Source organism: Gymnogyps californianus, chromosome 2 (genome assembly GCF_018139145.2).
Source record: "Gymnogyps californianus isolate 813 chromosome 2, ASM1813914v2, whole genome shotgun sequence".
NCBI lineage: Eukaryota > Metazoa > Chordata > Aves > Accipitriformes > Cathartidae > Gymnogyps > Gymnogyps californianus.
The window spans coordinates 164468188-164612366 of NC_059472.1; the positions used below are offsets into that span (position 1 = coordinate 164468188).

The 144179-nt window shown below is 43.5% G+C and overlaps 1 protein-coding gene across 1 annotated transcript; it reads left to right on the forward strand.

The window, feature by feature from the left end:
• The first annotated feature begins 4300 nt into the window (after positions 1–4300).
• Positions 4301–103100, forward strand: LOC127012711 (vasoactive intestinal polypeptide receptor-like). Its single transcript, XM_050890945.1, has 14 exons — positions 4301–4366; positions 5655–5810; positions 26996–27092; positions 45755–45862; positions 62586–62689; positions 67160–67260; positions 69193–69325; positions 86996–87149; positions 89239–89299; positions 91720–91789; positions 94755–94846; positions 99812–99941; positions 101331–101372; positions 102909–103100. The coding sequence occupies exons 1-14, from the start codon at positions 4301–4303 to the stop codon at positions 103098–103100; spliced, it is 1506 nt and encodes a 501-aa protein (XP_050746902.1).
• Positions 103101–144179: the final 41079 nt, after the last annotated feature.

Genomic DNA, 144179 nt, shown 5'->3' on the forward strand with positions numbered 1-144179 from the left:
TGGTCTTGCAGCTGAATGCCTAAAACCCAATCTGGAAATGAGAAAAATATACTTCCTTTACTTGCCCTTCACTTATTTCTTTTCGCTGTTGTTTGCCTACATCATAAAGACTTCATAGTTAGTGTTTGGCTAGATTAGCCTTGCAAATCGATGTCATGAGGATGAAGCGGTTACACCCACATGTGCAGTCGTGATAACGTCGGGGAATGGAAGCATCTTCTGAAGTAAAGGGCTAGTGCTGGTGCAGGAGTGTTTGTACGCTCGATGGGATTGAATTTGGCTGGGTGTAGGAAGGTTTGTAGCAGTGAGGGGAGTGAGATGTGAGAACAGCCTGCCAAGAGCAGCACTGAGAGCCAGAAAGCCAACTTCTTTTGTGGTGGAGGTTGGCCCATTTCTGAAAGGTATGTGTCGTCTCTCACAGGGACTGCCTCAGAGGGAGCCTTCCTATATGATGTGTATGTTATTCAGCTGCTACGCAGGGAGAACAATTGGTGTGATACTGTTCACAGTGCAGCGCTCGCCCTCCTGCTTAAGGAAAAACTTAGCAAGGCAAAGCCACCTTTAGCAGGAGCAAGGCGTTATTGCAGTGTGGATCTACCTGTCAATGCAGGAACAGGAGGTTGGCCAGGCTTGGAGGCACATCTATGTTTGACTTTGAGACTGGTGAGAGTAGGAGATGGAAACAGATCATCTTGGAAAGCTACTGGTTTGTTGAGAGATGGGCAGGATCTCTCTAGGGTTTCATAGAGTCTCCCCAGTATTGTAGCTTTGCCAGTTCTCCAGTGGGAAGGTCTCACCGATGATGCCTCCTTTGGCAATCTTCGCCTTTGTCTCTTTTTTTTTTTTAAGGTATGTGTGAATGCATTTGGGCACACTGCAGGACGTATTCCTGTTGCAGGAAACTCAAAGCCAACTGGAGGACTTTGCTCTGTGTGTGACAGGGGTCACTGCTCTCTCCCACCGTTACCCCTTGTTTCGAGGGATCCATCCACAGTGGACTTGGGCCTTCCTCTGCCAGCCAACAGTGTCGTCATTCAGGCTGTCATGGAGATCATGGCCATGAAGGGAAAGAAGTGTTTTGTTAGGGAGCAGAGGCAGGGAAAGGTTTTCATCAGGATGACCCTGGCCATGTGCTCAGTGTTGAGCCAGGGGCTGGGTTGACAGTCCCAGCACAGAGCAGACGCGGCCTGTTTCTTGTAAATCTTTTGTTTCGGAGGGGAGGGAGAGGGGGATTAATATTTTTGATTGCTCTGGTACGAGCAATAGGGAGTTCCCAGATCTTTCACACCGTACTAAAATAACAACAGCAGGTTTAAAAAAGGTTCTTCTCTCCAGAAAAGGTGTGGTCAGCCATCTCCAACTGCACATGCACAGGGACGTGAGCTGCTTACAAGGGGTGAGCAATTGAGTGAGAGGGAGAGAAATTTAAAATCAATATTGGACACCGACAGTGAGGTCTACAGTGGGGAAACCATTATACTTCTGCACAGCTCGCCCAATTAGTGGCTGCAGCTGACCTCTGAGTGTGGGGTGCATGGTTACTGTGAAATGAGATTGAATTAATCTTAAGGCCAAGATATAAAGAACCTTGACTCATCTCTTCACATTAGAGCTTGCTGACCATTTGTCTTCCAAATGTTTTTTCCTTAACAAAAAACCTAACCTTTTACTTGAGGAATATTTTCAGGAAGGTGGGGTTTTTTGCTTGTAAAGTTGCGGGGGTGAGAGAGAGATTTATCCTTGGGGATTTTAATTCTTGGTTGATGTGGAAGAAAAAATAGAGTAGCTTTTCCCTTTTTTTCTTCTCATCAAGAAGCTAGAAAATTTCACAAGTTCCAAGTTATTTTTCTTGACAGAAGAGTGAATAAAGAAAAAAACCTTGCTTTTTATGGATTGTTTTTAAACTTTCTTTTTCAGGCCAGAAAATGGCCAGAATGTCCCACACCTTTAAATGATGGCACAGCCATTTCTGGGAAGGAGGGAAATATCACTTTCCTGATTTGCATGTTGGAAGACTGACACAGTCGGAGAAGGGATAATGACCTATATTTAATATCCTAGATCAGATACTGTTAGTGGAAGAGTTTCAGTTTTGAAAGCTGTTTGGTCACAACTATTAGTTTGAAGCATATTCAGTCTTAGAGTCTGGGGATCTCCAACTCACAGATTTAACTGGGGAAGAAAATTTCCAGGCCTGGAAATAGAATATTGGACTAAGTTTAAAGTTTAAAGGTATTTAAGAATCTAAGAAAGTTCTGACCAATGAGATCAGGGTTTTAGTGTCTCCTGTGGAGTATATCGGGGTACCGCCAAGTTGCGTTTTCCTGCAAAAGGCTGGCATTTAAATGGTGTGAATGAAAGCAGCACATCTGGGTGTCAGGATGGAGAGGGCGGGAGGAGCTGCAAGGGTAAAACTGCATTTTTTTCATTATGTGGGAGACATTTGCAGAACAACGTGTCTGTTCTTGGGTTTGTCCGGGAAATGGTTATTTCAGCCTCTACAATCCAGCACCTTGTGGCTGCCATGGTTTTACTGGAGCTAAAAATAGAGTAACTTTCCCAATTGAAGTAGCATCTGATCTCCTTTCTGTCTGTAAGAAAAATGCCGCTGAGTTCTTGTGACAGTGCTATTCTGATGGAAAGTCCCATAGGATCATTGCAAACAGCATGGGTTCAAGACCTCAGTTCTAGCATCTGCCTCAACATCCCTTTCCCTAGCAGGAGCTGGCACTGAGAACAGAAAGATAAAAGCATGCAGGCACTCGGTCACATATTCATTCGGCCCTAGGAATTTAACTAATAGTTGTGCTTGGGAAAATCCTACCATGCAGTTACCATCCTCAGCCAGAATAAATCAGTTCAGCTTTGCTGACGTTAATATTGCTGTGCCGTGCTGTCTGAGGATCTGGCTGTGAGATTAATGCTCATGAAAATTGGTACGGGAGCAACCCTGGAAGGCTGAAACCCAAATGTAGCACAGGCAACAGCAGTCCTCCCCGTGGCCCAGAGGCTGTGGCACACGAGATGTTCCTCAGGGAGCACCTCAAGGTGGGTGGGTGGCACAGCTTGTGTGACCCACCCTTGCCCATGTCATGTCCTGTGAATTTTGTGGTCACCATATGGAGAGGCTTCTGGCAAAATAAGAGGACTCCGGCAAGAAGCCTGGGTGATAGCGCTTGGGGAAAAAAGAGGTCCTTAACCACTGGAGTGGGATGGTGGGGTATGTCTGCTAGGAATGGGTCAGGTGTATGGTTTCAGCCTTTGGCCTGAGGGCACTTTCGAGACAGTGGGAAACCTTTCAATTGTCTATGAAGATAAATAACAGCACAGCCAAGGAGTTCAAATTAAATGTATAGAGATTCTTTGCTTCCATAGGGAATCTCTGGGAGTCAGCAAATTAAAACAAGAGTGAACTCCAGCAGGTTCAGCCAGAGAGAGCTTTTGTATATACCTTTTTATAGAGACTCTATATGTCCTATATGACTTCTTCTGGTCCATAAATGGAGTGAGGAGAGCTCATGTGGGCAGCTCAGGGTTACACATGGTTTAGCAGAGTGAGTTTGCTGCACAGCCTGGCTGGACAATGGGGAACAGGATGCCAGAGGTTTCCACATTTCTTTTGTAATCAGTTAAGTGGTCTCTGATAAGCGAAGTATGAGTATAATTAAAAAGCCATTCCAGCTGGATTTAATTTTTATGCCATTGAAGAGGCAAATTACTGTGGATATAAAGAGATAAAAAAATATGATGGTCTTCTCGTTCCAAAGAGTTTTAATCCACAGTGGCTTGGATCCCAGGTCAGGAGTAATTTCCCTACTCCTTGGAAGAAGTGTTGGGATTTTTTTTCTCACATCTCCTCAGCAGAAGGACCAGTAAGATATCCCTGCTTTGACTCCAGATATTAAGGAGTGAAGTTAATTGTGCCATCCCAGGGGGCTGCTGCACTCGGGGAGCCAACCTTGACCTTTGTCACCTTTTAAACAATGGCTGTTCAGAGAAGAGCTGTACGTTTTGATGTACTCTGATGCTGAGGAAAGCAGTTCCCTCTATTTTCTAGCCCTTTCATATGCTGCATTTAATTTTGTGGAGCAAAGCCTGGAGCTGGTGCTGGGCTAAATCTAGGGCACACTTAGCCATGTTTATAGAAAATGAGTGTACACTTAGAAGAAAATAAAGGTGTTCTTCTGTTCACTTACATTGTTTGGTCTTATCTGGTCATGCTGTTTAGCTGTGGCATGAGATGCTGCTGTCAAATAACTCTAGTATCAGCTGTTTGATAGCAAGTTGTATCACTGAGGATATGAATGACACATCTTTCCCAAAGGCTGATCTACAAAAAGAGCAGCTGGACCAGAAATACAGCAAGGTGATAAACACCATCCAGAACGCTCAAAGGTCTTACAGATTTATTTTTTTAAGTGTTTTTTTAATTTCATTTATTCACCCACAAGAGTATTTCCAGTCCATATAATCACAGTTATAGTCTGGCGTGTTGCTATAAATAAATGGGGCAGGATCGTTGAGTTTCATTTCCCTAAAGCACTCTGCAAGGCTCAGTTTTGGATGTGTAGCTGGACAGGCGTGCTGGGAGCGCGCAGCAGTGGATGGCTCCTTGCCCAGGTTGGGAAAGGTTGAGCGCTCCCTCCTCGCCTGCAGTCTTGTGAGCCTATAAAGCACATCAGTTACAAGTGACGGTAAATGCAGCTATGATTATTGAAATAATAGGCTTTATATTAAACTACATGCCTCGTAATAAGGTACTAAGATTTGATTTTAGGCTTTGTTGCTTCTTCTCTTTCCTCACCCTGTGCCACTGCTGTGTCTTCTGTGTGATTCCCTTGATCCTGAGCCTGAGAATTTAGGAATGAAATGAAGAGACAAAGCAACGCTTCCACGCTTAGAGAAGCCACTTTCTCTGAGAAATACTCATAGCTTGATAAACCTATGAGGGATGCACAGCACAGCTGTATCCCGGTGCCAGTTTCGGTGTGATTTGAAAGTATTCCAGCTGTGTGCTATGTCAAAGTGCCATAAATTCTCATCCACAAATAGCAGTCCTCGGTAATGTGTGCAGGGCTGGGAATGGGATGTTCTGGGCAGGAAGCAACCCCTTGAGGCAGGAAACCCAGTTAAGGGAAGTTAATGGCAAGAACCAGATGATGGTGAACACAATTTTTCATTGCGGTGGGCAGGCACGGGCTGCTGAACAGAATATCCTCATTTTTCACTTGTCTAGCTGGTAGGCTGTGGAGCTGGGAAGACCTTCTTAGGCTCCTGTCCTCAAACATGATGCCTGTTGGCAATAGCCTGCACTGCCTTGTCTGGAAGATCTTCCGCAGCTGGAGCAACCTCTGCCATAGCAGTATGAGGTTGTGCCACTGAGATGCATTTTCAGCTCTGACCACAGATGAGCCTCAGGGAGAAGGTTAAACTCTTCACAGGAAAAGTAAAGCAATTGGGTTGTGAAATCCCAGCGCTGCAGATGTGTTCTGGGTCTGTGTTCCCAGATTAACACCCAGATAAATCTGATAAGCCATGTACAGTGCAACCCGCCTTTATACAGATGGGGCACCTAAGCCAGCAAGTGGGTTGAAACACAGTCCCACGGCACATCTACAGTCACACGAATTGCACAATCCGTTTGTTTTCATTAGGTGAAGTACGTCCAAATAGTTCGTAATTGGCAGATGCAGCCAGAGTTCGCTGTGTCCCTGGCTGAGTATTCCAAGCCTGGGCTTGGAGGGTCCAGCAAACCCAGAACTGATGACATGGATGTCCCTGCTTTGAAGACCAGAAGACAGCAAAGAAAAGTAAGAACGGTGTCTCCTCCCTGGAACAGCAGGACAGCTCCTTCATTCAAGATGGATTTCTTTCTCCTGTGCACTAGAACAGAGGAAGATGTTATGCAAAGGACAGGTAGACTCCCAGCATCCTTCATCCGTTAGTAAGAACTGGATGCAGACCCTCCTTTCGTGCTGTAAAAATGTCCCCAAGGTGGAACTGGTTTGCAGATTAAGGCGTCTTAATTCTAGTCATTTCATTATGGTCACTGGAGCTTTGGGGTTTGATTTAGCTGCTCGTGGGTAGGGCCTGGCGCCATTTCAGATAGCTTGGGGCTCCCAGGTGCCTGTGCAGAGGGCACAGGTCTCCCATATGCCCTTTCTCATACCAGCCAGCCCACGTGCTCTCCCAGCTCTGCTTGAGTATTTCATGTGGGACTGGGCAGCAAACTTCAGACAAATGAGTTCTGCCTTGAGTTGCGATATATCTGTGTCTATTCGTGTGTGTACAGAGACCAGCTTGACGTCACCAGTCTGCGCTGGTGAAATACCAATAGCTGCTAGTCACTTTTGGCAACCCCAAAAGCTAAAGAAGCAAAACCAGCAGCAAAAATCATGAAACAATTCTGAAAAAGTTGAATTTCTCATTTATTTGCCTCCTGGATTACAGATGTTTGGTATCTTTCTTTTCTGTGCAATCAAGATGACTAGAAGCCTGCTGCTGCTACTCGTCTGTTGGCTGGAATTTACTAACCATGCCAGGACAAAGGGAAAATACTGCAAGTTTCCTGATGAAACCTTGGGAATTGGCAGCACCCAGTGGCTCCAGCAGTATCAATATGATTTTGCATTGTCTCTTCTTGCTTCATGATGTGGATATTTAGACCTTGATCAGGCTTTTTCTAACAAAAAGAGGTTAATCAAACAGGAGTGCCCCTGAAGTGGAGTTTGTAAGGACTTCTGTGCAGCATTTCCTCCTCTTGAAGTTCAGAATGTTATTGAAACTGCATTATTTCAATGTGTTTTTTTCTAAACATACAGCAGCAAGAGCAAGTGGGCTTCCATGATTAGAGGCCAGCAGCTATTTGAGAAAATCCAAGTGGAATGTAACGTCTCAGTGCCTGGGCCAAGATCTGACATCAGAAACCCAGAAAGTCTGTGCAGTTGTAGCTATATTAAGATTAGAGTAATCCCTGATGGAAAGGGTAGATTATTTTATTTGGCTAGTTATTGAAAGCAACTGATTTTCACCGGTTACCTCCATTAAGTTGAGTCCAACAACATGTTTCTGATAAAGCATAACTCACATTTTGTTGAACTCTTCAGGATCTGAGATGGAGAGAGTTATGAATTTGCATAGGTTTCCACTTTGCATCCCATTGTGGCTTTCTTTGCTAGATTGAATTGCCTTATAGTAGAGTACCTCTGAAGACCTTCAACCTCTGATTGAGTTGCCTAAACATAGGTGCCCAGTGTCTACTGAGATTAAGGTTATAGTGAGGACATCCGGTCTTGCTCTAGAAGGATGCAAAGCTCCTCTAATTGCTTTTATGCTTCCTTTCCACACCCTCCCTTGGTCTTTATTGCCCTTTTAAAATGCCTGACATGAGTGTCACAGCACAGGTCTTCCCAATACCATGTAGAAAAGGAGTATTATCTTCTTGTTCTTCCTTGCTGTTCAGTTTATACAGCAAACGGTTGTGTTAGCCTTTTCTCAGCAGCACGTACTGGGCGTTCATGCTGAATTATTTACCTCTTTTAATCCCCAAATCCTCCGCCACATTACTACTTTTCCAGAATTCAGGCTGCCATACTGGAGGTCTTTGCTGAATCTGTTCCTTCTTGAGTGCAGCTTTTGCATTTGGCTGTATTCAAATCGACCTTCTCAGCCAGCTATTGTAAGTGCTCGTAGGTGCAAGTTATCCAGGCCTGCTGATTTTAAATGTTTATCTCTCATAGATGTTGTTTAACATCTGGCTGTGTTACTAATGAACTGGAAGAAGCTTCCTCTTCATCATCAGAGACATGCACATTGCCCTGCTGCTTTCCAAATACGGATCAAAATCACATGATGAACTTTACTGGGCTGTACCATCTGTAAGATTTTGTTTGTTGTAATGCTTTTGTTTAAAAAAAAAAAACAACAAAAAACAAAACACCAAAAAAACCCACCAAAACAAAAACCAAACAACTGAAGAAACAAAAAACCCCTTGAAAATAGTAACTTCTCATTAATCTCTTATTCTTACCAGCTGCAGATTTTTCCTGATGTCTTGAGCTTCCCATATAATGCTTCTAAGCTTCATGATACATCATTTATATTTATTCATCTGTATTTCTCTTCCATTTAGTAAATATTGCTGGGTTTGGGTTGTTGGTTTACTTATTCATTTTCACTTCTGATTCCCCCTTTTAATTCATAGTTGAACTGAGATTAGGTTTTACTCAAAGTTAATCATTTGGATTGGGAAATCATGCTTGGCTTGGATCGTTATCTCTTTGGCTGCCTGACCTGTCCTTCCAGAAGAACCATGACCTGCCTCACAGCACTGCGTGCAAATAGGATAACCAGGGGCAGGTGGTGAAGGAGGAGGTACCCCATCATCGAGCTGGTGCCCAGCCATTAAGAGGAGAAGGTTATGTGACGGGTAGGATGCACAGATCACAAGAGGAATGAAGACAGGTTTTATTACAGAAGCATAATTTGGGGGACAACGGGGATATTTTAATAGGGTACCACAACATGCTGGAGTTGCTTTCTGGAAGACATCGATCAGAAGTTGGAGGTGGGAAAAAGATAACATCATCTTAATGACATCATGCTGAAAGTGTAGGCATACGTTCCCTGAAAAGGTGTGAAGGATCAACGGAGAAGAGCCCATAAGTGCAGCAATCAGTTTGCTACAACAATTGTTTACTCAAAAATCAACTTTTAATAAACATTATAATCAGTGCAGTGAAATTTCCCGCAGTTCACAGAGAGGATCTGAGAGGGGAACTTCATTCATTTTGCAGGGAGATAGTTTTAACGTCGTTAGGAACAATTTAAATGCTGTTTCATTAACAATTTTATGGTTAGTACAATTAATAATATCAGAGAAGAAAAAGAAACGTACCGTATATTAAACTCAGCTTTCAGTAAGTAGAATACATGCAAATGGGGATCTCCTGTTTGGTATCATTGTTTCTAGAGATACGTCTGTGTTTATAGAATATGTTCCTATTCATGTGACTTGGATGGCAAGCTTAAAAACTTGGCTGGGTTTTGTCAGTTAATGTTTTTAGAAAATTCTTGGAATACATTTGTTGTGTGTCCATGCTTGAATTGTTACTGTGGTGAATGACTTCTGTGGGAAACCTGCGACTTCCAGGAGTTTGTAAGGTGGCCAAGAAACCTCTGCTCAAGATAAAACTTGAGGAGGGAAGAGGAACTGGATTTTTTTAATTGTTATTATTTTTATTTTTCAATGATGCACCTTAATTGCTTTAGGATGGCTTGGGTTTTGTGGTTATTACCCCTAAGGCATTTTGTGCCTAGAAACTTTGACAGCAGCTTGAGCTATTGCAGAGGGACTTTTAATGGCATCTGCTTGTACAGTTTCATCTCTACATACATCCAGAGCTTCTTGAGGCTGTGAGATTTATCCTCCTTGGATGGATACACTTGGCTGGACTCGTCGTTAGTCATCCATTGTGCATATGGATGGCTTAGGAGGTGACATCTTATTTCCAGTTGCATCCTGAATTAATACCCTAACAAGACAGTGGTGTCGGCTGGGGATTGCAGGCGAAGGTCTTACACCTTGCTGTTAAAGTACCAGGCAAGACATCGCTCACGTGAAGTTGTTGTAGGCAAAGGGTGAAGGAATATCATGGATCACAAATGAACTAAAAGGGCCCAGGCAGCTGGGCAGGAGGGGCACAGCGTGAGGAGCTACAGCCATCTCAGATGGAGTCAGATGCTTGGAGAAGCTATCAGCAACCTGGGAAGAAGAGCAAGCGTTGCAGCTGCGCGAGTGTTGGCCAGAGCTAATGCCTACCTGGTGAGCGCCTGTGTTGGAACAAGGAGTGCAATGTCTTGGGTGGTAGGTGCACCACGTCTGCTCCAGGGAGATCTCGTACAGCTTTGTCCACAGCTCCCTAGAGACCTGCACTGCTCACATCGATGCTTAGTGATATTGAAATCTCAGAGACAGGTCTGGGTGGAAAAGAGCATTTTCAAGAGCAGTAATGTAGTGCGTTAACAGTGTCCCCCTCAGACAGATGCAGCGTTCAGGGACAGAAAGGTTCAGATGTCAAGGGTGATTGTGTTTAAGGGATGATGTCAAGGTCTGTTGGCTGACTGGTTCCTGGTCAGCTGTACAAACCCTGGGAAAACAGTAAAACCACAGCAGACGGAGATGCCTCCTCTGCCGAATCATTTCCCTGGTTACCTCCATTCCTTCAGTGTTCAAGCTTCGTGATGTTTGAAGGCAATACAATCCTTATTTATAATAAGGAAAGTCCCAGGTATGCTGTGAAGCCCGCCTGTCTGGGGAGCTCTCTGTGAGGTTCATGTGTGTGCACGTGAGCTGCTGGGCTGTATAAATGGAGAGGAACTAAAATGAGGAAATGCTGGGTTTCTTTAAGAAGCCTTTTTTTATCAATTGCTGTTGATTTTGCAGGGCAAAGCTGTATTTTTACCCTTCTATTTCAACAAGAATGTATATATCCAAGAGATACTGGAACCTCTTGTGGCACTTAGGGAGTTCTGATAGCTTTTCTGCTTCTCTTCCTGGATGATGTTATTGCTTGCAGTTTATTTTTCCTGTTCAGCTGTGACTGCAACACAAAGTTCATTGGAATGCGGCATTCCCCGGCTGCACTGATATTACTGGAATTTGTTGAAAGGTGATTTTGTTACTAAGACTTAGATAAGGGATTTGGAAGAGTTACTCTTGGTTCTTGCTCCTGATGAAACGTTTTGTCCTCCTCAACTTTGTGGGCTTCTCTTCTCCACTTGCAAAATCAGAATTTCTCAGTCTTTTTTGCCTGTTTTAGTCTGTTTTCCATGTCAAGGGTTCAGAGGAGGGGCTGAACACGTAGACAACCTCTCTTACGTTTGGCTGCTGATTGTGTTAGGCTGCAAGTAACATCAACAATAAACTGAAACCAAACTTTTGTTTTGGTTAAAGGAAAAAAGGCAAGTGATCCCTGATAGACTTTTAACTGCAGCAGATGTATCCAGTTTGGGGTAAAAGCCCTTCAAGAAGCTGGAGTCCAGGCAGGGCCAGAGGAATGATAAAAGGTCTGAAAAATGCTGTGGAGGGGGAAACTGAAAGAACTGGGGATGTTTATTCTGGAAAACAAAACACTGAAGGGAGAAATCACAACTTGTCTTTAAGTATGTGAAAAAACTACTGCAAATAAGAAGAGGGAGACAAAAATCTGTTCTCCATAACCAGTCTGAGTAGAACGAGGAATTTGGGCCTGAAATTGCAGCCACAGAAATTTAGTGTTTCACAAAATAGACAAAATCTTTCTGATGGTCAGCAGAGAGAAGCCTAGGAATTGATTAGGGTCTACAAGGACACTGTGGAGTTTCTGTCACTGGGGACACTTGACAAAGGACGGGACAAAAGCTTGTCAGAAACCATTACTGGGGCTTCTTACATATCACACGGGAATAAAATAGTCGGTCCCTTATGGACCCTCCTAATCTTTGTTGGTTTTTCTTTGCCCTCGATCTGTGAACATGATATCTAGATTGTTAAAAGAAGAATCCCAAGAATTGCACCTGCTCCCTTTTCTCTTGGCCAACTTGAAATCATTTTCACGCAAAATCAGAGGCTGGTTGAGGTTGCAAGGGACCCCTGGAGCTCATCTGTTTGGCTGTGTGAAATTTGGTTTGACCATCTGCATAGCCCCAACCATTAGTTTCTGCTTGGGACCTGCGGTACAAACAGACCCGAATGATTTGAAGAGACAGTCCTGAAAGACTCTTCTGGTAAGTCATGCCAGTCAGTGTTAAACCATTCCCAAGCAATGCTTTACTTCTAATCCTAATTTGTCTCATTAGAGAACTCAGTCACAGGCATTTGTTAAGCCTTTTTTTCCCCACATTAAATAGATATCCTTGGTAGGAAATCTTCTTATGGTTTAGGCACTTGCTGGTTGCAATTGATTAGAATTTTTTTCTTCCTCTCTCTCTAAAAGTTCGGCTGGGATGTTTTGTTTTGGCACTAGCAGGTTTTCCAGACCTTTAATCATTCTTATAATGCCATTCTCAATGTTTGCCGAGTTGGTTAGCCAGGATGTATATTGTGTCAGCTATCTGGAAACTAGGTGAAATCCTGGCTGTTTCAGTCAAAGAGATTTCTATCAACTTGGAAGTTTGTGTCTTACAATTTTCCCTGCAAAAAGGCTACCGCCTCCCAATGCAAATTTCTTGGTTATTATTTTTAAAGGTGGAAAGTGGACACCTAACAGTGTAGATGACCTTTTGCTGTATAAAATGTGGTGGTATGGCTCTTATTTGAGCTCAAGTTATGTTGTCCCCAAGGTTGTATTCAAAAGGTATTTGAAGAACACTTACAAATAAGACAGATTTCTACACTACAAGGGTTGTGCAGCAACGAAACAGTCACCCAGAAGGGTTGTGCAATCTCCATGCTTGGAGGTTTTTAAGACTTGGCTAGAGAAATTTGTGGCTGAGCAAGAGTAGCGTTGGTGCTGGTCCAGCTTCAAGCTGAACGCTGGACCAGCGCGCTCCACAGATCCCTTCCAGCCAACATTTCTGTAATTTGATGATTAGGTAACACTAGGCACTACCTGATCTCCTGCAGTCACCAGGATGCCTCTGCTGACTCCTTGCATTGAGCAATATTGGGATATACCTTTACTATACATTTACTACTGAACAGGTTGTTAAAACAATAATTATAAGGGATAACTCACACCTATGTTACTCTGCTGTTATGTTGGATGAACTTCCACCAACTTACAAGTGGAGAGAATTAGTTAATCAGGCCATGATTGTGTTATTAGCCGGAGGCATGATACCAGTGTCACTAATACAGGATTGAGCTTTTTCTGGGGCTCAGGCTCTTGCATTCAGTTTGCCAGAGCATCTGACTGTCTCACGTTTGTATTGTCAACACCCGAAATCATTGCTCAGCACCACTGAGAGAGTATCAGTAGATTCCTAGGCTATATTAGCAAAAATGACCACTCTCGTTATTGGCTTCGTGCAGAGCCGTGTTTCTTTATGTATGCACAGAAGAGCTGAGTGTCACTCTGAAATCACCCCACTTCATAAGGTCTTTTGAGAACTGAAATCCCAGTGAAATCAAAGGGACACCTGAAAGCCTCCACTTCTGTTATCCCATATTATATTCAGTGTTTGAAAGGCACACAAGACAAAGGATGAATAAGCAACAGGTAGAGCTGACTTCTTCACAGCAGTTTTCCTTTTCTCCTCTCTTTCACCCTTCTAGAGGTGAATGCTGTGGAAGTAGATGTTCCCTGTGCTTCTCGCTGATACTCTTGCTGCTCAGCATGCTGCTGCGTGTCTCTCAACTAATTCAGTTTACATACTTGAAGGAGTTTTGGGGAATCAGCAAAATGTTTTTTGCCTTGGTTTCATACTCTCTTCCCCACAACCAAAGTTGGGTTTAGTTGCTTTTTTCCTCTCTCTCTCTCTCTTTTATTTTTTTTCCTTTCCTTTTCTTTTTTTTTCCTCCTCCTGGCTTTCCAGCATTATTGTAGCTAACCTGCAGGACTGCAGTTTCTGCGGCAACCATCTGGTATCATTGGTGTCTCTTGATTTGATGTGACCAAGCACACAGCATCAAGGGATGCTGGAGAGGAGCCAGGAAAGATCACGCTCTGGATGAGAAGTTGCCGGGCAGGTAGGGGCTGCTAAGGCATGGAGGAGGTGGCTGTAAAGGGCTGATTAATCCTGATTAATCCAGAGGCACCATCATCATCCTTTAAATTATCCCTCTCTCTTGCTTTTTAAGGGTTCTTGCCCCCATCTCTAGTTGTAGGCAGATCTGCATTGGCCATTTGCAGGCGTGTGTGCACACGTGTGACGGATTCTGCACCACCCTGCTCACTGAGGCCACCAAGGAGCATTGCCCTCTATGAGGATGTTCAGAAAATGCCCTAAGAGGTGTTTGCTGGAGACAGAGACCATGTGGAGAAAAGTATGTTGCCTATAATATTTTAGTCGGGTAGCTTTGGTTTGTGTGGTCCAGCATCCCTCAAGTTCAGTCAGCTAACAGGTCCTTCTGCTCTGTCATTTCCAGCAGAGGTTTCAGATTCTCATGGAGCTTTTTGTTGGTCGCTCCCTCTTTCCTATTCTCTTTTTATCACTACATTTCATTCCATCTTTAATAAAGCCAATGGGTCCTTAACTAATACCACTGCAGACTTTGCTGTGGCTCTGTATTTCTGCCTTCATCCTAACCTGCAGTCTTCACACTAGCCACTTCCTTAGTTTCCTTCCAGTTGTATTAATCCCTGTATCTGTTTACTGAAGTTAGGAAAGATTAGATCCACTGATTTTCCTCTCTCCAAAAAAACCCTCCAGGAACCTTATAAAAAAAAAAGCTATCGGTTACATTGCCACGATTTACTTTTGATAAACCACACTTTGTATTTTATCCAAATCTCTGTTTGCTGCTGTGCTTTCAATTACTCTTTCCTTCAAGTGGTATTCAAGTCTTGTGTACTTTTGTGCTGAGATTAACTTGCTGATAGCTGTCTGGATCTTTTTTCCTCTCCTTCCTACATGTAAAAAAGCATTACATTTGTTGACTTTCAGCCAGATGGTACCACTCCCACCATACAATCTGAGCATGTTGTTCTCTTTTGAGTGGCTTTCACCTCATATATAACAGTTTCCATACCCTTGTTTGCCTTCACAGTCAGCCCTGTTCTTCTCAATTATTCAAGCTAAATCATTTTCACCACGTGTAACTATTCCACTTTGTATTAGTAAAATTATATTTTTACCTCCAATTCTTTGGAGAAGCCAGTGACCAGAAGTGGGGGATGGGGCTGCATGTGACTTCTCCTTTCTTTGGGGCTATGTTTAGTTTTGGCTTGAATTTCAGCATTTTGCATAGCAATCTCACTTTTTTTCCTGTTGTTGTTCTCTTTTTATTCATATTGCTGAAAGACTTTTTCTGCTTAGCTGAGTTGGTCTTTACAGCAAAGGCTAGACTTCTAGCAGTGCTCAGAGGTTTGCTCCTCCTTGTACTGCTCTAAACATCGTTTTCTTTCCAGAGCCATCAGCCGCTGTGCCCAGGTATTCTGATCACTCCTAATGTCCATTTCAGGTTTTATCTTCCTAATTATCTAATCTGTTATTTTCCTCATATCCAATATTCCTAAAGTGAGATTTGAAGTCTTTCTCTTGTTCCCATGGAACAAGGGCCGACTCCTTTCCCACTCTTTTTTCCATCCGAATTCTGTTTTTTTCTGTTGGCTCTTTGCTGGCTGACCAGGATATTTTGAGGAGAACATTTAAATATTTCATAGAAAGCAGGACATGTCTGACAGAGGTGGACATCAGCATACACTGACATATGGAAATGTCTTTTAGAGACATGCAAATGCTGGTAACACAGAGTGTGAAGTATTTAGGGTTTTTCGTGACTGCTTTTGTCTATCTTTGGTATAAGGAAGGAGGTTTGGGAGGCAGCCAGACCAACCTGACATTTTTGTTGTGGTTTTTTTTTTTGTGGGTTGGGGTTTTTGGGGGTTGTTTTTGTTTTGGTTTGGTTTGGTTTGGTTTTTTTAGTTACTAACTTGCTGGATGATCTTGGGCTTTCTGCCTTGGTTTCTCCATCTGTCAAAAGAGGCTAGGGATACTACCTTTGTAAAACATTTTGAGATCTACAGCCAGTGGCATCACCTGAGAGAGGTCTGGTGATACTGTACCGCTAAGATTTGGTTTTGCCATCTAAGCATTCATTTTCTCTGTCATTTGTGCCCTTGCATATTTCCCTTTTAAATAGACTAAGCAGAAACATCTTCCCTCTAAGCTTTTTCCCCCATCTGTGTTGTTAGCCGGTAAGGAATGACAAAAGAAAATGCCCAGCGCAATAAAGTAGAATTAATTATCTGCCTGAATAGCCGGTTCATCACAATCTAGTTGCACAGTGGAAGGCAGCTGCGAGTTGACTTTGCTTCAGGGACCGACGGGAAGCAAAGCTGTAGCTAACAGCCAAGCTGGGACGGCCGGGTCCTGCAGAAAGCGAGAGGGTGAGATCCTTGCTTCCTTAAAGCCATTGGTAAACTCTTTCCTGGCCAAGCCTCGCTGTGTTCAATACACGGAAATTGCTAGCGGGTTGCTTTGATTTGTAATGCAGATATTTCTAGCATCTGACACTTCACTTTGATCATCTGTTTCACTTGACACTCAGCTGTGTACTCAGCAGAAGTGAAGATAGTTGAGATGCAGCCCTGTCACAGCATCCTTGCATTCTGGGATCTTGAGTCTTTTCCGAGTGTTGTTAAGAGGAAGGTGGTTGGGGCTGTCAGAGAAATTAGATGTGACCCTCAGGCTCCTGGGAAGACATCAATGGTCTCTTCAGGTGGAAGTGTTGCATGCATGCCTGGTTTAGACAGCATGTGTGAGTGTGTGTCATGTTGTATTTGTTAAATTTTTGTGTGTGCCTAAGGCTTTTAGGCTCATGTTACAACCTGTTTAACCTGTAGCTTTAAGTCCCTTTCAGCCAGGAAGAGTGGAACCACGTTTTGAATTATTCCCATGTTTTCGTACTGATCCTTCACACAGACCACTCAAAACTGTGCAGGGTGAATGCTGATAGTTTCAGCTCTTGTTTACTGGCTCCTCCAGGAATGTAAGTCCCTCCTAAAATCTCCATCTTCAGTCAGTCCACTAAGTCCTGATGAGAATATGTTCCTCTTTATCAATTGCTCAGATATACTATGTTCTCTACGTAGACTAGCCATCGGGCACAGTGAGGGTTATCAAAAACAACATCTGAAGCCAAAGCTCCCAGACATAAATGTAATTAGCAGCTTTCCTCTAGGAGAGCTCTGGACAACCAGACAGTGATCTCCAGCATGTTCTGTTCTTCTAAATCAAGGCTGTGTCCATGTGTCCATCCTGCCCTCTCTTAGGTAAGGATCTCTTCAGTTGCTCTCTGCATGGTTTTCCCCATTCTTGTGAATCTTTGTTCTTCATGGCAGCAGTGCTCCCTGTGGTTGTCCTAACCTTGCTCTCCTTCATGCGTTTTAGCAAGTGACCTGCCCTTTTGCTTCCTTCCATCCTCATCCAAAGAAGGGAAGGATGGCCCTGTCCTGATTTGTCGAAGATGGCAGCTCTTGTGCTTGCAGTGGCTCCAAATCACTGGGGTACTCTTGACTCCCTCGTTATTGAGAACAATGACTTGATCCTTTGTTCTGCAACACAGCCTAGGTAGGGAGCTCGTCCCAGTAGGCTCTTCTTCCTGGAAGACACACCTGGATGTTTCAGACTGTCTGTGAAGAATCTTTCTATAGAGAGCTCTGATGCTTTATAAAGGATGCTTTATAAAGCTCCTTACCCAGAGCCTTGACTGAATCACTTCTGCTTCATTTGAAAGAGGGAAGATTCATTTCTTCCTGATCTCTGAATGAACCAAACTCATCTTTTGCCAACAACTTTGTATTTTTTGTACTCTCCCTTGTAGGTAATCAGTCTTTTGAAGTGAACTCTTTGAAATGAGATGCATTTATAGATTGTTCCAGGCATGTACCTGGATTTCAATAGAAAGATTTGAATAGTGGCACAAACAAGCCCTGTTAGAGGCACTTTTTCAGGATGGGAAGTGATGTATGAATAGTAAAATCATCCTGGAATTGGTCCTAATGTTGGTTGAATAAAAGATATTGAAGCCAAGAAGGTTAAAACCTTATCACCAGCTGTATTATAGAAAGGCGCTGTGGTGACTGCTGGAAGATGTACACCATAGGAAGGATTCTTATATGCAGGTCTTTTTTCTTAGGATTTCTATGTTTCTTGTTCCTTTATCTCCTCCTGGTTGCTCTTGGGGAAGTGGTACTGACCTTGACAAACCTGCGCTCTGACCCCATTTGCTTTTTCTTATGATTGCTGGATCACAAGATTGGAAGATCCATGTCCTAAAGTAATTTACTGTTCGGTGAGCTCAGGAAAGTTTCAGGCACCGAGTGCTCCAAATGCTGAATGTGTTCAGTTTTGACTGTTCATCTAGAGATGCTAAGGCTGCTATGCTAGAGCAAGGAGAGGGGACCCAGTAAATGCCAAACGCCCTCTTTCATCCACGTTGCTAGCTGCCACTGAGCTTCCAAGTGCCTGCTCTGCCTAGGAAAAGCCATGCCAGGGACACTGGCTGCTAGACTGCTCTGTAACATTGCCACTTTGCTGTTCACAGTCCTGCCCTGAGTGCAAGAAAAAAAAGAAAAAGACCTGAGTTTGCAGTGAGAAGCTGTGCACGGGAAACGCACTCTCTCCAGACAGCCCCAGAGCTCCAGGTGAAGTTGCTGCTTATTGCAGCTGTGAGGGTTTCCAGCCTGAATGGTGGGCAAGCCTGGTGTCAGCCACTCCAGCCCTTTACTGATGGTGGAATAACACTGGATTTCTAGACATTCTCAGAGCTTTCAGTTCCCCTAAAAGTTAAAAGGAGCTGCCCATGTTGCTAACCAAAACTATTGTTCCTCAAACCAGACCACTGCAGTATTTCTGAGAACTAGAGAACATCCAGCTTGCTTTATCCAGCTCCCTGGTTATAAATAATATCCAATAGCCAGCCTTGCAGGAGGTTTGTGGGGTCCTGTTTGCCAAAGGTTTTGTGTACATGACATGTGTACACAGCTCCCAGGCAGTGGGAGAGGTCTAGGGGATGACTGAGAACGTGCAGGGCAGCAAAGAAACCACAGGGACTTCACTGTGATTTCGATCAAACTCTTATTTTGTCACAGCCTCTGCACTGAACTGCCCACTTACGTGCCCATGGACTCTCCAGGACGTTGCTCAAACTGCCAGTCTCCGTTGCTCCGGATTTGGGAACCCCTTCTGCTCTGCACCCCACCCAAAGCCGTACAACTTTCTGGGGCCATCTGAGCAGATCTGAGTTCAGTCCAAATCTTCAGTGTTGTGGCAGGTGGACCTGGTGGATGGTAACATCTGGGTTGGTTTCAGGAGGAAAACAAGACTCTGGTGCCACAGTTGGAGTGAACTGGAGATGCAGTGGAGAGCAGGCAGGACTGGATGGGGGCCCTCTGTGGTTGCCCAGCGCAAGAATCAGAGCTGGATGGATGGAGGCTTTGTCAGGAGTTAGGATCTGGCCCAGGACAGAGGAGACAGGAATGAGCACAAGCAACTCACAGGTTTTGCTGAGACATCCACTCAGGGTTTTTTACTCCCTTCTGAGCCTGCAGTTGAATTAGGGGCCATTTCTTCTGTGCCCAGCAGTCAAGAGGTGGCTACTCAGGAGATGACTCGGTGCTGGATGAGCAGCAATTCAGGACAGTATTAACAGGTTACCTGCACATTCTCCGGAAGCCAAGTACCTTTTTTGAATAGCAGCATTTCAAAGTTGATATGTCTTGAAAACAACACAACCTGTAAACAAATTAGAGCACTTACTAGTCTTTCACTCAACTTCTCTATAGGGATCCTGCGTATAGAGAAGGCTTGGATCTTGGAGTACGCTGGGGAAGGATGGGGCTGTCTGGAGGGGAATCATTCAGTTTAGACATGAGCCCAGGTCTGTGGGTTTTATCTCATTTAACTTTAGATATTTGCAGTGTAGACATCCACCCCTCAGCCAGTTGCCCAAGGCTCCCGGATGAAGCAGTATAGGGTAAGCTTCCTCTAACCTATTTCAGACAGTTCCTTTAGTTTGAAGTGACTCATGCCCTAAAAGTGCCTGCTTCTCTCCTCAGGTGAGGAAGGATGATCAATGTGAAGTAGACATTTACATTATAGACACGTGCTTTTTGTGCATGGATCCCCAAATCATGTTTCTGTGTCCTGGGGGTCAAGCAGTTCTGGATCTGCATTTCCTTTGTATTTCTGCTGTTCCTGTAATTGGCTGAGCAGAAGCTTTGGAGGTGAATTTCCTCCAGAAGGTTTGATCAGTTTAGTAGTTAAGTTTCTGAACAATCTTTAAGAAAAGGAGCAGCTTTTTCCTCAACCAGGCTCTACTCCTTAGACCCGAAGGAAAAAGGAAATTAAAAGCAGTCAGCAACCAGTAGTTCAGGGAAAACTGCAAGTTACTTTGCTGCCCTCCAATTTCTACAGAAGTCAGGTAGTGGAGTCCACTTCTTTCCTTACTTTCCTGCCCCTGTGTACTCTTGGGATAATCACTATTGTTCCTTGCTTAATTTTTTCTCCACCATAAGAGAGATATTATAACACTTTGCTCTTTACTCTGAATTGTAGATCTAAACACCACTGATCTCAGTGTTGCACCGTCCCTCTATTTCTGCAGTAGCCTGAATTCCAATCCTTCGTCTGAGCTTCCTGGAAAGGAAATTCATGCTTACCTACTCTAGACGATAATTTAAAGTAAGGAGCTAAATGTGCTTACCCAGCCATCACAGCACTCTCCTACTCAGTTGTGAGAGTTTACTCAAGTGCTGCCTCTCTTTTAATTGCTGTGTGTCATTACTCCAGTGCCAGGGGGTCACTTCTTCCTTAAGACCCTAATTCAGCTCTGCTTTCCAAGAGAGGCATATACAAGCTTGTCACTAAGGAGTTAAACAACCCAGCTGCTCAGCTTCCCTTTCCTTCTGGTTCTCCAAGCTCTTTGCAAAACACTCTGCACATGTTTCCTTGATCTTCCAACCCCTCACACAGAAAGGGGACAATCAGACTAAATGAAGTCTCCGTGCCTCCAAGCTGCTGGATTGATTTGGCCAAGTTGCCTTTGTTTAACAGGGCCTGCTTAGATGAGCCAGAAAAAAAATCTGCTTTCCTTGTCAAATGATAGATCTGTTATTGGCATGATTATATTTGGCAGAAGCATAAAATGGAGTGGTTTGAACAGCGAAGTGAGAGTCAGGATACTTGGGTATTTGCCTGGACCTCTTTTATTTATAAGTCTCCTAGGGACACATGCTGCTACCCGTGCTCTGAGAGTCCCTTACTGATGGCTGGTTGCAGAGTTGTGTATTTACAACATGAGTAGAGGTCATAGCAGAATATAGCTTGCCTCTGCTTAAAAAACATTGGTTTTGCAAGTCCTTCTTTATTGATCCTACAAAGGCCACACAGGGTGTTTAGTATGTTTTGAACTTCGTCTCAGTTTACGTCTATATTACTGGTATCTAACATTTACTTCCCCATGCTGTCATGACATATTTGTAACATGGTTTTGGATTCTTAGACAAAGGTCCTTTAGAAGAGCAAATAATTATGATACTCTATAAATACTTTTTTTTTTTTTCCTCAAGACCACCAGAGCTTTTGCAGCTTTTAAGTTTGACAGTGTTATTGTTGGAAATTGTGTTACCCATCAATATAGATAAAAATCCTGTGTCGGTGTCTTCCTTTGGTCTGCTCTCTTTGCTTATTCTTCAACTTGTACACAGTATTTTTTTGGCTCACTCAGAGGGGTTTTAGGAATAAAACTGCATTTTCCTGAGGATGTTCAAAAGGAAGAAACTAAAAAGAATCTGAAAATCTGGTTTTAAGACAAAGCTGAATGAAGTTATGGAAGAAATCAAAGCCAAGATTGTTGCATGAGAAGTTCCTTCAGTCCTGTGTTCCTACAACTAATGAGCATAAATGAAAGCCCCTGGACTGAAATTAATGGTGAGCTCTTCTGGCAACTAGCCAGAAGTAGCTCCTTCAGGTTATGCTACTGAGGCTTGAAATAAGACTTGCCTGCTAAAATCTTTCGTTTCCTTTGCTGTCCACATGAAAAAGGGTTAAGAAACTCCATCTCCACCTAGAGCAGTGACTGAAGTCCAGTTATAGAAACTGATGCTCTTGTCTTATGCCATTACTACCTTCCCATAGCTTCTGTGAAGGTAGTAATGGTATAAGAAATTTTCATTCAGATAACTAGCAGTGTACCCATGTGTCACTACTGTGTAGGCTCTGGGAGGGGGTGAGGGATGTGATTTCATAATCTGTAGGCTTTTCAATTCTATTCCTTCCTTGTTTGACTCCAAATCCTATTATCACTGTGGTCACCCTAGTCCCCATCTCTGCTGGAGTCTCCATATGGTGAGCCCAGGAACACTCTGGGATCAGGAGAAAGGGAGGTACTGAGGTTCACATCACTTCTTGTGGGCCCGTACTCCTGCTTACCTGCAGCTGGGGCTTCTCTGTGAATCCCACCTGCCTTTGAGGAGCTGCCATGTGAGCAAAGGAGTTGGCCTGTGGTTAGCCTAGCCCTGCTAATGGCAGACAGCGTAGATGAGACTAAACATTTCTGCGGCTCCTTCAGTCTGTGACAATCCTTTGAATTGTATTTAATTAAAGAGTGTACACAATGACTTTCTTGCAGTAGCAGACTGTGCGGTAATCCTCTAACAATTGTTGGGATCCGGCGGGAAGGAAAACTCTCATTAATAAAGACTTTGGGGATAATTCCACGTGAGAGTTGCTGCAGGAAATCACATCCAGAAAAACATTCCCTTCGTCTTTCTACTCAGGGCTTCAGAGTGTGTGCAGGAAAAACAACCCCTAACAAACCCACCACAATTTTTACGTGGTATCTTGGGCATGCCAGGAGGGCTTAGCGAAGGAAGGTTTACTGAGTTCCAGCTTCACCCACAATGGATATGCCCAGGAAGCTGGATTACTGTTCACTAGCTGATGTTAATGTTAGCTAACCAAAGCTGGTCGTGCTTTTCCTTTATCTCCACTTTTTGGATGGGAAGAGTGAATTAGTGTAGTCCTCAGCCCCATGTCTGCGTGGCCAGTTGCCCGCTACAGTGAAAGATGCCAAAGCCCAAAATCTCTGCTTTTTCCACAGGGAAAAACAAACAAAACAACACAGCAAAAAAACAGAGCTGGGGGAGAAGTAAATTGAGTTTGTACCAAGCTGTCTATAAAGTCTACTTCAAGTTTTTCTAGGAGGAATACACCAAGGAAGGAGAATTACTTAGCCTCTCATCCCAGGGAAGATCCCCCTTGGCAGGCAAGACTCACAGCTCTTGAGGGGTCTTTTCAGCCATGAGCATTTTATCAGCTGGGAGGTGAATTAAGGCAGCTGAACTTGTTGCCCTGCTCACCATCATGGCAGCTGAACTGATGACCTACCAACAAAAAAAGACACACTTTTCTGTTTCCTAATGATGCCCAAAACTGTGGTTTTTTTGTGGTTTTTTTGTTTTTTTTTTTTTTATTCTGGCTGCCTTTGTTACCCTATAGCAATGACGGCTGTGATATGTGAGGGTTATTAGTGTTATCACTAGGGAGGTAGAAGCAGGGTTGCTGTGATTGTTTGGGTTATTTATTTACTTGTTTAGTTAATGTGGAAAATGAGCCATAAACTAGGCGGCCTCCAATGTGAGTCTGTTTGTTGACCTTGATGATTCAGTTAAAGGTCTTTAGACATTAAATTCACACATCACTGACCTTCTCCAGCTAAATAGTAGGTATTTTAGTTTGAACTGGTCCAACTACAGTCAGTGAAGTGGGATGAAAGCCTTCAAGGCTGATGCTCGCTAGCTCTCTGTGGACTAGAAGGAATGGTAAAAATCAGTTCAGACTAAACGTACAGCTTTTACCTAGCTAAAATGAAGATGTGTCCCACTGAGTGAGATGAGATACATCCCACTCTTCGTTTGTTTGTTTATAGAATCATAGAATCATTTAGGTTGGAAAAGACCTTTAAGATCATCGAGTCCAACTGTTAACCTAACACTGCCAAGTCCACCACTAAACCAAGTCCCTAAGTGCCATGTCTACACATCTTCTAAATACCTCCAGGGATGGTGACTCAACCACTTCCCTGGGCAGCCTGTTCCAATGCTTGACAACCCTTTAAGTGAAGAAATTTTTCCTAATATCCAATCTAAACCTCCCCTGGTGCAGCTTGAGGCCATTTCCTCTTGTCCTGTCGCTTGTTACTTGGGAGAAGAGACCAACACCCACCTCGCTACAACCTCCTTTCAGGCAGTTGTAGAGAGTGATAAGGTCTCCCCTGAGTCTGCTTTTCTCCAGGCTAAACAACCCCAGTTCCCTCAGCTGCTCCTCATAAGACTTGTTCTCTAGACCCTTCACCAGCTTCATTGCCCTTCTTTGGATGCATTCCAGCACCTCAATGTCTTTCTTGTAGTGAGGGGCCCAAAACTGAACACAGTATTTGAGGTATGGCCTCACCAGTGCCGAGTACAAGGGGGACAATCGCTTCCCTAGTCCTGCTGGCCACACTATTTCTAATACAAGCCAGGATGCTGTTGGCCTTCTTGGCCACCTGGGCACACTGCTGGCTCATATTCAGACGGCTGTCATCCAACACCCCCAGGTCCTTTTCTGCCAGGCAGCTTTCCAGCCACTCTTCCCCAAGCCTGTAGCGTTGCATGGGGTTGTTGTGACCCAAGTACAGGACCCAGCACCGAGCCTTGTTGAACCTCATACAATTGGCCTTGGCCCATCGATCCAGCCTGTCCCAGATCCCTCTGTAGGGCCTTTCTACCCTCAACCAGATCAACACTCCCACCCAACTTGGTGTTGTCAGCAAACTTACTGTTTGTTTGCTTTTAAGTATCTAGTACTGTTTTAGAGAGCTTAATATATATGAGGTAGCTGGTTTGGGGTTGGCAGATCCAACACACGATTTACACAGGCCCGTGTCCCCTGGAGTGAAAGCTGTTGGCTGAGAGGGATACCCTAGGACATCCCAACTGAGGCTGGATACCTCTGTTCGGGAGACTAAATCCCAGTGTCTGACTCTGCTTGAAATCAGTGGGGACTGGGCACCTAAATACTCCTTCAGTCAATGGAGCTGCCCACCTTGCTTAAAAACTCACAGCAAGTCAGCACCAGCGTTACAAAAGCCAAGATCACCTGTGTTTCGGTGGTTCAGCTATTGGACACTCTTTTTCCAGTGGTTTGCCTAACATAGATGTTTTTCCTCTTGGATTGGATGAAAAACAGGTGAGATTTTTAAAACTACATCTATAATCAAGTTTACCTGAATCACGACCTCACTTTTCAAAATACTAACGACAAATCGGCCTCATTTTTTTTTTTTTGAAAGGTGATAAAACATTGACTCAAAAGTAAATATTGGGCCGTTGAGGTAAATATGCAGTCAACCAATTTAGGCATGCATTTTTAGTGAAGGGAAGGAGCGGCAGTGAAATACTTGCTAATGGGCTTGGTAGAAAATTTACTGCATAAAAAAATTTTTAAAATATGTTATAAAAGTACACAGCGCTTTGTCAACCCTGATCAAAGTTAGAGCTGTATGAATTAATTTATAAAGTGAAAACTTGAGTTATTTATAGATGTGAGATGAATTTGGCAACAGTTTAAGTCCAGAGAGTTAAAACTTTCCTTCGAAAAAGTCAGAATGTTTTGAAAACATTTCAATCTTTATTTTTACAGCAAGTGTTCTGCAAACCTCTCACGCTTCCCTCACGCTTATTTAAGGTTAAAGTAAAAAGGCAAGAAGCACAGTAAATCAAAACAAAATGAATCTATGGTATTTTAGATGAGCCAAGATAAAATTCCCTAAGATCTGTTTCCCTTTGGGAAAAAGAAATATTTGAGTATCAAGGCAACTCCAAATAACTCCCCCCTTCTCATGTTTGTTTTTTTTATTTTTGATGTGACTAGAAAACCACATAATTAATTGTTTATACACTACTAATCAAGGCCCATTCCCATTCCCAAACTAAAGGAAATTACAGTTTGAACAAGACATGAGGTGAAACAGGGAAGAGAGCAGGCTGGGTTAATAAGAAATGGTGAGAATAAATTTAATGTGCTAAATTATTTCATAATTTTAATCCAAAGGGCAATTTACATCAAACAATTGTTCCTTCAAAGGATTTCTGAGCCTTCTGTCTTACAAACGTGTCTGGCAAATATATGGATAGAGAAATAGCTCACACATTGTGAAACGAGACATGAAAAGATCTTTTCTTTATTTCCTTTCTCTGCCTATTTCTGATGAAAATACATGCTTTTTCCAAAATCCAGCAAAAGTGAACACCGAATCAATGACTTTTTACAGGCAAAGGCTCATCCCCTGTCCTCAAAATCTGTCCCTGAAGCTCACCCGACTCATGGTTTTTCCTGCATCGCATTTAACAGTGACGGTATAAACGGAAGCCGAGACTTCTGCTCTCTTCATGTCATTCCCCTCTCACCATCTCTTTGCAGCTGAGTTTCTGAACAGGTTTCTCCCTGCTGAATGCCGTTTCCAATCTCTTTGAAAGAGATGGGGTTTTGTGCAGCGCCGTGCATAATGGGACCTCAATTTCTGCTTGCAATTGCCATAGCAATGAAGCAAGGTGTTCCCTCCAAGTTGAGAGCGTGTTGGTGACAAGGGGACACTGTGTTACGTGACCTGTTGTCCAGCTCCTGGTTCCTTTTTTGGAGTGCAAATTGTGATTTGCACATTTTATGATTGAGGCAGTTCATGAATTACATGTTGTAGGGAGTCCACGATTAATTACCTGAACATTTATAGCCACTGTTGTATTACAAACACAATATAATTAGGTCTGACTGAGGAGAAACCACTTGGGGGAAAAAGTCTTGTCATTGGGAATTTCCTGCTTTTTAGCTCCTTGATCTCCTAATCTGCATCAGAGATTTCGTTCTTATTTGATTTGGTTTTTGTTTTGCTTTGAATTAGCATGAGCCAGGAGGCAGGCCATGTGAGAACGGAGGGAATAAATCATGTAAGCACAGATCCCACTGCTCTTGGCATGAATATTAAAATTACCATTTTCCTGCCCTAGATAGCTGTTGGTGTTAGGTTAGTCAGGCAGGGTTCCTGGAGCAGAAAGAAGCAGAATTGCTCCTGATCATCAGAAAAAAATAGGTTGGTTTTTTTTTTTAAGGAAGGCATGGAGGGAAATGCTATTTTTTCAGCAGGCTCTGCGTTACACTCCCTTCTCTCAAGCAAATATAAAATAAGGCTGGATGTATATCCCCGTTGTGCAGTGGCCCAGGAGAGCTTAGATGGCCATGAATCCCCGGGAACGCGTCTCTGAAGATAGATGGGTTTTGCTCACTCTTTTCTTCTCTGCCCTTTCTGCAGGCATCCAGCACACGTCCGGAGTGCAGCATCATGCAGGAGATTGAAGAGGAGCGCAGCCAGTGCTTGGCAGACCTTGTTGGGGATAACCAGACTTCAGGTATGGGGATGCTCTCTTCCCTCCCTGGCCTGCAAGCCAACATCACCCAGCCTCACATTTGCCTTGCCCGTGCCATTTCTCACCCCTTCTGCTGCTGGAGCAGGGCAGTCACTCCAGCTGATGTTGAGCTCCTACATTAGGAGGGAGAGAAATAGGTACTTCCAAAGTACGATTCAATCAACCAAGAGTTTGAATAGCTCACTGGGGATGACTCAATGCCTCCCAGCTGGATAAGCCTAGCTTAGGTGTCTCAGTGTGTTTAATCACAGTCAGTCATCCATCCCTCTGAACTGGAAGTGCCTTAACCAATTTTCCCTGGGATCTGAAAGCTTGAAGTTCTCATAGGCCTTGGTTTGCTTCAGGGGAAGTCATGGCGACCTGCTCCTTCTGTTGAACTGCCCTCCCTGCCCCATGCCAAAATTGCTCCTGTCCTGGTGGCAAAGCAGAGGAAGGAAGGGTGTGCTCCAGGGCTGCAAGGTATCTACGAAGTTGGGCCAGACGGCTGAGAGCCTCTCCTTGTTCACGTGACGTGGAGCACACACCACACTGGGCAGTCCTCCTGGAAGGCTTTCTGGTCCCCTTAACCCACTCCCTGCTTCAGTGATCAAGAGAGGAGAGCCAGGTCAATGATGCCACCTTTGCTCTCCAGCCTCCCAAGGTTTCTCCATCCCGGCCTCACGCAGCAGCCATGGAGCTGTGCCTCCCTTGAGGCGCAGGCACGGCACACCTCACCTCAGGTACGTGGGGTTTCAGAGCAGGAGAGAGGCTGCGGGATGTTGCTGTCAGCAGAGGAGCAACAGACCAACCTGCGAGACAGGACACGGGTGGGTGATGTTGAAAGGGTCTACGCTAACACGATTCCCCAGTGGGCAGCCTGCAGAGAGCTTGGGAAATTTTGACACAGTCACCCATGCGCAGTGTTAAATTGTAGAGATCAGTGTGGCAGAGAAGGAAAGCTTTTGGGTTTGGTGTTGTCCCATCCCATCCCGTCCCATCCCATCCCGCAGCAGTGCTGTCAGAGCCCCAAGTTGAGGCATCAAGTTGGACCTCTCCCCCTCCAAGTGCCTCTCTCAAGTTACAGGTCCTGGTTTTGTGAGTAAAGGAGGTTTAGGGACTAGTGGTAGGCTGTCAGGCTCCAAAAACAAGGGATCACATTGCTGGGGGAAGGAGTGGGAAGGTGCGTATCCTGCTTGATAGTTGCATCCCACCTCCTGAAAGAGGAAAAAATGGAAGAGGATGTCTTCTCATCCTCTCGCCCTTGGCATTGCTTGCAGTTAGGCTACAGACTGAAGGACTGTTCTGCACAATGCTGCTTAATGATAGAATAGCATCCTAGGGACAAGCTGATCCCTGGGGGAGCTCTGCTGAATGCAAGGATGGCTTTTGGCCCTTGCTTTTATTTACTAAGATATGGTTTTCTTTGGTTCGGAAACTATTTCAAGTGTCCCTGTACAGTTAAATGGAGCTGTTTGAAGAAATGTTCTCCTGGAATCCAGTAAAGGGAAAAGTCAGGGTAGTTAAAAACATTCATGTGAAAGCCAACTAAATGCTTCATTTCATTTTCATGGACATTTAAAGAAATTCAATTAAATACAGTACATTCAAAATAGAAGAATAAATATTTGAAGCATTAATATTTTTTTCTGCTTTTTCAAAATGATTTTTCTCATTGGAAAGTTTCATCCAAACCAGCTTTTTTTTTTCTCTCCACTGAATTAAACCACTGAAAACTTTTTTCCCGATTCTGATGTAAAAACACACTCAGTCACGTTGCAAGCCCTTAATGCCCAAGCACTAGCAAGTATATAAAAATCCTTTGGAGTTTGTTTTTCATAATGGCATGCTGAAATATTGGACTGGGATAATTCTGCATTTCCACCAGTCACTACCCATAGTAGTTAAACTCGACGGATTCAGAAGTTGCAGTTGTGAGCACTATAAAATGTTTTTTTGTCCATGGAGACAGTACCTGCTACTCCTGAGTTAATATCAGATGTCATTTGTGTATGTCTGCATGTCCTGGGTAGAAATGGTCATTGATGACATCAGTGTGGAACAAGTGTGTGTAGGGACACAGCACGTGTCCAACCAGATTTTACAATGCAAACTGTGTGGAAAGCAGTTGGCATCCATTTGTCCCAAAACATCAGCAGGTATTTAAGAGCTCAATACCTGACTCTTGTCTAGACACTCATGGCTGGCCTTGCAATCAACAGAAAGAAACGAGCATCTCTAAAGTGTGGGCTCTCAAATGGGTGACTATGGCTGAATCATCTTATGGAGAAGTCTGTTTTGAAAGTGATGTGGACAGGTAACTTCAGAGAGCCTAATGGGATGTGTTTCCCCCTTGGAGTGTTCAAGGTGCAGCGTGTGAGCACAAGTAGGTCGTAAAAGATGTTTTTCTGGAGTGGGGCTCCATAACTCAATAAATGTAGCTGAGCATAGCTGCAAAATAAAACTTTGAACTTTGACGGTTGGGCGTGAGTTTGTTGGGGAGAATCTTATGAAGGTGATGATATGAGATCGAATGAAGGCGATGACTGTTTAATCTGAGTGTTGCTGGAAAGAAAAAATCCTGGTAAAACTCCCAGGAAAAATGTAATTTTAACACAGTTCAGTCCCCCAGAGAAGGAGAATGGAAAGCAATTGAGATTCCCTGCCATCCATAATGTAATACCTTGATTTATGGCCAGGTAGGTGTGTTGCCTTCTGCACATTCCACATCCTTTCAACAAAAAGAAAATCACTTGAGGTTTAACAACCGATTTGTTATCCTTTCTAATTAAATGAGTGGAAATAAGGAAACGTACTGTTTCGGTACAGTCTGGAAATAAAGCTTTGTTTAGAAGCCATTATCAATTGTATCGATCAGAGGGGCTTAATCACAGATGTAATTTGATGTGTCAGATAGATTAGTCACTTATTAAGAACACATGATGGTAGTGCTGAGATTGATCACCGCCTCAGGGTAAGCAGGTAGATTTCCATTGATAAACAATAACGTCTGTCTTAATGCTATTTTGTCTTCAAACACCCATTCCTTGTAGTGGATGTATATGCATGGGTGAAATCGATGCTTTCTTTTCAAATTAAACCTCTGTGTTTTCAGTGCTGGTAGTAGGTGCCAGCTGCTGTTCCTGGTGTCAGCAGTCCTGGACCACAGGACCGCTGTTTATTATTAGCAGGATGGGAGTCTCTCTATTCCCTGTTAGGAGTGTGATTCGGTATCCGTGAAGTTACCCGCATTTGAGGAGGCTTTAGCAGGGACACAGGAGAGACACAGGGGTCACAAAAGCGTGACCACCTCTGATGAGAAGAGGTTAGCTTTTCAGCACGGGAAGGGCTGCAGAAGATGCAGCTAGGGAGAAAACAGCAGGGGAGAGCAGTTTAAGCTGGCAGTGTGTACACAGGAGAATAAAACGGCTGTGAGATCAAAGTCTGGACTTTAAAGGAAGTTTGTGACCATCAAAGGATACTGAACAGCCTTTCTGGAGGTCTGCAGGAAGGAGTGTTTTATTGACTTCATGGCAGAGCTTGCCCAGTTTATGAAAGGGTGTGTAGGATACAGTTGTGTCTTGCAGCACAGGATTGGATTTCACGAGCAGGACTGCCCTTGCAGTCCTCTGCCCTGTTATCCTTTTACCTCCATGCTGAAATAACTAGTAAAGATGTAAAGTGACAATTGTGATTCAATACAGAAGTGGATTCTTTACCATTAAAATCCAGACTGAGTAGACTGAGACCGGTTTGTTTCACACGGGCAAATAGCCATTGCATGGGAATGACTTTTGGTGAGGGATTTCTTTCACTTGATTTTAGGTAGCTCTAGTGTATTCTGGCCAAGTGTAGGCATCTCTTTTAGGATGTGATGAATCACGTTTAGATTGTCTTGCCTGTTGACGAGATCTTCATTTACTATGAGGGGATTCTTAGTGAGCAGCTCAGCTGTGGAATAACACTCTTCACAGATGATTCCTGTCCTGGTGTTCGCTGGCTTGGAGGGGATTTGGCCAAATGAGGTGAAGTCCCAATTCCATCATTAGGAGTGATGAATCTGTTCGTTCACATACGGAATTGCATTTCAGGAAGCTAAGCTTTCACTTGGGTATTTGTTAGATGATCTTTCCAGCCCTTCGGCCCCCAAAGAGTGCTCACAATATAATTTGAGGCATCATTAAAAAAACCTTTTGGAAAACCTGTTCCTGTGCAAGTGGCAGGATTCTTCCCTGCTCAATGCAGGAGGTGATGTACAAAATGCCTTGTCTCAATCTCAGTACAGACTGTGTTCCTAGAGGATCTAAAACTCAACTCAGTGAGACTGCCTGCACCATTTCTATGAAGTGATATAGAAGACTTTTTTGCTGGGTTTTGACATGTTGGAAAATGAGTTTTGGTTATTCCTGCCCTTATCACACAGCCAAGGAGAACGTGCTGCTGGATTGCATCACACGCAGATGTACCTGGGTGTTGGACTAGTGAAATCTGTAGTTTTGTTATGTGTGAGGTGTCTGGCTTTCCTTGCCAGAAATGGGCCATTCTCATGGCAGGCATGGCTGGAATGCACTAGGTGAAATACCGTGAATGACACAGATCCTGTCTGCTTGTAATGATGTCATGCAAATGTCAATCATTAGCTGTGGATGCCTTAATTTCCCACCCTAAGCATCTTTTAATCCCACTCCATGCTGGTCTCACAGTTGGTCTCCCTGCAAACTTTGCCTTACTTGATATCCCTAGATTATTGCAACTACAGCAGCACTGTTGCTGCAGTTAAGGTGACTCCTGGGTCTCTTGACCTTAGTTTTCCTCCTTTAAAATAGAAATATTAATATTTTCATATCTAGGAGGGGTAAGGTAAGGACAAACAAATTGAAAAATGTCCAGTTATTTTATGATTGGGACTTATAAAAGTACTGTGGGTAGACAGAGGAATAGGAAATGCAGTATTTTGACAGCACCCACAATTGAAATTCACAGGAAGCTACTATGTATCTGGGGAGAAATAACATCCCAAAAGAGAAAATTCATGTCATCCAGGTTAGGTTGCCTCTTCTCTTTCTCCACCTCTCTTCTCCCAGATAAATCTGTACATAGTATGGTACATCAATCTGCAATGGCTGCGGGTGCAGGTTTTTGTGAGTGATGCTTTCCCAGCAGCTGCTGAGGGTGTTCCTGGGGAATGCTCAAGTTATATCTAACATATACCAAGCCACATTGCCCTGTATGCCGGTGCCAAGCAATGCAGTGCTGTAACGGGTATGCAGAGGCAGGAGCTAAACTCCTGACAGTGCTCCAGCATCCAGAACAGCTGGACATTTAGCTCCGCAGCATCTCGGTGCAGTTACACCACCAGTGACCCTGCAGCGCTGCTTTCTGCAAGATCGGCATGCTGTAAGCAGCTGGTGGCAGGTCAGGTTTGGGGGTTCAGCTGCATCGTTCAAAGGGTTCCAAGGTCATCCCAAATTTTCAACAGCCGGTGCCTGTGGAAGTCCTGCCTGGGCAACTGCAGTATCAGTTCAGCCAAGTCAGTCCCAGGATTTGAATGTGTTCAGTGCGAGCTCTCTCTGCCACCCGGCTGGACAAGTGTGATGAGAAGTTTTTGAGAAATGCTTTGCAGAAAGCAGTTTGCACGCTGCCAGCAGCTGCTGCGATAGCAGGCTGCGAGCTGCCCAGTAGCTGCTTGGGCTGTCTTCTTTGCCTTTCTCTTTGCTCTCTGGCTGTACGGGGCTGCTTCTCTGGTGGCATCTCCCACCACTGCAATGTAAAACAAATAAATAAGGCAATTCCACAGCCTGGGGTTCTCCAAGGCACTTAGTAGTTTTAGGAGCCTATAATAAATTGAGTTCCTCAGTCCTCTGCGTTATTTTGAAAATGCTTACAAACGTATTTCAAAAGTGAAGAATGCAATCCCAGCCCCACTGAAAACCAGGCTTTTACTCCAGATACTTTTTCAGCCAGGACATCTGTATGCAATACAGTGACTGCTTAGCTGATAATACAGTTAGCAGCAGTTGGGAAGCTCTCCCAAGGGTTAGGAGGAGAGGATGGCTGAAGGGGGTTTTGCTTTCCAGACTCACAGATGGTGGCAAATCTGAAGTGTGGCTGAGCTTCTAAAGGCTTGCTGCAAGGCAGGTCTCACCACTGCATTGCTTCTTGCTGACTTCCACTTGCTTTTTTTTTTATGTAATGATCCCAGAGCACAGAAGGGTTTTTTTGTTTTTGTTTTTAAGAAAGCTTCACCTCTCCATGGCTGTAGTTTACAAACAGTTCAGCTTAACCTAAAGCACCCAAATAAAATAAAATAAAATAAAGTAACTCTCTTTTTTGTTAAAAAGCCAAGAGAAGCGACCAGGTGTAGGTCAGTTGGCTCAGCTCATTATCTGTTTATCCCATTATCACTAATCAATTCGCTCTGCAATCAGATATTCTTTCAGAAGCAGGAGAGTCATTTAGGGGTGGCCGTTGAACAAGGTACTGTGACTTGTGTTTGGGTGGGATAAGCAGCTCTGGAGACCATGCCGCTGTGCAGGAAGCATGACATCGTACGGTAAACAGCCTTCGTGGAGAGTGGTGGGAATATGAGGCAGCACGTGGGCACAGGAATCCTGGCCCAGTTTTGGAGTTCACTTTAATGGCATGGAAGTTTGAGTATGAGGGAAAATATTCAAGAACAGCGAGGGGAGACCTTTAAACCACGGAAGACTCCTGACACCAGAACCTGATGATCTGAGCAGGTGGGATGCGGTTTTCTGCATTAACATAGTTCCTTGGCTTAGTATCACAAAATCGCTGAGGTTGGCAGGGACCTCTTGGTATCATCTAGTCCAAACCCCTGATTAAAGCACAGTCAGCCACATCAGGTTGCTCAGAGCCATGTCCAGTTGGTTTTGAATATCTCCAGGGACAGAGACTCCACAACCTCTGTAGACAACCTGTTCCAGTGTTTAAGTATGTTAACAGGGGAAAGAAATCTTATGTTTAAATGGAATTTCCTGTTTTTCAGTTTGTGCCCATTGCTTCTCTGTTTTCTTTGCTTTCCCCTGAATGCCATTGGGTATTTATACACATTGATAAGATCCCCCCTGAGCCTTCTCTTCTCTAGGCCGAACAGTCCCAGCTCTCAGCCTTTCCTCGTATGTGAGATGCTCCAGTCCCTTAATCTTCTTTGCAGCCCTTTGCTGGACTCTCTCCAGTATGTCCATGTCTCTCGTGTACTGGGGAGCCCAGACCTGGACCCAGCATCCCAGGTGAGCCTCACCAGCCCTGAGCAGAGGGGAAGGATCACTTCCCTTACCTGCTGGCAACACTTCTAATTCAGCCCAGGGTAGCATCCACCTTCTTTGTGGCAAGGGCACATTGCTGGCTTTTGTTCAACTTGGTGTCCACCAGGACCCCCAGGTCCTTCTCTGCAGAGCTGCTCTCCAGCCCATACGGGTGCATGGCATTATTGCTTCCCAAGTGCAGGACTTTGCATTTCCTTTGTTGAACTTCCATCACTTTATGGTTTTTCAGGACTTTTTTTTTTTCTCCAAAAGGGAAGACCTTTGGCTTGATTTGGACCCTCATTTCTTAAAGTTAAGTGCAAGTGAAACAAGCTCAGAACTTCACAGCTGGAGGCCGTCAGCATCTCACAGAGTCAGACCAGCATTTTGTCTGTCTGTTTCCAACAGTTCAGTAGGGTGGAGATAGCTGAGATGATTTTCTAAGTGTCAGTGAAAATTGCCGATAGCCTTCAAGGAGCTGCTACAGTTGAGCTGCTTCTGATACCTTGAGCACTTCAGCACTGCACTTTATCTTTGCAATCTAGACCTGCCTGTCTTGCAAGCAGGATTTGAAACCCAATCAAAAAGTCAGAAAAGTGGAAAACATGAAAGAAAATAGTGCCAATCCCCCTCCCAGTGCCTGGTCACATCTGCTTAACTTATACATGCTTCACACTTGTTGTGGGCAATAGAGCTGAGTCCTGCAAGCTCATCATCACCATTGTCACATGCAAAGAAATCCAGGTGGGAAATGGCCCATGTTGTTTAAGCTCCGAATAGTGCTTTTGCTGTTCCAAAGGCCTAGAGCGGAGGCTGGCTTGAAAAGCCAAATTTGGAGCTTGGGGTTCTTTGTCAGTCTCCCTTGAAGAAGTCAAGGCGTGTTTGATGGGAGAAGAAGCAGTGAACATATGGAAATTAAAAGTCAAGCTGGAAAAACGTTAATGAAGTTTAAATTAGGAGTCTGTTTATTCATCACCATCTGTTTATAGTGCAGTAAGATAAGAAATAATTAATAGTTCCTTGTTTGCAAAAGTTCAAGTGAATTCTCACCTTCCAGTTGCATAAGACCTCCTGGGATGGATGATGTGTCAGTTGGATTTATGTGACAGTCCGGTTATCAGCAGCTCTCCAGGCGCTCCATCGCTAGAGCAGGCACTACGTGGCTGATGGCAGCTCAAGCGCTCAAAGTAGTGCGCACAGCAGGGTGGAGAAGGGGGTTGATGGACTACTCACCCCGGGCTGGGGAGATGCTGTGTTTTCTGGCTTTGTCAGGGTGGTGGTACATCCCTGAGACTTGCCAAGTGCTCATGTGGGTGCTCCTTACACCCTCACATACGTGAGGATGGATAGTTTTGTTAGCAAAAAGCCACCGTTTTAAACTCAATAGCCGAGGGAGCATTCAGATGAGCCACTGGACTGGCAGATTTGAAGGGCGGTAGCTTCCAGGGGAAATATATATCTTGGCAGGCATCCGGGGGGGACTCTGGGTAATAATGTAAAGTGGCACTGGTGCAGCCAGAGGAGAGACCTGTCCCCAGGCTGAAAAGATCTGCAGAGAGGCTTTGCTTGCAGGGGAAGCAGGCAGGTTTGTCTCTGTGGTTCAGAGCAGTCAAAGAAAAAAGTCAAGAAAAACAGTCAGACCCTTGGACAGGGGTTGACTCTTGTGAGCCCTAAGCCACACGTCAAAGTTCTTAACAGATGGTCTTGGATAATCAGTGTGGCCTCCAGTTGTCATTTCAGAATTGTGTAGGGCTCTCATAAGTCTTGTACCATATCCACCAGCCCCTCCAAAAGTCTCATATATCCTGGGACATCAGGAATGGCATGAAATGACTACTGCTCGTCAGCTAAATCAAACCCTGAGGATCTAGTCAACATATTCAGTGAAGCCTGGAGAACAATTTAGTTCAGTCTAAAATAGATACCTACATTTGATCTTAATGAACTCTTTCAAGGCAAAGGGACCTGCAGGACTTCTTTCCGTGTTGTCTTTCCTTAGTTTTTCGTTTACTGTTCTACGTTACTCTGGTCCAGGTGTTACAAAGGGCATCTTGGTTTCAGTCTTGCTCTGACCAGCAGCATCGGGCAACTTCCAGATATGACATCAGTCCTCTCCGTTCCTGGACAATGAGGCCTCTCCTACAACACCAGAAAATTCAGCCATGTGACATCAAGATCTTAAACCCCAGACTCTCATTTATCTCTCTTAGAGGATCACTACCAGAGTCAAGGTGCCTTTTATTTCACAGAAATTTTTCTTCCAGTTATCGGACAGTGGCCATGATACTCAGTTGGGACAGGCCACTGCATGGGGTCTTCCTTCATTAATGCTTTTCTCATCTGCTCTGGGACTCTTCCCAGCCACCAACACTTCATGCTGCAGCTCTTAGAGAGGTGGAGCCTGCTCTCTGGAAGTTCAAAAGAAAGAAATCTGCCCTGTATTTTTCAGAGGATAACCTTCCCTTGACCACACTAGGAAAGCTGGCATCTGAAACATGAGAAGGAAGCACATGTTGCTAGGGTGGTAAACCCAGCTTCAACCCTTAGATGTGAGCAGCCCTCAGACTTTTGTGTTGGCTGCTTTGATCCAGTCCAAAGCTGATGGCCATTCTTCCAGGCCATGAGTCTTTTTCTGAGGAAATAGTACCCGAAGGGGTTTTCCCTACAAAGCTGTTATTTGGCTGTCCGTCCTTGCTTGGTAACCCACTGCTCAAGGAGGGTGCACCTCTCCACTGAGGACTGCTAATTCCCAGTTGAATAGCGGTACCTCCTCAGTTGCTTGTCACTGTCTGAGCCTACCCTGTCACCTGAAGTCCAGACACCTACCAGCGACAGGATGAAATTCAAACACAGATCTACACAGCACCTCATCATTCTTCCCTGTCGAGCTAAGAGCTGATTTCTGCCTTGACCTCACCTTTCTACAGACACAATCACGAGAGAACGCGTTACAACATCTGTTTTCTGCCTTAATACGCTACAGAGATGGAGGCTTTGCTTTTGTTTTGCCTGTTGCTGACATGTCCTGGCTGCAAGCTTTCTAACAGACAGCAGTGTTTATTTGACTTGGGAACAGCTGACTTGTGGCTTGTCGGGATTAACAGCCATTTAGTGGACATAAGTCTTGGACTGAAAAAGGCATTTTAGTTCGGAGAATATGTAACATTTTTAAATGCCATCAGACTTTTTGGTTACTTTTTTTAGCATGGGATAATACATAAATGCACACATCCTTAGTTAAGCAAAGATTATAAAAATAAGGAGAAAATGCCATTGCTACATACCAATGGAAAGTAAATTCAAAGCATTTTCAAAGCTCTGGATAATTGCTCAGATGAAATCCATCTATGCAGAGCTTTTGTTTCTGACAACAGCTTGTATTTGTCCCCCTCGCATCCTGTCAGATTTCTGGTTAAGAAATCTCTCCTTCCTCGTCTTTTTTATTTTTCTTTTCCTGCTGACTGTATCAGAGCACTTTCATGATGGTATCTACCCTGTTTACATCGGATAAGTACATTGGAAAATGTTGCATATGCCGTAAGTTGTGTCGAACTCCTGTTACAATGTATGGCCAAGATCCAAAACCTGCTGCAGCAGGTGGAGATTTTTCCACTGATTTTACTATGCACTGGACTTTCTGTAATCTAGGTGCCTTTATTTCTTGATATCCAGACCTTTTAACACAGGAAGGTGAAATTGTGGAGAACATGAGAAGCTGAGGTCAGAGGTACCACACTTTACATCCACCAGGCCTAAGTAGGGTTTCTTTTATGGAAAGCTTTTAAACTATCAGTGTCACAAATTTAGCTTTTCTTTTTTCCTTGCCTTCTAACCATTAAATATGCCTCCATGTGAAACCAAAGCTTTCTGGTCCCTCTTGTCCCTTCCTACAGAGCTAAGTACAGGGCTTCCACACAACCTTTCCTGCTTCTGCAGATGCCCCTCTATATTTATGGGTGACAAGCACATTTCCAGTGCAAACTCCAGCACATTTAATAAGCAAGAGCCAGATCATGAAGATTTTACATGGTGAAGCTCTCTCCAGCTTTGCGTAAGGACTGCAGCGTCTTTCTAGTAGCAGGACAGGCAGTCTGTGGCTTACAGTTTGTAGAGGAAACTTCCATTTTACCCTTCCTTTTTTCAGTGGGGTGTCATATCTTAGCCCAATATTTACCGCGAAGAAGAGCAGCACAGCATTGGCTGAAAATCTCGTCCATTGCAAAGCACCTCATTTGGTCTTGAAGGTACAGGATGATCCTTTAAAGTAGCAACAGGGTAAAATTCCTCTTAATCATGCCATGATTGCTATAGGAGAGACCTCTCCACAGCTTATTCCAGATTGGTAAGCCGTGAGCACATTGCCAAGGGGGGCTGTCACTTGCCTGACCTGAGCAAGTCAAGCTGAGTTGGTCAGTGGGAGGGTTTGCACTTCATTAGAGTGGCCAGGAGCTCTCATCTTGATGCTACCGTTCAAGTTGCCATATACATTTAAGCAAGTCAAGGAGTTCATGCAGATTGGACTAAATGTTGGGAAGTTGAGGAAAAGTCTCCTGACTCTCACAGCACTTGAACCATCAAGTGAGAGCTGCTGCACTCATGTCCTGTCCTTGCTTGGCCTGTTTTATTAGGAAGACCCACAAAATCTCTAATGCTTTCCTCCTCGCAACATCCCTGTCTCCTTCTGGTAGGCAAGACAGTGAGGTACGGAGGAGCTACAGCCTGGGTGAGTCCCGTTTTAGATCTTACATTATCAGGGTAGTCACTCTGGCCTCCCCAACAGTCAAAAAAGCATTGCTGGAGGTTGAGCCTAGTCATCTTCACTATGAATTGCTGTCAGGAGGTGCCAACATATGGGAAAAGCCGTATAGGAAGGGTAGGTACCTAAATTCAAAGTCTGATTCTCTATAAATCCAGTTCTCTACAACTTCTGGAAGAGCCAGGGGATTTGAGCAAGGAATGAGGAAGCCCTGGAATAATCCTTTAAGCATGCTCCATGTCAGAGCACTAGAGATCTATCTCCTCTTTAGATGCTGGTGAGGAGATAAGTTATGTTTTTGGCAACCCACTTTGTAAATCTTTGTCTTAAATCTTGGATCTTTGTTTCAGTTTACATGTTCTGGAATTAGGCAGAAGGGCTCAGCTCACAAATTTTATTTATAAAAAGAGTGATCTAGAAGGATGAAAAAAGTCAAGTGTTTATTTAGTTTGTTGGTTAAAGAAAGGCTGAAAGATTAGAAACTTTTTTTTTTTTTAACTTGTTTCCTAGTAGATGTTGATGATGGAAAAACTCATAGGATTTTCGTGCTTAAAAATCATCCTCCAGAAATAGTCTGTGGTGATTTCTTTCACGCTGTTTAGAATGACTTAGTGTGGGGGCTTAAGGTGAGGTTTCCTTCATATGTCTTTGAGTCAAATTTCTGCAAACATTTAGGAAGAAAGACATCTTTTAACATTTCCTGTTGAGTGCTTGGACAGCTTCTGCTGGAAGCCACTGCAGAAGTGCAAACCAGTTTTTGTAGCAAGTAACGATGTTCTCGTTACTCTCCAGCTTGTACACAGAGTGGAAAAAATGAAATCAATATCTCTGTCTTGCCACAGATATTGAGGCAAAGTCCAAGGTAAACTCTTTTCACTCACCCTCAATCTGGGGATGTTTTTTGCTTTCTGTGATTGCCCAAGTCCATTTTCTGCTGCACTGGGACTGCAAATCCCTCACGGAGGGATGAATAAAGGAGCATCAGTGCGCCACAAAGAGCACATCAGTGGTGGGAAGAAAATGCTACAGTGTCAGGGTTTTGCATGCCCTGGCAGGATTGTGGTTTTCCTTCAGCTAAGTGGTTTCTCTGTCACATCCTGCCTACAGTGCTGGAGTGATAACAGGCAGTATGACAGGCAAAAAATACCCAGATTAAATGCAAAGCCATGGAAAGTTGAAAGGGGAGTTCTGAGGGGATGGCTTTGCTTCAGAGCAGACTGTCAGTGTGATAAAGATAAAAAGGTGATGAGATGGAGCTGGGGGAGCAGAGATGCCCGCAGGATGCTTGAGTGTATGAGTGGGGCTGGGGGGGAGAAGGGCACAGCAGTGAATACGGGAGGGAAAGGGTTGAATTTTGCAGGGAAGGGTGGAGGATTCATGTAGTGAAACCTTGGAGCCAAGCTAGCCCCGGTCAAACCCAGTCTGTCACAGAAAAATAAGGTAAAACCCTATTCTGCAAGTCCAGGGCAGGGCAGGATGGGGTAGAATTAAAACCACAAAAGATGTGAGGGAGAAATGGTAGGGAACTGCTTCCATGCTAGAAGGAACTAAATAGGCTAGGACACTTCAGCTTGAAAAAGAGATGCCTGAGGAGGGATATGAAAGAGGATTTTATGTTTTTTCTCCCCAGAGAAAGGGATATTGTGGTTAGGTTATGAATATTTCTGTCTTTGTAAAAGAACTAGGCAATTCGTAATGAAACCAGCAATGAGCAGGTTCAAAGTGAATTCAGAAAGGATGTATTTTTTCTTTCAGTGGACACTTAAACTTTGGCCCAGGAGGTTGTGAATGTTAAAAATTTCCATGAGTTCAGAAGCAAAGTCAAACTGCATTTAATTTAAAAGATTTATGGAAGAAAAAGAATCTATCTAAGGTATTTTTTATTATTACACACAACTTTTAAGATTTAAATAGATTAAGATTTGAATAGATTAAGATTTTAAGATTTAAAGAGATTATCCCTGATTCAGGAAGTCTCTACTCAGTGGAGTCTGGGGCAGTAGTCGTAACCCAAGGCTCATGATGGGTTTTCCTAGCCTCTACTGTGACTGAATTCAAGCTGCCTGTCTGGAACCGAGTTAGTAGATTGTTGTAGGGACCATCTTTTGGAGTCTGTTTTCTTCAGTAAGGCAAAAGCTTAGTGCTCAACTGGGACAAGAAGGTTGATGCAATGGTAGTTGGTTGTAATGAGACCAAACTGGGCAAACTATGGGTGAGCACCTGGGCTGCGCTTCTGCATGAGCTTGTCAGTGGGAGAATAGATGTACCCAATAGCTATTTACAGTCCTAACTCCGGAGAGGTTGGAAACTGCCTGCTGATACCAAATTGGAGTGAAAATGAATTTCCATTGCAAGCACACCAGCCTATGATGGTACCCAGTGATATCTCAGCTTGGGTTAATCAAGCTGCGCCTTTGCCTTGCTGTTATCTACCTGTGGGTAGTGAGAGGCATGCAGAGATCCCAAGATACCCCAGGCATCAAATGGGTATCTTTGCATCTGAACATGGATTCAAAGAGCAAAAGTCTTGTGTGTGAGTGTCCTTCAGAAGAGACCAGGAGTGACCCCATTCATTAGGGAGAATTTGGTGCGAATGAGAGATGTGCTGAAAGGTTTTTTGTCTGAATTGGGAGTTCACCTGGGTTAAGAGAGTGCCTGGCACCAGCCTACTGCCATTCATTTCTTTCCTCAGCCAAACCTAGTCAGATCTCAGAGCCGTGCCAGAGCGCTGGAAGTCATGCTTATTCATGAAGGAAAGTTATTCTCTGCTGCTTCCTAGATAAGCTTTGACCGTATATTTGCTGTAAGTGTAGATATGACTCAAATAAATGTTTTTTGCACTCTAGTCTGCCAGTTCTGCAAACCACTGTATACCTGTGCCCCATGACAAATGACCTGTTTTCTGTTTATTAACCTTTGAAAGGGAGAGGAAATGAGGGCCTGAGCTTTGGTTCACATTTAGCAGGGACAGTGGAAAAGGTTACCACCTTCTGCAGCTGTGGTGGGGTTTCCTAACCCACTGCAGCCAGGACTGTGTCGGTGGTCTGCCGTCGCTTCTTCTGAGTCAGAACCTTTTAGGGGAGGGTCCTCCAAAGCCCAGCTGAGGCTGATGCAGCCCTTGGCTTGCACTTGGGGCATTTGGCTTGCAAAGAGGGAGGCTGAGCTGCTGGATGTAAAGATCTGAGCTCCAGCGTGTGGCCGACAGCCTCCAGCCCATTCCTTGAGCAAGACTTCAGGAGCCCGCTTCAAGAGGGAGAAAGGTGGCTGCTAGTAATTACACTAATTGCACGGCTTACAGTGCAACGGTGAGCAGTTTGATCTCCTTATCTGAATGAAGGTTAAAAGGCAGCTTCGTTAGAGTCGTGAGGGATTTCTCCCTGCAGCCCTCCAGAAGAAGATATTTGGCTCCAGAGAGCACTTCACGATATACCAGGCAACAGCAGGACAAAGCTGAGTGTCTGGAAGTCATAGTTAAAATAATTGAAAAGGAAAACACTCTCTTTTATATATATATATATAACACACACACACACGTATTTATAATGACAAGAGTTTAAAGAGTGTACCTGATTACCCAGGGGTGTGGTAAATGCTTCTGTCTTGAAAAAGTCGCACGCTTATTTTGACACTGCCTTTCCAGACTCACTTGTGATCCTTTCGAAGCAAAGCGCAGCCCTTGGCAGCATGTATTCCTTGGCGTTCAGTAACAAGCAAATGAGCAGAGCAGTTCTTTTGATTGAAATGGAGTTGAAGGGTCGGTGTATTCATGGCTCATTTGTACCTGCTGCCTTGGGTAAGGATTGATAAATACCTTTGCATCCTTCCTGCAGATGCTGAGTGCAAGGGAGAAGACAACATTTATAATTAATTAATGGAGAAGCACTTAGCAATCACCAAACATGATTTGATCAGGCAAAACAAATTGTCATCTTTATTACATCCATGAAGGCCAAGTGATGCCACAGGGAAGAGAGGGATTTCCTTTTTCCAAGGTACATTGCAGCTGTTTCTGCCCTCAAATGGTTTTCTTAGGTATTAATCTGTCAAGCTGACATGACTGAATATTGCCTGCCAACCCCCTGATCCCAGCAGTTTGCCAGGGTAAGGTCTATCAGTTTTGGAGAAAGAAAACCATCTTCTGGAAGGCTATTTGATAAAGGTCGTCTGTGTCCTGGTTTGGATGGACAGGCACAAACTTTTGCCCGATGTTGTAATGGGATGACTACAGGGCGAGCAACAAGTGTTGGCCTACAAATGCAAAGCATCTTGCAGGTATCAATCTTTGTATTGTTCCAATTTATTAAACTCGAGTTACTCATGCAGGCCCTCTTCTAGTCATTGGAGAGTCATCCAAAGAATGATTCATTTTCTGAACTTTAGATAACCATCCTACGGTGACATGAACTGCCAGCCAGAGCTCTGGTTTCCATTGGCTTCTTTAGGTTTACACGTCTGACTTTTAGATGCATAAATTTAGGGATATGAATCCCACCTTTAAAGCCTGGACCCTTCCAGGCAGCTGCATAAATATTGTCAGCTCGTCTGGGGTGGCAATGAGGAAGAATGGTGTCAGAAGAGCTAATAGGCAGATATGAGAGGTCTTGACAGAGGCAATAATTTTTAAAGATCCACTTTGTGTGTCTTGCAAGGCCAGTCTTGTGTGTCTTCACTTTATTTTAATCAAAGAGAGCTTTTGTTACAGAAGTGAACACCTAAAAGCTTTTGTCATGCATCACGGTGGTGGTGAAAAATGCTAACACAGAGAAAGATACAGATCACAAAAATTCTCAAAGTGCGTAATTCAGGACATTTAAGAAGCCATCTGATACTATCACCTTGTATTTTATTTTGCATTATAACCTGTCCTGAGGTAATGGGTGCACTATAATTTATTGAGGTTGATGGAGGAAAAGATTGTAGAACATGAAAGATCCTGTCATGAAGTCATCTATTTTCCATGGGCAGAATATCTAATATCTTAATACTTTTGGAGCTGCTGGCTGTTTGGTGGCAGATAAGTATGACGCTGTGGAAACTGAGCTTTGCACCTGATATTAGAAACCTGAAAACTGAATTTTAATGAACGCTACAGAAGAGCATGCACAAAGAAGATACCATCAGTTATTCCATTTTTCAGGCTCTGATAAACTCACCTCAGGACTTCATCTGAAAAGTTCTGTTTGCTCATGAAAGAAGGAAGGAAAAACCTGTAAAATAACTTTGAAAGAGAGCTGAGGGTTCTTTTTCAGCTTCAAAGCATTTTTGTGTGCTCTCTTTATTGATCTGAGACAGCACGCTGCCTCTGAACAGACTGATGATGACACCAGCCTTTTTCTTAGCTCAAGTAGTAAAAGATGATTTAAAGGAGGAATTTCAGATTAGGATATAATTACCAAGAAATGCAGCTTGACAGTGGTTTTCATAGTTCCCTTTGCTTGCACGTGAAAAGTATTTTCTCAAAGCTTTCTTCTTCATATTCTAGTTTCTCTTGTTAGGCTGTTGACCTTAACAGCAACATGTTAGTCACATTTGGGGAAGTGTTGCAATCTAATGGGGCATGACAAATAACCGAGAGCAGAGGTGCTATAAAAAAGTGAGGTCTGTTGGTAACCCATCTGTCTGACCCAGGCAGCAACTGAAGTGCCTGTCTGTTGGAAATTTAAAGGGAAAAAAAAAATGCTTTCAAAATTCTAGTAAGAACCCTAAAATATGTAACATGTTGAGGCAAAAACACGTCTGATTTTTTTTTAATTCAGGTCTGCCAACTCCTTTGGACTTCAGTGCTAATGTTACATTATTCAACATTCAGCATGTATGTGATATCATTAATGCCTTTTGAGAAAGCAGAAATAAAAGGGCAAAATCAGAACAACGTATTATAACTCTGTAGGAGAGACATGCAATTTTTTTCTCCCAGAAAGTTTTTATTCTATCCAGAAAATCTTCAGAAATGCTTAATTTTAACATTTTGGATAGCTAGGAGTGTACCACCTTGCACCACCCTTCCACAGAGAGCATCTCCTGGCGACAGCACTGTCCCTCCTCAGCCTCCAGAAGCGTTTCGTGCCTTCTCCCTCCTTAAGGAGAAAAACCGCTACTGGGGAAGGGATTTGGCTCCTGATCCCTTGATTGTCATCAGTGTCCCCTTCCTGCTGAGCGCATCCCCTGCACAATCATCTCATTTCAAGGGGAAGAAAAAGCTGGTGACAGAAGTTTGAGGGAAGCGGAGAAGGAAGGGGAGCATGTCTCACATGTTCAGACCAGGTGCTTTAATGCAACAGGAAGAGATAAGGGCAAAGAAGAGAGATATTTAATTAGGCATTTCTGCCTTTTAAATCTAAAAAAAGGCACTGTTCTCTATTAACTCTGATTTGCCCGGTTCTTGCACCGATCTGCTGTTCTTTCTGTACCGATTTCTGGAAAATTACAGACGCCACCAGTGCTGAATTTCAGGGACTGGGGTAGCTGAAAGCTACATGCTTAAAGAAAATATTTCTGTGCCTTTCCTTCCAAAAGATGCCTGCACCGAGGTGATAGGCTCCACACACCTTTGCACAGCTGCTCTGCTCTGCCCCGGTTCCTCTGCTCCACCCAGCAGATACCACTTGTACTGGTTCTACCATCTGCTTTTCTGTTTTCCCCAGGTTGCAGAAGGCAGTGGGACAACATCACGTGCTGGCCTGAAGCGGAGGTGGGAGAAGTTGTGGTACGGCCATGCCCGAAGTATTTCAGATTCCTCACCACTTTTCTCGGTAAGCAAAACCAGACAGCTCATCTCACTGAAATGGTTTTATGGCTTCACTGCCTGTGGGGTTTCACATCATATCACTTGGTATACCAAGCTTCTTGGTATAATCACAGGGAGAAACAAGCTCTTTGCACAAGGTAAAGGAGGTTTCCAAGCCATACATGAACGCCCAAACCATTAGAGCATCCTTCTTGCAGGACCACGTACTACTGTGGATCATAGGGATGCAAAAATGGCTCCTGGTGAAATCCAATAATATGGATGTTGTGCAGTGAAAATTGAATCAACCTGTGTAATAGTATGTTTGTTGTACAAAATGAACAGTTTAGCACTATAATTAATTGAGTCTCTGACATAAAATAAACAAGCTGAAACTGTATGTAATAAAGTATTTTTCTGCTGAAATGACAGATTTGGCCACAGGCCAAGAAATTACCGTGACAAATAATGGGCAGGGAAGGTTAATGGAGAAAGTAGCTTAACTCACTGTTCGGGGTGTTCTGGGAAGCTTTAATGTAAAACTCAGGTCTCAAGGGCCGTGCAGCAACAGGACTCTGTCTCCCGGTAGTTTATAGTCATTATTTACCATTTTTATTATAGTAGCCCTGCAGACCTCCACAGACAATTAAGCTCTTTTGCACTGGAGATTATGCACCAAGCTGATAAGTCTCCACTTTTACAGCCTTACACTCCAAACAGATACGATAGATTATGAATGGGAGTAAGGATACAATATCGTCCCTGTTTAACAGGCCAGGGCACTACACTGATTAACCAGCACACGCTGATTACATGACTTGCCCAAGGCCACACCAAAAGTCTTTGCAGACCCAGAAGGGATATTCAAAATCCCTGGAGTCCTATCCTAGTGCCGTAACCTCCCTTTTTCCAAAACTCCCCAGTAGTTCATGACTGCTGCATCAACACCCAGGGGAAGCAGGCAGAAGCTGCTGTAATATCGCATCTTGCAGGACAAGACCCCTGCGCATTGGTTCAGCCATGTGGAATAACTGCCTGCTGTTGATGCTTTGTGCCCTCCTCTCCTGAGCACAACATTTGCTCACTGGGTTTGAGAGTCCCAGCAGAGTTAGTTCAACAGGAACAAAAATACTCTGGAAGAAGTTTTTCTAATACTTCATCCCACCAGAGCAGAGCAATGAGGAAAGTATTATATATATTTGATCATCTCTCTCTCTCTCTCTCTCATTGTGGCTGTGTTGAACTTAAGCTGATGAAGGTGGGATGCCTTTAATTGTGCGATAGGATGGGCTTATGAGACTCAATAAAGTTGCCCATTCAGGGGCAACTACTGCTCTCCGAGATGTCCTAGGACATCCTGGTCTCCAGGTTCCCCTGCAGAAAGGTGCAGTTCTCCCGTAGTTCATGTGTCATTGGATCTCTCAGGTACTTAAGGGTCTCTCAAAAAAACTATGCTTAGGCAAGTGAATGGTTCCTATTCTGGGAGAAGTCCAGGCTTCACTGAGAGCAGTCAGGGCATTGCTTGGGCTCTCTGTGCACTTATCTCAGTGTGTCAGGCCAAGAAAGAGCCTCAAACCCAAGCCAACCCATGACCCTTCCCTGCATACCCATGTTGTAGCGTGGCTGCTGGCATTTGTGCTGTTCTGTGAGCAGTGAGCTCGGCAAATGTCATCTAGCCTTGCAGCTGGCAAGGTCAGCAGCCTTCTAGGGGGATTTCATATTGCTTTGGATGAGTTTCCTCCAGTTAAATGTAGTTTTCTGCATCTGACTGTCATCCAGGGATTCCAGTCACTGGAGAGCTGGCTTGTTTGGTCAGTGATGGCTAGGGCATGATTCATCTCATCATAAATTAGCCACTTAAAGAGCTCAGATGAACAGCACCGTGAAAATACCTATTTCCCCTCACTTAGTATGGTAAAGCACAGAGTGACTTGCTTTGTTGGAGAAAGCGGATTCAGCACTTAATTTCTGCTGTTTCTAATGCAGGTGTGTCTGTATGAGATAGGTGTCTAGGAACTCATTAATGTCAACAGTAATCTAGTCAGTGCAGTCAACAGGTAACTGTATGTAGGAACCTGAACAGCTCTTTAGATGTCATTTGCTGTATCGATAAATTTTCTGTGGAGTGTAGTAGAAATGCAGGCACTAAGCTCGCACGTAGGCACCTACACTGTGGACACTGAGGGCTCCACTCAGTTTCCTAAACATAAGCATCTGGTGCCATTTGAGATACTCTGGGGATCTAAGAAATCCATGAGGATGCTTCAACTGGTGCTAAGATACCTGTATTTAGGAAACCAATTTCTAACCTGCAATGGCATTCGTATCAACTGATTTCAGAGTTTTCCGTATATAAACCTATCTCTGAGCTTGTTTTACAGTCAGTGGTGAGAAATAGGCTCCTTAGAGGTGTGGTTCAGCTGACTTTAGACTTCGACTTCAGGATGAGTTGGATAATGTCTATAAACCACATATTTCTCTCCATTTACAATCAAATGATTGTAGAGTGGCTCTGGCAGATGTGAATGTCTTACAATACAGGTGAATCCCACTTCTGCAGAGCATACGTGCTAGCATCTCCTGTAAACAGAGAAATTGATGCCATTTCCAAAGCAGAAACAACAGCTTTGATTTTCTCTGAGCTATGCACTTTGTACAACCATATACAAATGTGGAAAGCAGATACGGTCTTAAATAAAGGGAGAGTAAGATTGCCTCTTGTTTTATAGGATTTGTTGCAAAATTAATGCCATTAAAGTTTGTGAAGCAGTTCTTCCTTTGTGTAGTGAGTATCATTGAATAGCTTTCAAGGAATTCAATCATCTGGTTAATGTTTATGTCTTACTCTTTGATCCCTTTGCAGGAACATGAAAGCTTATACCAAGTTGTGAGCAAGAGAAAATCTTTTTTATGTTTATAGCAGGAAAAGGGTGAAATACTGGGAAACAAAGAGTTAATGTGATTTTCCTGCTTAATGGAGAATATGCTCTTCAAATGACTAATGTCCTATCTCATGGTAAATAAAAGATAAAATGTCTCGTGGCATTTAGAAACCTTAAAATGCCTAGCATAGTACTGATGTCATTTGACATTAAATTTTTATGCCATTCACAAATCCAGAAGATTTTCATTATTTGATGACATTCGTCAGTACCATGTGAAGGAGATAGATGAAAATATTTTTGGCACCTTTCATTATTAAAGTGCATTACTTGCTATCCCTAGACCAGAGTGTTCCAGCTTTCTTTCAATACATGGAAGATGACATTTGTAATAGGGATTTGTTTCCCGCAGTTTCTCCAAAAGCAAATTGTCCATTGTGCACAAGTTAAACAGTAAAAATTAGCACTGACAGTTTTTAAGCTTCAGCTATGAGAATAATTGCCTTAAGGGGTAGGGGATGGGAATAACCAGGCTCTGGAATACCACTCAATGAGGTGAGATCCTTTTGAGTTTCAGGCTTGCCAAACTCCTTTTTTCCTCTAGTGCTCTAAATTTACTTCTGCTCTCCTTTCCCCTCTGTCGTGGTTTAACCCCAGCCGGCAGCTAAGCACCACGCAGCCGCTCGCTCACTCCCCCCCCACCCCTGGGATGGGGGAGAGAATCAGGAAAAAAAACCCCAAACCTCGTGAGTTGAGATAAAGACAGTTTAATAGGACAGAAAGGAATGAAAAACAATGATAATGATAACAATAATATGACAATAGTAATACTAAAAGAATTCAACTATACAAAGCAAGTGGTGCACAATGCAATTGCTCACCACTCATTGACCGATGCCCAGTTACTTCCCAAGCCGCGATCCGCCCCTCCCAGCCAGCTCCCCCAGTTTATATACTGGGCATGATGTCATATGGTATGGAATAGGTCTTTGGCCAGTTTGGGTCAGCTGTCCTGGCGGTGTCCCCTCCCAGCTTCTTGTGCCCCTCCAGCCTTCTTGCTGGCTGGGCCTGAGAAGCTGAAAAATCCTTGACTTAGTATAAACACTACTTAGCTACAACTAAAAACATCAGTGTGTTATCAACATTATTTTCCTACTAAATCCAAAACACAGCACTATACCAGCTACTAGGAAGAAAATTAACTCTGTCCTAGCTGAAACCAGGACACCCTCCCTCATGAACACGTTTTACTTCTCTTTCCTGCTCCACTTCCCTTCCTTGTGCTTAGTGGGCCTACTGACTGCAAGGACTGCAATTCATCATTAATTCTGGTATATTCCTATTTTCAAGCCATCTAGAACAGAGCTATGCGGATTCTGCCTCTTTGCAGGTGGGTAATGCCGCTTCTAGAGTCATTCAGGCATGGCAATTTCCCTGTGCGGAGCTAAGCACACCAATACGTGCATGCATTTGCATAGTTCAACTCAGAATCCTTCAATGTTGGTCAAGTGTGTTGATACAACACTAGCACTGTTATCAGATAACACTGCAGCTTCAGCCGTTATCTTCCCTCCCCTGCTCCACGAATTCCTGATTTCCCCCCATTCTCTACTACATGATGTCTTCATCCCCTTAGTTGTTTTCTTCATCTTCATGATTTTCGCATCAAACACCAACTCTTTCCTGGTGTTAGAAGTACACTGCCAAACACCAGGCATGAGTGATCCAAGGAACTAGAACTTGTCAGTGTTGATGGATCCCTCACCATGAATCTATACTTTTGCCGCCGGACTAGTGGAGAGTGCACAACTTCACAGGTGTAGCCAAACTGTGACAGTGCTGTCTGGAACAGGCGTTGTCATCAGTGCATTTTCATGTGGGTAGGAAGCCATCAGAGAGTCTAACTGGCATTGCCATCCAGTACTGGTTCATGCCCTGCCATACCCCTATTGCATTTAGACATAACCTGCTCCAACGGTTGAAATTCTAAAACCATATCACAAGAAGACAACAGAAATTCTCAGAGCTATTGTGACATTCATGCACAAATAAAGGAAAAGAGATAATGCAAGGAAGCAGTCAGGAAACTTATATGGAAATGTGCGCGATATATCATAGATCACAGATTGTGACAATGCCACTTTGATTGCCCACCTGAAAGATTTATTAAGTTTCCACGTGTCCTCTTGAATACTGGACATCATCATTCCTCAATCATGCCTTGTACCAGTCAGATCCTTGGGCCAGGGTTAGTACTTGGAAGGTTCATACTTGGAAGTAAAGGCTAACTTTGGAGATTGATAGCTTTGATGAGCTTTTAAAGTGATTAGATGATGTTAAGCATCCAGGACATCTCCCGGGCTGCTTCTGTGTGTTCTTCTGATGGACCCACTGCATTTCATATGCAGTGAGCCAAAGATACAGGGAGGGAAAGAAACCGGACCGTGTCAGTCACTGACTGCCAGGAGGGTGAGGGACTCCGTTCTGCACCTATTCACTGAATATTCACATACGATTTGTGCATTATGAGCTATAAAGGCAAGCCAAGACTTTAAATATTGGTCTCAGGTGAATCTTAAGTTGTCTCAGCAAAATTGTGTCCCCTCCTTTGAATGTCATTGCTAAGAATGCTGGCTGGCTGGCTCAGGACATTTCCTGGCTTCAAGCTGCTGCTCTTTGTCCTCTTTAGCAGTCCCAAATCCTACGTGCTGAGAAGCAAATCCACCAAGTCATATCTGGCTTTGGATATCCATGGAAGCAATGCTTTCGCTGGCTACCTGGAGTCTTAGAACGAGCTTGAAGCTGTCTGTGCTTATTGTTGACAGCTTTTACGTGCACTCACAGTTTGTTAAACTGATTTCCATGGGGCTCATTCAGAAGGTTTTGTGCAGTTCTTCAGGCAAGAATTAGGGTGGGATGAGAGTCACGTAACCAGACTCCCGTGGCTAACACCAGCTACAAAAATTGGCAGTTGTATTGTGTGTCACCTCTAAGGTACACATTTGTGCAGAACAACACTAAGTGTTTAGGTTTGCAATCTTTTCTCTTAAATAGGAATTTTGAAATGACAGGGATATTTATCAGCATTGATTCATGAAAACAGCAAGCTTTTCTTCTTCTACATGGTGTTTGGGATCTAAAAGGTCTAGGCTGCATGAGAAAGATGATTCGATCCAGTCAAGGGATTTATAAACTCCTGAATTTAAACAAGCTCATATGTTAATCAAGATGGGTTTTCTACTGATTTCAGCCTTGCTCCTTTCTGTCTACATGGTGCAGGTAATCAGGGTCAGTATCATCTAATGTTAGCCGTATGAAAGCTCAGCATTAAATCTAGCCAGATATATGGGTTTTCTCCTGCAGTAAACAGAGAGGCACATCCACTATGTCCTGGAGGTGTTTCTCTGGGGTTTGAATCAGCCTGTGATTTCCCCACTCTTCACGGAGGGAAGTCTGTGGAGTAATTCAGAACAGACACTCAGGATCTCAGCTATAGGTGGACCAAATCTGCTCATCCACAGACACATAGATAAAATTTTCAGTTGTATCTAAATGACTTGTGTGTTTAGTATCATTGCAAGTTGTATGCAAATATTGTCTTATATCTAAAGAACTTGGAGACAAATTCTTCTCTGGGTTTACAGTCTTTTAAACCTGGAGTAACTGAAGTTTATACCAGCATTAGCATTCAAAATCTGACCTAAAGTCATTAAACAAGCCCTTTTCTGCGTAAGCAGAGCCCCAAGACTTACCTGAGAAATCATAGATCTTATTATGTTATTGTGGATATTTTAAATCATAATCTATCATGAAGTTTACATACATTTATTTATTTATTTATTTAATGTCTTCTTATCATTTTAAACTTGCACATTCATACTCTTCTCTCAGATAGCTTTTTCATTTGAATTTAAAAGGTATCTTTTTCTCTGTGGTACATTTCAATTCAACAAATACAAATCAAGAGCTTTTTTGTTGTCTTTTGTCATTCTCTTTTTTTAATATTTTGCCCGAAGTTATTTTAACTACCGTTTGATCCCATGTACAGCTCAGTTGTTGTGAGCACTTACACACAAAATGTGGTTCATATCCTTCGTGGCCTCTTACTGGTGGCCTTTTGGCAAATTCAGTATGATGGACAGCAAAGGTCTAATTCTGTCATCTGATTTTTTTTTTCAATGATGACACCCTCTCTCCATACCTTCCCTTTGAAACACATTGACTAATCCTTTGTAGCATTATCCAACTTCATTAGGACAGAGGTAGTCAAGTCAAATTCATTGGATGTATGTCATTTATTGTTAACATCCAAGTCCTAGCAGTTCAGGCTGAAGCAATACCCAACTATTACCACTCCCCACCCCTTCCCGTTCTGGCACACACGCACAACTCTACACAACTTCACGGAGCAAATGGAAGAGCTCCCCATGAAATAACAGGAGAATGAGGCCCTCATTGAAGCAAGTGGTTAAATAGACTACTGCAGGTAGCTCCACTGATGCCACCTGCAAGCTTGCAGGGTCCTCACGTGCTCTGTGTGGAGCCCTCCAAACACATGTGAGTCCCTGTTGGCTCAGCGTGAGTCTTGGAGCAGAGTATAGCCATGTTCTGGGACAGTCCAATGAAATCTGTAAGTAGGACATGGATAGGGACTCCAGGGAGCTGGTATTCTGCTGCCTTTCTTTTTGGTTAGTTAAACATACGGATGAGACTGATTCCGCTGAACCATGGGCACCTAACATTAAGCATCTAAGCTAAACTGCTTGTCTAATTTCTCCCTCTGGCACTTTCAGGACATGGGTTATCCCATGACATTTCTTAGGAAGGGATGAGATGACCTTTGGATGTCTGATATGGCCTCTACAGGGAACTTGATAGTCTACTTTAGACTAGACTCCCTACATTTCCATGGCAAAAGTTAGGTGAGAAGAATCCCAACCTTTTGCTCATGCAAAAGAGATCTATAATGAGTAGATGAAAACAAAGAAAAATGCAGAATCACGTTTATTTCCCCCCTCCAAAAATGATTCTCATTTACTTGAAAAACAGCTTAATCTCTCTCTCTTGAGCTGGCATTCTTTTCCTCAATTTTTTTTCTCCTTTATTCTATATTGCTTTTGAAACTGGAATGAAAACTGAATAAAATGAGGAGAGGGATGAGCAGATAAGCAGAAGACATTATCAGTACCATCGAGAACCCAAAAATGAACCAGACCCGCTATTTATTTACTACAATGCTCATTTAAAAGGAACCAAGCAGTTGAGTGCATCTGTTTTGGAGGTTTGTTCACTGAGAGCCCTCAACCTGCTCAGGTGCTCTGCTGTCCATATCACAAAGGCAGAATTGCCAGGAGACCTCCTCATTTACGTGGAATTGTGCTAATCATTTCCACAGCCCACCCTGAAGTCACAGAAAAGGGGACAAGTCAGCCAACGCCTCTGCTCACTGTGCCCATCAGGGCAGCCTCCAGCCCTGTTTGATGTTCGTTTTTCTCATTTGTCATGGACAACAGAAGGTCCAAGGCAGACAACAGTGCTGGATGACCCCGTTTCCACAGATCGGTGTTGATTTTACATTCGCGTTTATGAGTGCACCTTTCGTGTTAGCCAGCTCCAGCAATGTGCATGGGTGTAAGTAAAGAAACAGGTGGCTTTCTGGATATACGGCATATTTAAAGCTTGGTTTTGCTTTAGACCTTTGAGATTTGTTTGCAACTGAGGTGTCACAATGCATGTGCCCCAGTCCTCTGAAGGACTGGTGCCGAGAAGGTTTTGTCAGCAGTAGCTGAACCTCTCCACCATCCTACAGAGCACACCAGGTGATGTACGTCCAGTGATGCCAGTGCACACTGTGTTGAGGTCCTTAGGTTGAAAGCCCACTACCAGCCCATGGCTTGTGGGGTTGCCATACCTCCACTTATCCAGAAATGTGCATCTTTTTCTTGTAAATATTTCCTGGTATACTATGATTGCAATATCAAGAGTTCTAATGAGAAACTTGTCCTAGAGTTTGACAGTTCTGCTTTTAGTGTGAGAAAACAGAGTTTACAAAAAGTGCCTAATTAAGGGGAACATGTGATGTTAAGAAGGGAAGAATTATCTGTATTTATTAAGGATCGAGATCTTCACACTTAGAAATGTAATGTGCAGGAAGGGGAAAGGAAGATAAGGGAAAATGGAGGATTTCCCAAAATCCAGGGTGCAGTAAGCTTCAGAGCACCGGAGATGTGGCAGTAATAACTGCAGGCCAAGTGATGTGAAAAAGAACAAATGAAGAAACCGAAGGCTGTGCCTGTTGTCTGACATGCTGACACCATGCCACAGGTTGTACTACGGCATTAAGTTAAGAAATACTGAAAATATGAAATAGCATGAAACACTAAGCAGAAATTGTACTGAAAGAATGATCTTGTGAGATCATGACTGAGGCAGATAAAGCAAGTTTGGAAAATATCTTGTCATGACTTACCCCACAAGTTTCTCCCAGATCTAACCACTTCAGCATCCAGTTTAGTGCAAGCTATAGTTGTCTGAAAGTCTCAGGTGTTCCCCAGTAACAGCAGGACAGATCAATAATAAAAATGGAACTAGAGATGTTCCAGTGGGCTCAGCAGCATCTCAAGAAGAGTAAATGATAAGAACTGCTATTGCTTTAGTAGCTTCTGCTTGAAAAAATCAATTTCTGACCATGGAATATGATGACAGAGAAGCAGGACAGATTCATACTCAGAGCAGACCTTCCCCTCTCCTTTAGAAGCTATTACAGAAAAGGGCAAGAGAAGCAAGAGGGAGACAAAAGCGAACATCCCTTAGCAATGACTGACCTTATATCTCTTTGTATGAATTCAGGCTGCCATTAAAAGCCAATAAGAGGGTTTTTTCCACTAAGATCAAAGAGCTAAAACCTCACCTATGACAGAAACTTTCAGACATGTTTCTGAGTCTGAAGTATGTATTTGAAACAGATGAGAAGCAAAAAGAAATTAAGAAAGAGAAAAACTTTAAGATCTAGACATAGGCAACAAATTGCTTGGTATGCAGTTATCTCTCTGCAGTTATGTCTCTGCATTTATTCAGTTCACCTGTTCAGTGTTTAACTCCTACCCAGATCAAACACCTTTTATAAAGAAAATGTTCTGGTTTTATCTTGGTTCCACTAACTCCTCACTTCTCTTCTGGTATGTCATGAACAACATGTCATTCCTCTACCAGGCCCTTTACTGGTTGGTATAACCCAATCCGCAAAGACATTTTGATTCATATCTCTTCCACATCATTCCCAAATACATTTATAAATCAGGAAATTGAATTAGAAGTTTTGCATGTGTTTGCTCCTGTTCCAGAAAGTCTGTCGCAATTAATAAATTATGTGTGCAGTGTTTTGCTTTAGAACAACGTCTCTCCATTTTTCCCAAGGAACAGTGATGAAAATAAATATTCACTGCAGAGCAGAGTTTGACCGGTTGTATAGGGCTATGAGGATTCTGGAGGCAGATGAAGATGACTTAGAGTCAGCCCTCTGGGCTGTTTGTGTGGACAGCAGAGGGACCAAGATCAAGGCCAGAAGACCTCATGAAAGGTGCAGCTGAGCAGGTCCGTTAGGTGACAGTGGGAGGTTCACGTCCAAAGGAGAATAGGGCCGCTATCATTGGAACGATGTATGAATAAAGGTATGGACAGACACTGTACAAGTAGAGTAGCTAGATTAATGCTCTTCCATTTAGAAAAATGTGGACTGAAAGGGTGTAAGTCAGAGGTAAATACAGTCATGAATGTTGTAGAGAAAGTAGGTGGGGAATGATTGTTTCGTGGTGAATGAGAGAAGGGGTACTAAACGGAATTGTCCATCAGCAGGTCTAAAATAAGCATATGGAGGTATGTTTTCACACAACATAAAAAGAAATGGTAGGGCTGATAGACCTGGAAGGTACAAGTGAAAGCCAAAAGTATAAAGTGCTATCAGAATTATTAGAAACAGGTAAGAAAAATTCAGAGTATAGGAATAAGATAAATTCAGTGGTTAGGCGTGTGGAACACTAGCTCATATGCAACCTCCCTTTGAGGGAGTGGAGAAGATGTTTCCACCATCACCAGGATACGCAAGATGCAAAGCCAAAAAGTTGTTTAGCTGCTTAACCTGCTCTGCTTCCTAGGGAAATTCAATAGTTCTTCACCCAATTGGGGAAAAAAAAAGGCAGGGGATAAAGACAAAAAAATGCTCCTTGTCTCCTGATCAGTATCAGTACTGTCAATTCATTGTTATTTATCAATCCAACTTAAAACAATAAGAGTGGGGTGGGATAGGAAGAGGAGAATGCTTCTTTCCTCAGAAGAAATTGAATTAAAGCAATTAGTAAAATCTGAAGATCCAAACACTGTATTAAAACCAGGAATACTCAGACATTTCCATCATGAGTTTACAAGTGCTGGTTTTTTTTATTTTACTGGGGTTTTTTAATGCTAAAAAGAAAAGTGGGGGGTTTTAACCAAAACTTGTCCCAGAATTTAGCTAGTCCTGCTTGTTGTCATTGAGAAGAATTCCCTTCCCTCTGTCTTTGCTACCCAGAGCAGAGAGTTTCTGAATCACCCTGCAAGTGAGAAAAAGCCGCTTAGGATAGGTGCGAGCCATGTACCAGATTTTGTACAACCGCACGAGCTAATCAGAAGGAAAGATGGGAGCATTCGGATAATTGCTTACAACCATCAATTCCATTTCCTTAATAGGCATGCCATCAAACCATGCAGATTAGGAAATTAGAGAGGGCTTTGTGAACTCTAAAGAAGCATTTGCTTAAACCAGGAGCAGCTGCTGGGCCAGATGGCGAAGTCCTGTCCTACAGCAGACGTGATACTAGAAAGATGCAGAAGTGTACGGAGGAAGTGCAGTCTCCCCTCGTGCTTCGTGTACATGATCATTAATCACCGTGGCACACTGCAAGCAGATTTTCAAGGAATACAGGCAGGGTAGTGCAAGAGGAAGAGTGTGTTTTATTATACGTATGTATATTATACATACAGCAGTTTACTTGGATGGCCCATCCTGTCTGCTTAACTTTGCAGTTGGGTAGCGTTTAGCGTGCTGCAGACGGGCTGATGTTGAGCTCGGGAGAGACCTTGCCAATCTCACTGGGGCTTGACCTGAAGCCCCTAACACGTTTGCACTTCCATGGTCAATACATCTGCAAAGAGGCAGAGCTCATGTCTCGGACTGGACCAAGAAATGTGGTGATTTGATTAAACAATTATGGCCCGTCATGCTATGCGTGAGCCTCTAAAGCACTGCTGCAGAAAAACTTCCCGAAAACTGGTTATTCAGGCCTGCAGCCTCACCCCTCGCCTTTCAATAGTGTTTTGTGCATTAGCTGTCATAAACACTGATATAAATGAGCCAAAGGTCTAGCCTCATATTTACACTTGTAATTCCCTTCTGTAAGCAGTGGCTTTTATGCCACAGCATACTTTTGGAAAGCTGACTGCTTAGTTTCCCATCCTGGTTCTCCGACAGTAGCTATAGTTTCTTTAGTTTGTATAAGGATTACCTCTGCACGTTACATTTGCCATCTTTAGAGAACTAACTTTTTTTTTTTTTCATTTCATTTCTGCACTGTTATTTTGCTCCCTTTGTACATCCATCCCCTCCTACCTGGCAGGGAGCCTTATGAAAAGGTCATCACCTTGTTGCCTTTAAAACCTCATCTTTAAACTCCTTTGTCCTGATACCTGCAAAGAGAGAAGACAGCAGTGAAAGAGCTGAGGTGCTGAGATCCCTCTAATTGTCTCCCTGTGGTGCTTTGCTCAGGACTCAGATACACAATCGAGTTATTTCACCTTAGCAATTATTGTGCATCTGCTGAGCCAGGATAGCTCCCAACATGCATGATTTACACCTTTGGCAGCTGTGGAGAGATTTCACTTAATTTACACTACAATGAAAACAGTTTAGCCTAGTTGCCTTACCTCCTCTTTGCCACACGGAGAGTTGCTGTGGATGAGCTGGAGATCAGTATATCACTGCAGCATCGGTAGCAGCATCTCATAAACGATATCCCGTCCTCACGGGACCCTACGCCTGGTGCTTCTGCAGAGATTGTGCGCCCCTGAAATGGGAACCGGGGATTTTGTTCTGTGCTCCTGAAAGCACCCAGAAGAGGACTTGTGTTACACACAAGGCTCCCATTCACAAATGCACTTCTGAAGTAATGAGACCCTCTTGGACTTTCTAGTTGCCTTTGCGTTTTCGAACCAGGGCCAAACTGAAACACAGGAGGCTCCATCTGAACATAAGGAAACACTTTTTTACTGTGAGGGTGACCAAGCACTGGAGCAGGTTGCCCAGAGAGATTGTGCAGTCTCCATCCTTGGAGGTTTACAAGGATATCCAAAAGGCACCTGGACATGCTCCCAAGCAACCAGCTCTAGGTGGCCCTGCTTGAGCAGGGGGGTTGGATCAGATGACCTCCAGAGGTCCCTTCCAACCTCAGCCATCCTGTGATTCTGTGAAAGAAGGAAGCTGAGTGCTGGTAAGACATGTTATGAGGTTATTGTCATCGTACATGAGAGTTAGTTGTGGCTTTTTCAAATGAAACTTTTTGTTTCATTTTTTTTAAATGGAAAACCTCATCTTATCGAAATAGATGTGCCTTTTAGGAGTAGATGCACTGATTTGACAGTTGTAACATTTCTGATCAAAATGAAATACAAACCCCACAAAAGGCAGATTATTTCATGGCTGTTAACTAATACCACCCTACCGAGGGGACTCTGTTCATACCAGGGACTTGAACCTCCTTTTTCTACAACGTAGAGGAGAGCCTGGAGCACAAACCTACTGGCAGCAGGATGCTTTCCAGCTTTCAGTGAATCTCCTCCACTGTGCATTGCTAATTATGTGTTACTGAGTTATAAAACCCTGGTCTCCTTTCTCATTAATTGTCCAGGAATACAGTTTCAAAAGATTTAGCTTCAGTCTGATAGGAAATGGGAAAGTTTTGGAAACCTTGTGAGCTTTCAAAGGCTGGAGATACCATTTCCAAGTCTGGAAGCTCTGTCTTTTCTGATACCGCAACTTACATTTTATGGCTTCAATGTACTTCATTAGTGCATTGTTCTAGGGAGAATTTGTGTTACATAAAGTAGGGAGAAACACAAGTTAAGGGGAAACAGTTCTGGAAAACAGCATATAAAGCTTCTGGTGCTTTGAACACTTTGCCTTCCTATTGACAGAAGATCAGACTTTATTACCAAAGTCCTACTATTGGTGGGGAAACTGAGACCCAAGGAGATCACAAGAACTGGCTGCAGTTTCACTGGAGGTCTGCGGCAGAGCTGGGATTTAACCTTGTAACATAAAAATCTCAGTTTAGTACTTCAGTCTAAAGTTTGCTGCCTGTAAACCTGAGTAAGAACTAAGCTTGTGAGGCACTTTTCCAAATTTTATGTTCGTTTTCAGTATAGAAAGTAATCTGGTAACTAGTAGTAATTAGAAATGTTGTTTGCTCTGAGGGGAGACATCATCCATCACTTGAGCTAAAATTGTAGTGTGGTAAAATCTCTATCTTTTAACCTTGTACTTTTTGCACCTCCCAGACATCTAGTACGGAGCATGAGAGTTACTAGAAAGGTTTGTCATATCACAGCATGTGTGTGAATTTGCACATCAAGAAGTGACATGAGCAGCAAAGGGTGGTAGAAAAACTTCTCTGGGAAGCGAGTTTCCCTAAAATCAGGGACATTTGTATTACTATTTTCTAATCCCAGTGATGCTGCATCATTGTGCTTCCCTCTACCTTAGTTTCCACATCTGCTAAAGCATTAAGACAACTTTTGAAATTATTTTTGAGAGCAGTGAGAAGAATTACAAAAGAATCAAACAATTGTGAGGAAGTGTACTTAAAAAGAAGGAATAGGAGAAATATGAGAAAATTAAGCTGAAAGAAGCACCCCTTAGTTCACTGAGAATAAGAAGCAAAGAATCAAAACCACCGTGAAAACTAAAGGCATCCCCAAACAGAGAGGAGGAGTTTTGAGCAGGAAATAGGAAGCAAAAAAGTTCAGATAATGGGATCCATTGTAATGAAGAAGAAATAACAGAAATTACATAACACCTCAATAAAAAAAGTACTGAACAGTCACGTCCTTGTTTTGTTTGCACAAAATCTCTTATGATCCCGATATGAGCCCTGGTAAAAAGAAATGCAAACAATGACCGCGCAGAAAAAGCCTGGGGAACAGCAACTCACCAAACTGTGCTAAAGTTAACTTCTTTTGGAGCGGCTGTTAAAATGAACAAAGGCACCAGAGCCTTCACGGAGTTTAGATCCGTTGTAAAGACAAATTACAGGGGCAAGTTATAGTGTCAAAATCCACCTGTCACAGGGATTCAAGAAGTGAATTAAGCCAGGGGATAGGCTGCTGCTGATTTCAGTGCGAGACAGGTCTATGGTTAGGAAGATGTTCAGATGACTCAATTGTCAGAAATTCCTGGAGGTGATGCTTGAATATTTTCATGACTCATAGCTGCATAATTGATTTGCTCCTGTTTGCAGAAGTTTTATTATTCCTGTGTGCAAAGAACCCCATTGTTGGAAATGTTTGCAAAGCTCTTGAGTTTCACTGATGTAATTCTTCGTCTAAGAAGCGAGTTTTGACTACTGCTTGTTCATTCTGCTTTGTTGTACCAGCTTTCCAGCTGAGGATGGCAGGCAGTTTTGTGTGATAAATGACACCAAAGGAATGCCACAGTGATGTGATTCGCGTGAGATGGACAGGGTAGGGACCAGTGGTCAGAGTGGGTGCTGGGGGAATTTGCAATGTACTGTTGGATGTATTGCTTCTTTGTTATTTCTGTCTGACAAAGATCTGTCTTGGCCTTTTAGACTACGAACCTTTTAGGGTAAGGTCTATCCTGGTCAGATTGTTGGTCTCTCCTTCTTTTGCTTGATTAATGCCTGTACAGCCCCTAGCCAATGTGGGTTTGAGGTCCAGCTGGGACAGGAAGCAGAGATGGCTTACAAAGTGAGAAATGCTTTGCACTGGACAGCCCCCTTACAATCCCGGATGGACCAGGAAGTGTAGAGTACCAGAGAGACACGCGAACTTCACAGTTTTGTCAGTTTTGGCTGAAGGAGAGAGACGTCCTTATGTTAATTAAGGCTCTTTTTAGCCGGTTGGAGGCCCTAGGCACTCAACCTGCTTAAGAGTCCAGGAAGTCTTCCTGCCTTTGAGTATACCTGTTGAAACAGGCAATACAGGTTGTCAGTATCTGGTTTTTCTCCCCTTATAGCCAAATTTTGAAGTGTTTGGTTCTCAAACAAGAATGCAGTAGATTTCCCAGGAATCACATTTGATCAGGGCTCATCTTGTAGGTAAGGTCTGGGTTTTGAGGACTGCATTCAGTTCCCAGACTTCTGACTTTACCTGCACAATGTGAAATGAACACTTTATCTATCCCTGTCTTCTCACAAGCGAAGTGAAAGACGTAAATACTTCACTGCTCTGTTTAGATGAAAAGTTTTCCAGGAACAAAGGCAATATGACAGTAACACTCTCAAACAATATTGGTGCAGTGCCAACAACCAAAGGTCTGCGTACAACTGGCATTATGGTATCATTAGAAGAGATGTTTTGTGGGCACCTCAGTATTAAAATGTACTTGTTTTTGAGGTCTGAACTTTACAATCCGATGGGTCCCTCCCATTGATGTGTTCTGTGTAATATAAACACTTCGTAACAGAGAAAAAGTATGAGAATTTTACTCTACGTGTTGCAAGAAAGGTCCTCTGGCATTTGAATCAACAAAAGGCAGACATTTGTTTAACAGCAAGCTGAATGTTTCTTTTTAAATCATCCTTTTCTCTTTTCTTCCAGGGAACGTGACCAGGAATTGTACAAGCCAGGGCTGGACAGATGTGTACCCTGCGCCGTATGCCATAGCTTGTGGATATGATTCCAACAACACTCCAGGGGAAGAGGTTTGTAAACCTGGATGGGTAGACATCAAGATTTACCAGGGATCAATATCAGAATCACATGATCTTCCCATGCCTGATTTTTTCCATTCCCACTCTGATCCCTCAAGAAGGAAGGATCCTCTTGAGGATCGCTGGAAGCAGAGATCAAATGTCTGGTCAAAGAGACGATCCTCCCTTTGATTTCCAGGGGGGTGGCAGGAAATCAGCACCTGGAAAGATCGGACCAGTGTCTCTGTGATGCCCAAACATAACTTCAGGTGCTTGATTTTCCATGTTCAACTTTGAAACAAGCCCTCCACTTTTATATTTATCCTTAAGTAGGTATGGTGATTCCAGTATTTCTAGGCCAACATAAGCATCAAAAGATCAAAAGGGATAAAAGGATATAATTCACTTACCATCAGTGCTGCTCTACTGATCTCAACCAGCTAAAGATCGAGAAAACTGTGGGGAACACACGAATTTTCATGCAATGTGACTGAATTTTGTAAGGAAATCCACAAGCTCTCTGGGATACTGCCTGTATGTAAATTAGTAATCACTGACCTAGGTATAATTAGCTTTATAGAGTACTGTCATTACACAGGAAGGAGTTTGTTATTGGTTTGCGGCATGCTGAGGCATGAAGGGTAAAGTCTAAAGAGGATAACAAATGTTGTTAGAAGCAAGATTCACCTCACCTAACTAAAAGTTCAACATCTAATCTAAACTAGTCACCTATAGCTATCCCACTGTCAACAAGAAAAAGCTTATGCTAGAAAAGAATTATATTTCACTGCAACCATATGTTTACATTAAACCTATGCCCACGCTTTTTTTCTGTTTTATGACATATGTCAGTGTTTGTGAACGTTGGACATAAGAATCTCAACAATGAATAAATACAGATAATGAGAAGTCTTTGGGTAAGGTCATACATTACCAAGGCACTCAAAGAGTTAACGGAGAATCTGAACAGAACTGAGCCAGCCTTAACAGTGAAAGAATACAGAAAACAGCAAAGTGAAAGCTGCACAAAGAATTTCAGGGCTCTACTGAAGAGAGCCTCAGTCTGCCTTTGAGGTCAGCCACCACTTCACATCCTCAAGTGTCTCGTTTCTCAGATTGAGCTGTGTGGCACCAGCTGCGCATTGCGAAAGCCATTGTTACGGGTCTGCTCTGGGAAGGTCCTTCATCGAGAGCTCTGGTTTATGTTCCAGCTGCAAAGGGGATTTGGGAATTCCTGGGACAAGCTTTGGCGACCCAATGGATTGCAGCGTTGCCAGAGTGCCGCGTTACCAAGAGAACACGTATTGTGTTCTTTTAATTCTTTCTTAATTATTTTCTCTCAATTTCCGCAGTTTTGTCATGCTGTTTAAGTCTAATTTGTGTGAAAGGTGGCTGAGGGGGGTGAACATGCAGTACTAGCCTGTGAAGAAGAATAGATTTTTGTTGTTGTTGAATTGGCTGTCAGTTTGAGGAGAAAGAAGTAAAGGGAATAGGAAAAAAGAACAGCAGGCTGTATGGGACATGAGGTCCAGAACAGACTGATAACGTTCCATGCTTAAAACACTTCATGCACTTTTAATGCCTACTGGTCTCAAGTCAGAAACAACAAGAAAAATACGAAAAATAAATAAGGGCTGTGTGTAAGATTTTAGTTGTGAATTCTGGCAGTCCCTAAGAAGCAGATGATGTAGGCACCAAAGTAGCGCGCTTATGATCTTTGCAGTGATAATGATTCCTTCTCCAACCTGACCTTTAAAGGCCACGTATTAGCAAATGGGGGGGTTGTTTTGCTGTCCCATTGTCAGACGTGATGCACAACTTCTCCCTTGTGTGCCTCCATCTGGTCAGAGAGGGGCCACCCCACGTGTCCCCATAGGCTCTGTCTGAAGATGGTGAAGAAAAATAGACACCTCCAGAGGTCAGTTCACCCCACATTTCTCTCCAAAGGGACCTCTTTGCATTTACTCTAGAAGGAGCCCAGATGACTTTAGGCTAGGTGACATGAACCCAAAACATGTTTGGGTGCAGGGCTACTGAAAGACTTGATATCAGTATTTCTGTTCTTTTTCTCTTACAAATGTAAAAGTTTCACATTCTAATCTCAGTTACCAAGGGACAAACGTAGAGGTTACTGAACAGAAACCAAGGAAGCTAATTCTCAGTTAATCTCGGTTTAGCATCTACTTTAACTAATTGTTCTTATCACGTTCCTGTGAAATTAAGCAGAGGGTTTCAGAAGTCAGAGAGAGAATGATGAAATTGCCTAATTTCATTCTGTAAATCAGTCTAGGTCTACAGCTAGAACTCAGGCATCCTGGCATGGATTTCCTTCACTTCTCTAAATCCCTCTTTTTTTCTAATAAGAATATTTTAGTAATCTGAGCTCTGAGTGAAATTCCAATTCCATTTATGATCTTGGGTCAAATTCTCTGCTCTGATATATGTAAAATAGGAGGTGATTGTCATTAGCAAGTGCAAATGAAGAGTGAGAAGTCATTATGTGCTGTTTCCAGAACAGAGATGACCCCACATGCTACATTAAAGCTGAATGCAGAGCCATCTCTCTGTACGCAAGGATTGGTCATCGTAAAATGTATGGGCAGGGAGTTGCTTGTTTAATAACACCAAGATCTTTCTGTGCATAACTTGCTCCTGTGAATAACTCTTAAGAAGCAAAAGGCCTATACTTGTATTCACACTGGAGAGTTTCCAGCCACCACCCCACTACTGACACCTATGATATGTCTTAATTCCCTTTCCCCCATTTCTCTGCTCTCCTAAATATAGTGTGGGACAACCTCTTCCTCAAACTCAGTCCCTACCACAAGCTTCCTCCTTCAGCTGGCCAGGCCTTTCCTGGAACACTTCTGCTCTGGTGCTATCAAGAAGGAAACTAGATAATAAGAGAAAGATGAAATCAACATGAAGGAAGTTGACTGCTTTTATTGGAAAAGTCTCAGCTGCCTTTGGGAACCCAAACTCAAACAAGACTAGAAACAAGACTGTATTTAGTTATCTTTGGGTGGAATCTGCAAGACAGTGGGGTAGAAAGGTGGAACCTCCGCTGTTCCTTACTGCAGTGCAAGTCCCTCCATGCAGTGCAGATGAGCGAGGTTTACGTATGACCATACCATACTGGGTGACTCTATCACCATAGTAGCCTCCTGGCATCATAGGGGCAAGATCAGGTAGATAAATTGGCCTGAAACCCTTGCTATGAATTATGTATTCAGAGTTACTGACCCAAAGCTCTTAGTGATGTGGATTCATTGAATGGGGCTGGGAAGACACCGTGCTTTTAGCCATCTCTGAGATCTGTGGTCTAAGAAGCAATATAGATACGACCAGTGTAACCTTTGCACTCTCTGAAAGCTCTGTCTTGTTTTAACACCCCTCCAAGCTGGCTTGTGCAAATGCTAGAGGATTACTACTCATCTCAGCCTCACTGGTTCTGTAAAGTACCTAGTACTTGTCAAGGCCTATGAAAATAGCGTATAAAAATGTCAACCCTCGCTGTTATTAAAGAGTGTTTTCCCAAACAAGGTTGGGTTTAGATTTCCTGTCTAAACTGCTCTTTGCAGTTTTGGTTGTTTGGGTTTTTTGTAGAGAACGGTGACAAGGAGGGCAGAGGAAGGTCAATCAAGGGCTGGAAAAATAAGATTTTCCACAAACTGAGTTAGATTCTCATAAAAACTTGGATTTTTCATTGAAAAAACAAATGTCCAAATACCAACTGATCTTTTGTCCTTTTTTTAAGCTGAAAATCAAAATATATTGATGTAGAGTGTTGCTGGAGAGCTGGAGTTTTGTTGCCTTACTTCCCCATTTTATTTAGACCGGGATTCCCTGTTGGATTTAAGTCCTGTGGTGCCCCATGCTCAGAGATTCCCTCTGTGTGCTGTCAAAGAGAAAAGCCATGAACTAATTTCCAATTTATATTGCTGAATTAACATATCTGTGATTTCAATGAGAACATTTTAAGTTTTTACGTGATGAAACACAATGTCTGGCTTCCACAAAAGCAAACCAATTTCCAGACCAGTTCTGTCCTCAAAGTTGCTTAATAAGATGAAGCTCATCATACTCACCACCTCAGAGCCGCTGTGTCAGTGCGCTGTTTAACTGAACATTAGTCATTCTTGTTCCACAAGATTATAACCATGTAGCTGTCTCTGCAAGTGTCAAATCAGACTCCTTCCTGCATGAACTGTTCCCTTGTGTAACTGTAACCTGGTTTTGGAGTGATCCAAGCTCTACTGCAACCGGACACGTTCTTCTTATCCACACCGGTGGTTTTTGAGTCATGTACTCTACTGGATGTGATATTAAAGGGTGAAGGAGTTGGAGACTTTTTAACAGAATGGAGTAGGGTGATTTCCTTGTCTCACCAAGAAAGTCAGTAAAAGCTCAGTGATGGTGTATTTAGGAATGCATGTTGACAGCTCTTTGAAAGACCTGTTTTGTTTCTTTCCTTCACATTAGCAAACGGCATTCTATGGCACAGTCAAGACCGGCTACACCATTGGACATACTTTATCGCTCATTGCTCTCACGGCTGCTATGATCATTTTATGTCTCTTCAGGTAAGACCATGAGCAAAAAAGGCGTAGGTAAAGGGATGACTCAAAGGACATAGTGGCTGTTTAAGTTATAGGCTATGAGTGTTACAGATGGATGCAAAAGACTTCTGTCAAGTCTCAGTTGGACAGGGGAGGAAAGTTCCTCCATCTTTCGGTACCACTGTTTTCTGGTATGAGATTTGTGGCCTTTGTGTGAGGGTTATAACCCCAATCCAATTATTTAGGTGGGATTCATCTCACTAAATGTAGATTGTTACATGACGGATCTCTATATTAGAGGCCGTTATCCCACAATCTTGTTATAGTCCACAGAGACCTAGTCAGTATGGTGTATATGGATACTATGGAATGATGCATTTCTACTAAAGTAGGTATTCAAAATGGTACGAGTGAATCACACCCCAAAACTACCTCCCAAAGTCTATTTCGGAAGCGCTTCCTGCTATAGCTCTATGGCAAGACGTAGACACCCAGAGCCATTTTAGACATGCTGGAGCCTCTGAGATGTGCACAAGGGTAGCAGATATGATGCAGGACCTTCAGGAGACCCAGGCCCTTACGGATTGATGGACAGATACTCTACGGCATATCAAATGGCATTAGATGCCTAGATTGCAGCAAATGAATTAATCCTCAATCTCTATTGTTTATAATAGATTCAGGCATCTAAATTTGGGTGCCTCCAATGAAGAAGTCTGCATATAAGGTAATCTCCTACTATAATGTTGTTTATGTATAGGGAGAACAGCAAAAAGCAGACCTCCGTGAGATGGAAGAACCTTCTAGATGTGATTCCATCTCCTCATGCCACTCTCCAGTGGCTTCCCTGAAATGCGTTACATGGTTGTCCAATTTAGGACAGTCTAGTCCAGACATCACCCCCAAAGAAAGCTGTAGGAAACAGCATAAGTTCTAGGGTAACTCTCACACTTATACCAAGGCTGGCCTCGTCCTTCAAGATCTTTGCACTTCTCAGCACACGTGCTCTCTCCACTCCTCTTACAAGGGAAGAGTGAATCAGACACACATGCAAATTATCTCATCTCAACAAGGTACAAGGTGCCAGCCAAGCTGGTGAAACTGTCAGGGTTCACACTCTTCGTTTGTGGGAAACAGTGTAATTTGACTTGCCTTCGCCTGCAACTACAGAGGATTCAGCTCGGTCACATTATCTTGCCATCATCAGAGATTAAGAGCATAAACTCTGCCAATGCACAGTGACTCATTGAGAGGTGGTAATTTGATCTTGTTGCTGAGTGAGGTCTGTTGTGGTTCTGATGACTGTACAAAGTACCCATTTCCAGAGTATTAGGCCTTTCACTTTAGCTGATGTAAAGTCTCACTTGAAAAAAAAGACCTACTTGATCAGAATTAATCTTCAAAATATTAATGGGCAAGGGACAGAAAAACCCTGGTGTTTTTCTCAATATCATTAATAACTATTCATTTTTAAGTATAAATACAGTTCATATTGCTCCAGAAAGCCTGTAATATGTGTTAATTTTGGCAGCAGCTGCTAAGAATTTATTTCTCTTCCTGAAGAAACATTTCACTTTGAAAAGAATTATTGCAGTACAAACGTTCTGTAGAAAACAGACCTTTATCACGAGCACAGTTTGCTCGGTCAAAAATGTGTCTTTTCCAGTGGAGAGCAGTGTGATGGACCTGTTTTCTGTCATCCTGTATTTTGACCTTTTTTTCTGAGAATTAGAAAAGCAGCAACACTGCTGCAGATGTATGGATTGCCACATGTTTTGTGGATTTAAAAAGGCTTTAAGTGGATTTGTGGTGATTTACATCAGAACATAGTCTGTCTCAGGGTTTCCAATGTTTAATTGTAAGTCTATGTCTTGGCAGAAGAAACATGTAAATAGATAAATAATGCTTTTGAGAAGCCTTGCTATTCAGAAATGTTGTTTCATCTCTTCCCAACAGAAAACTACACTGTACTCGAAATTATATTCATATGCACCTCTTCATGTCCTTCATAATGAGAGCCATTGCAGTCTTCATAAAAGATGTCATCCTATTTGAAAGCGGAGAATCTGAACACTGCTTTGTGAGTTCAGTAAGTAGCCATGCACATTGACGTTTCCACCTTATTCTGTTGCCCCTCTTAAACAATGCACCAAAAATTACCTTGCAAATGCATGTGAGACAGTACTTTGGGAAGATTGCAATTTTTTTTCTCATTTGAAAGAATGGAAAACATGATTGCTGCAGTTTAATTTGTACGGAAAAGGCATAAAATAAATCAGCAGGGTCAAAAGTTTATAGGCATCTGGTCCCTTCTGAGGTCAAACCCACAACTGGGACTGTACAAGATTTTGGAGCTCCTGTCAGTCCTGTGTCCATCTCCCAGTCCCGTGCTAATTTCTTGGATATCCTGGTCAAAGCAGACTTGCAGTCCTGTGTTTAGGGATTCAGTAAAACCTTTCCCTTCAGTGAGGGTGGGAGTCAGATCCAGATTCACATAACTAACTGTAGGCATCTACGGGGTAAATCCCTATGCATGAGCTACATGTGTAAAGTGCAACCACAGTCAGTGAAGGTCTAATTAATATACTCACTGGAGTCTGGAGAGCTGTTCACCTTGCTTTGAAGAAGGCACCTGCATTTGGATGGCTCTCTGGGCTCCACGGATTGCAGTGGCCAGATCTCTGCAGGAATTTAGGCAGGAAATCTATGTGTAGACATCATTGTCTATTTTTCATCTGGATCTGTATCCCACACTAGCTGTCTGCAACTGTGAGATTTCCCCACTGGGATGATAAATGAGGGGAATAAAGGAGTTGGGATATTTTTTTCACTTTCAAACTCAGTGTTATCAGCTGGAGCAAACATTAAGGAGGGAGAAGAACTGTTTATCTAAAGGCCATATTGACGTGAGATGACACTAGTCATGAATAAGTTTAGGCAGGAAATTGAAATCACCAAAATAAAGAGATGTGATCAGCAGTCATGCAAAAAAAAAAGGAACCCTCCATAATAAATTCATAACGTTAGATGAGCTGCTTGCTGGTAATAGCAGGGGACTGGGCACAGCAGTCCAGCAGATCCCTTCTGGACTTGTTATTTTTATGTCAGACAGCACCAGAAAAAGATTCTCCTTTCCATCCACCCAATTTCTTCCTTGCCTTCTGGCTTTTCTGTATCCTTACCCAGAGCCCTGTCCCTGCTGTTATAATGACCTTTCTACTTGGGCACCTCTTAGTAGATACCAGAGCAGCCTGCTCCCAGCTTTTCCCCGAGAACTGTCTGCAGCACGACGCGTTCCCGTTGCAGTGACCCTCTGAGTTTTTTTCCCCTCTGTGGTTCACTGAGATCTGTATTCTTTAGCAATGGGGTTTTATTGTGAAGGTCTGTGAATGGTTAGAATGACATATAAACTGGAATAAACAATTGCCCGGTATCTGCTGCCACAGATAACTGCCAATGGTAATTGGCAGAGGAGCCAAGAACCCAATGAGCCATGGAGTTTGAACTAACCTCTCACCCCTGCGGGAGTTTGCACTGGGTCATGACTGAGGCATGACTGCAGAAAGCTGTGTGAGAAGTGTTTGCTTCAACCGTCCATCCAGAAACACTTCTGTGTATAAATACAGGACTTTGTCCTGCAGAATCCCCAGCTCCTGGAAGCCAGTGTGCTTTCAGGCAGACCCATGGCTACCACCATTGTGTGTGTTTCTCCCCATCAGAGGATTTTCATGTTAAATGCCAGCTCAGGGTGAATGGCTGGATGATACACAAGGGTTATAAAAATATGTGGAACAAATCCGTCTCCGCCGCACTGGGCTGAGCAGACCCCTTGCAAAATCTGTACCCATCTTGACTCAACGTTTTGGACAATGTTTTAGGTCATAGGGAAAAAATACATACATGAAATGTAGTCAAAATACCTCTCCTAATATTCATCTGTTTGCAGAAATAGTTATAAAATCCATTGTGTTTATGTGCGTGTGGTTGGGTTAGGTTGGCTTGAGTTGGGTTAAATAATTGGTCTGTTTGTGCTTTGAACTTGCAGGGTAAAGTTTTGACTTGGGAGACCTGGGTACTGGTTCATATACCCAGAGCCTAATACACAATTTACTGAAGGTTTTGTGTCTAATGGCTAGATATGGCCTTGAGCTCATTCAGTCTGAGGAGAGATTTGAACAAACAGTTCAATTTACTGAATGCTCTCACCGCTATGCTGTTTTAGAAGAGGGCAAAACCAAAGCAATAACAGTGTTTTATTAGAAGAGAAAGTACTGCACTTAGTTCCTTTGAGGAAAAAAGGATAAAGGCACCCCCCTTCCAGAACAGATTCAGGGTTATAAAATCCAAATGAGCAGAGACCTCTCCCAGCATTTCTGATGAAGGGACCAAATTCCTGAATTTGGCATTACCTGTTTCAGTAAGAAGACTTAAAATTATGTTTTATGCACCAGCCACACAAAAACATTTTAAGCTCTCCACCAACAAATGTGTCAATGCTCCAGTCAAGTAGGAACTCCACTACATGTAGATGTATATGTAATCGAAAAAAACTTGTTCATAGGCTTTGTCGCAATAGCATTTTTACTTCATTTTACCTAGTGTGGGAAATTTCAGTTAACTCTATGCCATTTTAAACTCAAATAGTTTTGGATTACCATTGAGTTCAACATGAACACCCTGAAAAATTAAGTTTGTTGGGCCTTTCTATGGGCCACAGAGCCTGAGAATGAGGCAGTAAGCATTTCAGGACCAATGCAGCCAAAATACGTGTGATGACCATCACTGAGCTATCATGTGAGCCAGAACAGGCACCATGCACTGGGTGGTGTTTACAGAGTGATATGTGGCACCCGTAGCCTCCTTGAATTCCTTGGTCCTTCTTTCTTGATAAACCCATTCCTGGGGGAAAGAAAAGTCTTGCTGCTTGGGTGAAAAATTCAGCCTGTTTTCATGGGGCAGAAGCCCTGAGTTGGCAAGCAAGGCTTGTTTTCATAACTAAATGTAGCAGGCTTAAATGATCATTGATCCCAGAACCTGTGCAAGGTGGCCCAGGCCTTTTGTCCCGCACCAAGGAAACTCAGCAGCAGTAGCTTTACAAATGTCCCTCAAGCCTTCTCCTCTCCTCAGCTGCCCAAATCAATTAGACTTGTTCTTAGGCACAATGGGGATCCCTTGGCTCGTGTAGAAGCATGTAGACTGACCTTCAGAGAAGGCTTGCCCTCTAAAAGCCCACGGTGGGATTTTCCAGTGGGAAACAAAGCACTGCAGGGACCTTGAATTTTCTAGAGGGGTAGAAACAGCAGGGGAGTCTGATGGCTACATATACACACGGCATATTGCCGAAGGTACCAACAGTCATTAGTAGACCAAAACCACTTTCTCTCTCTCTGTCATGCCTTCGGTCATAAAGTATGTCTGTAATTATGTGTAACTGAATCATCCTGTTGGCTTAAATTGCTTAAAAATAGGCATATACTCAAGTGTGTTAGTCAGTCTGGGCTTTAAACACTCAGATGTAGAGATGGTCAGGCTAGGAGGGGTCTGTGAAATCACCCACTCCAACTTCTTCAATAACTATTCATTTTGATTCGTTCAGAATATACATTCTGTCTCCATAATTCGTCATTTCTGATGGAAAACTTGCCGCACGGGGCTTTATTGCATCCGACGATTACTCATACTGCATGAAAAATTGCGCCACTTTCCAGCCTATATTTGCCTGCATTCTTCTGGGTTTTTTTTCAGTGCCAGACTCAAGAGGCCTCCTTACAAATTTTAGTTTTTCACATTAGTTTTCTTAGGCCTAGTGACCTTCCATCTTGGCATTCCCACGCTTTGTCTTCCCCTTTCCTTCTCTCCCTGGAGAACACCCTGTGAAACATAGTAGCCAAAACAGCAGACCTGGTAGAAGGATTGAACTGAACACTTCAATTGTCATTTCATTTGATTTTTTGTGTTTTTATGGATAAGTTTTCGTATAGTTTCATTGCTGTAATATCTGGATAGCATAATGATGAAGCACTTACATTCCAGCCTAGCTGCAGACAAATAAGCCACCAGTTTGATATAAACAAAGATCAGGTTCTACAAATTGAATTCACGCTGACTTTTTCTGAGCTTTTGTCGTGGTTTAACCCCAGCCAGCAACTAAGCACCACGCAGCCGCTCCCTCACTCCTCCCCCCGTGGGATGGGGAGGAGAATCAAAAAAAAAAAGTAAAACTCGTGGGTTGAGATAAGAACTGTTTAATAAATAACGTAAAATAAAATACAATACTAACAATAATAATAAAAAATATAATAATAATTGTAATTAAAAGGAATATAACAAAAAAAAAAAAACCAAACACCAAGAAAAGACAAGTGATTCACAATGCAATTGCTCACCACCCACTGACCGATGCCCGAGCATCTGCTCCATGCCTCCCGGCCAACTCCCCCCAGTTTATATACTGGGCATGACATTCCATGGTATGGAATATCCCTTTGGCTAGTTCAGGTCAGCTGCCCCGGCTCTGCTCCCTCCCAGCTCCTTGCACACCTGCTTGCTGGCAGAGCATGGGAAACTGAAAAGTCCTTAACTTAGGATAAGCGCTACTTAACAACAACTAAAACATCAGCGTGTTATCAATCATTCTCACACTAAATCCAAAACACAGCACTGTACCAGCTACTAAGAAGAAAATTAACTCTATCCCAGCCAAAACCAGGACAGCTCTGCAAATTTGCCTTTGCTGAGGATCCAGCCAAGGGAGACTAGATCATTTATCTTTTTCCTTTTGCATTCCAGTAAGACAATCAAATTCCAACAAAAAATTCTACTTTCCAAAGGAGGGTGGGACTTTTAGCAAGTGTGAACATATACACATATCTCATATTTTCAGTGTGAAAAACTGGGGTTTTTCACATGAGCTTCCTCAGGCCAAACTGGTAACAGCTACAGGCCCCTAAATGAACTTTATATATGGAAGTTGAAGACACACATTTTCTTTTCCAGCACACCCCCATCTGAGGCTACTCAGATCCATATTCTCTGCCTCATGTGGGACTGCCCCGATATGCAGGCTATTGGAGAGATGGAAGATTATAAGCCTTTTTATGCACTTGTGTAAAAATGAAACGAATATTAGGGACTCAGCCCTTTCATAGGGTTACATCCTCTGGGAAAGACATCTACTCCCACCTACACAGAGGAGGGTGAGCTCTTCTTAGCAGCACAGACAGGCATCTGCTGAACTTTGGCTGACTGGCTTGGAGGAAGAGCCTGGCAGAACTCTGTCTGAAGACAATGTGAATCTTTCCCCTTGACTTTCACTGGGGTTGGGTCAGTCCCCAAAATGTGTAAGTACATCAGGTGACACTTTTTCAGTAGCTCAGCCCATTGCTCCAGAATTGCACCCCATCCACTGAATTCAATGGGACCATCCGGGTGCAAAGCTGCTGCCGGAGATAAGGAAGGGCTTTACAGTCTGTCTTGCCGTGGAAATGAGGCCCAGTGTGAAACGAGGTTCACCTTGTTTTGCTCGGCTGTGTAGAGTGAAGGAGACCCTCACTATTCCCACCTAATAGGTAGCAGCCACATTTGGTTTTCATCCCAAGGAGCAGCACAAGGAGCAAAGGAAAAATCACTGCTCATGTGAAGTGTAAGTTTCTCACTGTGCTCTTCCACTCATGTCTGACCTGAACGACCTCGCCCTGTCCAGAAATTCCTGTGAAACCCAGCCAAATGGTTCCTGTTGGCTTCAGGAGATGGGTGTTGCAGTTGACTGGCTTCAGTTCTTCTTTCTGAGCTTTTTGACAGCATTTGGTTTCTACTTAGGATTCTTCTGAAGATCTCTTTGATGTTGCTGTCACAACAAACCTAACACATCCATCTCCTTGGTCTACATTTTTACCATCAGGTTAGGTAAAGAGATTTGCATCTGCCAAACAACTTCTGTGGAATATTATCCCCATATCTGCTGATATACCCATATCTGCTGATATCTCCATATCTGCTGATCACTGTTACAACCTAAGTTTTACAGGAAAACAAATGACAGAGAGGAAGGAAAAGCAAACCAACCCTAGAGAAAGCTCCTGTAAATGATACAAAGAAATAAAAAACAACAGAAACAACAGAAAGAAAGCAGGGGAAGGAATGGAGGCATTATATGTTTGCCAATTCTCTTTCAAATATCACATGAGCACTTTAAGGTTCACTTCACCAAACGTATTGAGACACTTCTAGAAAGGACCAGAAAATGGAGAGGAGATGGGAAGAGAAGAAGAGACAGAGAGGCTACAGCTACATTCCTTAATTAGCAGAGGCCCTAACAGTGAAAATATTACCCAGAAGTACAAAATAAAAATAAAAAAATAATGCCTCAACTATGCTTTCAAAAATCAGTGCCAGAATTAAATTAAGGATTTAGCAGCAAGTTCAGTGAAGGGCGGGTGTGTGAAGTAATGAGAAGCTATAAATAAGAGGTTCGGGATGTTAACTGCCCATGGCCAGTAGCAGCCATGAGCATGGCAAATGGATTAACCATCCACCTATACTGTTTTAACATTCCTGTTTGGATTTTGAAATGGTCCAGAGATAGATACCCCATCCAGGAACATGTTATCTCATCATCTCTTCTCAAACAGAAGAGGTCTCTACCTGCCTAAGCCCTCACTGACATTTATGAATCAGGCCTAAGTCATCTCATACATGCCATAGGGAGAAGGCCTGAACACAGGTAATTGCTGTGGAGCTGATGGCAAACAATAATTTCCTTCTGTACTGGTGAGACAGCAGTTTATGGCTGCCACGCTTGAAGCCTTGGTTGCTGCACTGTGTCCTGCACAGGGACTCAGCCACAGTCAAGGCTGGCAGTAGCAAGTAAAGAATAAAAGGGAATGGGAAGAAGGGTTGTGGTGTTGGGAGCTGAAGCTCTACTAAAAGGATGTGGGATAAGAAGGAAACGTGGGCTTCGGGTCTGAGTTGGGGAAGAAAGGAACATGCAGTGATGGAGCGTGAAGGAAACCTTGAGTGTGAGGGAAGCTAAAGGTGAAACATCATCATTTTGAGAAAGAGAGGCAATGAATGGCAGTGGCGGATGAAGCTAGGCACTTGGTGTGTGGTGCTGGAGGCATGACAGCCTAGGAAGTGAGGAGGGTTTGTGCCATGGGATTGGGATTCTGCTTTAGAGAGATGGGGTTTCCAGTAGAAGGTGGGAGAAGCAGGGGGAAGGGGCTGTGTTTCAGCTATGAGTTGGCCAACATGGGCATCCCTATACAGAAGAGAAGAAGAATATTCACCAACTAGTCCCACAACAGAATCAACAGAAAGCAACAGAGGAAGAGTTTGATGGGACCTCTAGCTGGGCTTCCTCCCTGACAGCTGGCCACAGGTCAGGCCCACAGAGGATGGATGAAGTAATCCATTCCTCCAAGGAGAAAGTATCAGATTCTGGGTTATGCCCCTTCTGCTCCTTGGACTGTTCATATCAGGCAACCCTTGAGAGGGTCTAGACCATGGAGACCAAGCTCTAACACAGTTTTACACAGTTTGGCTTGGATGAGTTATCTCCTTGCCTTCTTTGCTCCTGGAAATAACCCAGGAGTGAAGGCAGAAAGTTAGACTGTGGAAGAGCTCTGGAGCAGGAACTTTCTTTACATAAGTGACTCTATCATGCCTGACACAGCGGTGCCCCAGTCGCGGGCTGGCACCTTAAAGCAATGCAGTATTGCCAATAATGAGAGAAAATGTGATAAGTGCGGGGAAGGGCATCATTAAAACTCTGGTCACCTTCTCTCTTTGGTTGCTGCCTTGTGGTTGACTTGCCTTATTACTGAAGATGTGTTCAGAAGTGCCGTTATTCTGCGACTGATGAGCACGAAAGAGGGACAGTTACCCCATTTACCAAGATAATTCTATTTTTACATCTAAACTCAACTCTGAGTCATCTGATGCAGAGGCTAGACCACCTAGAGCTAATCACCATCTTAGAAATACTCACAAGACTGCCCCCAAAAATCAAACAAGTATTCCTAAGAGACAAAATAGAAAGAACGAGTCCCTCAAAGACTGACAGTTACATAACTCCTGTTAAAATCAGCGGAAGAGAAATGCTTAAATAGCCTTGAGGATCACAGTCATGGGGCTTAAACTTGCTTCTTATGTGAGGAAAAGCAGACATAAGAGCTTCCTACTGAATTCAACAGATAGCGTTGTATTTGAGGAAGCCTGCGTGGGAAGTGGGCAAGGCATAAAGTGCACTCATGTGGACCACATTTTTTATTGTTGTAAAGCGGTACAGCTCCATTTATTTTAACAGAGTTCGCAAGGTTTCCGCAAGTGCAGGATCTGACCCTGCCATGCTTTGCTGTGTTGCAAGCACATAAAATAGAGGTTGTCTCATGTAACTTCCATATTAGCAGAGACAGACTTTTAAATGCCGTGTCATTTTCAACTGGCTTTCAGCTGGCATTAAAGAGGTGAAAGCACAAAGAAAGGCCAAGGTTATCTCATGGGACTTTGGGGTCCATATGGGTTGAGCTGTTGCTAAAGAAATGATACTCTAACCAGAGAAATAATACTCTATCCAGGTTCAGTAGTGTTCCAACCTTGGTGCAAGTGGAAGTGGTGGCACTGGAAAGAGATGGAGATTGAACCCAATAGCTTCTTCCTAATGTGTCCATCCTTCCACAGTCTTGATGGGAGCAGGCAAGACTTAGCTTGCTGAAGTAGTGTGTGTGTGCATGTGTATGGCTGTACAGCACAGCTCATCCGTCTAGAAATAGCATTTCTGCTTTATGAAAGCGGTAACAAATCAACAAGCTCAGACACAAATCCAGGTTATAATGGCTTAATAAATTGCCCAGTGACAGCTGACATGGAGTAAGTATTCCAGTGTGTGCTCTCAGGCAATCATGGGCGCATGAAAATGTAATGTATTGTGACCTAGAGGAAAGCAGGTTAAGATAAATTGAATTAATTTGCTATTGCCAAGGCTTAAGAGCACTCTTGCATAATGTTTCTGGGGCACCATTGATGCAGAGCAGCATGTTAACAGGGAAAATGTGTGTTTGAGGCCTCTTATCCCTGTACCTGAGATAGATGGTGACCATGAGTTCAGTTACGTTGATCTATCTGCCGTACTTTTTATAGGGTTGACTTACAGTTGAAGCCGCTGAGGGCAGCAGGAGCTGAAGGGTCCATCATCAAGACATAAGATTATTATTCCCATGAAGGTCTCATCTTTGTTATAATTCCTGATAGATGAGAAGTTGCTTTAACGAAGGCTTTGAACTTGACAACTTAGGCCCTCACAAAGTGAAGGCTACGTGCCTCAATCATAACCCACTTTGTTTCTATGAAGATGACAATTTAAGAATTTCTTTAGTCATATTTCTTTATTCATAGATAGTGTTAAGTCCTCAACACCCAAAATTTCCATGCATCTTCCAGGAAAGCACTGGAGCTGCAGAGCCACCCACTAGTGTATCAATTTATCATTTAAAATTACTTGCTTGTCAGCTTCCATGATAAGGAAGGAAGGAAGGAAGGAGTCAAAGGCACCCAATTGATTTAGGAGGAGATTTCTTGTTTGAATAAACCTCAATTCCATTTCGTGGCAGAACATAAATCTTGCGGGGCTTTTTTATTGCTAACCTGTTTGAATCTAGTCTACAACTGCAATTAAAATGAGGGAAGAAATAAAAATGATGGCTTTTTGCCAGGCAGTCTTGTTTGTTTGTTTTTAATTTGTTTTTTCTGTTGTTACACAAAAGGTTGAGTGTGCTAAGGGTAAGTTAACACTTTTTCTTTTTCTTTTCTTTTCTTTTTTTTGTTTTGTGGCTCAGCAAATTGGTTTGACCTAAGGGCTCATTTTTGGAGGAACAGAATCACCCAGTAAGAAGCTGTTTTATTTCTGTCAACAATTTCCATTGACATCATGCCAAATTTCTGCAAATTAGGCCTCCAGCACAAAGCCCTGTTGGAGTCGGCAGGGGCTTTGACATTGGCCTCTGTATCTCAGCCACAGTAGCAGAAGGCTGAGATACCAAATTGATACTCACATTTTCAGTTTGCCAGGTCAACTTCTGGAAATGTCTTCTCTACTGCAGTTTCTCTTGCAGGAGCATGGATGTGGCCTGCTTTTCCGCTCTTCTGTCGAAGCCAACTAAGTAGTGAAAAGAAGATACGTAAAAGCCAATAGCCTTGAGCATGGGAATGAGACAAGAAATATCCTGAGGCTATAAAGATACAAGATTATATCTTAGCCACCTCCTCAGGAGAGGTCCAAGACAGGATCAACAGTCACTGTGGAAAAACCACCTCTCTTCTCTCTGTGAAGGTGACTTGTAAAAGAAGGTTGCTCTAGCCTCTAGTTGGAACAAACATCCCCACTTGAGTGGGCAAGAGAAGTTTTCTTTTTGTTTCCAGTAAACAATACTGGCTTGGGCAACAAATTCCTAGGGCAAAGCTCATTGAATGTCCTCACCCTTCTTTTCTTAACAGAGGCAGTAATACCTAGGCCAGTACAGTATAGCCACTCCTCCCATCAACAGCTTTTTCTCTCAGAGAGTAACCAACCTTATAAGAAACAAGTCTTATTCCTTATCAGTCTTAAGAAAGACATTGAGGTGCTGGAGCATGTCCAAAGAAGAGCAAGAAAGCTGGTGAAGGGTCTAGAGAACAAGTCTTATGAGGAGCAGCTGAGGGAACTGGGGTTGTTTAGTCTGGAGAAAAGGAAGCTCAGGGGAGACCTTATTGCTTTCTACAACTGCCTGAAAGGAGGTTGCAGTGAGGTAGGGGTCGGTCTCTTTTCCCAAGTAACAAGTGATAAGATGAGAGGAAACAGCCTCAAGTTGTGCCAGGGGAGGTTTAGATTGGATACCAGGAAAAATTTCTTCACTGAAAGCATTATCAAGCACTGGAACAGGCTGCCCAGGGAAGTGGTTGAGTCACCATCCCTGGAGGTATTTAAAAGACGTGTAGACGTGGCATTTAGCGACACAGTTTAGTGGTGGACTTGGTAGTGTTAGGTTAACAGTTGGACTTGGTGATCTTAAAGGTCTTTTCCAACCTAAATGATTCTGTGATTCTATAAAATAAAAGTAAAGTTAAAAGCAGAGAGCACTATCCAATGAAAAACAAAAACATGTATTTGGAAACGAAGTCTATCCTGACATCTCCATGCAACATGCACAGAAGTTAATGGACAATGCATAACTATGAACAGTGCTGTGCAATATTTAGGTTATAAAATGTTAGGGAATTTGTCAGTTGTATGAATTCCAGTGCCATGATAGTGAGATGGGGAATTAATCATACCGTGTAATTTCACAAGCAGAGCAATTATATGGTTATTGCATCATCATTACAGATTACAGTATACTTTGGGTAAGGCGGACATCTCAACAGAAGAAGAGCCAGGATGGGATTCAGTCTGATTTAGGCATGTGGGGTGGAAATCAGTTCAAGACTGAGACTCCTGAATTTAGTTACGATTATGAGATAAGTGTCTAAAATGGCACTATAGTTATGGAGATGTAGGGTTAGGCCAGTCCCTGTGCTTGAAGACCTTAATTTCAGCATCTCCAAAGCAGGCAGTGCTTCCTCAGTGCTACTCCATCTTCCAGGTGTGCGCCAGCAACAGCATCATGAGTGGGATCTATAAAAAGCTTTTAAATAAGATCAAGGAAGCCTCCTTGACCAAGCTGGGGAGAAGAGCAGCTGTTGCTGTGGGCAAATTCAGCATGAGTCACTCAGCAGCTAGCCCTTCAGATAGGTCATGTCTTCTGGGCAACATAAAAGAAAAGCACTGGATAAACCTGTCACTGAGAAAATGAGTTTTCATCTGTCTTTTGTTGAAAAGGCCTGCAGAAATATCTGTGTAAATCTCTTCCTCCTGCATCAGTGGTGGTAGCCCAGGTAAAAGGACCTAAGTACCTTAAAGGGGATTTTGAGGCCTCCAGGTTTCAGGATTGATTGAGGCAAATTGGAGCCCACGTTTTTGCTGAAGGCACTGGGGACTGGGCTGAAGGCACTGTCCCAACTTCATAAATAATGCCAGGAGCTGCAGCATTGCCCAGGATTGTATGTGATGTCTTAAATATATCTTTAAGCTGAGTTAAATATGTCTTGGTGCCCTGCCACAAACCTTCTACACCACAGGAAGCCACAGAGTTTAAGGGTACGAGGGGGAAACACAGGGTCTGCACAGGGATCGCATCCATGTACAGGAGAGGTCGTACACGGGGAGGGACAGGTCAGATCTCGTGATGGGGATTCCCATGACTGGGGCAATAAGACTCAGGCAGACTGTTTACATCGCAATGTATTCCCAGACCAGCTATGATGGGTCAGGTGGGAGCATGATCAATCATTCAAGTGCCCCTTTATACTTCTTTGATCTAAATCCTTCTTTGACCCAAGTCCTAAACCTGTAACACACCATATCCCCAATAAAGAAGACAAGGGAGACTTGTGGTAGTGCAGTGATGCTCTGTGATGCACCACAGCATTTGTGAAGTTGATTGACCTTTTTTTGTAGAGTTTTGTTGCATTCACAGAAGGCTGATGTGTGCACATGTGTTGGTTGTGTGTGTGTACGTCCCTCAAAACCTCAGACCAACTCCTGTCCAACTTAGCTGCTTATATTGAGCTAGAGATATTCAGCAGCTGGTCAAGACTCACAATCCTTAGCAGTTATTAATGAGCAGGGATACCTCGAGCAGAGTTATTATCACTGAGGAGTATGACATGTGTGTATTTAATGCAATGACAGATTCAGCTCTGAGTTAATTACTGCCTCCAGCATCTGAACTGCATTTTTCTAGGTGGGTCAGCTGGTCACTACATCAATTTTAGGAGAAAGATGGTTTTCTCGGGGCTAACATGGTTTGAAAGTATAAAGTGCTACTAGGCACAGGGAAGAAACCTGGTAGGGTTATTGCTCGGTCTTGTTTTTCCCACCCTTACATCCCTTCTCTTTGCCTCTTTCTCAGAAAGTCTTGTTGCATCTTGAGTGCATTCTTCCTGTGATCTGACAAAGTGGGCTGTGTTTTTCACAGCAGTCGTAGCACATGTATGCTGTGCCGCGTGCTGGCTGTGGGTAGCTCTGTTGCTTTTCTCACCGTTCCGTAAAGCTCTGAACTTGACCCACTATTGACACCCGAAAATTTTTGCCCAGCTTCTCAACTAAGCATATTCCAACGTCACACCAGCTTTGTAACCAACCACGTGCTTTGTCCCTACTCATCCATCTCCTTATTGAAAGGACAGCGTACATTCCTAAGTATCAACAGCGCATTAAATATTTGCCCTAAAATGACTGCAAGAAGTCCCCTTCTCTTTCAAAGCAAATGTGGTATCTTCTGCCTTCTCTATTTCCTTCTTAGGCAATAAATAGATGTATGCTCAGGGCAGCTCTGTCTCAGAGGGCAATAAATGCCCCTCATTTTGAAATGAAGTCATTTCTTTGAGAGCCATAGGCCAGGTTCCTATCCAGAAGGTAGGCATTCACACCCGTGTTCAGGGAACGCTAAACACTCTGTGACCAGCAAGACAGTATTTTGCTTGCACTTCATACAGGTGTGAATATCCATCTAAAATAAAAAATAATAGGAATTATTTCAAAGATTTGTCTACATTTGAGGAAACCAGCCTTTCAGGGCAGTAGTACAGTGCAATATGTACATTTTTTCCCTGTCTTGCTACCTCAGCAAGGATTCTCCATAAAGGCAGACTTCTGCCATCTGAGCATGGGCATCTCATACCCCTTAAAATACCTGCTAATATCCCAAAGGTCTGCATAGGAAATCCCCATCCTTCTGGAGCAACAGCTGGAAGCCCAACACAATACTTGGCAGTGCCTAAAATGACACTAGCAGTCTACTTTTAAGCAGCTGACTCTTGTCTCCGTTTCAGATAGTCCTCAGTTAAACAGTTATAAATGTAGATGCATACAGCATAGATGGTTGGGCACACTGAGGCAAGGGAGGGTTGGCCCATACAGTAGGTCTAAGACATGCCTTGTCTCATCCTCAAGTAAACTTCTACAATAATCAAGATTAAATTTGTTATTGACTATGAGGAATTTAAAGAGAAGCACAAAAGTGTTTGTTGGGGTCAGAGAGGTTTCTATGCCTCATTGGCTGGAGGCAGAATCCATCTCAGCGGTTAGTCACCGGCAGCACGTGTGGAAAGGGAGGGGACCTTCATGGGAAAAGCAAATGGCCCATGTCTAATGCAGTCCCAAAGAGGGAAAGCAGAGAGGAGCCACTTGGGTAGATGTGCCATCCACAAAGCCGAGGAAGACCATCTCACTGCAACATCTCGTGTGGACGTGAGCAGGGCAAGATCCCTGAAGAAAGAGGGGGAAATAAGCTGTTGTAAATGAGACAGTGGAAGGGGAGAGAATAGAAAAAGCAGTGCTGTAATGCTGCTTTTCCTGCTGAAAATGTCTTTTCTAAACATAGCCTGTATTAGTCTTTCAACACTGACACATCATGAGGTCTGCTCTTTATGAAAAAAAGTCTTCTGTGAGATGTGATAGCTCATCTCTGCCTAGTGTCTGTCATCTAAAGGGTAAAGCATCTTATATAAATGTGGATTTTATTTCCCAGCATTATAATAGCCACTCTGAGGCTGAATCCAATCGATCAGGAAGGTAGAGACCCATTACCAAGTGCTGCATGTAATAAGGTCTCTCAAAAGCCAGGAAGGGCTGTTTTCCAAATGTGTTGCTGAGTTGGCTGTCAAAGAGGATTCAATGGAAGAACAGCACGGCAGTCAACAGTGAAACTGCCTCTCTTGTAGAAATATCTGGTCTGGTTTAAACTTACCCAGCTTAGGCAATAATAGCAAGAAGCCCAGGCAGCAAGAAGATACCATGATTTAATTTATAAGACAGGACAGTGCATCCAAATCTGTTCCAGTGCAGGACATCCCCATGCCGCAGGGGATCCCTGGCTGCAATACATTATTGCTGTATGCTCAACATGATGCATAAAAATACCTTTTCTCCAGGTAAAACAAAAAATGCCTGGGGTGGTAGCAACTGCTCAAATAGCCGAACATCCCTCAGCATGGAGCAAAGAATTGATCTGCTACAGGTCTCTCAGAGAAGAAGTTACCAAAACCCAGCTGCTGCCCATGTGCATGATCCACCTCAGGTCTGTAACAAGCCACCACCACGTTAGGGAAGGAGGTAGGGCCAGAGACTACCACAAAAGCAACGGTTGCCAGTACTGGGAGAAGAGGTGATGGATTTGGGCACCCAGATCTGGGGCTTCTGCTGCCACCACCTGAGTTCAACACAGCTTCCTCTCTGTGACAGCAGTAGCTCTGCAACCTCAGGCTGGGGATCCCTGCCTGAGAGTCTCTGTTAGGCAAGAAATCACATGCACTTTTTGTGAGCAGCCTTTTCTGGTCCCATAAAGTATTGCAGTTCCTTGTGACGTGCTCCAGCCTCATGCCTCTGCCATAGCTTCAATGCAGCCATCCAGAAAGGATTTCCCAATGTTCAATCCCCAAAGCAAATCCATGTTTGAGGAGCATGTGGTTGAGATGCATCAAAACTGCTCCCTTAAACCTCGTGTTTCACCTGTGAGCTGCTGAATTAGGGCCAAGTACTGATAGAGTGAAACCATAGAAGAATTTAGTAGCCCAAATAGGGCTGAGTACACTCACACCAGCAAATCCCCACTGGCCGCAGACACACCAAGCAGGCACTCAGACTTTGGGCAAAAGAAACGAGGTGTGCCAATGTCACGCAGCCATATGCACACAATAGGAGGGAGAAACAAAGAGCACAGGGATGCTGCTGCATCCCCAGCCCTTGTCAGCTCAGCTCTGTGTCACCTTCCCTCTCTGGGAGTTAACTGCCTGCTCTGCCTCCACCTTCCCTCATCACCACCCTGCAGCAAGTCTCTGCGTATGCCATCTGCCTCGCAGGAGGGAGCTGATGTGCATATAAATTGATTAGCAGGAACCCATGAGGGTCCTAGTGCGACATACTGGCGGGTGCTAGGGAAGGGTTGAATTAATTTTGAGCGATCAGTGGGGACAAGTCCCTCTCCAAAACATGTGGCATCGAGAAAACACTTTCCACACTTCTCTTTTTAACCAGTGTGTTTCATAGCAACTGTTTTCAGCAGGAGCGGGGAGCGGGGGGGAAGTGTGAGCTTGTCACTGGTGCAAGTCAATTATTGCTCTAAATTCAACATATTGCACATGCAGAGCACCAGGGAAGAGCCACTAACCAAAGAGTGCTAGCAGCCAGAGCCTCGTGCTCTTGCCCCAATAAGTGCAGGGTATTACCCAAGCAGACTCACTGAAGGCAACGAGGCTATTGCCGAATCAAGATCTCAAGGATGCTTAGACAGCATGGATGTGTGTAATGATGCAACCAATGATCTCCTGTAAAGCTGCGGCTGGACTTGACACGTCACGTGCTGGGGCAGTGGCCAGGGCTGACATACTTCTTTGGGCAGCTGATTTCTACCCTTCAGGTGTTTTGCAGTGGGCTTGGTCCCTAAGTGTCAGACAGAAATTTCCGATTTTTTTTTCTTTTGTAAGATGACTGTTCCCATTACCTGTGCTGCAGTGAAATCTTCACACAGCAAGTTACTATGTTTAATTATTCATTTCCTGAAGAAAAACAATCCTCATTCCCTTTTCAAATCTCTCCCTTTCCAATGCAATCAAATCTGTCCATGCTCGTTAGAGTTTACCCTGCTTCTCCTTCTTATCCTTTTCTTTATTTTAAAAATATGTATCCCAGTCCTTCTTTTCCTAACTAAGTATTCACAATTCTTTGTAGACTTGGCTTTCTTCAAACCCCTGTCTCAAACTCCTTCAGTTTTTGCAATATCTAGCAGGCCATGGAGTGATTACAATTGGACTTTGCTTTCAAGGGCTAATTAACACAGATTTTTTTTTTTTTTTTTAGTTTTAGTTTTTTATCCTGGAGAATCAGTTTGTTCAAGTCAGAGGCTTCATTTCTATGGGTTTAGGGAGCCAGGTAATACTAAGCAGGCAGCCCCACTGAGAATGGTGGGGGGACCATGATGCCCAAGTCACTCAGAGTGTCGTTCCTCAAGATGTTGACTTTAGTGCCAAAAATAGCATAAGAAATTCCCACCCATTCTTGTTTACTCTCCAGTGCAGATCACTTCCATCATGCTAAACCAAGCGTTCGTTGGCTGCACCACAAACCAGTCACTGAGTTGGGCTCTTTTCAAAGCAGCGCCTTTTTGGAGGGTTCTTCTGAACCAGTGCAGTGGTTTGCTTCACAGCTCAGCCCCACGAACCCACGCCTGGCAGAGCAGAGAGGCTGGTGACTGCACATCAGGGCAGGACCTTCTGGCATCCTCTCTGCCACTAAGCCAGCTTCCCACAGATGTACATCCAAAACCCACAGAGAGCAGCACCATGCTGGTAGGGGTCGTGGTCCAGCGTATCAGTTTGTCGCTGCTCAGCAGAGTTTCCAAGCTTGAATGCGTCTCCAGGCTCACAGAGTCAGACAGCATCCAGACCTGAGCTGACTCTCCCAAGGATGCATGCTGCACTCTCCATGCAGGGGTTAACGTGTGGCAAGCATGTCCACCCCAAGCCGTTGGTAGGGCTTTCAGCTTTGTACCATAGAGCTCATTCCGTAAGGGCTTCAGGTGCTGCAAAAAGCGATCCCAAAGATACACACAGAGCAAGGTTTACTGGTAATTCAGTGTGTTTACTATGGAAACATGCTGCAGTTCACCACTGTTCGTTTCTTCTCTTCCAGGTAGGCTGCAAAGCCATGATGGTTTTCTTCCAGTACTGCGTCATGGCCAACTTCTTCTGGCTCCTGGTGGAGGGGTTGTATCTTCACACCCTGTTGGTCATCTCCTTCTTTTCAGAGAGGAAGTACTTTTGGTGGTACATCTTGATTGGCTGGGGTACGCATCTTCTCAAAACTGAATGCCAAGAGGTGATCCTGACAGGCATTTTTAACAGCAATTTAATCCACAAACCTGGGAGCTCAGACAGGGCAGAGATGTAGTATACATGTTACCTTGCTGCCAAGAATTGTTGGTGCAACCAGGAGCAAGATCAAGTGATGGCCAGAGGAGTTTAACAGCTCTAGCCTAAATCTTCAAAGGTATTTAAGAACTTGGTTTGTGCTAGGTTAATTGGTAGTTGAGCACCTCAGTGTCTTTAAGGACTGTGGGACTGAAACTCCTCATCACCTTTATAGTCATTTAGTCCCTTGATCCTGACTGGGATCCCAAAGTTGATATCATGCACTGACCTTAAATTGTAAGGATGAATCCCAGCAAAGCAGGACTCCTGGACTGAACCAGACACTGCAGTCCGTCACTCTCTCCTTGTCTTACTGAATTCAGGCCAGCTAGCTATCCTGAGATCCCATCGCCTGTGTGCTAATGCTGATAACCTTCTGCTTACTGCATTCATGATTTCTCCAGCTTTAATGTGAATCTAGTCTCAAACACATAAAATAAAATAAATAAAATAAAATAAAATAAAATAAAATAAAATAAAATAAAATGAGAAAGTGCCAAGGAAGACAGATTTAAACTCTTCAAAAAGTAACTCAGAGCTGAATTGCTAACATGCAAATTAATCCTACCAGATCAACTTCTCTTCTTTTTCCAAAGAGGAAACAGAGATCTCTTTTCTCCTTTAACCCATTTAGCTGAAGATTTATGTATAAGTAAGCAAAATGGCTTTCTATTACATGCTCTCAATAGCTGAAACTGAGAAATAATTAGAGCAGGGAAAAATCTTGAAAAGAAAGGAAAAAATAAAATTGTGTCATGTACAGGGGTATGCCTGGACTCAGGATCTGATCAGTTAGCCGTAGAGTAACTTCCATCGAAAGTGACAGGAGTTACGCTTGGGTTCACACTGCAGAAGAGAGACAATTCTCTGTGCTATAAGCATAAGAAGAGATGATGTTAGCAGGCCTTGTTTCAGATGCAGTTAATCAGGTCAGACCTTCTTTAAACCTACCTTGTGCATAGATACCCTTTCTTTCAGCACAGTAGAGCTGGCACATTTTAAAGAAAAATGTATGAAGCTAATGATTTTAAATCAAAGGAAATCTCTTGGCACTCGTAGTGTATTCTGAGGTTGCTTGGGTGAGGAGGGGCAATTCAAGAAAATGACAGGTGCTTGAAGGAGCTTTTGGCCTTTCAGTCATCCGTCATTTGCAAAAGCATCAGTGATGGATCTGAAATGGATCATGCAGGAATTAGTAATTTGGACGCACTCGTTACAGTTCTTACTGTTTTTATTACCATTGCACTCGGAAATCACTGGTAACAAACAGTATGCAATACTGTGACTGGCGCAGAACAAAGCGACGTGTCCTTCCTGGAGTATTTCCAATGTAAATCTAATCAAAGACAAGAGACAGGGAAAAGAGGCACCACAAGGATGGAACAAGACCACCCTAGTCAGGCAGAAGATCATGGAGTGAGGAGCAGAGGCAGGTTCATCTGGCCAACTACAGACATCTACATGTGAACTTGTCACTCCAGGCTCCCTTTATAGTCAGTGGAGATCAAGGCAATACAGTCAAGGGAGTCCAAGGGCATATTTCTTGTCCTAAAGCAAACATCTAAAGTAGCTCAGATGACCTGTGTGTTAGAAGTACGTATTTCTCCCCGTTGATGCTAAAGAGAGCCTGTGGTGACTGGCTTAGATACAGGTGTCCACACTGTAGATGTTTAAAGTGATTCCTATTCCTTGCATTTCACCATCAGAAGTTTTTTTTGTAGGCACTGCAACAGGAAGATAAATCTGCTAGGGAGCGCTTACAGGAAACTCATCTTACGTGGCCAGTGGGAGAGAAAGGCAACATGTTGCTTGTTTGGCATGTGAGCGTTGAAAACGTGAAGCATTTGCCCACTCTTGAGGGAAGGCATCACCTCAGTCACTCAGGAGAGATGGAGAGTGGGGGAGAACAGCCCTGAAAACATTGATAATGATTTCTGACAGTAACACCATCTCTTCTCTTGTCAGGTGCCCCCTCCGTGTTCATCACTGCTTGGACTATTGTCAGGATTTACTTTTTCGATGTTGGGTAAGCCCGTGGACTCAATTATCTTTCCTTTCTAATTCTTCCTTCTTTATCTCCAAGGAAGGCCAAGGAAAGCCCTGCAGTTTCAGTGACCCAGCCATCCTGCCCGAACCCCAATGGCAGTCAGAGCAGAGCAGAGCAGAGCAGAGGCTTTCTCCTGACACCATGAACCGGGAAATGCTCCAAGGTCTCCCTGAAGACACACAGTTTATGTCAGCTTAGGCCAGTCACTCAGCCTCTTTGTTTCCCAATCCTTTGGTCAGGATATTTGCAGGGAATTTGTGAACAGACCCTGATGGTCGCATTTGGCCCTGTGATGCTCTGTATAACAAAGATACCAGCTGAGGAGCTGCCCCGTGCTCAGAGCAGAGCTTTCCATCCTGCAGAATTGACCCTAAATATGCTCACGCAGCAGATACTTCATAAACGCACCCATTAGCTCTCCCACAGAAAAAGTCTAAAAACTCTTGGGTTTTTTTCCCCAGGCAGATCTTAGGATCTGTTCTTCATCGTCTTTAACCTAGCAGCAGCCTTTGATATTTTATGTAAGGAGCAGATAGAGTACAGCTAAGTAAATGAGGCAGATATCAGAGCTATCCAAGGATATATGCAAGTTAATAGGATCTGATCCTGCAATCTTCCTTCGTGCTTTTACTCAAGCAGTCAAACTATAGTAATTGGAAAGGCTTTTATGAGAAAACACTTCAGAGAGTTACAGAATCAGGTGCTTATTATGTACTCACTGTGCATGCTTCTTGCATTTGCAGCATTATGGTTAACTCCATTTTCTCCTGTGCATTATTCCTCTCCAACTGTGTCCTGATTTGTCCTTCTTTCAGTAAGAGAAGCAGCTCAGATTTCTCATTGCATTTTTGATTTATAGTCATGCTAACACATTTCCTGAGGGCTACTGACTTCTTTTATGGTTTCACTCTATCTGCATAAAACTGACCTTATTTACTCTGCTAATAAATAGCCTCTACAATGAGATAGAGACCAAAGGATTTAACCAGTCTGGATACCAATTCTTCTTACTGTATATTCCCATTCAGCTCCAGCAATTCTTAATAAAAATACAGATTTCTTTGCATTTTCTGGAGGCTTTAAAGCTCTACATTTTTGTGCCAAGTAAAACAGTGTGAATTTACAGGATATGCTAATACCTAACATAGATTTTTTTTGCATACTAAAATTACCTACAGAGAAAAAATTACAAGAAATTAATCCGGATTAAATAAAACCTAATTATGTAAGATTGGTTAAACAACATTAAGCCTCTATTTAAACATTCTAACTCCAAATTAAACTGACCTTCATTCAGACTGCCTGAATTTATTTTAAAAATGAAGTGCACTAGACATAATTAGGGCCACTCTAATTCTAAATGAAAGGGCAGCATGCACCTAAGTATATGCATCTGTATGTTAGCAATTCGCTCTAGTCTCCTTTTATAGCTAGTGGAGATTTAGTCAGTGTAGTCCATGGAGTGCAATTCTTTTCATCCTAAAGTTGATGCCTAAAATAGGTCTCAGGAACTGTGCCCTAAAAGTGCCTCTCTTCATCTACTATTACCTGCGCCATCAACATTTTGAATTAGATGAGCTGAATCCGGGTGAAATTGTCTACAGTAGGTTCCACTAATCTATTTCTAACATGAATGCAGACAAATTTTCATTAATGCTCTCCTGAAAATGCACCTTCTGTCATCTGACTCCTGTGGGGTCTGCAGATAAATGTGTCCCAAGCAATATTAGTCGTTTCCACGTCATTCCTGTTCTGTCATTTCCTTGTTGGCTTTAAAATATAGTTCCAGATGACCTAGGTGAGTGGTGTGGTTTGCAGACAATTCTGACTTCAGGATGAAATAAGTCACACTCTGGACCCTATGGACTTTCCTGACTAGATCCATAGCTCAGCTGTAGCTCGCTATATTTAGTTGGACTAATCCCACCATAGGCTGTCTGTCATCTTTTTCAGAAGGGCATGGTTGGTTTTGTTTCTGATGGTGCCAATTGCTCTGTGCTTAACAAAACCCCCATCCATGATAGTGGATAGCATTGGAGCCCTCATAAATCTGTGATTTTGATAGCATTTCCTTGTAGTAGACCTCAGTGTAGGAGCAATTAAGCGAATCACCATCCTCCCCCGTGTTCACCCTGACATAACATCCTCCAGCCCATTGCATTACCAAGGGGAAAAGAGCTCACAGCATTATATCTGGGGCAACTGGTACCTACCAGTGCTCAAAGCCACTGCAAAGCAAGTCTTTAGCCCTTCCCAGTTCATGCACACCAGGTTTAGTCCTCTTCACGTAACCTAGCATAGCTCTCTCCAGCATTTAGGGAAACCAAGTACCTGAGAAGGTTACATAGGTGCTTGCTTGCTTTGCTTGACGTTTTAAGTCTGGTTTTGTTTCTTTTTAGGTGCTGGGAGGAAGTAGTGGAATCCCCATTCTGGTGGATCATTAAAACTCCTATTTTGGTGTCTATTTTGGTAAAGTATCAGCACATTCTGCTGGCTGCAAAGCCATCTTTAATACTAAGTGTGGGGGGTGAAGGGGTGTTGAGAAAGTGTTCTATTAATGTCCATGGAAAATGCACTGACAGAGAGAATTCCACTGTATATTGAATGTCTGTCTTAGGATGAGGAAGTTCACCCTCCAGATAAACAACTTCACCTTTAAGCATTGACCATGGGAAGAGTTTGAGTGACTAGGCAACCAAGGTAGAACTCATTAGATTTAGCTTTGACCACCTCCATCTCAGCTAGTCACCCTGGGCACTCTGCTGCAGTAGCCATGGGTCTGCGTAGCCAGAGGAGATTCAAGAACGTGGCTAGAGATCCAAGAAAGGCTCATCTTGTCTAATGACTCAGTGGGTGTCTAAGTTAGATCAGATTAATTGTTCCATGAATGTTTTTGTTTCTCTGAGCGGACCACATGCAGAGCCCAGGATGACTTGTTCAGTTGTAGATGTCAACACTATAAAATAAAATGGGATGAGTCCTAATATAGATTTCTACCTAGATAAAAAGAGGTTAGATGAATTCCCCCAGATATTTGCCTCTTGTTATAGCATCCAGTACAAAGTTGGATTCCAGCTATGTGTTTTTAAAATAAGTTCTTGAGAAGCTTGGCTAATTTCCAGATAAATCAACAGAAGTGCTTGACTTCTTACTTCTCTGGATATGATTAATTCTGACCACAGAAACCATGACACTTCTGAGGAATTCTGAGTCTTTCCATCCTTGTTGAATATTACATGTTTTCTCTGTCAGATATCAAGTGAAAACTTAAAATCAAATGAACTTGAGTTAAACTTAGCTTTGAGTTTTCTTAAATGAAGGCAAGTATGTGGGAAAGGAAGAAAAAGAATACAACAGAAATCAAACCAAATTTATCTCTTTTAAACAGAAATCTTTTCTTAGACATGCATTCTTCTTATTCCACGTACATTATGACCTTTACAAGAAGACTTTTTTCTGTAGCATTTGTCATACAGTGATTCCAAACTGAAACAGTTTGAATAATTACATCTTACTCTGTTCACCTCACTGACAAGAAATACGATACTTAGATGACACATCTCAAAATATTTATATCATCACAGAAAGCTATAGATAGTATTTTCCCTGTCCCGAGATAACCTTTTGGTCAAGAAATACACCCTGTTCTCCTTGGATCAATGAGTCTGTATTTTCTTTTGGCCAATAAATCGTTTCCTCATTGCCAAACAAAATTTACCCAGCAATTTCTGATTTTCCTTCTGCAGATATCATATAAATCTGTCACAAAGGAAGGGCATGATAACCACTGTCTGACGAACAGCAGGTTTCTTCAGGGAGGAATGCAACATTTTCTCCATATCCATGGGAATAAAGCATAGATCACAATGGAAGGAAGAAATACATATATAAGATATATAAGATATATAAGATATTAAGCACTGGGAACAGATCAAGTGCCTTTGATTATACTCTAGGTTGAAAAATAAACTAAACAACTTCTCTAGTAGCCTGATAGCCATGTCTTCTACCATGCAATGCTAAGGCTGTACCAAGCCTGTAAGTCACACTCCCCCTGACTCACCACTGCCCTGTGTCCATGTTTGCTCTTGACCACTACCAGCCAACACAGTCAGTATTTAACTGCTCCGACCTTACCTTCCGTGCTGCAGCTTGTGTACTATCAATGCTCATTAGAGTAATTGATCTCGATAATACTGGTTTGAACTGATAAATTTTACTTGCCACCAAGTCAGATGCAAACCATTTTTATAAGCAAATAGATGAACAGAAACTATGAGAAATGGCATGGGATAGATAAAAAGTGATTAAGCATCATAACCAAGAAATACAATTAATTTCCAATCACTCATAGCCTTTGAAAAAGTGTGAGTGTCTAACTGAGAGATGTGCTTCAGTCTGCTTCATTCACCTGTTGTTGAGATAAATGTAGGAATGACTGGAGGAAATTTTACAATCTTTTTTTGCAGGAAATCAGATTGGCTGGTTAACACAATCCCTTCCAGCCGCTGAGTCTCAAAAATCAGAATCATTTGCGCATTCACTAACCATGAAAGGATAAAGAAAGAGGTTGTGTGTCAAACTAAAACTAAACTAAGTCCACAGAAATCTGTCATCGCTTTTCTATTGTATACTTTGCATGAAAAACGGCATGATTCAATGGATAGGACCTTAAAAGCAAGGAGATTTGCATTCAGTTCATGCCGTCTACTACATGCCATTAGGAAATTGCCATTCCTAGCTCTACACCTTTGCTATTAAATAAGGTTAACATTACTTGAGTATGTTGGTGGAGCACTGAGATTTTTTGAGTGAAAAGCACCATCTAAAATCCAGGTATTAGCTAGACTCCTCTAGTCTAACGTCCTAGGAAAGAATGTTTTCTGCTGTGTCGGTGAGGTCTATCCCTTGCTATACAAGGCCTCCAACTCCAGAGAAGACATGCCCAATAGCATTGAGTAGAGGCCTGCTTGAGTGGATACTGCTTTGTGCTTTGTTTTGGTTTCCTTGGCTCACCACCTCAGTCTTTGACATGCTCAGCAGCCGGTCCCATGTCACCGTCTCCTGAGGGCTTTGATGTCCGTCGCTCCGCTAACTCCCAAGGCTCTTTTTCCCACCCTGTCGTCGGCACTCCCCCACGCAGCAGGACGTCGTGCATAGCTGTGCTCTATGGGTTTGACATCATCATACTTGGGATGTATGACACAAAGTCCCAAGCAGGCTGATGTCAGGCCCAAGATGGCTGCCATCCTGTGTCGGTTTACTATGTGCTCGCAGAGTGGGGTTCTCTGCTCATGGCTTTTTAACAACAGCTTGCTCCATGGCAAAAATATTGCAGTGAAAGGAATTCCCCTCTAATGATGGGCTCTTTTCACGGGAGAAAAATACTAATTTTTTATTTCTCTCTCTGTTTCCTTTCTTCCCATCCTGACAGGTGAACTTCATTCTCTTCATTTGCATCATCCGTATCTTAGTCCAGAAGTTGCATTCCCCAGACGTTGGACACAATGAAACCAGCCAATATTCGTAAGTCCTAGGCTTTTTCAACCATATTGTATGGTTTTGGGGAAACCTTTTTGGCTGTTAGTTCATTATTGCATCTGCCTGCACTGATCAGAATCAAATATTTGTTAATTGATTAAAGCCAATCAGAGATCAGGAAATGGGGCATTTGCTAAAACAGCTGGGCATGTTTTATGTGAGTTTGAACAGACAGGCAAGAAGGCTTTCTCCTGGGATTAACGATGCAGAAGTGAGAGCAACAGTAATGATCATGAAACAAAATAGGCTTTTTCTTTGTATGTTCAATATTTATTGGATTCTGAAGGCAGAGGGACCCTGACAGAGAACAAAGAGTAGCTGTCCACAGTATACGGGCTTTTTTTTCTGAACTAGTTACCCTCAGCTCCCTTTTTCAAAGGAGAGATCTAGAAAATTAGTACACTCAGTAGAATCTATGGCAAATTTTCCTTATCCTGAAGCAGACCCCTAAACTAGATTGGATTAATTCAATGCATTTCCCTTCACTGTTGAGAAGTAGCACTGTTTCAGAAGTTTTGCTTGACATAATGCTTTTATTCCAGGGATATAAGGTTGACCTTATGGGGCTTTTTATAATGAACAACATGCAAGTGAGATCAGCATCTGTCTTAGTGGCCAAGACTGGTCTTAGTTGCAGTATTTTAAGAGTGCAAGAAATCTGCCTGTCTGCATGGATTTATTCTGGCTTCAATGCAAATAAAATAAAAGTTCAGACCAGCTTATTTTTGACTCTTGCCACTGTCCTGGCTCAGCATTTCAGCTATCCTGGATGTTTATTAAATGTTTCCCAGAAAAGAACTGAAAAGAAAAAAGTCCATTGTCTACATGGTCACTGCTAATAAATCTGCTTTGTCTTTGGAGGAAGCTGTGCACTTAGGTACCCTGAAGGATCTAAGCTCAGTTCATCTTTCTGCAAGATGGAAGACAATATCAATATGGTCCTTAAATACTGACCAGCCATGACACTGACTCTTTCTCTCTAGTGATGGTAAATTATGCATTTCATCTGCGTCGAGAGATTCTCAGATTTATGAAAGGAAATTCCAGTATTTGACCTTAACTTCTCCCTGCAGCAGCCAAAGCCAATTACCTCTTTTTCTATCACCACAACACACCGACATTACCAGGCCCCGTGCTTTCTGTCACCTCCCTTTACGTATTTCCAATTGGGCATTGTATCTTTGTACCTCCAGGGTTGCAACAGCTTTGGTCAGGTACATAGATTAAATCAGCATATTGAAATATGTTCTAGTACTAAGCAGCAGCCTGGAGCAGTTAGCTCCCATTCATCTCAGTAGAAGTGCTGCCAACACACGTCGGAAGGGTTATGCCCAGATTACCTCGGAGGTCATGCTGAGCTTTGGGTTCAGGGCTTTTTACTTCACATTTTCCAATGAAGTGGAAGCTGCCAGGAAAGCTTTCTTTGCCTTGTAAACAAACATAGCACAGCCAGGCAGTAAGTAACGTGGACTTCCCCACACTGGCCTGCTAAACAGGAGGTACTGCTGAAGTACAAATGGTCTTCACATCTACAGTTCCTCACCTTCCTTCTCCACCTGGAAAAACATCTCAGTTCCATTAGGGCATGAGTCAGTTGCTCACTTATAGGTGTCCAAGCCATATGACATGCTTTAGGACGTTTGAGATACTTGCCTGGACCTGGCACACAGGACTCAGGACCTATGGGAGGCTTGTACCCTTATACAGTGGCAGCTGGCCACCAGCCAGATTCTCTGGGGCATCTGGAAGTCTCCGTTGACTGTATTGACTGCAGTGGGACATAAGACCCCACACTTTCCTATGGAAACGAATATTAAGTGTCCCAGCCTGAAGGCTGGATCCCACCAAGGGGAGTTCTCAGTGTGGTCCTAAGTTTTTAATGTTTAGACAGCTATCTGTAGAGACATCCGGGGTCCAGACCCTTTTATAAATGCCATTAGGCATGTGATCTGCAATTGTGGGTACCTGGATCCTTTTACATGTCATTCTCTTGTTACCTGAAATGCTGCTGCTAGCTTCAGGGGTTTTGCCTGCAGGACCCAAGAGCTCTTAGCAAAAAACTGCTGCTAATGGTATGTGTGGGTTCCTCCTGCCAAATCTGAGATAAATATGTTTTAAACTAGCAACATCAGGGATCTCTCATTTGCATTTCTCCCTCTTTCTCTTGTTTATTTTATATTGTTTATTTTATAAAAAAAAATAACATGTTGACATGTTGACAGTATTGTTCAATTCCAACCGGTTTCAGTTTAGCTGCAGGCTGGAAGTTAGGTGCACTGCTGACTCAGTCATTAACGCTACAGACAGTGAACTGGGCTTTAATGTGTTGGAAACTGTGAAAACTGTGAAAACAAGTCTCCCAAAACAGTTTTCTGGAAATGACAGAGACATGTGCAAGAATGGGACAGCAGTATTTCAGGCAAATAGAAGTTGTTTCCTGCAACAGAAATCTTGAGCAAAATTTGTCTCTTTCTATTCTGTACATGTTCATACACCAATATTATCATCAAAGTTTTCTGGGTAACTTTTCTGTTATGCGTTCAAGGAGCATGACTAAAATGTTGGTTCACTCTTATGCTCTACCAAGTAGAGGAGTAGGTTCAGTGCAAGCTAGTGGAGATGTGTTTTCCCTAAGTTACCTGTCACCATATATATCTGTCAGAGAGGGTAGGTCTAAGAAGTGCACCCTGTGCAGGGAGTGGAAGTAATGAGTTTTTTGAGAAGCCATGGCTTCCAGTAGGTAGCTTTAACCAGCTTTGGATGATCTCCCAAGCAGTTGTGCCTCATGCACAGCTGGGCTTTAGTTTCCTGGGAGAAGTTACACCATGAATGAGGAAGATGATTTTCCTCACTGCAGTGTTTAGGGGAGGAGTCTTTTAAATATCACAGGGCTAGACCATAAGGCCCTTGCCTTGAAGCCAAACTGAGATCTAAAACATCACTCAATATTCTGGAGAAGCTCAGTGCTGGGAATAAGAGACTGGTTTGGGGTGTCGTGCAAACTGGAGGAGGGGGCTCCTAAGGTTTGGCATTTATGCCCTTTTCATTGCCACAGTCCAGCCAGGAGGGAAAATGCTATAACTGAGGCCCCGATGTTGTCTGCAATGATAAGATAAAATTTTCTAATCCATTGGAGGTTGCAAACAGTGTCTCTATGAATATGGTACACGAAGGTAGCATCGCATTGATCTCCTCTAGGTTGACTGTTCCTGAAAGATTCAGGAGAGAGGAGAGATCTCTGCAAAGGCAGTATTGATATTCACTGAACTGTGATCTGCTTAGAAAATGAGTTGCTTTCTCTTATGTTGGGAGCTGGGGGAATTAGGGCTGGGTCATACTAGTGTGGGTCGCACTGGCCAGAGCTGCTTCTAAGAGCGAGGAACGTGGTACCCTGATGGTCACCAATGACAGTGACAGTCCTCTCGCAGAGCAAGGCATCCAAGAGCACTCAGATTTTGGATCTACTCAATATGAGCAGGGATGTGCCTGCTAGTGAGGGATGTGGTGGGAAAGGCAAATTCCTGGAAAGTTCCTCGGCTTCCTACAGGCACTCGTTTTTTCCAGGAATGAGTTGCACTCAGCTGCCTGTCAGCCAGTAGGTATTCCCTGGGGAACCACAGCCTCCAACCACAGCCTTAATGTCAAGCTGTCTTTGGGCCAGGCCCAGGGAAAGCTGGAAAGGTCTGCTGGGAGATACAGTGGTGAGCATCATCTGCATAAAGCCGGCACATCAGCCTTCCCAGTGGGATTATGCAGATGGCAAATAAATGAAGATGGTCTGAGGGGACTGAGCCTGATGAGACTTTGGAGGTGAAGGGTTTGCAGATGGAATAACAAGTATTTCCAACATCCCAGCCGTAGCTTCAATTCGTCCAGAAGCCTCTGGGAGAGGGGAACACGGGAGGATGTGGGTGACCAAGGGAGCCAAAACCCCTATAAGCATCCTTAGGCCCTTGATTTCATTTTATTTCCATCATCAGCTATATTTTAATAATGATTATATTTAATAAATTATCATCTCTTCCTAATTAGACCTCTGATTACCCAGCCTGATGCCATTAAGCACTAATACTGTTCATCTCCCTCCTTTGGAGACATTCATTGTGCGATAGCCTGTCATTATTCTGAGCTAAACATACCATTTCTCTCCCAGAAGCTGTAATTTTCAGAAATCCCAAGCAAACAAAGACAGCGCTAGATGATGATTTAGCTTGTAGAGATGAAAAAAGATCTCCGGTGGGAGGGGAAGAAGAGAGAAGGGAGAAAGAAATACCTCCATTGAAGTTACTAGGAATAAAGATGTCACATTTTGTGTTGTCACCACATCTGAAATCACCAGCCATCTGCAGTCTGCGGGCCAAGGAGAAATAATCTAGGACTGATCACTCTGCCTTAGCTGGAGGCACGTATATATTTATATGAGAGCTGTTAACTCAGGAGTTAGGAAACTCAAGAGAAGGAAAGCAAGCCTGTGGAAATGCTCCCAGCGTGGTCCTTGGTTAGTTTGAACTGCCGTACAGTGACTGTGCCCAGCTGAGCGTCCACCTCCGCGTGTCATTGCATCCCAGCCCAGGCCGTCAGAGGGTTCCTGGGGAGGTTAGGCTGTGGGGAGCTATCTCAACACCCTCCGTTTCGCTGTACCCCAGACACTTCTTTCCTCTGGGCGAGGGCAGCCTCCTGATGCTCCCTCACTCGAGGCCACTTTTGAAAGGCTGGATGTTCCTGGGACCTCAGGGTAAGTGGCCCATATCACATCTCCTAAGGGCAAACAAAGGCACTTAACATGCATGATACAGGCTACACCATCATGATCCAGGTAATCAGCAAATACGTGCTGCAGCAAATTAAAGTTTTGGGGTTGCATAGGGCTCAGCTGCAGGACTTCTCATCAGCTTAACCTTCAGCTCCTCTTCCCTCGCCCCTTATGACTCATGTTTGTCTTTCCAACAGGAGGCTGGCCAAGTCCACCTTGCTGCTGATCCCTCTCTTTGGCATTCACTACATCATGTTTGCTTTCTTCCCCGACAATTTCAAAGCAGAAGTTAAGCTGGTCTTTGAGCTCGTGGTTGGGTCATTCCAGGTAAGCCACCCTTTGGGCCACCAGTCAGTCACCAGGTCTGTTGGCAGGGAGAAGCATAACAAGCTTGACAAGGGAATAAGCAAACATGTGAGCTGGGTTTTTCCTGGACATGCCCAATACTGCTCTTAGACCTTTGGGGAAAAAGCTACTCACTCCAGCTTGGCCGGGATGGAAGATAATTTTGTATTTTGCCTCCTGGAATTCCAGAAGGAGATTCTCTCTCCTCGTTTTAGGCATCTGAAAAGAAAACGTACCTCTATAAGTTAGTCGCCCTGGGTCTTTTGTACTTAAGGGAGAAAAATTAGCATCTCAGTTCAATTTATATATTATTTACATGGTGTAAGATGAAATAAATCACCATTGGGAGGAGTGTCTTTCTGGCCATTAACAGGAGCCTAGCCTGTCTTCAACCAGTTGACTTGCATGGACTTTGTCCTCTGTTAATAAGCCAAGTCCTGCCTGTAGATCCTGCTCAAGCAGGATTCCAGTTCATTGGCATAGGAGGCAGGTTCCCCATGAGGATGGATAACGGGGCTGTCTTCCGCATTAATCTTTAGGAAGCCCTGATGAATTTTTCTTCTTAGACCCTCCCACACGCTTCACTTCAGTCAGTTCCAGTGTTGGGCCGTTAACCTTAGCCCTGCTGTTGCATGAAAAGAAGCACTTATTTGTGTATTCGTCCCATTGCATCCATCCATTAATCAGCTCTAGCCACTTTGTGTTCTCACAGCCTGCAAGCAGGATCTGTCTGTCACCACGGGTGTCGGTGGCATGCTTTGTTCAGTGGTGAATGAGTTAACGTCCCTGTCTACATCATCACCACTTCACATCTGGCATCTCTGCTTTGAGAGAGAAATGGATCTACATTCGCTCCGTGTCTTTAGTGTTGGTAACCATAAGGGCTAGAGATAAGTTTGTTTTATTTTTTTCAGTGAAAGCTGAGATTCTCAAAAATGAGGTGTCACTGCAGGGGAGATGGGAAAGGAACAGTTTAGCCCTATACCATGTCTAAGATCATTCTGACCTTGATGGTGTACTAGCGAGCATGTTTAGATCTCCCCAGTTTCAGCTGACAAGACCAAGCAGGAAAGTTGAGTCTAGTATCCCATCCAGTTGCCTCTAATGCCCCAGTTTGAATGACCAAGTGCCCCTCTTAGAGCTGAGCTGACTGCTGATGGCTTTAAACACAAGTTTGGAGCAGTCTTTGACCTCACACCCATACATCTGCTGCAAGATACCTTAACCAATCCTCCCCTGATCCTTTTATAGGGGAAATGCAATCAAGTGGTTTCTAAGGGGCACCTTAGCAGTCCCCCAGCAGTGTGTCCTTTCTCCAAGGCTGCAGTGAGTTTGAGAGGTGCTAAAAGCCTGTTCTCTCCTTTCCCCTAGGGATTTGTGGTGGCTGTTCTGTACTGTTTTCTCAATGGGGAGGTAAGATCAACAGTATTGTTTAGTTAATGTTTGCAGCTAAGGCAAATTGAATGCTTGTGGAGAGTGGATTGAGAAGTGTCCCGTTCCTGATGTTACCATACTGGGGGGAAGCATGCAAGTCAAATCGCTCACTCCAGAAAAACAAGTCAACCATTTGCCTGACAGTTTCCAGCACAATTAATAAACATATCAGGACTTTTGTGCGCACTGTAGTATTGCTGCTGCTGAGTCCATCCTTTGCTCATGAGACAGCATCAGCAGAACTCCCATACGACCTTGCATAAAACCTGATCCGAAAGGACCACCTTCAGCAGGAAAGGATAAAGCCCATCTTCTAAGCCCTATTCATGCTTAGCGCCTCAATGAATCCTCCACTGAATCAGGCCCACTGCCAAGACGGAGGCTCGTTAGTGCAGTGATATTTTTGTACCATGCTCCATCTGCCCATAAGAAATTCAGCAGAGACTGATTAAAATCATATCGCGAAGGCTACCAAGTAGGTGTGAGCAGCTAAAAACTTGGAGCTGCTGTCAGCTGGAGCCCTTTCAGCTCAATAAACCGAGCATGGACAAGAAAGAAGCAGCTGTGATCTGGATTTGTATTCCAGCTTCCTAGGGAGAGGAAGAGTGTCCGGAATCACAATTTGCTCTCTTACAGCTCTGATGCTGCTTTCAGCCACGCTGATGCCATGTGTACATCACGCAGTGGCACCCAGGGCGGATAGCCCAGCTCCAGCAGAGACTTTTGCCAGTAAGCCTGCGCAGAGCAGGGCACTACCACACAAAATTATTAATGATCCAAAACCGATATGGGCATTGACATGACTTGTTAGGCACAGACCGGTGCCAGGGAAACATGTTTCTACCTTACAGGCATTGATCTTGCCTTTCCCACGTTTCCAGTCCTGGGGTTTGCATCCTGGTATTGTGTTGTTCCTGTGCTTGCTGATCCCAGAGACCCTCAGACACAGCTGTTTTATCTAATTCATACTGTTATCTAAAAATTTGGACTGGAAGGCTGCAGGAGGGGACAGGGACAGTGGCCAGATTTGTTCAGGATTGGAATCTGGACAGTGTAAACCAGATGATGTCCGTAAACTCCCTGAGCAGGAGCAAGTAGCTTCTATCAAAAAAGCACAGCTGTATTGACAGCTTTACAAACACGCTATAGTTAAATCATTTGTATTTGGACAAAACCAGGGCAGTGAAAAAAAAATCTTAATTATACTCACAAAGTGTAGAATATGTTGCCATTAAAGTTAAGTAGTCTGGCACCTTCACTGTATCAGATAGATAAGAAATTCCCTGTGCTCACCTTTCTGCTGAAGCTCAGGGATTTCTGCTCTAGTAATTTACTGTCTGGAGTGTCACCTCTCTTCTATGTGGCTAAAAGTTCTGGCCAGGTTGAGTTTAGTGACCTTTATAAAATAATTCTTGGCCCATTGGTAGGTGGGTCGCCCATGGCTGCTCACACAATCAAGTCAGAGCAATAGAAAATGCTCCCCTCTGCTGACTTGCTTGTCTTTCCACCACCTAGGTCCAAGCTGAGCTGAAGCGAAAGTGGCGGAGGTGGCATCTGGAGAGGTTCCTGGGCTCGGACATGAAGTATCACCACCCTTCCTTAGGCAGCAACGGCACCAACTTCAGCACCCAGATCTCCATGCTGACCAAGTGCTCACCAAAGACACGCCGGTGCTCTGGCTTCCAGGCCGAATTCTCTCTGGTGTGATGGGGAGAGGCTCTCCAAGCACTGAGCATCCAAAAGACTGAGAGACAGAAGGATCCCCAGGAATCAGCGATACGATGACAAATCGTTGTGAAATGACATGCTCCGCATGAGCCAACAGAGGACACAAAACTGGAAAAGCCACTGGCATCCAGAACAAGATCAGACAAGCCAAGAGACAGAGAAATACTTTTCCTCTCCCTCCTTTCAGACCTTTCACTCTTAAGTTTCAAGCCCTCAGGGGTTGATAACTATGAGTAAAGGTCCCAGTCACCTGAGGAGAGCCTGGGAGATTCTGGTGTGTCATAAATAATAAAGTACAGGGGGTAATGGAGAGGAGAGCCTGAGACCTTGGTGGCTTTACCAGAACAGGCATCTCTGAAACACATAAATTGCACTTTTTAAAAAATGAGCCAGTAAAGGAGAGAGGGAGGCAAGAAGCAGGAAAAAAAAAAAAACGCCAAACATATGAATGTGCCAAAAGTCCCATTGATAAGAGGTGGTGATAAGGCACCGAAGACAGAGTCGGGGACACGGGGAGAAGGAACAGGAGGAACGTGAGCAGGAAGGGGAGAGGCCAGAGCACGGCCCCTGCCTCTGCATTTTACACGTGTGAAGATGAAGCTGCAGCACCAGGAAAGCCCCTCAGAGGATACCCCAGTGCTGCAGTGTGTTCTGCCAACTGCCCACCATCCTTGTTAGGAAAAGCTTTCCAAGCACCCTTGGGTGCCCTCTGGAAAAGCAGGTCACTGAGAAGGAACAACATGAATACCTTTCTCTGCGCTATGTTCATGACATCGTGTTTTGTTTGGTTGTTTTCAATGAACAGGAAACTTGATTTGCATGTATAAAAACCAGGTACAGATGCCAAAAGCGGAGCACGGCTGTGTTTTTCATTCTTTTTAAGTTTGCCCATAGATCTTGGTGCATTAACGCACCCAGGATCATTAGGGATCATGGGAAAACAATTGGTCTGTTATTTGTTTGCACTTGCTTAGCACATACTGCCAGGAAAGGGAGATATGGAACCCTGTAATCCTTAATTGAGTCAGACCTGCCATAAGGAGCCACTCTCCAGATGAAAAAATTAGCGTCACAGCAGCAAGCAAAATTGCTTTCATCAGAACAAGGTTGTCTCAGCACGTAACTGGCACTCCAGGAGTCAGGAAGGAGTGAAAGAGCTATTAAATTGATTTCTTCTTCAGCTTTTGCGGGGAGCTTTCATCCTATGATGAAGGCATTGTTGGATCTCTAAGATGTGCATGTGTATTTTACCTCTTTTCTGAAGACCTATTAGTTTCCATATAGGGGCAATCCTTATTTGAAGAACGCACATAGATCCTGTTAAAACCAAGGGAATTGTTATTTTTTTCTTTTCTTTTCTTTTCTTGGTGGAGGGTTGAAGGAGAGGCGTGAAACCGAATCCTGCTCAGACATGCCAGGCTGGCAGCTCACAGGGCATCCCACGCAGCTCGCGCTCCTAGGCACTGCATTTGAGACAATCCCTGCCATCCCAAACTCAGTCAGAAGATAAGACAGCACAAGGATGCGGATGCTCCTGTTTGTGTCCCACCCAACTGCATCAAATGGGGTTGCACCCGTTTTACACTGGGGGTGGGAAATCCCTGCCCAGCTCATGTGAACGCTTAGTAATTGGGCTGTTGTCATCCTACTATAACATGTCATAGCACTGTCCTCGTGAAGGAGAGTCCGGGTCACCAATGCATATGCATGGAAGGGAAGGTGGGCTCCTCTTTCAGAGTTCAGAGATCTCAACTTATCCACCAGGTACTAACAGCACCTGGGCTTCTTTTTCTTCGTAATGAAATGTAGTTCATTGAAGGGAAGCATCTTTAACTTGGTGGGTGTGGGGTTTGTTTTGTTTGCTTGTTTGCTTGCCTTAGGCATCTGTGATTCACTGCCAACAAACCACACTGAGCCCAGGAGGAGAGTTGCAGATGCGGACATCCAGAAATTCTCAGTTCTGAGAGGGCGGTATGCCGTAACCCTCCCCAGAGCTATACCTGTTACCATCTGAGCTCGATGCTTCCAAAGTATTTCTCCATATGTGGGACTGAGAATAGCATAGAGGGCTGAAGTCAGTAAGAGGCATGAGATACTCTGATACAACTGCCATGAAGGGTAGGCATGCAGTCATGAGTTCTCAGTGAGCTAGCTCAGATGCTGTCACAGTGTAGCCATGGCTACCCAGCCTGCAAAACCTAAAAGGACAGGTAGATATTGTGAAGATAGTCATAATGAGCTCCATGGTCCTGGAATTAAAGTGCTGACAAGATCCCAGGCTAGCCAGGTGCAAGCCATCTTTGTTATGGCTACGTTACACTGAAACCATATCATTAGCAGTTAGAATCCAACACTGATGTGCCATGAGATCATCAAACTCCTCTCTTAGCAGCTCTCTAACTCCCAAAATCCAGAGAAACTAAGAGGATGCTTAAAATTTCCCTATGTTGCTTGCACTGCAGCCCTTATGCCCTCACACCCCAGGAACAAGGTCCCCATCGAAAGGGGTCTGAAACCCTCATGAGGTTCTCAGAGGCAAGGACCCTCTTTGTGTTCGGTGCTGGTGCTGCTCTGGTGAGCGCTTTCAGACCTGGATTAGGACTCACACAGAAGATGGTGGAGAAGTCCCACCAGTACCACCATTCCTTCTCCTGTGCCTGGTTCAAAGCAAGGATTTGACCTAGCTCTGCATTTCACCAGGTGAATGGCTAGCTGCAAGGACGCCCAGAAGAAATAAGGGAAAGCTCTCTCTCAGCTTCCAAGTTGTTCCAGTTGGTGTAAAATGCTTCCTCTCGCTGGTTCAGAGTTTGGAACCAACATCAGTCTGGGAAAGATTTGATTCATCAGGCTGCACAGTCAGTCACCCTCTTTATCTATCATGGTAGCTATTTATGCCCAACAAAATTGGTGGGCTGCAGAGGAGTGCTGCCTAATCTTGTTAATGCATCCACTCGGGTGCGTAAGGTGTGAACTTAAATCCCAGGTCCCAGACAAGCAAAGGAGGAGTTTGAGCACAGAGCTGTTGAGCATAAGTGAAGCACCATTGCCAGCAACCTCCTTTGTGAGATGTGAGGGAAACCCTTCCCATCTGCTTTAGGCAGCTGTGCTGGGGTAGAAGGTCCACGTCTGTGAGCCATGAGCAGTGAGAAACCTTGTGCTTTTTCACTCTTGTTCTTCACCTTCCTTTTCCTCTCCCTGTGCTTGGAACTTGGAGGAGTTACAAGCATTTGCAGGAGGGATCTTCTGCTTTGTATTTACAGCTTCTTTCCCGTTTCAGCCCTGTGCTAACCTGTGCCAGCATCAACCATACGCCAAAGGCAGCAGGAATGGGCTTGCCTTTTAGAGACATGACAGGGAAAAATTTGGCTGGTTATTTACCGATGCCACAGGGCCTTCTGCAGCCCTTGAGATGCACCACCAGACTATTCTGCACGGGAGCCTGAAGATAGGATGTGACTTAAACTGAGGGCCTCCTTCAAAAAATGTTGACTACATTAGCATGCCGGGAACAGTGTCCCCAGGCATCCTACTTGCAATTATTTCATCACCGAACATGCAGCCACGTTGCCATTATGCTGTCAAGGGTGTTTGAGAGATTAAATGAATGTGCTGAATATACCTGCTGTGACAGGCATGGCAATATTAGTGATGCAGGCAGTGCAGAGCTGCCAGCTCAGCTGCGTTAGCCTCATATTTCAGGAGAACAGAGGAGTCAGTGGTGAAATCAGAGCTTTTCACTCCGGGGATATGAGCAATCAAGTGAATGATGACATTCGGATCAGGCCCTTGTTTAAGTGGCTTAGTGCAGGAATTTGGCCCGATAACTTGGCCCCCTCTACTCTGTTTTTTATCCAACTCATCAATAAAATGGAATTCGGGGACCTCGCTGCAACCCCAAACGACAACCCAAACTGCGTTGTCCTGAACCCACGCAGAGTACGCGATGCAGTGCTCAGCACTGCTGCTGTTGCTCACAAAGCACCAGTCTGACCCCCTGAACTCTGATGTACGACAGGAATGACTCCAGTGAAGGCAACTGCGTTAATTTTCTGCAAAATAAGATTAAGAGGCATACCTGGATGTGTTAGGCTTTTAGATATGGATCATGAATTTAGATTCCAAAAGTCTATACAGAAATCTGGCCAAATTCTGATCCCACTTACACCAATCGATTCACTTCAGTGACTCCTGAATTATACCAGCATGAAACTGGAATTTGCCTTTAGAATAATTCCTTTATCTTCAGCCTGGAACTGTTTACTCCCTTTTTATACCAGTGAGACATCAAACCCCTCCTGTTAATTAGTCACTCTATATTTCAGTGATTAAACTATTAAAGAATTATTAATAAGTATGGAACAATTAAAATATAAAAGTTAAATTATTTTCTCAAGGTCTAGAGGTAGAAGGTTCAATGCTAACATTAGACTCTAGATATTTCTATTCAGCTGGGACCTATATTGCTCTGTGGCCCTCTCATAAGCAGCCAGAAATGAGAATATGACCATGTTCAGGGTTTAAAAAAGAGCAGTAAAGAAATTCTAGGCTGTTGCAGAATTTCAGGGCATTAATTTGAAACTAGTTTTTAAAATCAGAGGTATATATGCAGCAGCATCATTACTGTAGTTATGGAATGAAAAAGGGATCCCCAAAAAGCCCAGGAGATAAAACACTTGAATTATTTTATTTTATTTTATTTTATTCTATTCTATTCTATTTTATTTTATTTTATTTTATTTTATTTTATTTTATTTTTTTGCCTAGGAAGCAGTTATATTTTTCTCAAGGAAGGTGTTACTGGAGCAAAAATGTTTGGTACATTAACTAATCAGATTTACTTCTTTCTCAATATCCCGCTTGGTTCCTATGCAGCTCAGAAGCAATGAGGCAGGGCGGTGTCTGTGTCACAGGGCTATGCGAGCGAAGGGATTGAAACCAAATCTCTGCTCCAATCTGATGGAAATGCTTTCAAAGAGAGATGCCCCTGCTGATTAACGGAAGACTGCCTGTGGGTTTTAAAAAGCAAAATGAAGTTCCAAAGAAAGTTCAGGAGTGAACATCGCTTGGCTCCATGGCAGGGATTAAACGGGTTTGGTGGGATTATTTTGTCTCCATTCCTTCCACCTTCACCACAGTGTTTAAACAAGGCAAAACCCAGTGGGTTTCTGCAGGAAATATGAAATATTTTCAGACTAGAAGGGAATCTCTCAAACTTGGAAATGCCAATATGTGTCTTTGTGAAGCTTGTTTTATTCTGTCCACACAAGTTCAACGTGGTTTGATAAATGGCCTATGGAAATCCCTGTGGTATCAGAAGCAAACAGACTGAGAAGCAATGTTTCTTCTATGGAAGACGAATCTAGGTTTAATACCACAGCCCATGTAAAACATGCTTCCTCCCCGCTGTGTCCCAGCCTCTCTGCTTTCAGGTAGGGCGTTTAGCTGAAGAAAGGATCTTGACCGGGGTGTTGACACAGCCCAGGCACAGCCCTGTGCTTCTTCCCAAGGCATATGTGCACGAATGAATGTGCCAAACTCTCGGAGACAAGGACTGCGGTCCTGAGCTCCCTGACTCTCAATGCAACTTTGCACTTTTCACACACAGACGCTCATGGTGGCAAGGACCGTAATGCTTCTCGATTGTAGATGACCCTTGAAGAGCAGGAGGCCAAGCTCTTGGCCTCGTATATACCCATACCAATCTGGAATGACTCTGCTGGTATTGTTCTGGAACTAAACTGGTGTAACAGGGAAAAGAATTAAGTCCCAGACTGGTACATGGAGTCGTCCCAAAATTCAGAACAGCATGGATTTCAATCCATTTTCTTTCAGTCAGTCAACTTTTCACCCTGTCTCCAAACCCAATATTTACATACCAGTCTGAAGAGGTATAATTAAATGACTGATCTTGTTATATTTCCCCTGGAGATCTGTACAGTTGTAAACTATGGCTTTTAGGAATTAGGAGTTTCCTGGGCCCACGGACCGTCTCTTCCACCTCCTGCTGTCTGAACGTCCTAGCTCCTTGTTTGCTTGCATGGTGTTGCGCTATATACTGAAGAGCCCTGGGTTTGAAACCCTGGTTATTTCTAGCATACTGTGAGATCACAGGGAAGACGACAAACATTGGGACTGGAAACTACGTAACAGGTCTGTAAGGGAAATAATGCCCATTTGGGTTCTGAGGGCCAGGCCTTTAGGACGCGCAAATTGGCATCAGCAGAGCACTAGTGTTTTATACCCCAGTTTTGTGGATATTGTAAATTTGTATATAGAGGAAATCTGAATAGCACATTTAAAAAAAAAACCAACACATTTTTGATACTCTGATGTTGATAAATTAAGTTCGAAAAGGCACTTGTGAATTCAAAAGTGCATTTTTCAGACTCTGTTTCAAACACCTCAAGCTGTTGTTCAGTAGCTGGTGCCAACTGACTCTTCTCACTCCAACTGTAAGCACCTCTGCTCTGCCCTCCTGTAAATAGGCTTTGACAGCAGAGAGTGATAAAAACTGGCTGTGAACAGAGAATCGCTGTCTCTGTGGACTTTTATGTACCTAGGTGCTTGTGATGTATTCTTCATGCCAGTGAGAACAGGGCTGCTTGCTCAACACAGGTGAAATCTCCGCCTTGTTTCATGGCCTTTTGCCCGATGTTATTTATTTTGTTCTGACTCTGTACATATGCAATGAATTGCCTTTTTTTTTTCCTTTGTATTTGGTTCATCTCCTTGCTTCAGAGGAGGTTCTTCTCTGTGGTTGACACTGCTGAAAACAAGCAATAAAACCATTGTGAAGACATTGTGTCTAAGATATTCCACCTGATATTTTAATTTATTTTTCTCAGCCCTGAGGAAGACACAGACAGAGGAGGAAAGGCTAAGAAGGAGGTAGTGAGCTGGTAAGGTGGTTGCCTAGAGTTAGGCATAATGATCTCAGACTTTGTAAGGTTAGCCAGATAGACCAAATCGCTCTCAAAATGGGAGACCTTCTTTGAGAACATCTGTGCCAGCAGAAGAATCAGTACCAGCCTCAGCATGAGTGATCCCAAAACCACCACAATGAAGGCAACACCACTGCATGAGCTAGGTGGCTGGATGCAATGTCTTTTGGAGGCAGTACTCATGCACGGAGGTAATAATCATGCAATTACAAACACACTATGGTTCTTTTGCCACAATCAAAAGATGTTAAATGATTCCTGTATTTGTAGGTACGTACACCCATGCGCACACATATACATGTATGGATTGTTACAAGTGTAGGGTTGGATGCTGGAATTTCCTCCAACTGTCTCACTATACTGTACCGTTCAAATTCATACCCATGGGAATCCCCCCAGTACCCTGGATGGACAGACCAGAGCTGAGGTCTGTCTTTTACATCACGGACTGTAGCAGTTCACAACCACCCTCCAAGAATAGGAAATCTCCAAAATAATGTGAAAACCCATGTTTGTTCTCATTCCCTTCAGGACCGAACGCACTCAGACTGCCAGTCATCAAGGCCACATGGTAGGAGAACCCGTGAGCAGCTTTTCGAGAGCAGACGTGATGGGTCCATTTCACCCGCAGAAATCCCACACAAAATGCTTTACTCATGAGATGCACAAGAGAGCTTCCATCCAGTGCTCTCCACAACATTTGGCATATATAATGACCAAGGGCGTCTTACAGTGCAGTTTCCAGCTCAAGGCGGTGGTTTGACTTGAGATTGTGACAACCAGATGATTCCACAGCACTGGTGGCGTAAATTCATAATCTGAGCATCATGAGACCATCCTGCCTGCAGCTCTTACAACTAGAATCTCGACCCGTCCACCTCAGTATTGTATGTCCTGGTTTCGGCTGGTCCGAAACTGTTCTTATCTCTATACTGACTCATGGATGGTGGCAAATGCTCTGTGGGGGTGTTTGCAGCAATGGAAGTGGCTGCGTGGTGCTTAGTTGCTGGCTGGGGTTAAACCACGACAGCCCTTTTTGGCGCCCAACGTGGGGCAAGAAGGGTTGAGATAACGACAGTTTAATAACTAAAGTAAAATAAAATACTCTACTAACTAATAATAATAATAATAATATAATAATAATAATTGTAATGAAAAGGAATATAACAAAAAAAGAAATAACACCCAAGAAAAGACAAGTGATGCACAATACAATTGCTCACCACCCACTGACCGATGCCCAAGCATCCGCTCCACGCCTCCCAGCCAACTCCCCCCTGTTTATATACTGGGCATGACGTTCTATGGTATGGAATACCCTTTGGCTAGTTCAGGTCAGCTGCCCCGGCTCTGCTCCCTCCCAGCTCCTTGCACACCCGCTTGCTGGCAGAGCATGGGAAACTGAAAAGTCCTTGGCTTAGGATAAGCGCTACTTAGCAACAACTAAAACCTCAGTGTGTTATCAACATCATTCTCACACTAAATCCAAAGCACAGCACTGTACCAGCTACTAAGAAGAAAATTAACTCTATCTCAGCTGAAACCAGGACAATATACATGCACACTGTCACTGTACATGCATATACAAATACAATACGTCTGACTGCAGCAGTAATTATATGAGTGGGTAATTATCAACTTGCAGGTGTAAAGGGAAGCACAACAGCTGGGTCTGGGATTAAGCATCCTGCTGCTTCGTTGTTACTTTAGTTTGCCTTTGGGACATAGGTTAGGTTAGTCCTCTGAATGTGTTGTTTATCCACCTCAAAAGGAATGCCTTGATTTTTGGAAATGCAGAGTTCATTGGATCTTTTCAATGTGGAGGACAAATTTGTCTACTTAAATCCCTTCACATACTCTCTGGGCTGAAAGTAGCTCTCTCCGTGGAAAGAAATGGACTGGTGTTTGAACATGGATTTTGCAAAGCCTCCAAATCTCTGCTAGTTGATTCAAATCATTAACAAGCCATTTAAATTAACACTTCTTTCAGGCATAGAATTGCCCAGTAGGACTAATGAGACTTAACACTCTTCCTTTCCATTTCCACTGCCCCTGCACGGAGCTGGTGGTACTGCAAAGCTCGGGTCTGTCTCTGCCTCCTCGGCACACTGTGCGTGCCAAGCGCGAGCATCTTGTACCCTGATCCCTGGAGCAGCAGACACAGCAGTAGTGCTCAGCCTGCGGGGACCCTGTGCTCATCCCTGGCAGCTTTCCCACCCTGCCAGGTGACCAGATACCTCCTGAGCCTCACAAGGTGACCTTAGCTTTGCAGCTTCCTCCAGCTTTCCCAAGGGTGCTGCATCTGCCCCTGCATCATGTCTGTGTTTCATCCTCGCTGTGTGCCCAGTGCAGTGGTGCTGTCTTTTCAGGTCTTTATTGCTCAGAACGAAGTATGAGCCTTCCTCTGTGTTGGAGAAATACCTAGCGGGCAACTACAACTGAACAGTAATTATTCGTGTAAAAGACACGTTATTTAATGCACATGAATATTAGGCAGCGAAAATAGATCACAGTGAGAGGTCAATGAGCTTTTCCTTGTCCATAGGGCCAGTTCCACAGCTCACCTCCTTTTTAAGCTGATTTATACCCACTGTTCACACTACTGACAAAGGCCAAATCTACAACTAGGGATGACAAGTCTTCACTATATATGTGCCTCCTTTCTGCGTGGATTAACAATTTTCATTTAAAAGCAAAGAGTCTAACGCTCTGGGCCATTCTGAGAAGCAAAGCTATTGCATACTGACTTTCACTGGATCCCTCTGTGGATTAAATCAGAAATCCGAAAAATAGGTTACAAGGCTGGGGAAAGGGAAGATCAGCCAATTGCATTTATTCTGTGTCTATAGAGGCGATGATAATCACATACTGCCAAAAAATGTCTTCCGTATGAGGAACTCCAATCACTGCCCGGAAATTAATTAGTGTAAGTGGCTTTGATGAAGGTCGCCTAAGAAGTCTGAGGCAAAAATCAACCCAACCATCTTTGATCCCTGCTGTGTGTCCTCTGTGCAAGAGCCATCTTTCCTGGTTTACAATGAGCATAGCATTGCTTTTCTTAGACACGCACCGTTATTCTGAATTTGATAGAACATGCGATCTCATATATCTGGAAATTTTTGAGCTTGACTTTTAGAGCTTCTTTGTGTAAGTTCAGTGGTGAACTCGCTTTTCATGACTGCAAAAACATCATTCTCTATAAGAAAGAGCCATGATTAAAAATGGCCAATGGCATCCTTTTCCTTTGATCCCCTGTGGTTTCCATGGCAAAATGCCAGGATGAGGACTGTTGTGATCTCCATGACATTAAAGCAATTTCCCGTGTAGTGAATCGATTTTCGCTGTTGAATTATCTTCACTCCACATGCAACCAGTTGCATTCACTCCCTCCCACAGGGGATATAAAGTTTGAACTGTGACTCAATGCAATCCACAGAAAGAGTCCGGCTGCCCTCAGACAAATTCAGAAAGACTCTGGATTGTCCAAGGATCACAAGGGAGTGTGGCACAAAGAGCCTAGGCACTGCGTCACTGCTGTAATACCATATGCTTTGAAAGCCTTAAAACCTCTTCCGATGCTGACACATGCTCGCAGAGGAATCGTTCCTACTGGTATAACTCCCTATGCATTTAATGGTTTTTTGGATCATATGAACAAAGCCAGGTGAGTTGAAATGTCATCTCAAAATAGCCATTTCCCACGTAGTGGTATTCTCAGAACCAAATTGGCCTTGCAGCCAAAGACCAGAGAAGGCAAGAGTTTTGCGTATATGGCATTAGTCCCCCCTTATGGTGCTCAGTGATGAACCCTTTCCTAGAGTCCGTCCCTGTCCCATCACACTACTGATTGAACCCCTCCCCTTGGAAATATCTCCACTCTACCCAGTTGAGATCAAAGCCTTGAACCCTAAGAGCCTAAGAGTACAGGAACTCGCTTGGCATGCTGAAACCAGCCAACATCACTCCTGCTCTCGGTTTTCAGAGCAACTCTACAGCAAATTATTGCACGTTGACTGGGACAGAGGAAGGGAAAGAAAGGAAAACAACATCTGACTTGTAAGCCTGAGGGTTGGTGTGCTTGTTGGGGAACCAAGACCAAGACACTCTAAAGCACGCTTCGTTGTCCAAACATTAAGAGGACATTTACTTCAACTCAAAACTTCAATACTTTGATAGTTAGACATCCTGGGTGACAAACAGGAGTCCTGTCACTTAATATCAGCTCCAAATCAAGGAGAAAGGAGATTCAAAGTGGGGTCTCTAGCCAAGATGTCACATGAGTGAGCACTGCAAGCATGTCATTAGCTCTGGAGAGTTCTCCACTTTTCCAGCAGGTGACACAAAAGTCCTTAGAAACTGAGAGGTGTGGGTGGGAGCTGGGCAGTGGCTTTTAAAGCACAGTGATGCCAATAGGTGATGTGGAGAAAACTAGGGTAGAAACATATCATACCATCACCCACATATTTGTATAACTTTCCCTTCCTTCTGGCAGGTCCTGACAACTGGTTTCACCCCATTGTCACTTTTTTACCTGAATCCACATGTGAATCTTATTTTACAAAGGAAGGAAAATACCGGCAGCAAGACCCCAATACTGAGTTGGCCACTGCTGCCAAGAATCTGTCTCCCCCAATCCTTACAGATTTACTTCACTGGGATGCCTAATCAATGGCTGTTTCTTATCAACCACTTAACTCTGAGCTCTTTGGCATAAAGCAGTTAGAAGCCATAATATTTCATTATATTTCCTATCTGCTCCCAGCCAAAAAATATAGGGGTCTGATAGAAACATGGCTTCAGTCTGCAGTGATGAAGGATTTTATTACATGTAATAAATTTATACGTGTAATGTGATTTCTGGTTTGGACTGGGTGCAGCTTCTCATTGCATCCCATCATGTATTTCCCACCAAGTCAGTGCCTGTGTGATCTAGTTCTCCGCTAAACTCCAGCCCTCTCTCCTTGTGTCCCATTTAGTTCATAGATAGGAGTCTAAACAGAGGACTCCTTGCCAAAAGTCCATGCCAAACACGTTGGTCTATGATGGGAGAAGGTCCACACACATCTCAAAGCTCACACAGCTCTCCCTGAGACAGCAGTAAGCACGAGTGCAAGTTACTGAGCCTGGTCCACCCGCTGCCAAAGCATGTCTGGCCTTGTCCTCTTGGCTGAGTCTGAACTCACCCCTTTCTTGGTTCATGACGGTCACATTTCCAAGGATCTGTTTGTAAATTAGAAGGTTCTTTATAATCACAGTCATTTATCTGACCTGGGGAAGAAGACTGGATGGTTTTCTCCTTTCCTGCTTCCATTACTGGCCAGGCACCAGCAGTTTCTGAGAGGATTACTGTCATTGTGGCCAGAGCTGGACAAGGATAAAGCCTGGAATCAAAATTATAGAGTACGCCTCAATGCTGGGCTCTCACCAGCTCCCCCATCTCAGAGGAAAGCTTTGGCATTCATCAGCGGGATTGGTTATTAGGACTTGTGTGAATAACTGATTGCATCTTTTTGGCTGCTGAGGAAGGGAAGGGAAGGGAAGGGAAGGGAAGGGAAGGGAAGGGAAGGGAAGGGAAGGGAAGGGAAGGGAAGGGAAGGGAAGGGAAGGGAAGGGAAGGGAAGGGAAGGGAAGGGAAGGGAAGGGAAGGGAAGGGAAGGGAAGGGAAGGGAAGGGAAGGAAGGGAAGGGAAGGGAAGGGAAGGGAAGGGAAGGGAAAAAAATCCATGGTTTATTTGGGGGGAAAAAAAAAACCCTGTGGTTTATTTTGAGCAAAATGCTAAAACAGACATGCTATGGGTTTTTTCCTTGAAAAGAGAAACATAAAAATACCATTTGAAAAAAAACAAACAAATAAAACTGTGATATGAAATGGACCATTTCAATTCTGCCATTTGAAATTTAAAAAAAAAAAGAAAAAGAATAAAAGTCAACATAAACTCAAATGCACTTGCAAAAAAAGAAGAAAAGACAGCACTCCCTTCCACTAACTCACCTTACAGCCAGAGCAACTAGGTAGAGTGAGGGCAACAACTTGGATCTTCAAGATCGAGTCCTTTTACATTGGGCATAGTTGAATGAGACTAATTTATTTACTAGGGTATTAAACAGAAGAATTTGAAATCCCTCAGTTCTTTCCAGTTGCGTTGTTACGACTTTCTATAACTGGAATAAACTGGGGATCACATGCTCGTGCTCTCCCATCCCTCTCCCAGCCTGGTCAGTTGTAATTACCAGCCTGGGGAGCTGGGCTCTGTTTCAGTAGATTTTGCAAATGGTACATCTTTTAGATGCACAGTTTTCTTTCCTTGTGTAGGACATTACAGGTTTGTCTAATTCACAACTGAAATTAGACATTTATTCAAGCTAGGAAAGACTTAAGATATTGAAACAAAGCATAATGTTATACAAAACGGCACAACCCAAAGAGCTGGAGTCTGGGCCACCCTCTCAGAATATTGTATGGGCTAGGTTAATAACCTCTACTGTCTAAGGCGGCAACTTGTAAGTAAAATTAAACTTATTGGAAGGCTTAGCAGAGTTATTTTATCTACAATAATCTTTCTACATGGGTAATGTTTCCAAAATGATGATCAAAATTAATTCTGGTTGCTGCAATATCCTACTACATCAGCTCACTTCTATGTACATGATTAATCTGTATATGGTTTATAATACACATAATTGTTGTGGCAGATGAGAAGCACAAGGGTTGCATCTGTGGAGCTAAGCAGTGGTATGAGTCAATGGGCACCTTTCCTCATGTCAACAAAAGATATATATAATTCCGCAACCCTCATTATTCAAATACCAATCTAATTACACTGCAGAATGTAAATTAATGGAACATTCTTTTGAGAGCTGCTCAGATCCGTAGTAATATTCCAGTTCTGGAAATTGCCCAAGCTGTGAACAAGAGTGAAATTCTTCAGATTCAATATTAGCTGAAGTGCTATGGTCTGTTCACAGTGAAAAAGCTTTTTAGGTGTTATTAAGTCAAAGAGTAAAGTAGTAATTACTCCAGCAAGGGAGAAATTTCTAGGGAGCATTAGAGACGGGTTCCAAGTGGATCACACACACTCAGCTAGAACATATCTCTTGTCAGAAGAAAAACAAGTACTTGAAAAAGCAAAGGATTTGCAAAGTGCTTGTGAAGTGTAGTATGACACACAGATATGAAGCACTTCAGCGATGAAGATAAATGACAGCGTCCTCACTATTGTACAGAGAATCTGGCTGCAAAAACTCATTACCAAAGTTTTTTCTTTTCATGAACCAAAAGAAAAGCAAATTAAGAATAATACAGTGCAACTTGATGAGGTGGACAAGGCAGATTCCCATTATTCTGAACTCCTATTTATTCTGAACTCCCATTTAAACCTGTTCTGACCTCTCAGATGTGAGCACTTCAGTTGAATAAGTTTGCTTTCTTCATATAATCTTAACAGGGCAGGTACAAATTCCTAGCATCAGCCAGGAGAATGCATCTGATTGACAGACCCCATTCAAACACAGGTTGAATTTAGCCACCGAATGTGGAAAAACCTTCCACCCAATGTCTCTCTCCATAAAGCCAATCTCTCTGCAGAGACAAGAAGCTGAAAAACTATATTTCATTGCACATCATAGAGCATCACTGTTTTCTCTCTGTTAAGTGGGCCAGAGTGTGAAAAACTATTGTCAACTTTGTAAACAGAAAGCAATTGTTACTGTAATGTTGACTTTCTGGGTGAAATTCCTCTCACCAGGTTTTATGTATCTATTATGCAGTTGTTAATGTCAGAGCCACTCATTTGCACTCCTTTCTAGGGAGCTCTTGTCAATGTAGTTAATTCATTTTAGGGGGAAATTCATCTGTCCAGGTGCAGCAGATGAATTGAGGCAACTGAGAGACATAATACACTCAAATAACCCCAGGCTGTCTGATTTAGGACTTTGGAAACTAAAAGACAGAGCAGACATCGAAATTACCAATTCTTCTGTTTGAAAGGGGTAAAATGTCCACAATGCAAAGACCTCCTCTCCCAGAACGCATTGCATGCAAACTGTAAAGAAGGGATTTAGAAATTCCCGATGGATGTGAACTGCTCTGCAAAGGTCTAAGTTGATGACTACAGAGGCGTTGGCAAGGGGAACCTGGATGTTCAATGAATGGATGGATCACCAGCATCCAAAGCTGTCCTTGACCTTCTAAAACACAGCTACTCTACTTCCTGTCAAATCAGTGAACACAAAAATTAGTAACAAGCTCTTGTGAACAAAAATGTGTATTGTGGGAGGAAATGCCAATAAAAATGATGATGAAGAGGAAGATGCTACACAAACTCATTTCAGTTCAAAGCTGGAGGAGGAAAGCGGCAACAATTATAGTTTTGCTTGAAATACACACCTGCATGCCTCACAGTATATCCAATATTCTTTCCTTAAAAATATAAATATAATTGGTGTTTGCTTCTGTTCTTTCTTAATACTGAATACAAATTCTTGTAATAAGAATCTTTTGGTGACCACTGCATATGGAAACCTTGAGTATTATAATATAAAAATATACTTACAACCAGAAAGGACACTGATGTTGTTAAGAACATAATTACCCTTGCTACGTGAGCACTTAGTGAAGGTTACCATCTGTAAGTAAAATACACATCCAGAGTTTTTCAAAAAAGTACAGAAAGCATTTGCTACATCCAGTAACATACCTAAAACTTCTGACCTTGGCTCATTGACAGTACTCTTTAGAATAATTTTTGGGGCACCATGGGTTCAGCAGAGAGTGAATTTGACCATGGCTCCAGTAAAGAGATATTAGCTGGGATAGAACAACCACCACATGATCATTAACAGAGTAATTTTCCTTGTAGGTCATAAGAAGTTCTTTCTCTCCCCAAAGATCAACTGAGACCAAACCTGCGCTTAAATATATTCGGTTTCTTTACTAATGGGGTACTAATTTTTGTTTGTCACGGGGCTGTTTGGGACGTTTTGGTTTAATATATTGAAATTGCAGCTGCATATATTTAAATTATTTATGCACCCAGACATGTAGACTATGATTAAGTTTCTTATTTGGTTATAACACAAGGTTCATTTCTTTTGCTGTTTGATTTAGCATGAAGAAACCTTCCCTGCGGGTCTGCTTCACAATAAATTGCTATTGGCAGATAGAAATGTCAGGTTTACCCTCCAGATGGGAGCAACAACAAATCAGACCTTTGCTTGTTACATTTTTCCTTCTGCACGTGTGACAAGAGATGTGTGTTTCTCTCTGCTAACTCTGTTCTCAAATGTAGAGTTATATTGGGGCACTTTTTCACCTAGGAATTTCATGGCCAGCAAAAACTGAAGCAATGTAGCTCAGGATCTGTGAAACTGGCTAAGACTGGCAAACTTCCCAGGCCCAAATTTCAGCTTTACTATTAATTTATTGAAGCTGAAATAATGTTGGTTTGATTTCCTTCACTTTTATAGTGAAGCTCTCTTCATAGTCACTGGAGATTTGGTCAATATAAGCAATGCACCAGCAAGTAGACAGCTAAATTACATCAGATTAATTACACGTTAGTAGGACTCCGTTGTGTCTAATGCCACATGAGACCCCCAAAGTGTTGTAGACGTCTACATGGGAACAGAAGATGTAACACAGGACTTACATCACATACACATTGCTTTGTAAGGACAACTCTACTCCTGGAAGAAAACCCCACAGCATCTACAATGACTCTTCAAGCCTGTGTTTAGGCAGCTGAAAATCTCCCCTAAAGTGCCTATTTCTTGCCTTGAATACAAAGAGTTTACTGGGACTATCTCAGCTGGAGATGTCGCCAGTGGCAATGTCTAATGCTAGGCCAGGGCAATTCACCTGCTGTTGCGTATCTTGATTTATCGTGACTGTAAGCGCTACGTAACAAGGAGTCTTTCTTCTGTGGGTGCAGAATATATTGGTCTGAATCATAATTTATTGGTAGTGACTAGGGACAAGTCAGTACAGTCCAAGGACAACACTATGGTTTCCGGGCTCCCAAAGAGAAAAAACTTACCTCAAACTCTGGATAAAGTTGGCACTGTGGGAGAAACAGGACCATAGCCAAGATATAGCCAAGATCTATGGCTTTTAGGATGTTCACACTCCTACTGATTTCCTCCACCTTCTCCACTGTCTCCATCTTCCTGGACACGAAGGTACTGCCTTTAGCTTCTTCACTAAGGCTCAAACCATTTTTTCCTGCTCCTCCTGAATGACTGTCTGGAAAAGGTAACTAATAACAAGTGCTGCTTGCTCCTGATGGGACAGGGAATGGTTAACCACTACCACCTGCATTTTTATCACAGTTTTCGGAGCCCCTCTCATCCCCCTCAGTTCAAGTTGAACTATGATATCCGCAGCTGGTGAGTAACCTGGGAACTTATGAATGTTATTTCCTTGCTTATTGTTATCAAAGAATTTAAGTGACAGTGCTAGAATTGCATTTTTTCCCATATTTTATTTTCAATAGACTGTTACTCTTAAGAAGGATGTAAACACTCTCGCACATTACGTCACTGCCTATAACCGCAAGAGACGGCACGAGGGGGAGGGAAGTGGCAGCTCTCAGAGATTATGACCTTGCATAGTCGAGTCGTCATGCTCAAAATGCCAAAGCCAGATGAGGACTTCATGCAACAGAAGAAGGATTTGTTGCTGGGGGTTTCTCTCCTGGCTCAGTTCCTCATACTATCTAGGAACATAGTATGCAAAAGGGTCAGCCAGCTTAAGCAGCAAATGTCTTTAGATAGCAAAAATGGCCATAGTCCTGCTGTGTCTTTCGCTGCTGCCCCTTCTCCTCGCAGCAGCCCATGTCAGTGCTGATGATGCTTCTCCAAAGCAGCTCTGGACTCCAAAAAAAACATCACAGGGTGTAACTGCGTGGTGTCCACAAAGCTATGGGATGTCAAAGAGGGAAGCACAGATGGGGAAAGGTGTTCCTGCTGAGGAAGAAGCTGACTGTGCAGCCTCACCAGTGCCCTCATCGGCATGTTTATGTCTGTGCTACTAAACAGAAGAGTGAAGGGCTCATTCCCTGCCCCTGAGAGAAATGGCCTAGAACAGCTTGTGTCCTTACAGATAAACTTTCTGATTTTGCAGGAAAAAGTTAAATTTTCCAAATTGCCTTCCAGGAACATTTCCACAAGCACACCCCCAAAAAAGCCCACTGGAAGTCAGACACTTGAGATTTAGATATTTCCCAGTTTCCCAGTGACTGGTGGCACTTAGAGCAACTTCTGGGTCATGCAGAAATTCAAAGAGTGTCGCTGTTAAAGTCTGGACCCAGAGGTAGCAAGCAGTGGCTGAATCATGGCTGCTAGTAGTGCTAAGCTTGAAATCTAATGGAAAAAAGAACTAAAAGACACTCCAAGTACAGAGCAAGCTCACAATCAAAGTTATAAAAGGCCAACCATGTCTCACCATTTTTTTGTCCCTCTGTTTTCACTCATCCCCCCAACCCTGCTCTGGGCTCTTGCTGCAATTTTCTCCCCTTTACTCCAGGGCACCTTTTCACAGCATCTTTTGGGAATGTTAAATTTTTGTCTACCAAGCAAAAAGACAGAGAAACAGGGGCTCTGAAGAGCCGTTCACAGATCACCATTCACCTCTGAGATAATCAAGAGTGGGTCCGCGTTTGCAGCAAAAAGCTGTTTTTATTTGTCCTGTTCCAGTCGCCAACATAAAGGAACATTTCTGCCAGACCAGCGTTGTTTTCTGTGCAAACATCTGGACAAACGAGACCATTTGTCTAAGTCACGGCAGCTTGCTTCAATATGGCCTAATGGGCAAACATATCAGATAGCTTTTTACAGGGTAGGTTTTGGTTGGTTTTTTTTTTAATTTGCCTGAACTCTGTGCAGTACCTGGTTCAGACTGAGAAACACAGCATTCTTACTCCTGGGACAGTTGCAAAGGTGCATTTGAAGGCTTCGTTATTAATTCCTTTTACATCCATTAATAATAAAGCTTTCTGATCCACGGACACTGGGATGATCTAGGCACATAGAGACATGCAAAGCCATCCTTTTTTAGTTCACTGAAATGGATTAAATGAATGAGTTTTATTGAAATAAAAGCATTCAATAGTGAATTTTTCCTCTGACTAGAAGGTGAATTAAGGTGGAGAAAAAGGATCTTGACAAGCAGAGGAGGAGCTCTGTTGCAATGAGTCCTACCACTCCGATATGATTTTATGGCACTTCATCAAAGGGAGTTTTCACTCCACATGTGGATATGTCGGTTGTATTAGGCCTCTATAAGACTGTAGCATTCATGTTAAGCAGCATGTACACATCAACATGCTGACTCCTGACTTTCCCAAAGATATGCACTCCAGATTTACTTTCTCAGAGAAAGCAAACAGACACACCAATTTCTTACGCGTTCCAGAAAACAACATTAGAAACGTACAAGTCCTCCTGTTCTTCAACACCTCAGAGTAGGTGTTGCACTTCTCCGAGCACCTTTTGGGATCTAAAAACTTTGTTATTGAAATTCACCTGTTCTTTCTCAATGGACAAGTCATTCTCACTCTTACGTCTGTAATTTCGCTTTTTCCATAACTTTGAGTTACAGAAGTTGAGTTAAGAACAACTCCCTGTCCTGTGAAAGGATGTCCCAATTCTGCCTGTTTCCTACTTAAGTTTCTTGCACATGACAGTCCTTTCTAGCTCTTCTTGACTGCCAACAGTCCTGGCAGAACCAGTTTTAGACTATTTTCTAGAGCAGGGAGAGGTACCTTTCACGTTGGTACCACCCCATCAAAGTGTCATTTCTTTAGTAAAATGCTAATAGAGTTAGATCCATCATTCTTGTTAATTTTCCTCTTTTATCAGGTAAGTAGGTACAATGGACAATAAGTATTTTTTCCACATTTGCTTTTTTATATGCCTATTTGGTTTTATGGTGCCTCTAGCTTCTTACTAGGCTGGATAACCGTCATCCTCACCTAGCCTCAAAGTCAGTCTTGGATTACCTGACTTACAAACCCCAGCAACAATAGTAAATATCAGTAAAAAAAATAAAAATAATAATAAAAAATTATTTTCCTTTCAGGAATTTTCTCCAACCTTTAGTCACTTTGGACAAAACTCCTTGGACTGGTATTCCTGGGCATCAGCTATCCCAGCAAGTCAAGGAGCTTTCAGCTGTAGGGGAACCATCATCTTTTTATGATATCTTTCATCTGGGAGACAAATGACAGCCTAGATGGCTAGTGGCAGAATGAATCTACATTTTTATAAAATCTTTTAGAATGCATAAGCTATAGTGTAGAAACTTTTAACAGAGAAAGAAAAAAAAAAGCCCATAATGACACATGTATATTAAGTCTTTTGGCCTTCTCTGGTTGAAGGCTGTTGAAGTCTAAGCTTTCCCCTAGTGCTAGGAGGTTTCCTCCTTTCCTAGTGCATGCAACAGCAAACAGACCTTTTGCACTGGCTCCTTAAGAGAAAATTACAACAAAAATACTGCCCTAGGTGAAAAATCACCCCGAATCCTTCAGGCAAAGTGATTTTTCTCTCAGCACCTGTTTCCCAACAGGCAGAGGGGAAGCTTAAAAGACAGGCAACCAGACTATTAAAGCAGAGGGGGGGAAAGCAATAAATAAAAAAAGAGCAAGATGGTTGTGAAAAGTGCCCTTCCAGCACTATGAGCTGATTCTGTCCTAATTAATTTTCTATTTCTGACGATAGACACCTCTCCTGGACTAGTGCACAGGACAGCAGTGATTCCCAAATCGCTCACGTTTGGATTCTGGCAGACCTCGTTGATCTGCACCCTTCTTTTGAAACCTCAAAATATGCCTTAAATCACGCCTAGCTCTCTACACAGGGAGAAAAAATTCTGCCTTAAAAAATGCCTCAGAAATCCTTGTTCACACCTGTGGTCTGGGACCTTTGAAAACAGAGCTGGATTCAATCTGGAGAGGTCAGTTTAGCCATCCCTCTGCTACAAGACATAAATGACAGAAGCTAAATTCCTCCAGAAGGATGACTGACATTTTCAGGTACACATTTAAAACAGAACAACTCACTGCATTTAAAGGCACCGTGAGAATATGTCAAGTGTGTTGCATGACACTACAGTGTATTTGGGGCTGTGGACTATGGAGAAAAAACTATTTTCAGGTTATTCAGGCATCTCTCTAAACTAGACAGCTAAAATCTAGTCATCTGCAATTACAAGAGATTAAACTGGATGAGTGTTCTACTCATTTCCAACCCTACAATCTGCAGCAGAACTGTGTATCAGTATGGAGCTCAGTGCTATTTCAGCTGCTCTTCCTCATCTCCCTTCACACTTTGTGAATGACAGACTGTTCATCATTAGTGCCATGACCCTGGACTTCAAAGGACTTACAAGCAGGGATAAATCTGATGATACCCAAAAAAGGTCCTGCTGGCTGGTGGGGTCTTTGACCTCACACGATATGCCTGATCTTACTAACTGTAGTACCATGTTTGATTATGAATGTGAAATTATCTGAAGAACGACCCTTATTCATTGTCACAATTATTATTCAGTTGATACCGATTGTCTACAGACAGAGTTAGTGGCAGGGTCCCAATGCATTCAACTTCTGCCAATAAAACCTTTCAAGATTGACCTTGGGTTGGTTCTGCTGATCTGTCATTTAAATGAGCAGGCACAAGCTAATTGGCTTCTGTCTACTGCTTTTGTTGGGAATTTAATGGGATTGCCAAATATAGAAGTGACTGTAATGTGCAACCAGCTCAATCTAGTGCCACTCCTTAGAGATGCTTACTCATAGAGTACCTACACAGACTTACCATCAGCAGCACACCAGCCTGCCGGACTTCATGTTGGGCTGGGCTTTCACCTTCAGGAAGCTCTAGAGCCAAAAAGCACAGATGTGTCTGAGATCTGCACCACTTTTTAAAAAATCAGAGATGTCATTTGAGCATAGGAATTTAAAATCAGTGAAGACCATGTGGAACTTGGTGTCTAGTTTCCCACAACTATGGACAGCCATCACATACATGTCCTTTTCTACAAGGTCCTTGTGCGTTGTACACTAGAGACACTTCCCAAAATCTGTCACGAACTTAAGGCTTCTAGCAAAAGTTAAAAGGCTACTATAACATGCACAGGAAAAGAGTAAGAGGCATCTGCAATAGCAGGGAAATTGTTTTTAAAAACTTGCAGGAGATCCTCAGAAGCCAGTCACACCCCACACCCCAAGAAGAGATAAAAATTCCAGTGATCTTGGCCAATCTGACCTGGGAGAAACATCCTTTCCTAAGTTCCAATTCGTAGGAGGCAACCAGGACACATCGACTACACACATGAAAGATTTACTGAGAGTAGGGGCATCAAGTGATTTGGGAATGCGGGCCCAGTTTTGGGAAGAGTTTTCTCTCCAGTGAGTCTGCCAGGCTCTGATACTGCAACAGTTAAGGAAATAACCCCCATGAATCTTCATGCCAATACTTTCTTCATCCTCTCTGAACCATCACAGAGTGTCAGACACCACAGTTTCACTGTAACGCTTCTGAAAGTCCATAGCTGGTGGAGATTGAAAGAGTTCAATATTCTTGGCATCGTTCTCGTCCCATGCATAGGTATCATGATGCTCTAAGTTATCTGAGACTTCCAGGGAGCCGTGAGGGATGGTTGCTCCCAAGGGACAGGCAACCAGAAGCCAAGCATGATGACACATCCATGAAGATTGAAGCCACTGGTCCTAGGTGATTTGGATGTCTGTGTAGGAAAAGGGTACGACGACTTCTGAGCAGGAAGGGAAGGAAGAGCAATAAAGGTCATTGAAGTCAGGAGATGACACTCATCCCTGACCATTGCTGACTAAATGTGAATACAGGGTAAGATCTACATCTGAGCAAGTCACTCAAAGCTGCCCTCACAGACAGTGGAGAGAAAAAAGAAGTTTTAAAGAGCAATTCATCTCACTTTTTAAGGTCAATAAGTTATGTGCTAACATGGCCTATTCCTCTGGTGACTGTAAAGGTAGCCTGAAGTAATTAGCTCTGATGTGGTCACCAATACTGTCAACTCCTGAAATTAAGTGAAGTGAATCTCAGTGAAAATGTCAATCCCAAAGACAAGTCATCCTAACCCTCCAAGGTCAGCTACTGGACAAACCAAACATTTTGGGCCATGTTCCAGCATTTACCGGTGACAGCAAAAAGCAGCAAATTTTCTCCAATGACTTTAGACTAGATCCTCAACCACCTCAGGAGGAAAGGCTTGTTATGCCTTAGAAAGCATTCCCTTGTGACAGGCCAAAGGTCACTGTTACAGATGAGTCTACAGCTGTGACTAATGCTAGTTTAGTGCTTTGTGGTTAAATCAATGGATTTCTGAGGTGGTCTGTTGAAGTGAGAAAGGATTTGCCAGCACTGAAGGAACACACAGAGACTTCATGAAGATTTTTGTCATTTTGTGCGACACTGGTATGAGTGTTGTCTCTGTTTGTGCCAGGCTTCACCTCATCTAGCTTTCTACACCTCCTCCTGAGGTCGAAACAAGTCTTTCCATTTATTTCTCTGACTACTGGATTAAGCTCTTACGGTGCTAACACAAGCTTTAAGGTATATACATGAGAGAAGTGTAGTTTCATAAAAAACATTTGCTGGAATTATAAATAACTAGATGGTGCCAGTTCAATGCTACTTCATTATTGATTAGCACCTAATCCACCTGAAAATCTCATCAACAGATCCATTCACAGAGCACAGCAGTATTTAGCAGGAGTAGAGACAGTCAAGCCTGACTGGTTTTTTAAGCACAGGATTAAATAAACCTTCCCAGTCTCTTTCCCTAGACACCCAGTATGCCACATTCACCGTCACGGTGTGTTATCCCATTTCTCCCCTCCCGCCAAAAAATATTTTGGCCATGAAAGTCAGGCTGAGAGCAGAAAAGGGACAGTACCAGGAAGCACCGCAGAGATCCTAAATTATTCCTGTTCTGAACCACTACCTGGGCATGGCTCGCTCTCTCCCCTGAATACAGATGGAGCTAAGAAACTCGTCTCTTAACATAGTTGCCCTGTAAAGCTGCCTAAATTTAAGCCTACAAATATGCCCCCAATCTTTTAATAAATATACAACAGATATCACTACTTAACACTATGCTCACCTCGTTTTCCTCTGTTGCTCATAAATTTAACAATTTGGGCTAGACATTATTTTCAATCCTAGTTTTCCCCTTGAGACTAATGTTATTAGAGAGAACGTGTTTCTAGAATGGTTGGGCAAGTTCCAATAATGAGGGCAGCTTTTTCTTCCTTAATCTTGCGATCTGTTTCTTTGAGGGATTCCTAGCCCTGCTGCAGAAGAGGGATTAGAGCCTGAAGGGTGACTGATGCCACAGGATGGCGGTTCTGTTTTTTCCATCTCCTCCTTTTTATAGGCTAAGGTATTACCCATTGAAATGATTGCATTTCAAAACCGCTTTTCCAGTTGCAAAGTCAAACCTGCAAAAGTTAGGCAATGCCAGAATATGAAGGATACCTGTCTGCGTTGGGCCAATACGCAATAAATAAGAGCAGGGGCTTCACATTTGTGTGTGTGAAAAGGCAGCAGACATTTGAGGAGCTGCCCCGCAATGCTGGCAGCACAATCTGTCCATGCACTGAACCAGGCAGGTGGAGGGAGAGGAGAAGCTGGAGTTCGGAAGTGCTAAGGCCAGTATTTCCAAATTCAAGGGCCTTAAGTGAGTCACATCCTAAAGGATATTACTCGGAGGACCTGAATAAACATTTCGTCTCACTCTTCCACCCTGTTTTGCTGGATTTAACCCTGAGTTAAAAAATGGGAGTTTGACAATCCCAGGAAGAAGGATAAGGAACAAATACTCCCACATCTGACTGCTCATGCTGCCTCCCAGGTGAAAACCAAATAAACAAGCTGCAAACCAGACCGATTCGTTTACATGGTTTTTCTGCCTCCAGGAGAGCCTAAAAGAAAGGAGGCATTGCAGAAGACTGGAGTGAGTCACTGCGCTGCCTGCAAGGCTGAACAAAGCTGGGATCCCTGGGTCTGTGAACTATTTGCTGCTAAAAGTAGATTATAAATATAAATATAAATATAGCATAAATATAAATAAATATATGTGTAAATATAGAAATATAAATAAATCATATAACTCTAAATATCATATAGATCCAAAGCTGTACCAGGAGGAGATCTAGGAGTCAGTTCATCAATCCTACATGTACCAATACATGAATTTGGCTGCCCATTTCTGAAAAGTTTGGGTAGAGAATAAAAAAAATCTTAATCCATGGAGAGCAGGGGGTGCCCTACTTCATGCAAGATGAGACTTCTTCATCATGACTTATTCTGGTGGCACTGCAGACACCATAAAGACAACCCAGGGATGCTGTTCATGCCATCCAGCTGTCTAAGCAATAAGCTGCATACCGTTATGCTCTGTGTGGTCTGACAGTGCAAAGGGGGGCCAGAAAGCACTTGGAATAAACAATAAGGCTACAGCTATTGCAATAAGTGAAATGAGTTCAGGATCCTTCTCTGGTACTGAGGCCAGCTGGCTTGGAATGGCCTACTGCTATTTTATTAAACTCTCCTGGTTTCCAAATTATGAGGCTCCATCTAAACTCTTTGTCAGGAATGAGCCACACTAGCTCCCCCCAGAGACATCCCCAGAAATTCTTTGGGAAAGTGCTCTTTAGCCCAAGCACAAGGCACACCAAGGAGTATCGTAACAATCTCACAACACAGATGATCAGTTCCGGTGTCTGGGAATGTTCCCTGGCACTTTGTAGACATAACCTCAAACATCAGCAGGGCTATGTAGGTGGTTAAATCCGATCTGCAAACCTGATTTTACTGTAGCAGGGTCACAGGTCAATGTACCAATGCCGTTGTGGTCTTTGCAGTGTAAATGTGCCTGGATAAATGGAGACAAAAGTCCAGAAAAATGTGCTTGGACAAAAAGAGACTCTTTTTGCCAGAACAGCAGAACGTGCTTTGGAGAAGGAGATGCAGGGCTTCAGTGAAAGTCCTCGATTCACTCTATGCCGCTTCTTTACCAATGCTAAGATGCTCATCAGGTTTAATACAGAGATGCAGCACAGACCTTCCAAGCCAGAAATCGCAAAGTACTCTTGGAGGGAGGTCAAGACTGCAGCCCTCTCTTTTACACATAGGGAAACTGAGGCTTGTGCAGAGACGTGGAAAAAGGTCATCTGACAAACAAGTGAAAGAGCAAGATATGAGCCCCCTCAGGTCATCTGAATCATGTCCAAATCTGTTCCTCACGCTGTGTCTCCATCATGGCTCACTTCTCCGAGTGAAAGAGTAATTCCTGCACTTAGGAACAGCTGCTTGCTGTATAGTTCACGAGGGGCAAAAAAGTTTTTTCTTCATTCTGGGATGCTGTGGAAATAGAGAATGAGAGAAGGACAATGAACTAATATGCTTTGATCTCTTTTTCAAGTGCCTGTAATAGCTGCCAGGCCCTCCTCCTCATTTTGGGCTCTCAGCCAATACACTGCACCTCTTCAGCAAGGAGAGAGCAGCCTCTTCTGCATATTAATGTCTTACAGCTTCTCGATGAGCCAGGCTGTGGTGAGGAGACGCCTCTCGCGATGTGCTTTTAATTTCTATTAGGCAGAAAGGGCGATGTGCCGTACAGTCTGCCGGGAGATCGCCTCGGTGGATCCCCCTGAGCACAGAGGCTCAAATAGAGCCTTGGCACTGCAGAAAAGTGTGCAAAGCTGCAGCATGCCCCAAAGCAAAAGAATGTATTTGCTGCTTCTACTTGGCAAAAAAATTCTCCAGTTGCCACGTTTGCAACCAAAAAATAGCCCACAAGGGCAATGAAAGCACCCAGTGCTTACCTCCTTCTCACCTGCCATGGCTACCTCAGAAATCTGGCATCTGAGCTATCATTGAAAGATTTCAGGTCATTGTATTTGGTAAGGAAGCACTTTTGGTAAAAGGCAAAAATTGTCCAAGATTATATACTAAATCAGTGGTAGATCTAGAGACCCCTGGCTTATTTCCACCACTTGGGATTTAGCTCCTGGTCCGATTCCTACTGAGAAGTCTACTCTTCGGAAAAGTCACGGGCAGATTGGCTATGCAGTCTGTCCTTAGGCTCAACAAGATCCAGCTGGGTTCAACCAAAGAACAGATTATCTTCTGTACCAGATAATTTTATTTTAGGATAGAGCAGCTTCCTTCAGTTCCAAGGCACACACAGAAGGATTATGGAGTAACACCGACATCCCAAAATCCCACCTGACCATCCTGCAGAAGATTTCCCAGCTTTGACATAGCTGCCTTGCTTTGGATAAGGACTACCACAAACACAGATTGATTCATTCATTTCTTCCCCACTATTGCTGAGCACATTAAAAAGGCCACTGCCGACTTTTTTCTGCACTGTTGATAAAATTTTGAAGCAGCTGCAGCTTCACTCCTCATTCACAGGCAGACCTGAAGCTGAGGTAATTGTGCTTTTATTGCTGAGTTTGGAAATCCTCTTTGCTTCCATTTGAGCAGCGGAAATGGTTATTGCTCCTTCAGCCAGTCGCATCCGTCACAAGGCATGGGGGTTTCATGAAGGGCAGGAACGTAAATGAGATTTTCCACAGAGCAGCTTTTACAGACAATGGGAAATCAAATGTGCTCTTTCCCAAGGGAGAGCAGGTGGTTTTTTGGGCACAGACCTGATTCTATATGGAGCCGAGACCTCGCAAAGCACTTCAGTGCTTCAGTGAAATGCTTTGACATCAGTAACTGTGTTAAAACTCTCTCTTCATCTGCTGTGTTAGTAAATTTATGCAACAACACCAAAGGTCTACAAGTGCTGAGAGTGGTGACAGCCTACTTAGACCCTCATCTCTGGCCCAGGCACTGGCTCCCCAGCGTAGGAGCTCATTCACTGGTGGGACTCCATCCTCCAAGTGGTGCAGCCACATCCCAGACCTCTTCTAGCAGACTCAGTGCAAAGCAAAGCCTGCTTTTGCTGCTGAAATGACCTACCTTGCTGTTGCATTTAGCTGGTTAGCTCTCGATCCGTGACAACCCCATGGACAAGCAAAGAGGAGGTGAGAAGTCCAGCTCAAGAGGTTGAGTTCCTGAAACATGGGATTCATCTCATCTAACTGCACAGCTCTAAAAGACAGACATTAAGTCTACCGACTTCATAGGCAACCTCTGGACCAGAGGAGAGAGCTGCCTACCTGCCAACTCACAATAAACTACCAGGTCTCAGCTGAGGTGGTTGAACAGTTCTCCAGAGGCATCTGCCTCCCTATATTGGCTCTAGCAAGAGCTTAGAGCTCTAGCAAATTAGGTTGGGCTAGACAACAAGGTCATTTAACAGATGTAGATGAATCCCACCCAAAATTATCAACCTGTTCCCCTTTCTCCATCCCATCCTGGAATGCACTATTTGATTTGCATCCCAGACTGAGGATTCAACCCTGTGGGACACAGTTCAGGAAACCAAAGATGCTTTTATGAGCTGTTTCCCAGGCTCCTGCATCTGAGCTGTGCAGCAAGGTTTCGGGAAGTGAAGCACTGGTTTCCTGAGAAGGATCTTTAATTGAGTGTTATTTAAATGTTTCTTGGGTTTGTTTTTCTGCTCGCTACTGCTGTCTATATAAAACTGTGGTTACAAAAGTAAAATAAATTAGCCATAGACACCTGATCAGTTACAGAAATTGTTGTCACAGCTACACCAAGCAAAACAAAGCTGAGGACAGGTAAAGAAAAGTTCAGACAGAGCAAGCCTGACAAGCCTCACTTCTGAGGCCTTGCAAATTCCGTGCAAAGCTTATGGCCTTTTCATAGCAATGGCAATACTGTATTACAGGGCTACATGGTCACACGCTGGGCATCTTTTTCCTGTAATTTCCCTATTTTAAGCCTTCCAGATTGCTTATCTTTCTTTGATGATTTTTGATCAAAACAGACAGTTCATGGAGGTCAGCTGCAGGCATGGAACTAATTGGAGCTCTGGCTGAACTTGACAATGACAGCACTGGCACCTCAAAAGAACATTTTGGCCAAGTGGAAGCTTAAAAGCTCTCAGTAGACTCCTCATGCTTTGTTTTGATCCAAGCACAGTCACGACAGGGAACCCTGTCACACAGTATTAACCACAGGTCTGTCTGAATAGCTAGATCGCACCAGACAGATAGGTCTAGCTGGTGTGACGCACCTAATGAGATGTAGACCTCTCCATCCAAGTCCAAGTTCCTCCTCTCAAACATGCTGTGTTAACGGAGAACTAGTCTGTGTGGCCAACAGTGCAATTCAGCATCCCTTGGTCAATCTGCATGGTGCTGCAATGTCCTCTGTGGGCTTCCTGGCTTGGACGTACCCCTAATTCCAACATCTCTTCATGAACCCTGTCTTGTAGTGTTGTACCTGAATCTTTCTCATCCTCTTGAATGGGCAACAGAGAACATTATCTCTGCTGCTGTCCTCAGATAACGAGAACTCTTATCTAGCTCAATTAGCACAAGTCATGCTCTGGAAGATAATACAGATACCAAATTTAGCACTGACATTTCCTCCTCTATTTATGGTTTCATTCATTGAATTAACGGCACTTACTTTTTCCTTGGGTGATTAGTGAGCTCTCAGCAAGAGATACCATATAAAAGTGCTCACTCAAAAAAAAAAAAAAAAGCCTAAAAACCTCCCTTGATATTTTTTACTCCAATATTTATAATAATGAATCAACTTCCATCCGACTGTCAAGCATCCAGCTGTAAGCCTGGTAGCTAAGCCACACGAGGGCATTCAGATTGCTGCCTGCAGGTTTTAGACTGGGATCAAGCTTTTAGCCTCACACAGCCTAAGTGAGGGCTTTACCCACAAGGACACTGCCCAGCCTCCTTTCTGGGTGTATTTTTACATGAACCCCAAGCTGGCAGACAGTTTCCCAGCATGCTAAATTAATCAGGCTGTGCAAGGATGGGAGATAATTGAAAACCCACTGTATCGAATCCAGAAGGGCTGTGTTGGCTTGTGAGGTTGTACATGTTGCCATCAGCAGAAGAACAAGTGCTTTTTCAAAGACTTTCTTCATGGAATTTGGAGCAAGTTTCTACAGTAAAATACTGTGTCCTGCAGGTACAAAGTTAATTTTGAATGAGGCAGCTAAAACACCTTTGCCTGGTATGGCTTTGGGTTTTATCACCATCTGACTATATTCATCAGGGGTTAAGCACCAGCTGATGACCTCAGTTTAAGTATAAGTTAACCAACCTGATCTGTTGGGAACCCACCCCAAATCATTTTCCAAGGAACTCATTAACATTTCTCTCCTTTATCCTGAGAAATTGGAGTCATAAAGAAACAGCACAACCAGTTAAAGGTTACCCAGTGGTCAAAGATAGGAATACAACCTGCACCTTCTGCACCCTAGTCCAACCATAGTAGCCACTAGGCAGTAGTCTTTCCAGTTATAAGGCAGAAAGGGTCTAGGAGGAATGCCTGATGAGTCTCTCCATTGGCCTCATTAGGATTTGGATCAAATATAGAGGCTAATCTTTCTATGTTCCCCTATGGAGCTCTGCTCTTAAATGATTCATATGAATGAGGTGCATACATTAAATTTGCAATGCTGTAGGCATCAACATGCAAGTGCTAGAAACAGCTCTTTATTCAAGCAACCTGGGCAAAACCCTGATTCTCCTATGAAAAAAAAGAATGCTAAAGGAGCCGCGATAAAGATGATTCTTTTAAGTACGCATCTAAAGAAAGGCAGAATAATTTTGAATGCATCCATGCCCTTTATTATTCACTGGAAAAGGTCTCATCTTTTGTGTATTTGTAAATATACTCAAGTCCATGATTATGCATTGTCATGACTATTTTGTGATGAAATCATCAATCTATCATCTGAGCTGCTCTGGAATTAAGCTGAATTCTGCAAGTGATTTCTTTGTCAGAGAAAAAGGTGTAGAGCAATCTCTTGCTTCTTGTATTCAGGGAATCAGCCATATTAAAAAAAAAAATCCACTGGGTTAATCCACTGCTGGTTTGACAGCCCAGCCTTCCAAGCCTTGGAAAGCCTTGAAGTATCTTAATTCATACCTGAATCTCACCTGTAGGCAGCATTGTTATGGACACGATCACCGCTTTTGAGAAACAGACTTAGTTCAGCTGTCCACACAGAAGTGTCTATTGCCATTTGAGATGCTTCAGGGTATCTCACCAGGCTCCAAATATTGCTCCAGAAGGACACATGTCTCTCATTGCATCTGCATCATAACTTCTGTGGTGGGTTGACCCTGGCTGGATGCCAGGTGCCCACCAAAGCCGCTCTTTCACTCCCCCTCCTCAACTGGACAGGGGAGAGAAAATAAAACGAAAGGCTTGTGGGTCGAGATAAGGACAGGGAGATCACTCACCAATTACCGTTATGGGCAAAACAGACTCGACTTGGGGAAAATTAGTTTAATTTCTTACTAGTCAAATCAGAGCAGGATAATGAGAAATAAAACCAAATCTTAAAAACACTTTCCCCCCACCCCTCCCTTCTTCCTGGGCTTAACTTTACTCCTGATTTTCTCTACCTCCTCCCCCCCGAGTGGCGCAGGGGGACGGGGAATGGGGGTTTGGGTCAGTTCATCACACGTTGTTTCTGCCGCTCCTTCCTCCTCAGGGGGAGGACTCCTCACACTCTGCCCCTGCTCCAGCGTGGGGTCCCTCCCACGGCAGACAGTCCTCCATGAACTTCTCCAATGTGAGTCCTTCCACGGGCTACAGTTCTTCACGAACTGCTCCAGCGTGGGTCCCATCCACAGGGTGCAGTCCTTCAGGAACAGACTGCTCCAGCGTGGGTCCCCCGCGGGGTCACAAGCCCTGCCAGCAAACCTGCTCCAGCCTGGGCTCCTCTCTCCACGGGGCCACAGCTCCTGCCAGGAGCCTGCTCCAGCGCGGGCTTCCCACGGGGTCACAGCCTCCTTCGGGCATCCGCCTGCTCCGGCGTGGGGTCCTCCACGGGCTGCAGGTGGATATCTGCTCCACCATGGACCTCCATGGGCTGCAGGGGCACAGCCTGCCTCACCATGGTCTTCCCCATGGGCTGCAGGGGAATCTCTGCTCTGGCGCCTGGAGCACCTCCTCCCCCTCCTTCTTCACTGACCCTGGTGTCTGCGGAGTTGTTCCTCTCACATCTTCTCACTCCTCTCTCCCGCTGCAACTGCAACTCCCCTGTAACTTCTTTTCCCTTTCTTAAATCTGTTATCCCAGAGGCGCTACCACCGTCGCTGATGGGCTCGGCCTTGGCCAGCGGCAGGTCTGTCTTGGAACCCGCTGGCGCTAACTTTATCGGACATAAGGGAAGCTTCTAGCAGCTTCTCACAGAAGCCACCCCTGTAGGCCCCCCACTACCAAAACCTTGCCACACAAACCCAATACAACTTCCATCCTCTTATGGATGCTTTAGATGCCTCCAGATACCTGTTCTGAAGGTCTCAAAGAGAAAACAATACTAGTGTTCTCATAATTTACAGAAGGAATAACTAATGATGTAATTTGGCAGTTACATTAACTGTTGACCCTGAAAGAGGTAGGTATTAACACCAGATCTCTCCAGATCGTGTTCTGTGCTGTTACCAGAAGTAAACCCTTCTTTCCTCACAAGCTACAAAGATAAACCCTCCGGAGCAGGTTGGTGCACTGGAGAAGTCTGACCTGAGAAAAAAAAGGAGAAACTCTCCAATAACATCTTTACTAGCAACCAAACACCAGCCCAGGCTCACCCATATACTGTTAAACCCTTAGAAAGACTCTTGTTACAGTTTTGCCCCAGGGCAACTTGCCAGCCAGCACTTTCCCAGTCATTGTCCAGGCACAGTTAGGAGTCACCATGGGTCAGGGACCATTTGCTGTTTCCCTAAGTGCCCATCTGGAAAATGAACATCCTCAGCTGCCTGAACAAGGGCTATGTCCATGTTGGCATCATGGCGAAAAACCCATTCCAGACCCAATTATAAATACAGCCAGTGATGTCAGCAAAATTACATTTTAAGGTCTAGAGTCCCTTCAGTCTGGAGACTCCAGGGAATACAAAGCCTCAAAAAGCGTTTGCATGTATCTCTGGCAAGCCAGGCAGACGTGCCTGGACAGGCAAAAACCCCACAGACTTTTTTTCCTCCTAATTTCAACAGTGGGAAAAAGCAAGTTTATAGTTGCATCTTCAAATAGAAGTTTCTAGCACCTAAAGCAAAATATGCCACTTCCCCATATAAATGCACTAGCACAAGTTAAAGAGGGGGAAAAAACACTTCTATTTCATAAGTATATAGAATAATATGAAGTTCTGCTTATAGAGTAGCTTTTCATCAGCTGCAGCCCACAGCCTCTCATAACACTTATTAATAGAGCTCCAAAAGCATTGCTTTCTCAGCTTGCGCATAATTCGGACAGAAAAAAAAATCATTTCAGGATAAAACATACTCCATTCTTTTTTAAAAAAACTAAAAGTAATCAATGGTTCAAACTCATTGTGTGGAGGTAAATAACACTTTCAGTCTCAGCTTCAAATGTTTTAGGGATTCTTTAGTAAAGGGCTTTTTGCTTAAATGGTACTGTTAAAATTCAAAATTCCATTCAAATCAAAAAGCTGAAAGATTTAATTCTAAAAAGCAGGAAAAGGGGCAACTTAGGTGCTTTTCAAAACTGCTGCTTGTCCGATTTCTACACAAATAAATTGACAATACCAGCAATTAGCATTCTGGTGCCTCTAAGTCTGAACGTCTCCCCTGGAAAAAAGTTTTAGCCATAAAATGTTGCCCAGTTTTTCACTACATTGTTCCCTGCCTAGGAATATTTTCAGAGATGACACCGTTTGCTAACCATACAGCATCCAGAGCTACAGGACAACAGCTGTTCTGAGCAAACAAACAGGATGATTCAGAACTGGAAATGGAGCACAAATATACTTCAAAGAAATATATAGCGGTATCACTAAAATCTTGACATTTCCACAATAAGGTGTTCACAATATCGTCTCTATTTAGCAGAGAGAATTTCAAAATGGCAGTAAATGTTACAGCAGCCAGAAGTCCATGTCAAGACTCTAGTGGTCCTTAGTGTAATAACCTGAGTGAGAACTCAGTCAAACGGCCATTATCCTTCTGAGAAGTGGCTTTCACATTTTAATCGCCATTAGACATCAAAGCTCTGGACTGATGTCTGGTCTGAGGGACAGCACTTCTCCTAGCCTGTGCTCCCTTGCACTGTGTTGGGTCTTTTTTGATCACACCAGGGAGGCCACCTATTAATTAACACATCCCCTGCAAATACAGACCTACCAGCTCCTCCATCGTGGGTCACCCCTGGACCCAAGCTGGACAGAAATCCTGGATAAATGACCCTTTAGCACAGGTATGTATGTTGTGTCTATACTATATGCGTGGTAAGTCCCGTGTATCCTGGACATGTTGGATTCATTGCCCATGCAGCGTATGATCCATCTGACATGGGGAGCCAGTCTGGTCCTCCAGGGCATGCTGTGTTTGCTGGTGTTGTGGAAATTACACGTGCCAGCCACCGTAACAGGGTTCGACTCTAGGTTTCCAGTGAATCCATAAGCCAAAAAGAGATTCTCCTGTTAAGCCCTTTTTATTAACAGCGCTACACCTCGAGCTGGGTGACTCCGAAGAGGGACCTCAAACAAAGAAATCCCTGGGCAATTATACTCTTACAATCTAAATTCCCCACTCGTCGTGCGACAGTTTGGACCAGGAGTAATATTAGGGTCTGGGGTCTTCCTGTTCTTCATTGGGTCCTTTCATTGTCTCTAGGCGGACCATTTCTTGTCTCATCTCTAAGGTTGCAGCTCCTGTTAATGAATGTAGCTTCGTTATCTCCTGGCTTGAACCGGCTCTGGGGCCTTCTTTTACTCGACTAGGTAAAAGTTCAACATATCGAGGTGAAAGTTCACAGCTTACGGCCTAAGGCTTCAGCAAATTTAGCCACTAATGCTAAGTAAGTCACGCTAAACAAATTCTGTATAAGTAGTATAGCAAATCGCACAACACTGGGCACGTACAAATCAGTTTTGTAGTATAGAGCCAAGGGGGTTGATACATAATCTGTTAGCCCTCCTGTTTTCAGAGCTGCCCACGCAGCAGATCTATGAATGCTGCTTCACGGTGCATCCCTGGTCCTAGGGATTCATCAGGATTAAGACACCCTTGGTCAGCAGGAGTTTGAGTACGAAGTGCGTGAAGAGTGCTCCCTATCCTCCGGGCTGCCAAACCAGCTGTGCGTGGCATTGACACTGAAATTATGGGAACTCCCAGATGTCGGCTCTTCCCAGAACTGGTTTCTCAAGCCTGGGGTTAAAAGTCATTCCCTAGCTAGTGCAAATCAGCTGGACAGTGAAGATTTCCACCACTGTTACTTTCCTGGTCCAGAAAAGGTTAAATAGCTCTCTTCACTGACCGTAAAAGCAGCTTAGTCTATTATGCTACAGATTGATTGTTTCTTTAATTATGTGCTGTCACTCCAAACTTCACAGATTTTCCCAATATATTTCTTTCTTTTTATATGCACACACATGTGTGTAGATAGAGAGAGAGAGAGACATATATTTTTTTTTAAGTTCAGCATCAAACTGCGGGCAGAAATGACCCTAGTCACACTTGAAATTAAAAACACTGCAAGCTCCTGAAATACTTTCTTCAACATATCCCCCTCTTCCCACCTCCTTCTCATCCCCCTCCTAAGTAAGTTACAAAGGAAATACTAATTAGCTTCCAGCATCAGGCACATCTGTATTATATGCTGCTCTCAACTGACAGATACTGTACAGTAATTGGGTCAAATGCACAGATGCTCAGAATAACCAAAGCATTGTGTTTTTGCCTGCAGCTCTGTTGGAGGAAGAACGGAGAATTTCACAGTAAAGGAGGACCCAACACAGTTACTTGCAGCTCAACTGCTTTAAGGTTGCTCGACTAGAGCTCTTTACTAGCATTAAAGATTTATGAGGATTTTTACAAAAGCTTCCAGTATCTGACTGGTAGAAATATCATTTTGCCCTTATAGAAAAACCATCAGGCTGAAGGATCACAAATATGGTATTAACTTCATACAGGTAGCATGCCTTTCCTCTGCCGCATGCATCCATTCTTCACACCCTTCATCTTCTCCAAAACTGAAATTGGAGCATCTCCTTTAGTGAACATACGGTGGCATCATTAAGATCTTCACATTTCTGCAGCAAGGTATTTGCAGTGTTGCCTTTACTTAGAACGGAGACCATCAAAATAACCACAGTAAGCCTAACTGGTGCTGGCAGTTCACGTCGACAACGTGCTGGGCTGCAGTGGGAGCACTTACACAGTCCGAAGGATGTGAATCCTCTCACCTACTCGGAGCTGTGGTTGAGCCCTGCAACTGGTTAATTACACCGTGGCAAGCTGGGAAGGGTACAGCAGCACGGAAGGCCGGATCCTGAGATAATACAGCTCTGCACACACCAATGTCACAGCGATATATGTCAGGGTAGCTAGATGGAAGTCACTTTGGGTCTTCACTGGTACAAATGGATGTATTTCTTTTGCAAGCAAATATCCTTATTAGTGAAAATCAGTGCCTGCAGCCGGTGTTGCCCTGCCAAAGCCTGTAGAGTTGTGCTAGTTTATATCTGCAGGGGTTTGGACCTAGATTTTCAGAGTCGGAGCATTTTCAGACTGGGATGGTGGACATTTCTGTTGGCCATGCTTGAAAACATGGCTAGTCACACGATGCTGACACTTTTCCTTCTTTCCAGGTACAAAGGATCCATGAGAACTCAGATAAAAATCTTACACGGCGCTACTCCACTAACTTTCTCTGCTGCAATACTCCTACAGGATGGGTTGGATGAGTTCAGCAAGAAGGAGATGGTCTGTGCGATCATGAATGAATAAAGGGTTTCCATGAGATGCTTTCTCCTAAGCCAGGTCCATCTGCAGAGAAAAAACAAGTGAGTGTAAAAAGGGCTCCAGAGAACCAGACATCTTTTGAAAGGAGACACGGAGAAGCAGATGGCATCTGCTCCTGGTAATAGCTCTGCAGAACCTTAAAATCTTTCAGTCGGGAAGCTTGGCCATTTATCCCATCCCAGGGAGACACCAAAGCACCTCATGCAAAAAGACATTAATAAGGTTCCTCCTTTTAGTCTTCCAAGATAGTACTTTCGGCCAGACAAGAGTGTGACCTACATAATAATCAGTCCCACTTTCCTCTTTAGTTTTGTGGACTTGTCTTGTCCAAGCTGTTCAGCAGGATTGTTGCAGTCTTTATTGTTTCCAGTCTAAAGAGGGATGCAGCTTCGTGCCTGGCATATAATTTAATGGAGGCAGAGGAGCCCTTGATCCCAAAGCAAGGATCTTCAATGCTACAAAGGCTTGACACACCAGGCACACAGATCTCAACTTCAAAGAGCAACTCATCATTATCTGCACAGCAGTTGGGGCTAGTGCAGCTTTTGAAGATGCCCACCAAAGACATTCCAGCCCTAACCCAAAATAAAAGAAATAAACACCCTCCTGAGATGACTACTCTTTGCTGATCAAAGTCAGAGTGAGTACTGGGTGTATTTGGAAAAATCCCAGAGCCAGGTTTGCTTCATACACACTGCTGCTTTTAACAAAGCAAAGGATCCACCGGGATTTTACCCACAGCTCAGCACAAAGGCACGCTCCCCTCCAGGGGAAACAACCTTCCCTGAACTGGGGAGTGGAAAGGAGTGTTGGGTCAGAACTGCAAAGTCCTTCTAGAAGGGGACCTCCTAGAGGCACACAGAGTCTAAAGAACCACAGAAATAGTTTGGGAGTTGTTCAAGGTGGTTATTTTCCTAATCTCGGACCAGCAGGCAGCTCAGACAGACCTAGTTTCTCAGCAGTGAATAGCACTGAAACCCTCCAGACTCCTCACATTGCATCTGCCCTGAGATGCAAAGATCCCCACACCACAACTCTAATGAGTTATATCTGTCAAATGGTCTATTTGAGATGAAGCACAGGGAGAGATTCCGGTGGCCATAGGGCCTGATAGGAGCTGTATCATGCCACAGCTTCAGTCCTGCCTTCTTGAGCCCCTCCGTGCCCCCCAGCACCGCTGGCAGCAGATGCAGCTCAGCTTCCTATGGCTCATGGGCCAGGGACCAGGCAAGGGGCCACTACTGGACAGCATGAGGCATCACCCTCGTTGTGGGTCAGTGTAGAGTCAGCTCACATTCAACATATGAAACTTGACAGGCCTGCAAGGATCGGCACAAATCAGCGATGGGCGTTGGAGAGCCTTGTCAGACAGCACTGCTGGCTGGAGCAGAAGGGACCGTAAAGCTTTGTCCTGCAGAAGAAAAGAGGGGCAGCCTAGGATTAGATATATCAGCCCTCAGGAAAGGTATTCCTAGCTTTCAGGACAGCTTTCTTCTGCTGGAGCAGTGCCCTGGAGCTCATGACCAGGATCTGGATGGAGACACTCTCTATATGCTTTGCAACAGCAACGGTCGAAGCTGATGTTATCAGGTCAGGCAGAGCCTCAGCAAGAAGGTTTGATGTCTGGCTGTACCCATCCCACCTGGGCTCCTTGCAGCTACCACTACCTCTCCACTCAGCCTCCAATGCTGACCTACAGCCCAGCAGCTCTTAAAGGCTGATGGGACCTGCCATGAATTTGGCACCTTCCCCAGTGAGTCACCTTGAGCAGAAACCTCTTATCCACACCACGCACCTGCAAAGACCGCAAGGACCCTCGCTACAGCTCAAATGATGCTAAGCAATCCCACCCTCAACGCCGTCCACCTCGCCCAGGTAAAAAGCAAGGCTGAGTTGAGGCACAGCAGACTGCTGCCCCTCTCTTGTCCCGATTTTTCTGATGTTGCCAAAAACTAGGGCAACTACAGGCACATTATCTGTGTGCATAACTTCTGCTGTCAGTCTGCAAAGAAATATCAAAAAGGCAGTTCCTGGCGCTGCTGATTTCCCAGGAAAATGAGATGGACCTATTTCTCTCTTACGGCTGTGGATTTGCGGGAAGTGCCTGTACCCGAGGACACACCAGCTGCAGCACAGAAATACCCCATGTGCCACCAGATCGTGCTGCTCTTGCCCATACAAGTTGGGTGCCTGGAGCCACCCGCTGCAGTCACGTGCAGTTTGCTGGTTTTTGAGAACACGACTCTAGAGAAAAAAAGCATAAGCTGTTACTTTCTGCATATTAATAAGCACAATACATATGCATATAATTCTGTGTATTGGACATGCAGCAGTCTCTAAGAAACTGAAGCACTTTGAATATAGAGCTGTGTTTTCTTACACACTTCACCATTTATTACCTAACACAGCCAGGGCAACAGCCTCACTTTTATAAGGACCAGGTACAAGGCAAGCCTGAGTTTATGACTGCTTTTACAAAATATTCTTAAATCCCAAAATGCCCCGGGACACCTCCCAGTGCCGTTTTTCCCTGATTCTGCCAATTGCTCCCTTGATTAAAGGTAGGGGAGTATCCCATTAGACATATAAAATCAAAGATCACGTGCAGTAGAGCAGCACATCCACATTGGGGAGGAAAAGGGATCTGTGACAAAGTGAGTTCGCTTATTTTCTTCATTTTTTTTCCTCCCTTTTTTTGTGCATGTGTGTGTGTATTTATCTGTTTCTTCTGGGTCATGATAACTATCAAAAAAAGAGGAAAAAAAGTCTTTGCTTTTTTCCTTAAAAAGAAAATGTCTTGATATTATCTCCCAACTAAACCCCTTCTTTGGAAATCTACAGCGTTTTTTGCTGTGGGGAGGGCTGTTACAAGCCTTGCAATCCCTGACAAAGCAGAGGAATGGAAATGCTCCAAGTGCCAGTGATTAATCTGAAAGAAGAACATCAATAAAACATGATCTGCTTCTCTTCAGCTGATAGAGACTCATAAATAATAAAGCTATAAGATGTGGAATCCAAAGTGGAAAGATTTTTTCGGTGTCAGAAACAGTAGGAGAAAAATCCCTGAAAATGATGTGGGAAAAGTTAATTTAGAAGCTCCTGGTGTTTGTTCAGTGCTCCGCTTCCCTTCACGCCCTTCCCACCACAGCTTGCCACCTGCACAAAGCATTAACCACCCAGCCTTGAGCATCACCTGAGATACCGGTGACCCCCTGAGAAGAAGAGGTGACCTAAATTACACCTCGAGGCTTTTCCCAGCTATACTGCCCAGCTGCTATGCAAACCCAGGTGTAGATGTGCTTGTCACTCCGGTACTGCCTGTCTTGCAAAGCTTGTAATATCCTCCAAAGTCTGCGCTAGCTGACATTGTGTGTTGCTAAACAAATGCCATGATGATAGAATGTTGTCAAAACAAAGCAATTTGTTATATGTAGGTTGAAAAGTAGAGGTGTGGCAGAAAGCTTCAGAAGTCCCCGTCACAACTGGCAATCCATGGATATAAGCAGCACATAGAACTTTGAGGTCTTCAGTCTCTGTCCCTAGCCATAATATCCCACTTCTTCCAGCATGGCCTCTTTCTACAGACCAACTGGATTCTAATTTTCCTCCCTGCAATGAAGGGCAAAAATTTAGCTGGAGAAATACAGGCTGGCTTCATGCTGCCTGGGGAGGAGGACATCTTGCAAGGCTATGCTCTCCTCCATAACCAGCATGGAGTATATAAGTATTGGTAGTGTACTTATTAGTACAGCGTAGCTTCAGACAGCAACACACACAGTGATTTAGCAGAGCATGAATAAACGTAAGAGATAGTAGACACCCCCCCTTGACTTTAATCATGTCAGCAGAAAATGGTCTGCAAGGGGTAAAAGGTTCAGGAGTGAAAACTGAGGCACAGACTTTCCTTGATCGTAGATCAGAAAGTGGAATCAAATAAATGATTAACAGCTTGACTTATACAAAATAAGGTAACTTGATGCTATGAAGAGTTATATGGATGTACTTTACAGAGGTGAAGGTTGCTTAGTGTTAGTAACATCCAATTGTCTTCAATAGATTAATGTCGTTACATATTTGTGATAATACACGAGGTGCTGTCGCTGTGCCGTGGAGCCTGTGTCCATGCTTAAGTTCCTACCTGCAAAGACCCCAGCTCTTTGGAAACTTAGTCTCTGAATTTGAGTA

What these genes read in the sequence shown, in the direction of transcription:
- LOC127012711 (XM_050890945.1), top strand. Translation starts at nt 4,301, where the DNA reads ATGAATGACACATCTTTCCCAAAGGCTGATCTACAAAAAGAGCAGCTG. An exon ending in CCAGAAGACAGCAAAGAAAA is followed by an intron (nt 5,811 to 26,995) that starts GTAAGAACGGTG and finishes CCCTTTCTGCAG; the next exon opens with GCATCCAGCACACGTCCGGA. An exon ending in GTACATCTTGATTGGCTGGG is followed by an intron (nt 87,150 to 89,238) that starts GTACGCATCTTC and finishes TTCTCTTGTCAG; the next exon opens with GTGCCCCCTCCGTGTTCATC.